This window comes from Mugil cephalus, chromosome 15 (assembly GCF_022458985.1).
Source record: "Mugil cephalus isolate CIBA_MC_2020 chromosome 15, CIBA_Mcephalus_1.1, whole genome shotgun sequence".
NCBI classification, from domain to species: Eukaryota; Metazoa; Chordata; class Actinopteri; order Mugiliformes; family Mugilidae; genus Mugil; species Mugil cephalus.
The window spans coordinates 11,909,936-12,049,266 of NC_061784.1; the positions used below are offsets into that span (position 1 = coordinate 11,909,936).

The 139,331-nt window shown below is 42.2% G+C and overlaps 14 protein-coding genes across 19 annotated transcripts; 8 read left to right on the forward strand and 6 right to left on the reverse strand.

Annotated features, from left to right (window-relative positions):
- Positions 1-3,248: 3,248 nt before the first annotated feature.
- On the reverse strand, positions 3,249-17,806 carry ltn1 (listerin E3 ubiquitin protein ligase 1). Its single transcript, XM_047607513.1, has 32 exons — positions 17,674-17,806; positions 17,286-17,492; positions 17,066-17,164; positions 16,237-16,467; positions 16,086-16,138; positions 15,809-15,989; positions 15,478-15,651; positions 15,084-15,274; positions 14,680-14,827; positions 14,331-14,588; positions 13,845-14,147; positions 13,389-13,604; positions 13,240-13,281; positions 12,943-13,132; positions 12,615-12,854; positions 12,371-12,524; positions 12,122-12,272; positions 11,774-11,984; positions 10,924-11,080; positions 10,553-10,666; positions 10,321-10,448; positions 10,099-10,234; positions 9,857-10,001; positions 9,507-9,720; positions 6,832-7,069; positions 6,645-6,722; positions 6,364-6,550; positions 6,061-6,226; positions 5,752-5,972; positions 4,373-4,567; positions 4,050-4,217; positions 3,249-3,922 (listed from the first exon to the last, which is right to left on the reverse strand). Exons 1-32 carry the CDS (start codon positions 17,713-17,715, stop codon positions 3,860-3,862), a joined length of 5,301 nt encoding a protein of 1,766 aa, XP_047463469.1. The 5' UTR covers positions 17,716-17,806; the 3' UTR covers positions 3,249-3,859.
- A 924-nt stretch (positions 17,807-18,730) lies between these two features.
- tmem135 (transmembrane protein 135) lies at positions 18,731-26,912 on the reverse strand. Its single transcript, XM_047606106.1, has 16 exons — positions 26,812-26,912; positions 26,464-26,720; positions 25,673-25,800; positions 24,005-24,097; positions 23,872-23,905; positions 23,725-23,790; positions 23,565-23,611; positions 23,427-23,468; positions 23,160-23,336; positions 22,995-23,064; positions 22,692-22,859; positions 22,507-22,570; positions 22,300-22,376; positions 21,091-21,189; positions 20,923-20,990; positions 18,731-20,837 (listed from the first exon to the last, which is right to left on the reverse strand). The coding sequence occupies exons 2-16, from the start codon at positions 26,599-26,601 to the stop codon at positions 20,687-20,689; spliced, it is 1,422 nt and encodes a 473-aa protein (XP_047462062.1). The 5' UTR covers positions 26,602-26,720; positions 26,812-26,912; the 3' UTR covers positions 18,731-20,686.
- Positions 26,913-29,089: 2,177 nt separating this feature from the next.
- On the forward strand, positions 29,090-39,816 carry hephl1b (hephaestin-like 1b). Its single transcript, XM_047606102.1, has 20 exons — positions 29,090-29,656; positions 30,928-31,172; positions 32,010-32,222; positions 32,292-32,477; positions 32,634-32,888; positions 33,430-33,598; positions 34,049-34,188; positions 34,297-34,428; positions 34,557-34,762; positions 35,172-35,325; positions 35,468-35,680; positions 36,306-36,516; positions 36,634-36,773; positions 36,848-36,973; positions 37,310-37,416; positions 37,531-37,765; positions 37,953-38,092; positions 38,179-38,332; positions 38,425-38,448; positions 39,211-39,816. Exons 1-20 carry the CDS (start codon positions 29,484-29,486, stop codon positions 39,306-39,308), a joined length of 3,321 nt encoding a protein of 1,106 aa, XP_047462058.1. The 5' UTR covers positions 29,090-29,483; the 3' UTR covers positions 39,309-39,816.
- Positions 39,817-41,191: 1,375 nt separating this feature from the next.
- slc43a2b (solute carrier family 43 member 2b) lies at positions 41,192-52,004 on the forward strand. 2 transcript variants are annotated; one of them, XM_047606104.1, is made up of 15 exons: positions 41,192-41,338; positions 42,099-42,413; positions 44,706-45,000; positions 45,088-45,143; positions 45,233-45,309; positions 47,086-47,178; positions 47,294-47,427; positions 47,787-47,983; positions 48,071-48,214; positions 48,318-48,335; positions 48,891-49,023; positions 49,172-49,304; positions 49,565-49,638; positions 50,360-50,483; positions 50,563-52,004. In XM_047606104.1, exons 2-15 carry the CDS (start codon positions 42,254-42,256, stop codon positions 50,722-50,724), a joined length of 1,800 nt encoding a protein of 599 aa, XP_047462060.1. In that variant the 5' UTR covers positions 41,192-41,338; positions 42,099-42,253; the 3' UTR covers positions 50,725-52,004. The 2 variants fall into 2 exon arrangements, with proteins under 2 accessions (XP_047462060.1, XP_047462061.1); XM_047606105.1 differs by lacking the exon at positions 48,318-48,335.
- Positions 52,005-54,128: 2,124 nt separating this feature from the next.
- Positions 54,129-55,261, forward strand: LOC125021424 (claudin-4-like). Its single transcript, XM_047607495.1, has one exon. The coding sequence runs from the start codon at positions 54,284-54,286 to the stop codon at positions 54,953-54,955; it is 672 nt and encodes a 223-aa protein (XP_047463451.1). The 5' UTR covers positions 54,129-54,283; the 3' UTR covers positions 54,956-55,261.
- Positions 55,262-56,142: 881 nt separating this feature from the next.
- Positions 56,143-57,309, forward strand: LOC125021457 (claudin-4-like). The gene has a single exon (XM_047607538.1). The coding sequence runs from the start codon at positions 56,359-56,361 to the stop codon at positions 56,971-56,973; it is 615 nt and encodes a 204-aa protein (XP_047463494.1). The 5' UTR covers positions 56,143-56,358; the 3' UTR covers positions 56,974-57,309.
- A 324-nt stretch (positions 57,310-57,633) lies between these two features.
- On the forward strand, positions 57,634-59,811 carry LOC125021603 (claudin-4-like). Its single transcript, XM_047607724.1, has one exon. The coding sequence runs from the start codon at positions 59,140-59,142 to the stop codon at positions 59,809-59,811; it is 672 nt and encodes a 223-aa protein (XP_047463680.1). The 5' UTR covers positions 57,634-59,139.
- A 3,315-nt stretch (positions 59,812-63,126) lies between these two features.
- On the forward strand, positions 63,127-78,989 carry pitpnab (phosphatidylinositol transfer protein, alpha b). 2 transcript variants are annotated; one of them, XM_047606896.1, is made up of 13 exons: positions 63,127-63,387; positions 63,855-64,107; positions 67,797-67,827; positions 70,129-70,274; positions 71,373-71,464; positions 72,119-72,126; positions 72,415-72,489; positions 72,872-72,955; positions 73,044-73,121; positions 73,727-73,837; positions 74,163-74,285; positions 75,085-75,167; positions 75,691-78,989. In XM_047606896.1, exons 2-12 carry the CDS (start codon positions 64,091-64,093, stop codon positions 75,130-75,132), a joined length of 813 nt encoding a protein of 270 aa, XP_047462852.1. In that variant the 5' UTR covers positions 63,127-63,387; positions 63,855-64,090; the 3' UTR covers positions 75,133-75,167; positions 75,691-78,989. The 2 variants fall into 2 exon arrangements, with proteins under 2 accessions (XP_047462852.1, XP_047462851.1); XM_047606895.1 differs by lacking the exon at positions 63,127-63,387 and having other exon boundaries at positions 63,575-64,107.
- Positions 78,990-81,190: 2,201 nt separating this feature from the next.
- On the forward strand, positions 81,191-90,362 carry inpp5kb (inositol polyphosphate-5-phosphatase Kb). 3 transcript variants are annotated; one of them, XM_047608026.1, is made up of 14 exons: positions 81,191-81,393; positions 82,800-82,851; positions 85,104-85,208; positions 85,373-85,481; positions 85,696-85,812; positions 86,150-86,325; positions 86,415-86,526; positions 86,602-86,711; positions 86,811-86,837; positions 87,776-87,992; positions 88,094-88,231; positions 88,312-88,395; positions 88,490-88,594; positions 89,337-90,362. In XM_047608026.1, the coding sequence occupies exons 2-14, from the start codon at positions 82,808-82,810 to the stop codon at positions 89,403-89,405; spliced, it is 1,413 nt and encodes a 470-aa protein (XP_047463982.1). In that variant the 5' UTR covers positions 81,191-81,393; positions 82,800-82,807; the 3' UTR covers positions 89,406-90,362. The 3 variants fall into 3 exon arrangements, with proteins under 3 accessions (XP_047463982.1, XP_047463980.1, XP_047463981.1); XM_047608024.1 differs by lacking the exons at positions 81,191-81,393; positions 82,800-82,851 and adding an exon at positions 83,947-84,699; XM_047608025.1 differs by lacking the exons at positions 81,191-81,393; positions 82,800-82,851; positions 86,811-86,837 and adding an exon at positions 84,007-84,699.
- An 849-nt stretch (positions 90,363-91,211) lies between these two features.
- nle1 (notchless homolog 1 (Drosophila)) lies at positions 91,212-97,168 on the forward strand. The gene is made up of 13 exons (XM_047607153.1): positions 91,212-91,320; positions 91,874-92,012; positions 92,977-93,197; positions 93,361-93,440; positions 93,528-93,604; positions 93,700-93,797; positions 94,180-94,372; positions 94,500-94,635; positions 94,738-94,784; positions 94,877-95,079; positions 95,210-95,369; positions 96,089-96,159; positions 96,252-97,168. The coding sequence occupies exons 2-13, from the start codon at positions 91,875-91,877 to the stop codon at positions 96,262-96,264; spliced, it is 1,437 nt and encodes a 478-aa protein (XP_047463109.1). The 5' UTR covers positions 91,212-91,320; position 91,874; the 3' UTR covers positions 96,265-97,168.
- A 159-nt stretch (positions 97,169-97,327) lies between these two features.
- slc25a1a (solute carrier family 25 member 1a) lies at positions 97,328-102,399 on the reverse strand. Its single transcript, XM_047607154.1, has 9 exons — positions 102,005-102,399; positions 101,628-101,735; positions 101,426-101,525; positions 100,974-101,112; positions 100,793-100,877; positions 99,686-99,790; positions 99,441-99,556; positions 99,278-99,351; positions 97,328-99,190 (listed from the first exon to the last, which is right to left on the reverse strand). The coding sequence occupies exons 1-9, from the start codon at positions 102,249-102,251 to the stop codon at positions 99,076-99,078; spliced, it is 1,089 nt and encodes a 362-aa protein (XP_047463110.1). The 5' UTR covers positions 102,252-102,399; the 3' UTR covers positions 97,328-99,075.
- Positions 102,400-103,412: 1,013 nt separating this feature from the next.
- Positions 103,413-106,516, reverse strand: LOC125021376 (F-box only protein 39-like). Its single transcript, XM_047607414.1, has 7 exons — positions 106,451-106,516; positions 105,847-106,322; positions 105,580-105,751; positions 104,908-105,219; positions 104,537-104,761; positions 103,672-103,848; positions 103,413-103,592 (listed from the first exon to the last, which is right to left on the reverse strand). Exons 2-7 carry the CDS (start codon positions 106,287-106,289, stop codon positions 103,467-103,469), a joined length of 1,455 nt encoding a protein of 484 aa, XP_047463370.1. The 5' UTR covers positions 106,290-106,322; positions 106,451-106,516; the 3' UTR covers positions 103,413-103,466.
- Positions 106,517-107,911: 1,395 nt separating this feature from the next.
- Positions 107,912-110,307, reverse strand: LOC125020705. Its single transcript, XM_047606151.1, has 6 exons — positions 110,171-110,307; positions 109,885-110,011; positions 109,608-109,770; positions 109,433-109,506; positions 108,494-108,724; positions 107,912-108,376 (listed from the first exon to the last, which is right to left on the reverse strand). Exons 1-6 carry the CDS (start codon positions 110,209-110,211, stop codon positions 108,332-108,334), a joined length of 681 nt encoding a protein of 226 aa, XP_047462107.1. The 5' UTR covers positions 110,212-110,307; the 3' UTR covers positions 107,912-108,331.
- A 5,817-nt stretch (positions 110,308-116,124) lies between these two features.
- On the reverse strand, positions 116,125-122,054 carry si:dkey-175g6.2 (protein Ycf2). Of its 2 annotated transcripts, none has more exons than XM_047606141.1 (2): positions 121,818-122,054; positions 116,125-119,759 (listed from the first exon to the last, which is right to left on the reverse strand). In XM_047606141.1, the coding sequence occupies exon 2, from the start codon at positions 119,728-119,730 to the stop codon at positions 117,685-117,687; it is 2,046 nt and encodes a 681-aa protein (XP_047462097.1). In that variant the 5' UTR covers positions 119,731-119,759; positions 121,818-122,054; the 3' UTR covers positions 116,125-117,684. The 2 variants fall into 2 exon arrangements, with proteins under 2 accessions (XP_047462097.1, XP_047462099.1); XM_047606143.1 differs by lacking the exon at positions 121,818-122,054 and adding an exon at positions 120,533-121,093.
- Between the last annotated feature and the right edge of the window lie 17,277 nt (positions 122,055-139,331).

Consider the following 139,331-nt stretch of genomic DNA (forward strand, 5'->3'; position numbering starts at 1 on the left):
GTATTGAGCATTTGCGCAATAAATGGACACACCTCGGGGTTTCTCTAAATTTAGGGAACGGGGCCTGATAGAGATCTGTCTTAGGTGAACCATAACCACCACCTCCGCGCCCAGTCATAAACAGCGGATCCGTCGGTGCTACTTCAGAAAACAATAACACCGCAGAATGAGCTGAGCTATTGCCCATTTAGCTCATATGAGGGAGTTAACACATGCGACCTGAAATATTCAGGAGGCGGCACTCATGCGTTTGTCCTAGTTGCATCTAAAAAGGATCTGGCCATGCTCAGAGTCCTTTAACAGTTCTAATGCGCTGTTATTTTCATGCAGGGCTTCACTTTGTAGTTGCTTGACTGAGACGGGTTCTCTGTTAGGACAGAAAGTACACAGCCGGTTTTATTTGTTGGCAGACTTGTGCTGCTGGGTGCTTGACTGTGAACTTCGGCAGCGCCTCAGAATACTTGAGTGGAATAGTTCTCATGGGAAAGGGTTGGTAACTTAGCCTTAAATGCACCTCTTAAAAAAAAAAAAAAAAAAAAAAAAAAAAACACACAAAAGGAAATTAGCCTTTTTTTTGCAGTTGTTGAATCATGAATGATTGAGTTAGCATTAAATAAATAAATACATTTCTAACTGGAGTCAGACCACTGGGTTCTTTTCACTGATACCACACTTCCCGCGACATGATATATTGGATGCACTTTTTTTCATCAGGTCAGTCTTACATAAGCTTTTCCTTTTGTAAGTCTACTCACTCGTGTTTCCGAATCCCAGCCAGCCTTTTGAAAGCGGCTCATTCGCTCACGAGGTCTTCGGCGTCCTCCGCGGCGGCGGTAATAGGAAACTATAAAACGGCTGTGTGCGATGACGGGGTAATAACCGTAGATTTAAACTGTGGCGGACCGGGAGGCCTGTCCCAGCCGTGATGACTTATACAAATGCACGGCTATGAGCCAATAGACCGAGGTCAATAATTATTGTTTATTACCTTCATTACACGAAAACAGCAAGCGTTAATAAAATTGATCGCTCCGCATATGGGCTGAATGCAGTTGAGGAAATAGTCCCCAATTGTGAAGCCCTCCCGCTTTTGGTTTGGGATGAATGAACTCGACGACTTCCCAGCATAACATTCAAATTCAGCTGTTGACTGTGTGCCGTGAATAATTTCACACAGCTTGCTATATGATGGGAGACATGGGAGAGACACAGAGAGAGAGAGGGACAGAGGAGGTGAAGGGGACCGGCTACGACCACGATGACTCATTCCAATACAACTAATATCACGGCGATGGGAAAGGGGCGGCTGTACGCGCACAAAACACACTAATTCAAAGGCATTTCCAGAGTGGAGCAGTTGCCTGCAGTGTTGCTGTGGCTGGGCTGGGCTGGGACCAGACCCTTACAAATGGCTTGGAATGCTAATGGGCTCACAAATTGGTCAGGAAGAGCTAAATGAGAGCTAACTAGGCCTGGCTAATTATGGAGTAACCAAGTCCGCACCAACTGGGCTCAAAGGCCAGAAACACCAGCGAACTGACCGGCTGCAGACAGGAGGGCCGCTAATTAGCTTGTACCAGTACAGCCGTTTCAGTCCAAGTGGGTAAAGGGACAGCGAATAGATGGACAGCATCTCAGGCACATGTGTATTGCTTTCGTGTCATCCGTGAGAGAGTATTTTAACTTCAGCGTCTCATCTCAAAATTTCATTCGTAGCCACTGGGTATCTTTTTTAACCTGCACAGTAATTATTTGCATTAGACAAAAAAGCAGAACATTTTACAGCATGCATTTGACTTTGGACTTCCCTTACAGTCCAGGAGTGTAATCCCTTCTCTTTCAGGTTAATTTGTTCACATTTCCTTTACATAGTAGTTTTGACTCACAGGCAGCCCGCTCTTTGTCTTTGTGATAACACTGCCATCTTCTGGTGAGGTTTGACCTACATTCTGTAAAAAAAAAAGGGAAAGCCATACGCAGGACTGTACGGGCAGTTCATAACATTTGCACCACTGCTTAATCAAGCAGATAATGAGCAATAAGATTTGAGGCTGTCGGTGTGAGTGTTTCCGTCACAACCTGCGAGAGAACGGGGAGTGGGGGGAGGTTCAGTATAAATATTTATGCCCAGCAAACAGATCAATGGCTATTAAAAAGGTCAAGGGCAGATGATGATGGATGCTGCCTGTACGTATTGATATATTTTGACCGCAATAATGAATTACAAATGAACGCGCGCTTGCGCGCACACACATACACACACACACGCACACAGACACAGAGCAGACCAAATGATTGGGATTAATTCATTGATCATGCTTAATCTGTCATAATTAATTCCATAGGAACAACTGTGATGAGAGCAAGCCTCCATTAAACTAATAAATTATTCAACATGAGGAGGAGGTGGACCCAAGATAAATGAGCTTGGGAGAGTGGTGCAGCAGTCACAGGCTGAGGCTAATTACAATCTTTTCTTGGAAACTAGCGCAGGTTACTTACAGCAGCGCTCGTATGGAAATACGACATAACTGTAATTGGACGCCCGGGTTAACGTAACAGTTCACGAAAACACTTGGGCTTCGTTTCAGCTGACTTTAAATAAAGTTATCTAGAGACGGCGCGCCATCAAAAAAAAAAAACATCTGTTGACCTGAAAGATTGTGATGCAGGATGGAAACAAATGCCCTTGTGTTAACTGCCTCTGTGTTTATCCTTTAAACCAGGGGTCTTCAATGATTTTCAGGCCGAGGAGCCAAATACACATAATGTGTATTTATAGAAATTGAATTGTGGGGGAAAATTAAAAAATATATATATAAAAATATCTAATAAACCAAAGATTTTGCGACCCCTCTGCAGTGCCCCTGTCAGAGACCTATGCTTCAAACTATGTCTGCATATCTTCAGTTAAGTTTCTTTTGTGATCTTTAAATTAAACAGATCATGTAACAACACATTTGGGGCAAGAGTTTTCTTTTTGAAATGCAAAAGTCTGAACCTGAATAAAATAAAAACATGCAAGGACAGTCTTTGTGCCACATTTCTAAATCCTTTCAGACGCTCTGTTCAGTGTTGCACAACTCAGTCATCAGGAAAATTAACATATTGTGTTCGGGTCTGCACCTGTATCTTTCTGAAAAGCTTCAAGATCAGTCTTTCATAAAGCACATCATTCACATAAAGCTTGAACATTTAGAATATAATTTTGTGTGTGTGTGTGTGCGCCTTGATTGACTCGTGCTTTGTGGAATTGAAGATGCATTTATTTCATCCATAATAATGTCCACAAAGTATTTTATTTACCTTCCAACATAATTTATATGCAGGCACAGAGGAGGACACGTACAGTTCTGTTTTGATTCTTTCTACGCACTGGCCTTTTGACATTAAAAATCTCATTAACAAAGTCCTCTTTCCTGCTTTATACTGATGAAGTCCATGTCGATAATCAGACATTATCTCTTTACACTCCTAAATATTAGGAAATATTGGGTGAAGTCATATCCTGGGCATTGCAATACTTGCAACACCATCTATAGTTTTTTATGTTATTTTATTTTTCAACAGGTTGCTGGTTTCCCAACGTGACTCAGCCTCTTAAGGTACGAAAAAAAAAAGAGTAAAACATCAAAAAAAAGAAATGCACAACTGTTGTTGGGTATGTACAGTACAGTAACGCACTGGTATAAACAAACCATTGGCAGATGATCAACCCACACTCCTGCTCTCGACTTCCACGTTGTAATGATCGGAAATCTTTGCTGCATTTTTGTTCAGACTTCGACACGATCATCTGAGCCGACCTTTGCATATACCACGGTGGAAGAATTCTGTCAGCCAAGGTGAAGAGACTGAGTTAGAAGAAAGTCTCTCTGCAGAGCGGACAGGTGGACTTGTTGCTGGAGGTGAACCATTTATACTGTAGACACAAGACAAGACAATGGGGAAGAAAAAAAATTGAGACGGTTGGGCAAGGCTTTCTGATATAATGACTGGTTGAAGACTAAAATGTGCACTTAGTAAAATCTGATGATCACAAATCTCACCAAACAAGCCGAGTGGAATTTCTTTTTGCAGGTTCGGCAAGCCTTCTTGGGCAGGGAGTAGTTGGAGCCGTGGATAACGGAGAAGCAGATCATACAGTCCTCTATTCCCTCAAAACGCTTGTCCACGTTGTTCTTCCACAGAGCCAGGCCCTCCATTATGCTTCCGTTCTGTCAGCACAAACACGCATTACAATTTTGCTACTTATATAGATATATTCATTCTTTTTTTGCTGATCACTAAAATTTAAATATATTCTAAGCCCCCTTCGGCATTTATTGCTCAAGAACAGCTCGCTCACTGCATCGCATTTTTGCGATTCTACCTGATGTGTGAGGTAGGTGCTCAGCTGCAGCATCCAGTTCCTCCACTGCTGCACGGCGACGCCCACACGCCTCCCACTCTCTACAGCGATCGAGCCCAGAGGGTAGTTCTGCGGCAGCTGAATCACCAACTCAATGAAGATATCATCCACAGAATACGTAGCAATCACCTCCCGCGCTGCTGAGCGGGCCTTGACCTGAGGCGAGATAAAGACAAATGGTGCGCTGATGTCACTGCGGGGCTTTCAGTCAAACAATCAAGCACCTGCAACACAATCCAAGCGCCAGAATCCCACTTGATGAATTGAACGCTATATCCCTAAATGAGAGTTAATACATTTCAGTTGCAGAATCCGTTCGTACCGCGTCATTACACTGCAAATGTGAGGCAGGTGTTGCACCACAGGAGTTGCTCAACTTAAATGTTTTTTTATTAGCTTTTTGCCACGGGCGAAGATGAAAGTCAGCAAGTTGGGTCAAATTCTCTTAAATAACTTAAAGTGCAGAGGAGATGAATATATCAACTTCTTTTAGAAAAAAAAATACGAAGGCCTGACAGCTTGCACAAAAAAACGAGGGCTAAACTGTAGAAACTGTTCCGGAGATGCAGACATTAGACATTAAGACAAAAGAGTCAAGACATTAAACACTGTGGTGCTGTCAAAAAGAAGAACCCGTTTTAGCTATTCAGGGCAAGAACAAGTGAAACTTTGCAATTGTAGTCATCACTCTATTTCCATTTCTTCACTGCTATGCTGAATAAATGTGAAAGACTGCAACTTTTTAAAGTAAATCATTTCATGTAGGAATAAAGCCCTATTTGCACGGGATTAGTTCTACCTGGGGACCTCCAGTAAATTCTAAAAAATCACAGACGTGGTCTGTGATCTTAAAGTCGTCCATGTCCGTGATTTGTAAAGTACAAATTAAACTGCATTACTTACCATAAAAACTGACTGATGAAACTAATCCAGTGCGAATTGAGATTTTTAGGGGGTGACTTTTTACTTTTTGAAGGATGTGCTACAATTTGGACAGATGTCTGTGAACTATTCACCCGGATGAAATATTTCAATCAATTATTAATGTGTTTAAATACTGACAGGTCGTTGGTAGGTTCATAAATATGGTTTTTATTCTCCATAATAATAATTTGCAAGTAATTAAAACCATCTCTGACACGCAGTAGAGTGAGGTGGAGAGTAGCAGAGCCAAATCAACCGAACAGAGTTTGTTTATGCACGGACTTGGGAGTTAATATTAGAATCACATGACGTCCAGGTAAAACTAGTCCCGTGGGAAAAGGGCTTAAGACAACAGAGATTGGCAGGTTTATAAAATGAGTGGCTTACACACCACAACAGTTCAAACTTGAACTTACAGTCATGCTGTCAAACATCTGAGTGCTGGTGTGCACAGACGAGATCTCCTGGGCCGAGAGAACGGGGCTGACGTATTTGATGGTGAACTTCTCCACGGCCGCGCTCACTCTCTTCTCCTGGCTGTTCCACCACAGGCGCACCATGGCCGGCAGGTCCTGGACTGTGCTGTAGTACACGCTGCAGGCCAGGTGGGGGAGCTCCCACTCGAAGCCGTCACTCCCTGCAGGCGAGAAGCGCGGTCGGGGAAATTTAAGCTTGTTTACATTCCACGGTACAGGAATGGCGTAGGCGTGTGTTGTTTTGCTTACTGTCAACAGCCAGGCGTAGGCTTTCAGTAAAGAAGGTTTTGTTTTCCCTCGTCTCTGTCCCCTGGCTTGGGTAGATTGGGTTCTCAGGCATCAGTTTGAAGAGGTGGAGAAGGAGTTTGTTGAGCGAGCAACTTTTCTTAAGGTACTGGGCGTAATGGGCACGCAGCTAAAAATAAATCAGAACAGAGATCAATACTGTAACTTGACATTCCTCTTTACAACAAAGCCCATTGTAAACACAAAACACATGTTAAATATGTCTAAATATCTGATCCTGAGAGGTCAGGGCTGATTGTGACTTACGTGGGAGGGTGAGGATTTAAAAAAAGTGAGGAGCAGTTTCCAGGCCAGCAGGTATCCCATGATGCAGGAGTACTCCACACTGAGGGGCTGGACCACTGCAAACTCTCCCACTTGAACCGTGGCCAGGATGTTGTCGCACAGCTCTTCGCAGGTCGATATGAGGGCCATCAGAGACGCCGGAGGAGAACTGAGCACAAAATATTTAAGAAGCATTTAAAGACGTTACATTACAAACCGTGTCTTACATGATGGTACGGAAAGCCACCGGGGTGCTGACTCACAGACACGGTTCATCTCTGTCGTCATCAGACTTATTGTTGTCTCCTTCTCCATCGCACTTGGGTAAGTCGGGCATGACCCTGTAATGACAATCATCATTTTTAAACACTTTAATCGCAAGTGTTAATTTAAGAACTGCGACCGCAGTTAAATTTAAACAATGACAAAACGTCCCCGACAAGTCCGTACTTTTCCAACAAGTGGTAGACAGTGATCTGCAGAGGCCTGGCCTTGAAGAGCAGCAGAGGGCAGAAAGTGTTGAGGAGTGTCTGAAGGGGCTCGGGCAGGTTCGTCTTCTGGTCGGCAATGAACCGTGGTGGCAGGGAGTTGTTGTTCAGCTGCAGCACAGGCACATATGTCAGAGCCACGCCGACTGACTGCAGCACCGCCAGAGGGAACACCGGGTCGTCTGGTTCAGTGAAGGCTTCTGCATCAAGGCAAAGAGAAGGACTAATGAAACAAGGCACACATAACAAGTTTTAAGTAATATTTTGAGCTGTTGTTCAAAAAAAAGATGCATTTTATGTTTAACTGGAGCGCTGAAGTATCAGCGAGAAGTTGCACTTTTAGCAGAACAAGGATCAGTCTCCCCGGCGCAGTGGAAAGAGCTGCAGCAACACTTCTCCAGAAGTATTTAACCTCTGGTCAGTCCCAGACCGCGTGGATAAATGTGCCAGTGGGTTTTATCTGGACAGAACGAGCAACAGGGATCTGCTCTAAATTTCATTTGGCAGAGGCTTCTGGGCGAGAGGTAAACTCCATAAACAACCCTATAGCGTATCGTTTGGCTTTCTACCAAGAACCCAATCGAAAACATATTGATCATATTCCTAAGAGTGGGGCGTGCGCACACAGACAGCTCAAAAACATTTTACTTCCGACTGCGATTGCAGCTGGTGTGAGCAAATAACAATTATAGAGCCTCTTAAATGTATTTGCGTCCCCTCAGAACTGGCTACATTTCAATCAAAAGAGCAGCTTTTCTGAACGTAGAAAAGAAGGTGTTATTTTTGAGCATTTATTCATTCTATAAAATAAGTAAACATGACATATCTGTGCATCTCCGCATACCTAGTATTACAAGTTCATTTCAAGGCCAAGTTCCATCTGTGTCCAAAAAATGCAATGAGGTGATGAGTCACTTTCTTTGGTTTAAAATAAATAAATAAAATCAAGGATTCGTCTCAGTTTGATCTTCACAACACATGTTTGTGGAAGTGTATGATGGCACGGACAAAAGAGTTTTTTTGGGGAAGCTCAGACAGGTTGTTTGTTGTTGTTGATCGCGCTGGAAAAGGTTACAAAACCATCTCAAAAGAGTTTGGATTTCACAAATCCACAGTCGGACTGATTGCGATCAAAAGGAGGTTTAAGGCGACTGCTTCCCTCCACAGGAGTGGTCGACCAACAAAGACCCGTCTGTGGTCTGTCTGTGACCAGGAAAGTCATCCTGATCACAAAAGACCCCTCTCACCCCCTCCACCACTGCTGTCAGATGCTGCCATCAGGAGAACGTTATAAGGTTCCACTGAACATCTTTAAAAAAAAACTTTCATCCCCTCTGTAATAACTAGTCCGAACAAGCAGAAATAGACACATGCTGCTGTTAACAACCCTACTTTTTGTAGAAGACTGTCTGATTCTATGTATTTTTTTCTGTTTTATAATGTTGCCCTTTAAACATTTCTATGAGCCTGTCAAAGATTTTAGTCACTCGGGACAAACAATAAAAGTCTAATCTGATCACTCCAAAAGCAACAATCAGAGAGGTCCCAAAGGAATCCAGCAGCTAAAGGCTTCTCTCACATCGGTTAATGCTCATATTTACGAGTCCACCATCAGGAGAACACTGAACAACCACGGCGTGACAAGGACAAAGACACTGCTGTCTGCAGTTTGCTAAACATCACGTGGACCAGAAGCCAGAAGATTCAGGAGAATATTTTGTCAACAGGTGAGTCCAGTCTAATTGTTCGGTTTAAATGAGAAGTGTCGTGTCTGGAGTCTTAACAACATGACATCAAAGCATCAAAACTTCATCCTGTCTGTGAATCACAGGGCTGGTGATGTCTTGTGATGTAATGTGTGGGCCTGTTTTGCTGCATTCGTAGGTATGTTTTAGTCAGGGTATACACAGGAATCTTAAAGTTAATTTCAATACCTTTTAAATACCTTTTTCCAAGACCTTCTCAATATTGTTAAATACCTCTAACACCTTTAACTTAACAGTTTTAGTTTATGATGAAGACTATAGACCACTATCGTACAACAAAGGATGTAATGATTACCAGTTTCATCATAAACCACAGTAGAATTCATGATTAATAATACCATTTCATTTTTCTATTATCATTAAAACCATGTCTGATTATCATCACTTCATTATTTGTTTTTTCAAATTTTGAGCACATTTTAACAATACCATGTTTATATCATTACTTCTCTACATAAACAGAATTCAAATAGGCTGGGAGAATAAATCGAAGGCAAAGTTTGAACACATGTTTAGAGTAAACATAACAGTTGCATAAAATCAAAACTAGTTTACAATACACGCATCGTTGCTGTGCCACCTAGAGTCACCCTGATGTAGGTTAAGAGGAGGAGACTCGCTGAGGTCTTAGCTGTCCGTTGCTTTTTCAATGTTTTTGGACTCAAATGCAAAATTTACCTCAAAAATACCTTCAAATTTTAAGATGCTCGTAACGTTAGTAAGACTTTTTAATACTTTTTAAGGATCTCAACTTCCCCAAAATTCATTATCAACTTTTAACACTTTTCAAGACTCCGTGGATAACCTGTTAGTGCTTTGACTCGTTCCTCATAGCCTGTCATCATAACTTCTTGAAAGTAAACCCACACACCTGTGATACTGATGGGCAGGGGCAGCAGCAGGTTGAAGATGCCCTCTACGAAGAAATCCGCCCATTCGTTAGTCAGTTCCGATGGCAGCTTCTCGAGCACATCAGAGGAAGGTGACGCGAAGAACTGATTCAGCTTCACTATCAACGTAGCATTCTCACACACAAACAACTGCACCCACGGGTTCCAGAGACTCCTCACATTCTCACTGGTGGTCTGAGTTTGGAAACAAACAAACAAAGGTTGGGAGAAAAGGCAACGGTGAATCATCAATAAATACTTTATTTGTATAATAATAAAAAAAAAATGAATTTTTAACACCGTCTTTGTGTATGCATAAGCTACATCTCACCTCCAACCAGGCTAACATAGAGCAGAGCAGGAAGTCCCACTGCGTCGCTCCAAGAAGTGTTGGAGAATAAGCCACCAGCCACGAGAGGAAACGCATCATTTCCACAGTCAGGTTCAACTGTTCTGTAGTTGCTGTAGATAAGTCACTGAAATACAAAGAGTTGGCAAAAGCAATTCTAACATTATAAAAAATACATATACATATAAACTGTGAACACATTATAATAAAACTGATTAAATTACCTGCTGAAGAGGAACCAGTCCTCCTTGCTGTTCCTCCACTCCATCACAGTGGCCAGGATCGCCTGCACAACCTCTTCCTCCACTTCAGTGTTGGCTTTTAGACAACACATCAGCACTGCCAGACACCCATACACATCTGCAACACACAGCCAAAAACGATTACCTGCCTATTTAAGTCCGTGTATGCATTTGTGTGCGTTACATTTTTATGTTTATTCTCACCGTTGTTCTCCTGCCAGTTGACTAATCCAGCAGTGGCCAGCGCGACGAGCGCCTCTCTGTCTTCTCTTTTCATGGTCGGGCAGAGCACCTGGAGCGTGCTCAGTTTGCTCGGAGACACTGGGAACAAACTGATGAAACGAACGCAAACTGTTTTCAGTACACAACAGAGGGGAAAGAGAGACCACTCAGTGAAATACTTTTAATGTGAGACCTGAGCCGAGACGAGTCTGACCTGTCTGCGCTTCCGTAAAGCTTCCTCACAGCTGCACTTTTACTGGCTGCCAGGTTGTTGGTGCTGATGTAGTTTTCCAGAATCAGAGACCACAGGCCTCCATCTGTCACCGACCTAAAATAACAAAACAGTGATTAAGTGGATGTCAATTATCACCCAGAAAAAGAAACATGCTAATACAAAATGAATCTATTCATTTATGTACATATATATTTTTAGTGATCCACTATGTGTTTTCTGATTGCCAGATGTAATATCATGATACAATTATATAATTACATTGCTCTCCACAGAATTTATTACATGATCCTATTGCATTTACTCTACAGCTAAGTATATTGATCTGTCAGGAATGGATGACTGAACCTCACCTTGAGTAGAGTGTTTCCAGCAGGACTTTCATGGGAGCCTGACTGTGGAGTCCTTCTGACAGCCCCCAGTCAGTCAGCAGGTTGTGATAAGCAGACACTACTGCAGGGCTGTAATTCAGCTCCTTACACCACTGCAGCGCATACAGCAGTTCTGAAACTGCATAACAAAGACAAAAAATGCAGATGCAAACATATTACGGCACAGACGTGCCACACTGACATCAAAGAATTGCGTGGCAATAGCAACGAGGCGGACTTGATGTTGTCTCATTTCCCCTGTGTCTAGTTGCACTTGAAAACACCGTTAAGGCTACGGGCAGCTAGCACATAGTGTCTGTAACCTACTTGAAAGGAAACAACTCCTCAAACCAGCAGGTAGCAGTTGTGTGTATTCAAAAGTGGAAACCAGAAGAGCGATCGTTAACTACCTAGATACACAGAGCTGGTCTCTCTCGAATCGTGTTGATCACTTAGTGTAGATGGTATTTATTCCAGATGATCAAGTCATGGTGAAAATATTTGTTTTTGAATGTTTAGTTTAGATTTAGATGTGAGACAGTTACACGTGGCTAAATGTGTGCCTATTCAAATGAAAAATGAATCGCGATGCCCTCTTTAAACAGCAGAGGGCGTAATCGAATGAAAAATGCCAATATTTTCTAAAAACAAAAAAAAAAAGTCCTTCCTTAAAATCCCAAACTAGGAACACATGCAAGCTTTAGTGTGTTTATTTAAAGAGATTTGTTTAAGTGTGTAATTCATTTACCTATTTTTGATGGTAATCATCTTTAAACAATATACATAATATAACGGCATAATAACAAATCTAAAAACATAAAAAGTGATGTACCTGTATATTTAAGGTTTGACAGGGCTGAAGGGCACTCTGCCTCCTTTTGGTCACATGGTCTGAATGCTGCGATCTGGGCCACCCTCCCCAAGAGGGCACAGGCACACAGGTGAGCTGGTAGCTTGTTTGACATCTTAAACTTCCAAATGTCTATGGAGGATTTTTCAATAACTCCTCTGTGACGACTGGACAGTAAGGGGTTTTTAATCCACTAAAGGAAAACAAAAAAAAAATGCATACATCGTTTGGTGTACAGAATTTAAATAAAGTCATTTAAAGTCATTTAGAAGCACTGCATGGCAGTGTTTGAATTTTCCATTAGTGAAGATGATACACGGGCTCACTGACCTGAGGTGGTAAGGCCTGCCTCATTTTTGTCCATTCTGTCTGACTTGGCGTCAAGAGGGAAAAGAACTGGCTGAGGATGGGGAAGGTTGGATCACAGACCGAGATGATGGTCTCCACGAGGTTTTGTACAGCCACAACGAGAACCTGTAAACTAAAACATAAAACAAGTAACAGTCAACATTATACGGAGGGTGTAATGGCATTACAAATATAAAAAGAAAAAACTGTCAGAGGAACACGTTTGTTTACCCTTTAATATCCAGGGAGACAGTGAGTAGCTGCTTCGCCACCCAAACAGCAGCGCTGTGCAGGAAACCACCTTCCAGGATCTCATCTTTACTGCACTGGACCAACGACTGGACTCCAGCGACACACACCTTCTTCAGCTTATCTAAAAGGGAGTCTTTGAAAGCGAGAGCAACAGGCTGGTTATTTTTATTATCTGATAATTATATGTTTTGTTTTTCCCCCGTCTGTGTGTGTGACAGCTCACCAGACAGGTGAGTGTGCGCTTGATCCTGGGCAGTGAGCTGGAAGACGGTGAGCAGGAGCTCCTCGGCGGAGAGCAGCAGGAGACAGTCTTGCACAGAGGAGAAGAAAGTGGAGGCCACATCGCAGATGAAGGAGATGAGTGGCTCCATGTTGCCTGCATCTGACAAACCCTTTGCCTCTGAGAGAGTTGCGTGGAGCTTCTCTAAGATCTTCTCCATGTACACCTCCCCTATCAGAGACTCTGAGCAAGGAAGGCATAATAACATAGTGATTTTAAAGTTTTTGGGAAAGGAAATCCACACGTTTTTTAATTGCTGGTTTGTGCTCACCATTGTTGTGGTTCTGAGACAGGACCAGGCTGATAAGCTTCCAGCTGTGGCTGCTTGTAGAAGAGGTGGGACCGTGAGAACCGCTCCCCACCACGCACAGTTCCTCAGTCAAGGCCAGGAGTCGCTCACCCAGGACTGAACCTTTGAGCCAATCACGACAGCTCTTGAGAGTCTCGGAGTCTGTACACGCCTGATAGGACAGATAGCAGAGCAGAAGAATTATAACCCCGTAGATTTGATGTACAGGTGCAGGTAACAAACACTGATAAAAGTCAGCGTAAACTCTATGACACTTACCCTCTGTATAATTTGGAGGATGATTCCCCACTGCAAACCCATCTAGAAAGCAGAGAGACGGGCGTGAGTGCCAGAAAACAGTAACATTTGAGTTGAACTTGCAACAAAATGAGGCATCGTAAGGATATTGACGAGGGAACCGGCGTTACCGTGGTGATGTGGTTGAGAATGCGGGTGGTCTCCTGTCGGCTGCAGCAGTAGAGTGAGCTGAAGACCATTTCGACCAGGTGTTCGGTGTCTCTGCGCTCCTTCTCAGCCAGCCACATCACCACCCACTCCAACAGGAACTGCATTGCTGGATTCTTCATGATCGCCTCATCTCTCTCCTGATTGTCCTTTATTTTCTCATCCACTTCAACCAACGTCTGAGATAAACACAGTTTGGAGACAAAAACATAGAACATAAGAGAATTTCAAGACCCTTTTCAAGATTGAAATGGCCATTAATTAAAAACTACAATTAATAATTTAATTTTTACTGAACTCGTTGCTCTAAATTGTACATATAGTATTTTTTTTTTGTCCATCTGCAAAGACAATCTGTGGGGCATACAAAAACGATTCACATTAAATATACTTCACTGCAGTTGTAAAATCTAACTTACAGTGAAGACTCTGGTTGTGTGGAAAGACCGCAGGAGGAGGGAGAGGAAAACCAGATGTCTCTCTGACTTCTTCTCATTCACATGCACCAGGCACAGCTGCGCCAGCTGACACACGACATCTTCAAAATGCTGCGTCTGCAGGGACCCGAACGCCTTCTCGTTCACGAGCTCTGACACAGCCTGCACAGCACCGTCTCCCTCAACTCCAGGTTTCTCATCGTCTTCTGGCTTAGAGGAACACATTCTGACAGATTTCTTCTTCTGGACGAGCTTTTTGTTTACTCTCTCAGGATAACGCATCACCTGGAGAAATACAAGAGAAAATAAATTTGTTTTATCTGTTGGACTTGTCCACTTTATGACATGAACTGCTCTGACAAGCATATTGATCTGCTTCATCCGTAGCAACAAAAAAAAATAAAGTAAAAAAGCAAAAAGGAAATTTCCTTTGGGAATCTGAGGAGGATTCTCCAAAAGTTAACTCACCTGCAGTAAAGTGGCTACTCCTTCCAAAGCCTGCGGATCTGCATCCTCGTTGTCGACATGACGAACACAAAGAAGACCAAGGTCTTCCCAGAAGTCTGCTAGAAGTCTTTGGAAGACATCCTTGCCATCATTTGCCTCACAATCATTGTGTAAGCCTGCCCTCCTCTCCCAGGAAATGAGCGTTTCAGTGACCAAAAGGAAGAGTGGACCATTTTGAAGGGATGGATTTCTAAGGGACTTTTCTAATAGCGGAAGGAGCTAAAAAGAAACAAACAAGAACAAGAATGTAAGAAAGACCTGGACTTTAATACGTCTGACATGGAAATCACGCATGTCTGTGTGATCTCACCTGTTGTGAAATAAGCATGGTCCTTATCTTTCCTTGGTCGTGCTCTTCTTCTGTACTGTGCAGCATGCAGTACCTCAAGCACTCGACGAAAGATTTCACTATAACGGCACTCTCTGACGGGCTTGTCACTGCACGCTCACTGGAGAGACTGAGACACAAGAATCATCAGAGTGTTTCATAACAGGAGGAGAAAGTGTCAAATTTGTTCTCAACATAACAAATATTCTGGTCCACTGTCACAGAACAGAATCATTTTTATAAATTATAAACAAATTAAACTATTAGATTTCTAAGACTAAAATTGTATGTAATAATTTATTTTTCCTATGATTCTAATATAATACATGGTTACTGACACAGTAGTTAAATCATCACCCAGCCAAGAACACACACAAACAAATTACCCTTGTATGAATGTGTTGAAGAAAGTGGTGTAGAAGTCCAGGTTCGGCTCAGTGACCTGTTGGGGCAGTTTGCTGAGGAGGGGCATTAGGTTGGGGTGGAGCGCTTTGGCCAAGCCTTTACCACCCTCTTTTAACAGAGCCCAAAGTTTAGGTAAGAAGCCTTTCTTAGCATTTACGTGTGTCCAACAATCCTGAAAGAAGAAAACTCCAGGTTAGATTGAACCCGACTATATTTATTTGCAAAAAATAAAAAAAAAAATCAACATATTCTGTGTCTAACATCTCCTTGTTCTACTTGTTAACTCTGCCGTAATAATGTAGAAAGTAGGCAACATTACAGGCAATATAAAGGCGTCACTGTTTATGCGAGGTCACCTTTCCAACACAAACTTACAGGGATCGTAGATACGACGTGTAGAACAGCTTCCCACACAGGAGGCAGCACAACGGGATCCGTGTCATCAATACTGAGGAGAACAGCTGGACAGAGTCGCGCCGTTTCGGCTTGGACCAGTCCTGGAGTGAACTCACACAGAGCGCACACCATCTCAAAAAATGCCCCTCTCACCTGTGGAGCAACACATTGCAGGAATTACCGAAAGAAATCCACAGCCACGCATCTAGTAGAACAGATATAAATTCTCAAGCTTCCCCTGCAACGCTTTTCAAATCAAGTTCTGTAATTTAGCAAGAATAACGTCTGATAATGTTCACGGTGTCAGTACCTGTGGTGTCTTGTGCTTGCTGTACTTCCAGAACTTCCCAGAGTTAACGAGATGTGCAAGTCTTTCCTCCAGGGCCTCCCGATCATTCTGGGTCAGCAGGGAGAGCAGTCTCTTCACGCCCAACAGAGAACTGGTCAGCATTCGCACATATTTGGCTTCTCTCTCCTCCGCTGTCACGCTCCTAAAGAACAGGGGAAAATTCATCAAAGACTCGTCGTATTATCACTGTGTGACACACACACACACACAGAGGGAAGCTTTGGTGAGTTTAACTTACTGCGGGTCGCTCAGTGTTTCCGCTGTTTCTTTTAATAAAATATCTTGGAATACCTGCAACATAAAAAAAAAAAAAGTTAAAAGTAAAAAAAAAAATAAGCTAAAAGGATTACAACAAAAATCCCCATGGCCACACCGTGTTATCTACTCACATTAAGAATCTCATCCTTGCAGAAGCTGAGAGCCTCGGGCTGTTTGGCAGGTGAGAAGGCAGCCTGGAAGGCCTGGCACGCAGCAGAGGCTGCAGGTGTGTAGGTGTCACACTGAGACAGAATCCAGTGGCCCATCAAGCTCTTCAGAAAGGGGGCCAAGCTGCGGCGCACTTTTAGCACCAGCTGCTCAAAGGCCTGCTGGGTCGCCTCCCTGATGCGGCGATCGTGGTCCTGACAGAGATTACGGTGAGACAAAAGTCACCTGACCTGGACAGACTCCAAAAAACGTGCACTCGTATATATCTTAAAATCTCACAAGTGATGATTTCAAGTTTTGTGCCCATAGAAACTAATCTTCAGATACAAATGAGTCACACATAAATTAGAGTTGCAAAAGTATGTGAACCAGTTTTCAGTATCAGTATTGAAACTGACTTGAGCGGCAATAACAGCAACTGCTGCTCAATCGTCTGCAGCGACCTGTAGGAATCTTAGCTCATTTTCCTGAATGAATACAAAAGTATATATTTTTCTTCATTTGTTCAGGGTGAATGTGAAAATCTGGTCATGTTATGAATCCAAGCTATACTGAAATGTGAGAGGAAAACCTGTCGGGCAGCATTATAAGTAACATCCTAATTTTAGTGTAGTTTTACTTTCAGTTCTTTCTTTTACAAATAACAATAACTAAGCATATATTCAAACAAGTGTTATTTAGTTTGATTTGATTTTATAAAATCTGTGATTGTAAAACTGTTGCCAATGTGTCCATTATTGATAAAAGAGGCACCATTAATAGCAAATTAAAATGATAGAAGAATATACTCACCACAGATATCTTGCAGTAAATCCTTGGCCAGTATGGTAACACCCCTTTGACGTCTTCAGCATCCCGTTCCTGACACATGGACCCAAAGTCCTGAACAGCCTGTGAATATCACACAATATCAACAAACACACCAACATATCACTAGTGTTTTACTTTAGAAGTTGGCGCCCTTCTTCACATCCATTGCCGTTCAGTTTGCCTCAGACTAAGTTCAACTCACTTTCAGTCTGGTAACAACATCCCTCTTAGACAGTTTCCTGAGCACCAGGCGGAAATCGGCATCTACCAGGTTGTCTATGTCCTCCGCGCCGTGGACCGCTGGAACATAACTCAGCTCCGAGGAGAGGGTCGAGCCGAAGCCCACGAACCCGGGAATGACACCACCCTCCCTGGCCAGCACCTCAGCAGCTCGGCCACTGCTGGACGGCTAGTTTCAAGGAACACAGGCGTAGTTATATGAAAATGCAACAAAAGTCGTATCTGCCAGCCGAGACAAACAGAGCCACGCTTACATAAAGCTGAAGTTTACATTAGCTTGGGCTCGTGTTCTGTGCTAGCGACGTTAGCTACTTAAAAACTGTACGCTGTTTAACTTCGTAAAAACTTACCCGAACATTTCCTTTTGTCCGTTGTTTGTTCTTACCCCCCATGGGTACCTATTATGCTATTATAAACTATATTTCTTCTAGTCACGCAGTAGTCACCAGTGCTGACGGCATTAAACACACGGAGCGAAATCACTTCCGGAGGTGGAGACTTCCGGTCAACACCTTTAAAAATAAAGTGTATTCGTCACAAACTGTGACGAAGATCCAGAAGACTAATGGTTTCACTATTTTCATAGGTCCTAGTTATTCCTGCATATTGTCTACTATTATTTTTATATTATTGAAGATACAAATAAAGCTACTTAATAAAAAAAATATATATTTTATTATAGAAGTCGTAAATGTCAATACTTGACATATGAACATCTGACGTTTTCTTATTTTATTTTTTTCATGAATCTCAGATGTTCCTACTTCCGGAACGGGTTTCTTCTTCCTGTCCGTCTGAAGTAAACCACAAACTCATTGATTCCCCTCTTAAACACTGCAAACAATGCAGCTGTGGAAATCATGATTTTAAGGACAAAGTTCATTTTGGCCGTGGGATGTTGCAAATCCAGAGCTCTTTTAGTGTGCTCTATATATTTTCCATATATTTTATTACTACAGATGTACAAAATGAAAATTTAATGTGACACGAAAGTAGCTTTTTGAGAATTTTCTTTGTGTTAAAATTAAAAAAAGACAACCGATTTAAAGTCACCACACTAATATAAAGAAAAAACACAACTGATTTAGTTCTGATTTAGATCTCTTTAGTCTTTAAAAACATTGTTTTTACCTCCGAGAAACCCTTTGACCTGGTTTTCAGAGAAAAATGAATTAAGCTCAGAGATCTGTGCAAAATTGAATTTGGCACAGTAGAAATTCAGCTGTAAGCATTCATGTAGCCATTTCCAACTTAAGGCCTCGTGATATGCAAACAAACCACAAGAACTCAGAAAACAAGAAGTAGAGGAATATTGTGTAAAACCCATAAAAAATGTAATAGTTAATTTCTCACAAAGTGGAGCAACATATGTACATATAAAAGAAGAAACTGAGCACAGGAAGCAAATTGATTTAAAAATGTTTTAATATACACCCCTATTACACGATCAAAAACACTGTTGCATTACATTTCTACGACAGATTTAGATAATATATTACCTCTTTCAACATCAATTTTGTATTTTTTTTTTACAATCATAGCTTCTGCTACGGAGGTCAGGTGTGTCTAAAGCTGGATGAAAGAACTGGCAGTTCAAATAACTGTCATACAAGGTGTGCACAGGCGGATGTAATGACTTTACATCTGTAAGTTCCTGTACCAAAGTGGTTGTGAATTATTTTCCTTGAAACACATCAGTAGCTCGTGTGATTGTTAATTCTTAATGAAATACTCACTTTTCAGACTAAAGATTTAAAACTCAGAATGTATTTAGCAGAGATCCTTTTCCTTCACCAACAAAACAAAAAAGTCAAAAACAAAGACAAACTGTGCGGTGTGCATTTTATTCACAGGTCACAGTAACGTCAAGATTCAATGTAGAACTGAATTCTCCAGTAAATATTGTTCCTATCGATGTGAATCTTAAGTGACAGGACTCACCTTGGAATCTTCAGAAAGTGTTGGTAAAAGTACCAACACCAAAAAAAAAAGTGTATTATATATATCTGTATGTGAAACAAGCACATATTTAAATTGTCTGGGCCCGACTATGACTTAAAAATGTGTGTAAACTAACTATTTGAAACAAAGCCAGACAGATGGCTCCAACAGTTTGCACAGCAAAATTCAGACACTGTGGAAAAACTGTTCCCTCCCAATGTCACTGCATCATCAAAGGTCCCTCCCCAAATAATCTCTTCAGACTGCAGTGCAACATATGTCTATGCTTCTTACATAACATAAACCTTTCACAGATTTGAAATAAACTAAATTTGTTTCTGAAATCACGAGGAAGAAAGACTTTTATCGACAATCTGTAATCAATCAGGCTACTGCCACCTTAAAAGATTTACTAATAAACACGAATGAATGAATTACTTTACAGTTTCAGACTTGTGATAAAGATCTATATAGATTTGTTTTTGTAATTTTGATCACAAACAACTTGGTCCTTCATACTTCTAACCTCTATGAATCTATAAAGGTGACTCACTTCACTGAAACCGAGTTTAATTACAATAAACTCTACAAATCTAAGGAAAATCTGACCATATTTACTTGTTTTCAATATTTGACTGAAATTAGTACTTTCCATCTTCATTGTTTTCCATCCCAACACATATCCCATTGCTACAAAATATTGGATAAGACAGCATACTTGTATATGTCCTCCTCAGTTGCATCCATATATTTGGAAGAAAAAAAAACAAAACGAAACAGAAAAGATCAGAGAGAAATAATGTCAAATTTCTTCTGCTCTTAAGTCAAGCATCACTGTGTTCATCCCACGATTAGTGAGTTTTGAACTCAACCATTCAAATAAAAAAAATAAAAAAAATGGGTTCAGTCAATCAACAAGTTGACAAAACAAAGAATATAATTAAATGACAGGAATGTGTCCTAAGCAAAATTCAATGTATTTTCAAAAACTTTTTTTTTTTTTTTTTTTTAATTTGAATGAGTTGACCCAGCTGCTCCCAGTTACAAACTGACAAATGCTGGCAAAATGGGACTAAAGATTGTGTAGCTTTAGTGTTTACTTTGCAATATTTCAATTTTTCATTTTGGGACTTAAACGTGTCAATTTTAACAAAAGATAATGTATTCTCAATGAAATGATGCCTTTCATTTTGTTTTCAGTTTGCAGTAAGTGCTCAGACCTCAAGTGTGCTAGTGCGACTCCACCACTGACACCCTGCTTTGAATAGATTACCCCCGAATATATCACCCCATCTCTTCACAAAGCAACACCACTTCCAGCAGAATCCTTAAATTAAGCAGAAGGTACAGCCGGGCTGTCCCGTTTCCTGCTGAGGTAACCCCTAAAACCCCGAGTCCACAAGTCAAGGCCCCTGGTCACAATCATCCGAGCTGGATGTCACCTCCTGGTGGAAGCAGAGTTTGGCAGGGCACTGTGGTGTAGTGGGGGTCCAGTTTGGGAACGAAGCCTTTGAAGTTCCTCGAGGCCTCGGTCCCGAACACATCTAGCACCTGTCGGTTCATCAGAGCAAACCTGGGAGAAAAAAGTATGTGTTAGTTTGACTAAATCTCAAACGAGACTCGAGACGACTGACGGGTTTCACAGCAAGAAATCATACCTGCCCTTAGTTAAACGCAGCAGGAACTTCCAGTACGAAGGCCTGAGGTTCTGCACTTCCATCACAGCCTGTGTAAACACACATTATAGTCATTCTTGGCTAAAAATAAATATGTGCTAAGTATATTTATGAGCGCGGGCATGCACTGACGGCACAGGTGTTACTTACAGCTTGGAAACAGATAGCAGTGGAGATGGCGTATATGATGGTGTCTGCATGGGGAAAGTAAGGGAAGTGGCCGGACTCGATGCCCTTGAAGTACATGGTCTACGGAGAGATATTGAACGTGCTGTTAATCATAAACCTAACAGTAAAGATACGCTTCATATAAAATGTCACGAACTACTAACGTGGAAGCCACTCTTTAGTTATAGCTCTAGTATAAAACAAACCACACTGGTTTATTAGTGGCCGGCTGCATATATGTAAACACACAGTAAGCACATCGCTGCAGCGCATGTAAATTATCTTCTCTGTTTGCATATAACGATTAAGCAAACGTGTGAGATACTGATATAAGTTGTTTTTTTGTGAGGGTGGGAGTCGGTCAAGAGTCGCTTTGTTGGGAGTCATTCATGCTAGGGTACGACAATCAAAATGTTTGGGTGAACTTTACGAGGGGACAGAAAAATAACAAACACATAGTGTCATTTGAGTGCGGCTGAGCTGAATTTATTTACTACAAAATGGCTCTGAATAGTTGATTTTCCCATTGCATGCAGAAATTTCGGTTAGAACACGCCTCCATAATAAAAAACTACTGCACTCAAAGTTATTAACGGACTCCTGTAATAAACCAAAGAGTGTGACCCTTATTTCTTACCACTAGATATACATTTATAGCCGTCGGTTAAGTCACTATATTGTCAACTGAGAACTGAAAACTTAAACTGTGACTAAGTCTACACTTACAAATTTGGATTATTACCCATCATTCATCAAAGTATATTAATTGTTGTTGTCATAGATTACTGGAAAAAGAAGGAGCAGCCACAGCGAGCTTTTAGATGAAGAGATGCAGGAAACTCGGGGGATGAACAAAGTATTTTCTATCTGTCAATCAATCTAACAGGCTCCATTTCCTACTGAATGAACTCCTTTTACTGAGTCCTTCTGTTCATAGTCGTATGACTATAAATAAGTTGCTCAAAGAATGCTGGAAATAGCAGTTTGTTTTGCTGCCAACAGATTTTCTGAATTATAATAAACACACATTTCCTTTGGCTACCACCAAATAATCCCAAAATGAAGTATAACCTTTGCATTAGTCCACTTTGCTTTCTTTATATTTTCTTGACATTTTCTCCTTAAGCAGCGATACATTATTTGAGTTTATCTGTATCTCTATTATTTAGAGATCTATAGAGTTTCATTTACCTCCACCAGCTTAGAGAAGAGATACATGGATATTGTTGTGCTTTTGTAGAAGAACATTGAGATACCAGCCAGGAAGCCTTGAGAGACCGGAGAGAGGGGAGAAGAGACAGTTGTCAAACAGTGTAAATCAGCTGCAACATGACAAAATCCCCAGGAGGACGCCCCTGCAGGGACATTATTCGACAGTTTACACAGTCCTGTCATTACCAGCTATCAGGGCGTGGAGTTCATCGTCGATGTTACGCAGCCAGCGCAACAAACAGCTTGTTCCCTGAGTGAAAGATGAAACACAATGTAAGTTTGTTTCTGAAACTTTTTGCCAAACAAAAATACTAAGAATTCAATAAAAATTGAAACAATACATAAAAAAAAGGGGACATCAAGTATCGTACCTTATAGATACTGACGAAAGAGCCGAGAAAGGCCCCGAGCTGGAAGTTCTCTTTGTTGTAGAAGAGGGAGGGGAGCCGCGAGGGTTTAGAGAACATCTGCCTGAAGGCCGAGGGCACTTTAAGACAACACTGAATGAGATAGCCGACACTGAACATCCTCACAAAGCCCTGTAGTAAAAAAACAAAACAAAAAAAAAGAGAAAAGTCTGATTCCTTACAATAATTCTGGTATTATAACACAACACATCATCGTCAAATGAAGGAGATCACAAGAAGTGTCATCATGCTTAGGATGAGACTTACTTTTACACAATAGGAAATGCAGTTGTCTTGATAGTGTTTACAACATCTGTGTCTTGGACCCTTTTTGCATCTGGATTATTAGAAAAAAAATAAATAAAAATAGTTAAAGCCACAACTCAACACGGACGCACGTGTGTCTGTGTTCTGGTGTGTTTTTTCTCTCACATTGATTCCAGCAGTTCCCTGACGTACGCTAGCAGAGTTTTCCTCCTAGAGACAGGCCTTTCTGCTGATGCCTGTGAATCCTCAGTCTCTATAGCAGCTGTCCTCTCAGGGGGGCTCGTGCCGGCATGGTCTGCTATGGCAGAGTGACTCGGAATCTCTTCTTTCCCAATAATGAACCTGTGGCAGGAAATGTACATCACCTCTTTGAGCTCTTTTATCGTCAAACGGTCTAAATCGGAGGCATCGGGAAGGAGAGGAACAACTTACTTTAATGCAGAGAATGCGAAACCTTTGAGGCCATCTTTACTCCTGCAGTAGAGAACGTTTAACTGGAATGTTAATCATTTACAATTTTTTTTATATCAGGTAATATGCCACAATTTGTGTCCACTGCTCTGATCTGACCTGAAGAAGAACATATAGAGTGATGCAGTTGTGCAGAACAAGAGAACCTGATGGGAAGCAGAGAAATGGGAAAAAACACTAATTTCACAGCCATGATTCGGTGCAGGGAGCAAGTCGTTAACTCAAATACCTATATCTGTATTTACCACTCTGATCTTACCTCGCCATGTCTGATGGGTTTTACGATGCCTCGTGTCACGGCCATGCGGAACAAAGTCTCAGTGGCCTGAGAACAAGATAAAGCTGTTAAATATTGCATCCTTTTACATTTAATGCATAATATTCACGTTAATAGAGCAGCTCTTACAAGATTTGCCATGTATATCGTTAGCAGGCCTCTCCTAGTGGAGATGTAAAACAAGCAAGTGTTATACTTCTGCAATGTGTTCAACATGTATGAAGAAAGTTAACATGTAACAGGTAACATGTATGAATGTTACCTGCTCTTGCGCTCCAGGAGGATGGCAATATAGGAGGCAGGCAGGGCTGAGCCAAACCCAACAGACCAGGAATAGAAGCCTCCCAAAAGTTTCCTAAAGTTAGATACACACTGCATTATTTCCATTTCTGTGTTTTTAACCTGGAAAATGGTGAAATCAAGCATAATGTACAGAACATTTAAAAACAGATCTTTTTTTCTTTCGTTCCTTATTTAAAAAGAAAATATCTATGTACTTAAAATGTCTGTATCTGGGCAGTGTTTCATATTAAAGGTACCCAGTAGGGCTGCACGATTCTGGAAAAAATGGGGGAAACGATTGTTTTGCTTAGAATTGAGATCGCGATTCTTTGGCACTATTTCTTTTACAAATTTTTTATTGCACTGATGAACTTTAACAAAACAAAACAAAAAAACATATCAAACATTGAGATTTCCTTAGAATGTAGAGCACACGTTTGAACAATAGGCTTGTTAGCTTGTTAGCCATCCATTTAACTCTCTTTACCGCTGACTTCTCTCTACTTCTCTCCCTCACTGTTTCCACACACTCAACTGCAGGCAGGCTTCCTCCATTGACGGAATCAACGTGTTGTAAAGACGCTTTACCATAGGTCAAGGGAGGAGTCAGCAGCAGTGCTGCCTTTAGGGGCGCTTGAAAAAATCCGGAAAAAGGGGGGGCATTTGTTTGTGATGCTGCTCGTGAAGTAAAACGCTTAAGAATCGTTGTGTTTCAAAATGAGATCACATGCATGTGTGATTTGAGATTGCGATTTTTTTATCGTGCAGCCCTAGTGCCCAGTGTGTCTTTATTATCTCTAGTTGCAATATACTGCACATTCTGTGTGATTATGAATCTATACATCAATGTAGTGAAGAAAATTTAAAAAATAAATCTACTTCGCATGTTATACAAGGCACTAAATGCACTCAATTTGATAGACTTCAGTAAAACAAAGAAATTTGAGGTGAGTCAGTGTCAACAGAAATTTAATTAGGACTGTTTGTCCAGGAGAAAACCACCCAGAGCACCTTTAATCGACTGGGAAAACTAAGCAAAAACAGTAAAAAAATAAAATAAAATTTTGATACCATCTAACCACCAGCACGGAAAGATAGCTTAGGATATAGATCAGCACGAATTCCCCTTTTTCATGTTGCTGCAATAGCTTTCCAATTTCACTGGATGACATTGTCTACGTTTATACACCCACTGGCTTTATTATAATAATGAAATAAAAGGCAAATTCTAATACAAATGTAACCACCTCAGACAGAACAGACTGAACTGACTGTAACTAATAAGTAATCCATCTAATAGTAAGATATTAGTGTCTAATAACAGCATTAAAGCTTAATCTGATTATTTATCTCTTTCACCAGAACAATACATTATTTCTGTGCATGTCTGAGCCATGTCAGGTCATATAACAAGTCACATGGGGAACAGGAACCACGGCAGTGGCAAAACAAAGAGTGCCATTAAAAACATGGCCGTCGGTCATCTTGTTCTACTGAACAAATTCACCCTTGTCAATCAAAACATATTCTTCTTCTGTTACGTTTCAGATCTGATGCTCCGAAGAAAATCAGTTTGCACATGTGAAAAAGGGTACACTTTGAAAGGGGTGTAAGAAATTTTGTTCATTCATTTGTCGGACTTACTAACCTGAGGATGCAGAAGAAAACAATGTAGAGACCTCCATTAGTAGTGAGGAAAGAGGTAGACCACAGGATCTCAGGGAGAAACCTTTTTAAATAGTAATCCTTCTTCCTTCTTCTCAGGATTGCTGCTATCTGTAATGCAAAGTTAAATGGGACAATTGTATGACAGTGCTGCAAAGGCAATGCATTGTGACAGCCGGGAGACATTTTGAAAAGTTGTGAAACTGATTTAAACTTTACCCTTTAAGTCCTGAGAAATGTGCATAGGCCACACAAATGTCTGGTTAACCAGCCCAACATTTAGTAACCAGAACTAGTATGCACAAGTTATCAGAATGTGTTTAAAGTCAAGTCAAAGTCAACTTTATTGTCAAGTCTGACATGTGCAACACATGACTGAAGCTTCCTTCCTCTAAGGCATAAGGTGCAGCAACTTAAACATAAATGTGCAAATGTAAGCTTTAAAAATAAAAAATAAAATAAGACATATGTACATAGAAATTCTAAAAAACATAGAATACAATAACGCTAAAAACTTTAAGGCTAAAGTAGATTAGCCGGAGAAGTATGTGTGCCATTGCGTCTATTTAAAGGGACAAAAATCGCATGCAACGTCTCTGCTCCGTCTTTCGTTTTCCCATTAGCTGAACCTGGTCCCTGAGTGTAACACTAGCGACAGGACAGCACAGGACATCTCAACAGACGCCTCCACTGAACTGGTTAGCCTAACTTGGTTAGCTGGCTAACTTTAGCTGGCCCCGGAGTTGACCGTATCCAGCAGGTCAACCGTCTTACCAGGTACAGAGGGGCGTATATTTTGAAGGACACCTCCAGGGCACTCCTGGTCACATCCGCGGCAGACTGCACACACGACGGGCTCCAAGTGTGACCGATCTCGTAGCAGTTGTGCGGCAATTTGCTGAGCGCAGCCATGTCTGCACAGACTGAACAAGCAGCAGGGGAACGGCGGCGCGCCTCGGTGCGCGTCCACTGCACTGAAAATGAGGCGCGGCCCCGAGAAAAAGCGGATAGGGCGGTGCACGCGCACGTCGCTGTGAGGGAGGGTGGGTGATAGATATAATCATAATAATAATAACAATAATAATAATAATAATAATAATAATAAACCATATATATACTCACAGGCATTGTAGAGTATTATGGTCTGGGGGAAAAACAATCTCCTCAACCTGTCTGTGGAGCAGAACAGAGACAGAGTTCATCTGTCCAGAGCTGGTCACAAAAATGTACCCCCTCCCCCCCCCCTTTATCTGGTAAGAAGAGCTGGTCCAGAGTCACAGCTGAAGACTGAGATTAACAGCTGAGGGCCGACTGCTAATCAAGTCTGGTAAGTTACAGCCACACTTTCCCTCATCACAACATTTTGTCTTTAATGTGTCCCAGAGAAATAATGCCTCTCTCTACACACTTGAACGGCAGGTCCTGAAGGCGAGTGAGCTGTTACCATGGTTACTCATTTAGGAGTAATGTGCAAATAACGCAGCACCTGTTTCCTCATGAATCTGGTTTAAAATCTCATAATCCGCGTTCACAGCGGCCCAGCATCACACACTTATTTTGGTAGTTATTTTTACAACAATGTTGTTCTGATCAAGTGAATTGATAAGAAAATAAGGACTTGACAATAGTTTGTCCTGTTGGCTTGGATTGTGTTGTATTGACACATGTTTCTATTATATTTACAACAACATTTTAGTCAGTGGGCTAGGATCAGGTGGTTTACAGTCAGAATGTCAGGGTCACTAAAGAGTGTCTCTGACTTCTTGAAGTTTCAAGGCTTTCAAAGTTTCAAAGTTATTTTTTAAGTGTAATTGAGATTTTGGGTGTATTTCCTGTATATTTACTTTATGGCAGAATAGGGTGCTGATATAAAACAAGCCATGAACTATGCAATGTCTGATATCATCTAGTATAATATCATCAGATCTGAGTATGATGATTGAGTAACAAACCTATAGGGAGTTCGGCAATACAGGTACCATTTGAAAATGTTTTAAACTCCATGCTTTGACACATTAACATTACATTACTGTATTTTATTATTTTTTTCCATTTTGATATTTTACATGTATTTTCTGACAGTTCCCATGGACCCCAACATTAAGACACTTGAAGATGCAAGTAAGGCGAGTTATTCATGAAAACCTAGGATCTGAACTGTTACAATGTGACATCACACATTCATTTGGGTTGCCACCTGCTCACTAGAACTTGCAAATCTTCCTAAATCTTCAACTAAATGCTTAAATCTGGAACCAGATTAGTGTTAATCTGACACAAATTAACCTAGTGTAAAAAGTGTGCTAGCTCCAGCTGGTGCCCGGGACCACACAAAAGGATTATGACTGTACACAGAGAGTGTAAATTTGCCAGCATTTTATTCTTAAAATTGCTGGTAGTTTGGATAAATACACACTGAGGTTGGTATGTTGTGTCACTTGTGTTGGACTGCACAAACAAACAATCACACTGATCTAGCATTCAATAATAAACATAATAAGCAGACATCAAGGGATATTTCCATCTCACATTAAAGCACCAGGCTGGAGTCTGACGTGGAATAAATTAAAGCTCAAGTACTCTTGTGGAACAGCATGTTCCTCCCATTGACTCAGGTTAACTAGCTTTTTAAGACAAACATCAGCACAAACAACTCCTGTGTTGAAAGACTGCACCCCATGGACACCTGAGAGAACGTAACACAATAGTAATTTAATTTTGGGACATTTAAGTACCTGTCATTTTTTTCTAACTTGTGATCACTACTGTCCACGGGGTATAGATTGGTTTGTGGGGAATATCCAAAACGAGAAGACTGTGGATTGTTCTCAACAAACCAAACGAAATGGACATTAGCTGAGTGACTAGAGTAACGTTATTCTGCCTGTGTCTTTACAAAGACGTTCTTCATTTGAACTTCACCTACTTTGGTCTCTCTGACTGTGTTGCTCAGACTTGGTCAGCAGGTGTCAGCCTTTGTCTCCTCCGCGTAAAGTGTGACTTGAACTTCTGGTGGAGAGATGCAGGGATGTAGAGCCGGGCTGTGAACTGGATACAGAATGTCTTTGTTATTTGAGTGCACTGCTTGGGGTTGCACAACCAGTGCACCAGTGAGAATCTGAACAAAATACCAGTATTATGTTTTGGCTTCAGAAGTTTACTTTATTAATTTACTTTATGTTTACAGAGAGACGTGGAGTGATCAGAACTATTGCCAAAATAAAAAAATCATGATAAATAAATAAATAAATATATATATATATATATAAAATCCAGCAGCCATGGCATAAATTTAAGAAATTGCATTTTATTAGACCTATCAGTCCATCAGATGATGTATTTCACATTCATAATTTATTTATTTATTTATTTATTTATTATTTATTTTTTTTTATTTCATCAGCAAATGTGCTTAGTCATGACCACTGGAAAAACTGAATGTCAAATGAGAAGACCCTGGGTGCTTGAGTCTGCATTTTAGTACAAGTACATCAATTACGTTAATTTCCCAGCAGGCAATTTCAATTATATCCAACAAGAATGAACAGGAAAGCTGTGAACGGTTGTTACGCCTGCAACATCAGATACCGCTGGAGGCGGTAATTCCTCCGCTGCCCACTCACTTGAATGGTCCAAGTGTTTGTTTCTGTTTGCTTAAGTTTCATAAGTGCTCTATCATTCCTACGGCGCGTCTCTGCTTGCATGGAGACGCCCGCTCGGACTTCTACGTTTTCCTCTAAAATTAAACCCAGCTGAACCTTCGGCTCTGTCCTGACCGCACCGATTATTGGAACATGGCACGCACTTTGCGGTTGTGTACGACTTGTTTGCTGTTTTTTCTCTGCTCCGGTGCGATAGCGAAACGCGGCAAGGAGAGAGTTTACTACGTGGGGATCGACGAGGACTGGTGGGATTACGCACCGAGCGGAAAGAACCTGCTCAACGGCGAAGCTGTCGACGACGATGAGTGAGTTGAGTTCTTGGGTGTGTTCAGATATGACGGGCGGCTAACACTACCGCGATCTGTTCATTTGATTTCTCGCGCTGTATCGGATTGGGATTGAGCGCGTGTGTGTGTGTATACAAAGCTACAAATTAAAAGTTATGAAAACTTCCGCATACTTTAGTGTGATCTAGTCTTGGTGTGTCAGTGTTTACACCTCTGGAACGATTGTTTTGAGCTTTTCTGGCATTTAGCCGGTACACATTCAGAGAAATGGCTGCGCTCACATGGCTTCACCTCCCTTTATACTTTGCGTGCACGAAAAACCCACATCCTACTTTCAAAACTGTAACAGTGCACAAATATGAAGAAGCTGCACTTCAAGAATGATGAGAAAGATGCGAGAATGTCCCAGCCTGGAGAACCTGAGGACTGTGTGACCCCTGTAATTTGCAGTGAAGCAGATGTCTTAAGGATTTGGACATGTGCAGAGTCCTAATGTAATATGCAATACGCACATGAGCAATTATTCTCCCTTTGTTTTGTGTAAAAAAAAAAAAAAAAAAAAAAAGAGCTAAACACTAAAAGTGTGATAAATAACAGAGCTGTTACGTTCTTACGCAATCCTGTACTTTCCTGAATCCAAATTTCCCAATACGGGCTGATGTCAAGGTTATGTCAACACACAATGAAGAACAATCTTAACGTCTTTGTATGTAATGTTGTCTACTCGCCCTGTCTTGGTATCCATAGGCAGATATCTACTATATTGCTGCCATATGATATTATGTGAAGTACGGGGGTTTTCACCCATGTGGACTGCATCATAGATATGGGTGATTCAATGAGCAGAGTTGTAAGGAAGTTAGCAGTTGCTCTTGTTGGGTGCTCAGTGAAACCGGTGTTATCAGGCGGTCAGTTGTCAGTGCAGCTTGTTCATGACTTTAGCAGAGGTTGCGTTTTTTTTTGTCCTCCCTTTTGTTATGAAGTGGATAGACGGTAGCTAAGCTGCGCTCGCCACAGTCCCACTCACAGGATGTTAGGCTTCTGGAAATGCATTATCACACCAGTGTCACGCCTAATTGTTAAAGGGCTGCAGTCAGATGCAAGTCGCTCTGCAGCATTACATCTGCAGTTACCATGACCTCATTTGTTTACTTTACCAGGGACTAGTCCAAGTCACATAATCTCCAATATAAATGTGATTTGTTGAATCTTAGGTGGTGTGCTTTATTATCTCCTGCATGTCTTTGTAATCAAGAGTAACGCTTGACTTTTTTTGTCTCCTGTCTCAGCCACGCACATACATTTCTGGTCAGAGATGGCCTTCATATCGGCAGAGTTTATAAGAAGGCCATGTTCCGACAGTACACCGATGCCACCTACACCCGCCAGTCTCCTCGACCCGAGTGGTTGGGTTTCCTGGGACCCATACTGCGAGCTGAGGTTGATGATACTATCACGGTCCACCTGAAGAACTTTGCAAAGAGGAACTACTCTATGCATCCCCATGGGGTCTTCTATGAGAAGAACTCTGAGGGTAAAACATCTATTAATAAACACAGCGAACGTAAAAAAAAAAAAAAAAAGCCTGAAGTGTTCATAATGATACCTCTAGTAGCTGTTAATAACAATGGCAATCATGATAACTACTATAATTCTTAAGATGGAATAGACGATTGCAGATGTTTAGGGGAAATAACTGATGTTGAATGCTGGTCTGCTAAGGCCTATGTGACAGTGCAGGAAGTGGCACAGCACAGTTTAAGTGGCTGTTATAAAAGACTTCCAGACATAAAAGTCTCTTAACTGTTTCAAACTATGCTGCTCTTTGTTGGGAAATGGGTCCAAATTCCCCCACTCATGTTAGAGTTACATCCCACATTAGAATTTTTATAGCCTGAGGGGAAACTGAAAGTGAATTAAAATACTGCTCCACCTCCTCCCATGACAACCTACAATTGCTGTCCTGCTTTTGATCCCTGGAGATACATCCAAAGGAAACAGATAAAGCATCTCTGTATAAATGGCAAAACAGTGTGTGTAAAGAGGAAGACAGAGGGGAGTGGTGCAGGAATTTAAAGTACACCAGTTAATGTGTTCAGATTTCTGCAAAGATCAGTTCACTCACAATAGCGCACACACCCGCATCGGGGCAGAATGCTCGACAGAGATTAAAATTCACGCAAAACAAAAAGCACGTATGAGCTTGACTAACCCTAACCTAACCCTAAGAGTGCTTCTTAAGAGAGCACAATACTCATAAACTGGCGTTGTTAACATGACGTACAATTATTCAGGCTCAGCTGCTCTCCAAACATAACAGGAAACACAGACTGTTGACAGATTAAACAGTGTGCATTTGTCCGAATCACAGGCGCGCTCTATCCAGATGGGACATCCGGCCTTTTGAAGAGGGATGACTCTGTCCCTCCGGGAGGCAGCTACACCTACCGCTGGGAGGTGAAACCGGAATTCGCCCCCACAAATGACGATGCCAACTGCTTGACCTGGGTCTACCACTCCCACGTAGATGCCCCCAAGGACATGGCCTCGGGACTTGTCGGGGCCCTGCTCACATGCAAAAAGGGTATTTGACGATTTACCGTTTATCTTTACTGAAGAAATGTTTCTCATAAAGTGCATCCACATTGTGCAGGAATCTTGAAGGAGCCAGAGAATGACGCTGACTCTGTCCGCAACGACGTGGATAAGGACGTCTTCTTAATGTTCAAAGTGGTGGATGAAAACATGAGCTGGTACCTGGAGGAAAACATTGAGAAATTCTGTACGTCTGCAGTCGACAAAGACGACCCCCAATTTGTGGAGTCAAACCTGATGCATGGTGAGAGGCAGGCGTTTTAAAGATTCTCCAAGCTGACGGATTTATTTCATGTCTATTTCTAAACTGAGCCGCCTGAAACGTGTTTTAACACTAACATCACATCACAAAAAGGACACACAGTGAGGTCTAACCTGCCTGTTTTTCTCTCTGCGACAGCCATTAATGGGTACGTGTTTGGTAACCTGCCCGGAATCACGTTATGCCAGAACCGTAGGGTGGCCTGGCATTTGTTCGCCATGGGCAGCGAGGTGGACATTCATTCAGCCTTCTTCCATGGGAATACCCTGCTGGACCGCGGCCATCGCACCGACACCCTCAGCCTGTTCCCAGCCACCTTCGCCACGGCTGAGATGGTCCCGAAAGCGAACGGAAAGTGGCTGCTGAGCTGCCAAGTTAACGACCACTTGGAGGGTAGGGACACCTGACCTCTAACCTCTCCGCTCTGGGGTTTCACTGGCTGTGCAGAGTTGCAGACAAGACAGAATGCACTTTTTTCGCGGAGCGCTGCTAAAGTTATGTATGTTTTCTACACGCCAGGCATTTTTGTTTTAAGGCCGTCCAAAGTCCACTGACCGCAGATCTGAATGAGCCATACTTGCTTAAGATACCATAAATAATGACGACACACGTGAAGCACCGTCACTTTGTATCATACTAATTTTATTTCTAATAGCCTGTTCTTGTTCATGACCCTCTGAGGAAAATTAAAATGAATGAATTTTCACGAATGGCTTTGCATGCATGTTGTGGATCATCAGATTTTAGAAATGAACTCTCTTGTGTGACAGCTGCTAAAAGATAAGAAAGTTGAACTGAACCCTGGAATATTTATCATTTTATGAGCCAATAAGTGTGACACTTTAGCCTTATTAGGCTATAGGTTGACCACAAGCTTAAACTTATTCTGAATTATACTTTGAGCACATCTGTTTGTCTGTTTTCTTTATTCCAGCTGGAATGCAGGCCTTTTATGAAGTGAAGTCATGCGGCGGAGGGTCCGGCTCCACAGTAACAGACGGTGTTGTGAGGGATTACTACCTGGCAGCGGAGAAAATCGTGTGGAACTACGCTCCCAGTGGAAAAGACCTGATAAACGATGTGTCCCTTACTGAACCAGGGAGGTGGGTGGACATTTTGTGTGACACACTGAGTGAAGTTAAGTCAAAACTGAGATGATCCCACATGGTTTTGTGCCAACGTTCTCCCAGAAATATGGAGGATATCCTGTCCCATTCACATTTCCATCTGGTCTTTTTTATCCTATTATTTGTCCTAACGAGCCTTCTGTTTGTGTGTCTGGTCTTGTCGTGGGGGTGATTATATGTGCCCTGTTCTAATGCTGGTTTGTTGTGTCTGAGCTAAACAGTGTGGGTAATAATGCAGCTGTTGTTGCTCCCTGATTTGACACAATGGAGCCCTTCAGACTTACCGTCTGTTCGGTCCGTTCAATTTCTTTGTAGTGGGAAGTTCTCTAATTCCTCTTCATTTAGGTCACATATCAAGTCCTCCTTCGTAAAAGTATTTGTGCTTCGTATTTGTCTAACCGTGATCCCATCCTGATCCTTTCATAGTGCAGCGGAGGTGTTCTTTGGCAAAGACCGTTTGAGGATCGGAGGTGAGTACCTGAAAGTGATATACAGAGAGTACATGGACGATACCTTCACCACCGAAAAACCGCCATCACCCGAAACTAAGCACTTAGGGATTTTGGGTAAGACTTCCTTTTTTTTTTCCCATGTTCCAAATCTGGCAGAAATCATACTCCCTCTTTTGTGTCTAGTGTCCTATTTGGTAACAACAGTCTTCTGTATTTTTCCAGGTCCCGTCCTGAGGGCAGAGGAGGGAGACACATTGAGAGTGACGTTCATGAATAAGGCTGATAGAAACTACAGCATCCAGCCTCATGGCCTTCACTATGACAAGCGCTTCCAGGGAAGCATCTATGAGGATGGTGAGGAAGCAGCTAGATGCACAGCAATAGCAACAGTTGTAAGAACAGTGCGTCTTTGACTGTTGCTTCTACTGTTGATGAGTTATAGCAAACCTGATTATATTTGTTCTTTGTCCTCTATGTGGTAGGTGTTAACAAGCCAGGCTCCCACGTTGGTCCAGGTGAGAAATTCACCTACACGTGGCAGGTCCTGGAAGGCCCATCTTCATCAGATCCAACCTGTATCCCCTACCTATACTACTCTGCCACTGATCCCGCCAAAGACACCAACTCTGGGTTAGTTGGACCTCTGCTCGTGTGCAAGAGAGGAGCGCTGGGGGAGAAGGGAACCCAGGTGCTGTTTCATTTTCTATTTCTCCCACGCAGACATTTCTGACCTTTAAGGAACCATAGCAACTCAATTTATGTTATTCACTTGTTAGATGACTGCAAGCTATAGTCACAAGAATACGAATACAGAATACAAACCTATCCAGCCAACTTCCAGTTTACACTTCAAACTGAAACCAGCATGGCTAAAACAAGACCTGTGAGATCAGTGTGGCATTTGAACACCGATGTGTAATCAGTTCATGTTTGAGTCACGGCAGCGATTTTTGCCAAAGCAGTCCTAGTTTCTATGGTGGAGGCATAATAATAATAATATGATTTATTATTTTTTATTTTGTTTGCTGTTAACGGCTGCTGCTGCAATCTGCAAACGCTTCAAGTCCTTATCGTTCCCTGGGTTGATTACTCAACAGAAGGACGTGGATAAGGAGTTCTTCCTTCTTTTTTCTGTCATGGATGAAAACATGAGCTGGTATTTGGACGACAGTGCCGTGAGAGTTGGCCATACTATTGCAGACTACGATGAGGACGATGAGGAGCAGTTTGCGGAGAGCAACAAGATGCATGGTAATTGGCGCATTTGGCCGTGAAGACTGTTTAAATTCTGTTTTACCGATGATGCTTATTGACTGGTGTATTATTTTGAGATCTATTTCTGCTGTTTGTTTTCAGTTGCTTGTGTCTGATTTAATCATCCCTCTTATTTCAGCTGTGAACGGATACATGTATGGGAACCTCCCCATGTTGGAGATGTGTGTCCGAGACAAAGTGATGTGGTACACATTCGGGCTGGGCACAGAGACGGACATCCATGGCGTTTATTTTGAGGGGAACACCTTCAAGAAACAAAGCACAACGCGCGACACTATCAGCCTGTTCCCTCACACCACTGCGTCCGCCGACATGCAGCCAGAAACTGCCGGTTAGTCATGTTGCCGCTCAAAACACACGCCTTTGTGGCTGCACACATTGTCAGCAGCAGGAAATGACGAAGCTATCTATAGCCTCCTGCTGGTATTTTGCGTCATCCAGTGACTTGTCCGGGCACAGTCTAGACTTTTTTTTCCACCATCTTTCCCAAAAAAGATAAAGTTTTATTTTAATTGATTCACTCATTTCCCCTTGGAATGTCTTGAATCTATGAATATGCAAATATTTTCCATTAAAAACTCAGTCTATGATTCTGCTCGGTACATCTCAGGCTGAGGCAGGACAACAACAGCAGCATGCTAACGCTGAGTCTGCATGTTTCAAGCTGACTCGTCATACACTCACCTTTGCAGCACACTGCAAACCATAAGTTTGCCAAAAACTGTTTTTTAGCCACATAGATCATTGCAGTGCAAAGAGGCCTGGCTTTGCAGAGAGGCGCACGTGACACATTTGCATATGCTTTTCAGTGTAGTCAAATTCCACAGAAACATGAGCTCACTGGAGGCAGAATAAGGAAGTGCAACTTTTCTAACTTAATATCTGAACCAACAGAGTGTTTTCTGCACCAAGTCGAAAGAAAAAGTTTTTTAAAACTCATTTCATTCTCCTGCCAGGTGTGTATGAAGTGAGCTGCAGAGTAACTGATCACTACTCGGCTGGCATGAGGCAGCGTTACAAAGTGAACCCCTGCCCGGGAAGAAAAGTGACGGACATAAAGCCCACTAAGATTGTGCAGTATTTTATCAGTGCCGAAGAAATAGAGTGGGACTATTCACCCGAGAGAGCCTGGGAGCGGGAGAAACACGGCTCCACACTACAGGACAGGTGTGTATGGAAGATAATTGTAGGATGACGCATTTCAATGTCGGGGCTGCAGCCTGTGATTTGTGGCTTAACTTATTACTGTTTGTTAATGGAAGCAAATTTGTGCATGTCTACCAGTCCGGGCGATGAATTTTTGGAAAAAAGGAAGAACCGAATCGGCTCACGCTATAAGAAGGTGGTGTACAGAGAGTACACCGATGACACGTTCAGCGTTCAGAAGAAACGGCAGGAAAACCAACAACACTTGGAAATTTTGGGTAAGCTCGGCTGCTCCTTGTGTCGTCTTTTGACAAGAAAGCTCGAAAGTGACAAGTTTTACTTTTTACCGCAGGTCCGATAATCAAGGCAGAGGTAGGAGAGCAGATTGTGATCACATTCAAGAACAAAGCCAGCAGAAACTACTCGATTACCGCACATGGGGTGAAGGCCAGTGGGTCGCACATTCCTCTTAAACCCGGTGAGAATAACATTTGAAAAACAGTGAATAAAATGCATACCATCGTTGTGGAGTTCTGATGGTCTTTAAAGGGTATAGATCAACACTGGTCTTAGCTCCAGAGTACTAGGTTAATCATCAGTCAATCATCAGGTTAATAATCCAAAAGGCGTTGAATCAGGGAAACTGTACTTGCAGAATTTCTTGAAGACGTTTCGCCACTCATCCGAGTAGATTCTTCTATTCTGGCGAAACCTCTTCAGGAAATTGCCTTTATTCAATGCCTTTTGGATTACCATGACCTGCATGACTGAGAACCTTCACAGACATAGCAGTTTAATATTTTTTCTCTTACAGGCTTCATTATGGAGTTGACATGGGACATTCCTGAAAGCTCTGGTCCAGGGACCTCGGATCCTAACTGCATCTCTTATGCTTACTACTCTGGTGTAAATTTCATTAAGGTACATATCCCTTGTACGCAGTAAACATTGAAGCACATCATTTATACTTGCATGGTTAAACAGGAGATGAAGTATTAGTATTTTGTGACGGAGCAGCTTTATGCTTATGTCCAGGATATGTACAGTGGTCTTCTGGGGCCTTTGGTGATATGTAGGCGGGGGACTTTGAGCGCTGGTGATGGCCCTGACAGACAGAGGACAGATGTGGACAAGGAGTTCGCTCTTCTCTTTATGGTACATGACGAAAACCTGTCCTGGTACTTACATGATAACATCAGACAGTACCTCGGCGTCGACCCTCACACCTTCACACCAGATGAACATTTCGAGGAGAGTAACTTGATGCACGGTAAGCAGATCAAAAAAAGCAAACTTTGAAGACATCGCAGAACTGACAGTAAATCTACTCATGCAATCAAATTTGACTGTCCACATAAGATACTAACTAATCGCGCATTTTGCAGTTATTAGGAGATTTGTTGATTTTCCATTGTTGTGTTACTCTTGCATCCTATGTGTAAATGTGTCTGTTGCAGGGATCAATGGTAAGCTGTACGGTAACCTCCACGGACTGGTGATGATGCAGGGCCAGAAGGTCGACTGGTATCTCCTGGGCATGGGCAACGAAGTGGACATGCACACTGTTCACTTCCACGCTGAGACTTTCATCTACAAGGTTTGAGTTTGTGGTTGTTACTAGCATGGCATACATTGTTCCTCTTTTGTTGCACTGTATGTGTCAAGCCTTTTTCTGTGTCACAGACTGACCGTGTGCACCGCGCAGACGTGTTTGACCTGTTCCCCGGGACTTTCCAGACTGTGGCGATGGTGGCCAAGAACCCAGGGACGTGGTTGCTCCACTGTCACGTGAATGATCACATCCACGGTGGCATGGAGACAACGTTCACCATCAAAGGTGCGCATGTGCAGACACATATCGAAGATGCATTAGAAGTATCCATTGCATAATCATAGCATCTGACTTATTTTATTTTTGTCATTTTCCAGAAAATAGACAAAGCCCTACAAAAGGTAAAATCAGTTTTCTTCTTTCTTTCTTTCTTTCTTTCTTTCTTTCTTTCTTTCTTTCTTTCTTTCTTTCTTTCTTCTTTTCTTCTTAAGCATATTTATTGTAACCCCACGCTGCGTTTACATTTAAAGTATGTCACTTGTCAGAATCTGAACATTATGTCCGTACCACATGACACCAATAATAATATTAACAACATTGTGTTGTTTTGTTAATATCATTACTGTTTTAAAAGTGAATTACTGACTTAAATAATGAAATACCAACTATTATAATACTATTGCAGACTTGATGACAGAATGGGATAATTGGGTGTGATGGAGTAGATAGCTGTGGACGCCTCAGACAACCGATTACATGACATGCATAATTTGTGCCGCAACATACATAAACGCAGTTCCTTTTAGTTTATTTATAGTTGTACTTAGTGGGTTGTGGCCTTAATATACTATTCATTTCTCATGTCTGGTTAAGTGCAGGATAAAGTGGGAAGTGTTCACCATATTGTTGTGTAATGCACATGGAATGTGTTTTGTTTACTATCTCTGTTTGTTACTTAGCGTTGTGAACAGCAACTTGGATTGGGGCGTCCTTTTTAACAACATAAAGAACCACAAAATTGACATTGCACGGGTAGATTAATGTAGTACTGCTTCCTATTTTGAAGTCCTAAATGTACAGAGTATGTTTGGGTAAAAGGTGTTTTTGTTACTTCTAAGGTTTGTAACACTGCTTCTAACTTACTTCTTTATTCCTGCTTCTAGCTGGGTTTCCTGCTGCAGCACCAGGAAGTGAAAGCTGTTCAAAGACACTTCTGCTCTTTCTAACACTTAGTCTACTGACAGTAGGTCAGCTGCTCTGACAGTGGTGTGTGTGACCACGGTAGTGATCCTTAATGCACTTAAAACAAGATTGGGAATGAAATCACTCTTGTGTATGTGAATATGTAGCGAAACCTTATCAGTCCCTGTGCAATCATGTCTCTAATAGTTATGAATATTTTATTTCTTAGGAAAATTAGCTATTTTGTATTTGTTGATAGTTTTGTTCTGTCGTTGTTTCTCTGGTTTAAATATTGTTAGTTTAGCCATTTTTTTATTGTTATTTTTTTTTCCAGTACACTCCTATACCAAATATTTGATTTAAGTTATAAATGTGCAATAAAGTCATTTGTTCCACAGCGTGGATTTATTTGCCAGCGCCACTAGGTGGCGTTAGATCAATTTGAAAACAAGCAAGTTGCAAGGAAAATCAGTCAGTGCTCTCCTTTTGTGTGTTCAGCAAAATGTCTGTCACTGTGAAGATTGTTTTGTGTTGATTTTATGACAGTAAATTATTTGTGCTGCAGCATTAAGCATTTGAATATTTCACATGTTGTGAAGCCTGTTATGTTACGCCTTAGATCCACTCCTGAAAGCCTGGTGTCATTTGTGATGTGTCATTTGTGGTGTAATGTCCCTATCATAGGTGTGGGGGAACCAATCAATGACCCTGTGATTAATGGCCCTGTGACCAAATGGCAACTTTTCCAAAGCCTTCAAAGGGATAGACTCTAACCCCTAACAGGGTATATCTAATGAATAGATGGACTAGTGATTAATTGCATTAGATGTGTGTGGCTTTAATGAGTATGTTAAATGGGTGTAGATAGACTGCATCCACACATGGAATCTCCCAACAGTGTGACATTAGCTGATACTCAAACGGACTGATTGATCTCAGGCTGAGAGATCAGACGTCCAATTAACATCCAATGGCTTTACAGTTTACCAGATCAAATGGATGTTAAAATTGTGTTTTAACCTGTAATCTGAGAAGCTGGTCACACAAACAACACCAATTACTATATCCATGTTTGTTTAGACAGGCTCACTGTTGGCTACTCAATGATTGATTTGCATATTGATTAAGGGTGAGTCATAGTCCGCTGCAAGAAGACAACCCCAGCTCCCTGTGTCCAACCTGGAAAACAAGTTTTGACATCACTTCGCTGATATTAATCTAACCTTTGAATGTACATCATCAACTTTAGAAGGGCAACTCGACTTGTTTGTAGTAAGAAGTCTCTTAATTAGATTTCCATGTTTCTATGATTGATTGATTGATCTATGATGATTATACAACCTCACAGCAGCGTTGCTTCAAGGAGTACACCTGTGCCAGATGTTGAGAAACAGCATTTAAATGGGGATGGATTACATTAGAGAACGGAAATGTTACATGTATTAAAACACAAGGAGATCAGACTCTGATATCCAAATAAGGGGCGAACACGGAGTTAAACATCATCTGACCGGGGGATGTCACCTCTCCTCTCTGCTCTCCTGCTCCATCGATACCTGCAACTGATCCAGACGGCCACTGATAGCCGGCATCTTTATCTGCAGAAGTCTGTAAGGTTTTCAGTCTGACTTTGTTTGGCTTGATTAATCTGCCCCACTCACTCAGTTAAGGTGCATTCAGGCTTCCCACTCCACAAAGACAGTCACAAACTCAAACCGGCATGTCATCCTCATTGATGTGGTGTTTTATAATCCTCTCACCCCTTCCATAACGACTGCACAAGAAGAACATTACAATATTGTTTATTGGATTTTTACTACTGATTTTATTGATCTTAATGAGCACTGATTTTGTGATCAATTATTGTGGAAAGGCTGCATAGAATAGCTGGCCGTAGGCCCATTTGTATTATTATCCAGCAGATAAGCGCCTATACAAAAGGGAGGTTGATAGAAACGTTTGGCAGCCAAAGGTCAACAGGGGGCGCCATGTGAGGACTGCCTGAGTATATAAATGTGGATTTGCACAGAGAGCTGCCCACTTAAAGCAAACCAGAGGACATTTGGAGAAGGTTTGAAGCTGGATGGTTGCTGCTCACAGCCTGGAGAGGTAAGGAGGTTTACAAGTAGCCTGAATATATTAGATACCTGTAACTTGATCTGAACTGTAGAAAGAGTTTCTCTTTAGCTGAAGGACAGTCATTCTATCAGGGATTATAATGTGCACTGATTATTTAACATGCACCAGATTTATTACTAATTCTGAAACCACTTCTGCTTTCTGGATATGTCATGCATGGGTGCGTGCACAGTATTTTGTGTGTGTGTGTGTGAGAGAGAGAGACAGAGGAAAAGTTGGCTGTGCGAGCTGATTTGTTTATTGTTTGTCTGGCAGCTCCTTTATATTTTGGATGCCCCACAGTAATTAAATGGAAAAGTTGCGGTTGGATGGGCACGAGAGGACATCCAGAGATGGTGTTTGTTTGTGCGAGCCCCATTTCTGTGTCCAGTTTGGACCAGTTTGGAGACTCTTTTGATTGCCACCGCAGATGCTCTGTCTGTTGTTAAGGAGCCTATAATGTGATGTGAAGCTCTTTGTCTCAACAGCGGTGTGATGTGAGGACCTTTATAAGGAAATTAATCGTTTATCGATCGTTAGGGTCTCAGAGCAACTGCCATTAGTTCTCCTCTGTGTTCAATTTGAATGGATACTTCCAATTAATCAAAAAGTATCAGCGGTCAGTTATCTTGAGTCGGGTTCAAAGTTAAGCGATTTATCTTGTGATCTTGTAAAAACCAGACCTTCCTGTGCTTTACTGATAGGCTAACAATAAAACCTCCCCCTTCCTCTTGCACCTTTCTCTTCACAGATAAGTGATCAGCGATCCCTCATCCTGAACGTCAGTCAGGGAGGCTCGCTCTGCCCTTCCAGCTTGCTCTTCTCTCTCTTCTCTCTCCGAAATCCTCTCCTCTGGTTCTTTGCCCTTTCCCTCTCTGTTGCCTGTCATTCGCCTTCCCCCCAACCATGCCTCCGACCCTGGCCACAGCGTTCGCCCGGCGCTGGTGGATGGCAGTGACTGCCATCATTGAGAATCTGCTCTTCTCTGCCGTCTTGCTGGGATGGGGATCGCTCCTCATCATGCTCAAGTCAGAAGGCTTCTACTCGTACCTTTGCAACGAGGAGGGTGAGTCAGAAGTGCTTTTTTATTTCTCTGTTGGCAAAGGAAGCTGGGGCTCAATATTCTTCTCTGTGCCTTTACCTTAAATGCCCACAGATTCAAGCAAATGATCTCATGCTCCTGACTTAATAGAATTACAGAGTATGTCTTCTCCCTTTCCACCCAACATGCATCACAATTTAAAATAGGAATTATAATAAGGCTCTTTTGTGACGTCTTGAGTAAGTGCAAAGGATGGAGCTGTCTTTTAATCCAGTGCTGTAACTCAACACTACTTCCATTCTTTAGGAAGAATGAAAAGTGTTTTCCATTAAGGGGCTGCGCGGCTGTTTTTAGGGGCTCAGGAGATTAAACTTGATCAGGTGAATCAGAGCAGGGTTGCAGGTGGGCAATACGTGAAAGGCTCCGGCGTCTCATAAACCTGACAGAGCACCTCATTCTGCGTAGCCCTCAGAGTCGTTTAACACACAATGGCTCTAAGTAAAGTGAAGACAGGGCAGCAGATTTATTGAGCTGATAAACCAAAGACCGTCTCCCCGTTCATCACCTCGACCCACGTGCGTCAGGTGCTTTGTGTTTTTCGAGTACAAAGGTGGGATTGATGCACGCAGTCTGACTGGCCCCAGTAGCCGGGTCTGTTAGAGGACAGTAAGCAAATGGGAATGTGGGGGAGGAACTGGGGCAGACGTATTCTTTTGACCTGAGAAGACACTGTGTCCACGTCCGGGCAGTTGAGTCTATGAACAGCACATTATTGGCTGGATTCAGTTTTTTTTTTTCTTTCAATAGCACACAAGTTTACACAATTGATTTACGTGACGGATGATTTGTAGGAGGATGTACTGTACTTCCATATGCAAACATCTGGCAGTCGTCCAATTGATCTTTATTTACAGAACATGAAACCACACAGCCACATTTATTGCGTTTTTGGGAAATGTTTGGCCTGTGATGCCGTGAACATCCAACGCTTCAGTAAGCAGCCGGGGCGTCCGAGACTGTAGGTGACTTGTTGGACAGCTGCCACAGGTTTCTTATCACGCTCTCGATGATGTAAGCGGGAGAGGACAGCAGCACCAGCTCAGCTCTTTTCAGGCATGTGACAGGGGAACAGAGAGAGCCACGGCAGGCTATTTTATTACCGCAATATGGAAGTTTAAAGTACACGGATAAAGGTCAGGGAGGGGGGTGGGAGGGGGGACTGATAGTAAAGTGATGAGCAGTAGAAATCAGACCGCTAGTCGGGGAGACAGTAAAAACAAGATGATGAAATGAGACATGATAATGCTGAAGTGTAGATTATAGCTTTATTTGAGATGGATAAGTGAACAACCAGGAATTGTGCTGTCGAAGGTCCAGCTGTGTTCCATTATACGCTGACTTAATACAATAAACATATATAATATAAATTCATACTAAGCACATTTCACTTCTTAGTGCGTAGTTACAGTCACATTGGATGGAAATATTAAACCAAAGAAGACAAAGACATTTGTTTGCTACTTATCTGGAGTAAATTTGCTGACTGCCACTTTCTGCCTATTTTTTGATAGAGGCATAAGTTACATCCCTACAGATGCAGTTCATTTCTCCCCAACAATATCTCCTTGCAGACAAGCAGCTTGTCGACTGGCGATGCGTAACATTTAAATTTTGAATTTTCCGAGGAAGACTTTGGCACTTCGTTGTGAAGTGCGTCATGATGTTTCACATTGGGATGTCGCACACATGCTCTCCTCCCGTGACCACAGAGACATCAAGTGCAGGGGAGTGTCATCCAGATAGCATCGTCAACAACTTTAATGTTCCCAAACTGCTGCTTCTCCATCCCGCTCACTGAACTTTTGTACCTTTCTCTCCTTGCACGTTCTGATAAAGAGGAGAAGTTTATTGCCAGTGCCATCTTATCACTTTTTATCCATTTCATCCACATTCCAAAGTGCTAATGACAAAACAAATCCCGTTTTAATCCTTTGGGTTCAAACTCTGCAATGGCAGAGGCTTATCTTCGCCTCCTACTTTATTTTCCTTCTGCCAAAGCGTTGCATGCTGACATGCTAGTTTTAGTTGTCTGCATGTGTTGCAAACGTGGCCACTTTGTGCTCATGAATCATGATCCTGAGACTAAACTGAACAGAAACCCTTCAAACTTCATCCGTGCAACAAGAAGCCACAACTTCCCTGAAAAGCACTCAAAAGATTTTTCTGAGGATGTTCTTCTGAAAAATGACAAGACAAAAAAGACTGAGAAATGATCACGATCGGTGGTACCTTGAACCGTTTTCTAACTGCCCACAGGTAACAGCTCGCACTACAACCTATCCCAACCGCAGCCAATGTCAAGACCCGACGATTACTCTGACTACTACGAAGACGAGGTCGGCGTGGTGGGCCTGGGCGACGGCGTGGAGATGCGACCCCTGGCCCCCGCAGATGGGCCCATGAGGATGAACGGCTGGCTCATCTGCAAAGAACAGGACGAGATGCTGAACCTGGCTTTCACGGTGGGCTCCTTCCTGCTCTCAGCCATCACCCTGCCGCTGGGGATCGTAATGGACAAATACGGACCTCGCAAGCTCCGTCTGCTGGGCAGGTGAGCAAAGACTTCCGACAAAACACCCTCTTTGGTAAACTTTCGGCTTTTGTTGTTTTTTGAAATGACGCAATCATCTATTTTCAGCACATGCTTTGGACTGTCCTGTCTACTCATTGCTTACGGAGCCTACCAACCAAATGGTAAGTGTTCATTTTTTTAATTTTTGCAGTATTTGAAGTAACGTGGCAGTTTGGTTGCTGACATGACTTAACAACTGTGTCATTTGCAGAACTCTCCGTCCTTATCTTCATTGCCCTGACTTTCAACGGCTTTGGGGGCATGTGCATGACCTTCACCTCCCTCACAGTAAGTGTGCTTTGTAATTGTACAGCCTGTAATCCACCTGCGGCATGTTGTTTGTCCAGATGTACGTTTTCTATGCTTATAGCTCTTTGCCTCATTGTTGCCGCTCTGTTATAATAGTTTACTGGCTCCCTGCCTGCTCGCCCTACTAACCCTCCCTCTTGTCTGGTATTCCACCCGGCCTGTTATTTGGTTTCTAACACTAAACTCTGTGTTCCTATGGACAGCCGGACAGCCTCTGATAGCGGGAAGGAGGCCTGACTAATGTGTGAGGATGAGGAAGTAGCGCATTGGTTCATTAGGACTTTGCACTACATCTATTTAGGAAAAGACTCGGCTTGTGAGACGCCCATCTCTCTTCTCTTACACAAAAACTAAACCAGCCCAACTAGCAACTGAATTACTGCATTTCACATAGAATGATTTGCCATTTTTTATTGCAGCAAGAGATACACAGGCAGAGAAACACAACAGATGCCCTTCATGATCTTCGGAGTTCACAGGGTTGACCCCTCACCTTTTGTTTGCATTCTTTCCCTGCTATTCATCATCCGCCATCAGTTCAGCCTCGAGTGACTCAAATAGGAATCCAGGGCTGTACCATGGTGATGCCGTTCACTAGAGAGGGGCTCCGCTCCAGTAAATCTCCCAGTAAAACCCCCTACTTGTATACCACCAGGGGCTGTTACTGCTGCATATTTCAGTTCTCACGTCGCACTTGTTGCATCCACCCAAATCTCTCACTTGTTTGTGCTCCGGGGCCTTAATGTCAATGATGTGGTAAGGCTGGGATTTAAGGCTCTGTTTTCGCTTTCTCCTCAAGCTTCAGCCCACAGATGCCTCCGGAGTCAGTGCATAGAACCGTGTTTCTTTCAGCTCCTTCATGCCTCGATACAAGAAAGCTGAGGTGTTAATCATTAGACACAACCTTGCTCCTTGACTGACCATGACTTCTCGTCAAACCTTCATGCTTGCATTCTCAGCTGATTGCTGTTGGGTAACACTCCTGGCTGCGTGCCAGTGTCAACTATCGGATCACCTTTTTAGGTTCAGTTCCATCCAGTACCTGCTGTGTAATGTAGTTGTAATAGTGTGGAATAATGCACCTGGTGATAGAGCTGGGAAATCCTGTGTCCTTCAGCTCAGCGCATACCTCTCCCTTAGCGTCCCCAGTCTTATGTAATTGAATGTGCTTGTTGTTGTTCAGTCTCTTGAAAGCAGAACAGCTTGTGAATGCTTTTGTGTTTGGGTGTTCTGCCACCCACTGTCTCTTGCTTTGTCTTTCAAATCTATTTTCTGTTTCCTCAAATTGGAGAGAAGAGCATTAAAAAAAAAAAAAAATACAAAAATGAACCAGTGCTCATCTCACTGTCTTCATGCATTTATTTTGTCTTGTCCTTGGATGTCCCCTCACCTCAGTCTCCCCCTCTGATTGTTCCAGCTGTATAGAATCCATCAGCAGCGGCTTTGTGTAACGTACCAGACAGCTGTGTGCGTTATGTGATGCTGTTTTATTTGGCTTTTCCTGCTTCCATGTTGGATGTTCTTAACTGTGGAGTCGGGTCTGCTTTGATTGGTTCCCACTGTACTCTCTGACCCCAGTGTCGGACGGCGTCACCATCATAGTGCACCCAGTCGGCCCTCACCACCTCAAACTAAAGTTCAGCAGCATCTCGACACTTAGGCCATGAGGCCCTATAAAATATAAATCGGTTTATGTGCAACTTTGTGCAAACACCCTCATCTGAGCAATAAGGACAAGTCTTTTCTTTTCCCCAGCTCCCTAATATGTTTGGAGACCTCCGTTCAACATTCATTGCCCTGATGATTGGCTCCTATGCCTCCTCTGCTGTCACCTTCCCTGGTGTCAAGGTAACACACACAGAACTCACTCTGGAGAACATTTAAAACAGAAAGATTTCCGGTGTCTTATATTTGCTGTCTTTCCTGTATTTTGTATTTATGTCTCATGTCTGTTTGTTCACAGGTGATCTATGACTTAGGCATACCTTTCATCACTATCCTGGTTGTGTGGGCCGCCTGCGCTGGACTGGTCTTCTTGAACTGCTTCTTGAACTGGCCACTGGAGCCGTTCCCCGGACCAGAGGACATGGACTACACGTTAGTAACTCAGATAGATTTGACGGTAGAAGTGCCACATGTGCAAATGCTGTACACAGACGCACACCTCAGCCCTTCCCAGTTGATTCAGGTGTAATAGCATGTAAACTATCGCACTGATACGGGCATTTGTCATGAGCTTATGAAGAAGTCATCCGCATTAAACCGGTTTGACACATGATTATATGATGTGTGGCAAAATGTGCAATGTAAGGCTGCCAGGTTAAAGTCCATCTGCTGACAATCACATGGACGCATCCCTTTGCTACATCCATATTAATCATTTTCAGTTCACTCAGGTTAATAAAACTTGTCAACATCTTCTAGTTGTGCTTATTTTTACATTTCTCTGTTCTCAGTGTAAAGATCAAGTTCAGCTGGCTGGGCTTTGACCATAAAATCACCGGGAAGCAGTTCTACAGCCAAGTCACCACAGTGGGTCGTCGTCTGAGCCTGGGCCCCAACCTGAAGCAAAAAGAGGTAGCAACTCAAGATGGGCGAAAGCTCTGCCTATCCACCATGGACCTGGAAATGGACTCCAAGACAAAAGAAGAATGTAAGAAAAAAGCTCTCACCCCAAAAGGTTTAGCTGATCTTTTCTTTCCGATGCACCTCCTTTACATTTTCTGATTGTCCTCTGCAGCCCAGTCATTCCTGAAAACTATCATCAGCCCGATTTTCATGCTCAGTCTGGTGACCATGTCCGTCACTCAGCTGCGTCTCTTGTTCTACATGGGAGCCATGAACAGCGTGCTGGAGGCGCTCAGCGACGGAGACTTCAATACAGGTCGGTTTTCCTGCTTTTGCTCAAAACACGTGTCAATCATTTATATCTGCTCAGCAACTTTGGATCGTGACTTAAAAACACTTCATTTTAATTGAATTTACAGTGGAAAGGATGGAACTGGGTAAGATGAAGATACTTTAGTTGTGTCCGTAGACGACTGAAACATTAAACGACTTAAAGTAAAGCATTTATAGTTTAACCTTTAGATAGTACTAGATCCACTATCACATTTTTTTTTCCCATAGGTATTTTTTTATCCTGACCTTGGCTGTTTTCCATATCAGTAACCTTCTGCCTTTCAGCTTTAATCTGAAACCACAGAGAACCATTTGTTGTACACATTAACTAACTTTGCCTCTCAGCACCAAAGCACCGAAAGTACACATCATATGAGCAGTTTCACATGACGGCCCTTTTTCATGTATCATTACTTTCGTAGCCATAAATCCCCCCTCATAATGGCATCTAGTTCCTCCATTTTCTTCATATCCAATATTGCCCTAATGGTTTGGACTAATTATTAACTGTGTAGTCATACTAACCAGGTAGAAGGAAGCCTTGACATATTTTTAATATAGATTTGTAACATAATACCTTTTCTTTATCTCAAAATCTTACTTATGTTAAATGATCTAATACTTTTATTTTAACTATTTTGTTCTCATCCCTTTCACAGTGAGTCTGTACTCCTCCATCTTTGGCGTCCTGCAGCTGCTTTGCCTGATGACCACTCCTGTGATTGGTCAGATCATGGACTGGAAGTTGAAAGACTGCGACGAAGCAGAGGAAGAAAAGGAACCCTTCAGCAAGTGAGTTAAGCCGGAGTACTCCCTGGCAAAGTACCACGAACCACCCGACTTAAACCCGTTCCCTTTACACGCTTATTTCTTTCCCTATTATTTGCCAGTATTATGAAAAGAAACAAGATGTGAACCTAACCTTCTTTATGCTTTAAAGGGGTGAGACAAAGAAAAAACGCAGAGACAAAAAGATCCAGAAGGTGACCAACGCCCTGAGAGCCTTCGTCCTCACAAACGTCCTTTTAGTGGGATTTGGGATCACCTGCTTAATACCCAACCTCCCCTTGCAGGTAAGCGGTAACAGTATACTGTACTACATTCTGTATTAGCCAAGAAGTTGAAGGGTTTTGGAGAGACACTTTCTTGTAGAAAGTTAGATGAGAACATCTAGACCAGCCTTACTGGTTAGCTTAGCTTAGCAGGAGGACTGGAAAGAGACAGGCCAAAGCTTTCTTTTCATCTAATTAGCTTTGTTTAGCCTTTAAGGCCTTGTAAACTAACTGTTTGTAAACTAACCTAAACAGTTTCTTCGACTCTAATCTTTCCCCAGATTGTGTCATTTGTCTTACACACCGTGGTGAGAGGATTCATTCACTCTGCTGTTGGAGGCCTCTATGCTGCTGTGTAAGTCTCCCTCACATATCATCATCTTCTTGCTCTTATATTGCGAGGTTTATTTATACATTTGCCTTAAATTGACGCCGCAGCTACGGAATCAGTCCAGGAGTTTTTCAGGGAAAGGACCTTCAAACTTGTAGAGATTAAGTGGGGACCCCCTACCTACTATATGTGTTCTATATTAAAGCCTAGTGCCATTTATAAATTTACATTATTATTATCAATTTGCGTTCATTATTAAGCTATTCTAATAATTCACAGGCTCAAATATTAACTTTTTTGCAACATGCAATAGAAGGGTAGCCTTAATACTGAAGCGTGCATCAGGGATTTCACCTGGGGACTGAATAGGCTCCCTTTAAAAAATATATAAAAAATGTCTAATCAACCAACACTTTTGTGACCCCCCTGCAGTACCTCTGCAGGGGTTGCGGACCCCATGTTGAAAACCTATGCCATAGCCAGATGTGCACTACGACAGAAATGTAAATATGCGTCATAGCACCACAGATCGCAAGAGCTGTGATTGGTCTGCTTGGCTTGGCGTTTGGTTGTCATCTTTACAGAGTGAGCCAGACTGATGTTCGTATAAAGTATAAATGCCTTGCACAGGCGTAGGCTACATGCATAGGTTACCCCTATGTCCCACAGAGGTATAAACCGCACTTAAGTGTGGATGTAGCTTCAAACTGAGAAACTACATCAACCTCCTCCCTTGTCTCTCCAGGTATCCCTCCTCACAGTTCGGCAGTTTAACTGGCATGCAGTCTCTGGTCAGCGCCGTGTTTGCTCTGCTGCAGCAACCCCTGTTTTTGGCCATGATGGGACCTCTAAACGGAGACCCGCTCTGGGTACGAATATACGCACACACACACACACCCACACAGATTCATCAACCCAGACATGGCTAATTCTGGTGTCATCCTCCAGGTCAACGTTGGGCTCTTTGTACTCAGCATGCTGGGCTTCCTGCTGCCTCTCTACCTGATCTGCTACAGAAGGACGCTCTACAAAGAGCAACAGGCGAAGGAGGACAACGTCAAGATCTACTTGAAAATCAATGGCTCTGACATCCCCGAGGCCTTCGTCTAGAGAAAAGCAAATGTGAAAAAAAATCACAAAAATGAAGGAGACATGGAGACACATATGCGATCCAATGATACGTGCACACAAAAGCATATGTTGTAAAAGGACAGCAAAAAAATGTTAGCATTTCATTGACTGTCCTGCTCATTTATGACAAATCACACTAAGATAAACTAATGCTGCAGTTGAAACTAGTCAGTGGACGGTTGGTGACACACTGGAGGGGAAAGAAGGACAAGAGAGAGGAAAGACTGTGAAAGGAAGGAGGCATCAGCCCTCTGCATTCCCCCCAAATCCTCTGATTTCTCTTTTTATTCCCTCTCCTGTGAGCTGGTGCCATTCAACATGAAACTGCTTTAACTTCCCCCGCAAGAACAGAGAAAGGAGGAATTTCTACCAGTGAAACCAGCAAATCTGATAAATGTCACCAACACGACCAGACAATTTGTGTACTAATGTTATGAGTCTTGTTTTCTTATCTTTTTTTTTATATACTTTTAATCAACCGTAAATCCCATCACATGGTGCTACCTATCCATTGTCACATGGTGTAAGATACAGTTAAAGTGGAGTAAATGGCATTAATGAGTGACAGAGAGAAGAGACATTGCTGCTGATGTTTCTCAGGAGAGTACATAAGACATGACTAACCATGGAGCTATGAATATACTGTAATATTAGATGAATGTCTATTTATTTTAGACTTTAGATTGCTATTTGTACTTTAAGTTTACTGGGGGGCTTTTATGTAAAAGGGAAGATTAGTACACTGACTGTTAAGTGAAAACAGTTTCCACTTTGTCTTACACGATAACACTAGCGTCAAAACAACATTTAGGTTTTCTGAATGTTTTACAGTAGATCCATAGTTATTCAGGTGCCTTAGCTTAAAGTCAATATTTAATCCAGTCTGTCTGCCTACTGTTGAGAGACACTCAGCACTTTTGTTCCTTTTTTTCCCCACAAAAAACTCATTTAAGCACTTTCTCCTGATGCACCTCCTGGGAAACAGCTCCTGCTTTAATTGACCCTCTCCTACCTTCCTACATGTATTTATTTCATTATAAAAAAAACTCTCTTTTCCATGATAAATTCCTCTTTGTATTTTAATTGTTTAAACTACTCTGGTATCTGATTGAATACTGTGTTGTTTGGGCTCTCTCTTTTATCTCTGAATGTAACGTGGAGATGTTTTGTTGTGAAGATAGATATCCATGTTTAATATGGACACATTTGTGCAGCGTTAATAAAGATTCTTGCTATTTTTTTTTTTTTCCCACCGCTTACCCAACTCCATCAAATTGATTTGTGTAACTTATTCCAGGTTGCAGTCAGTCTGTTTGAATGTGGGGACATGGCTGGTCTTAACCCCACAGTTGCTTGATTGGCACTATATTGTAGTAAGAATATAATAAATATTAAATTAATATAATAAATATTAAATAGATATTGCACCTGCAAAGCTTTTAGTGTCAGAAAATACGAAAGTGTTTGGCAGCAGGATGTTGTTAGTGGGGGCCTTTGGGTCCTGTGGTTTGAGGGGAGGGGCCTCTGTGGATCAGATACTTGATCAGTTTGAGATCTAGTGAATGGTGGGGGTGGCTGCTGCCATAAAGGAGTGTCATTGCTGTGGGGTGGGGGCGCCTGGTCTGGTTTAGGTCTAAGTAACATACACATGAATGTCGGGTCCAAACGTTCCCCAGCAGAACACTGAATTGTCACAAGACAGTCAATGTTGTTTACTTCTCCTGTCAGGCTGATTAGTGTGTACTAGGGGTGGACTGAACCTGAATACGGTATTCGGAAAGGCACAAATAACGTGTTTTTTGCAAATACTTATTCGAACAAATAGTTATTTATATTCAAGAACAAGACAAATGTATCAAAAAGCTGTCTTTCCTCATGTGACCTCAGTGAACAACTTAAGTTCTTACAAAATACAGATGCAGAGTCAAAAAACATTATTACATTACCCGTGCTCACACATTTTCTACAACAGCTGACATCTCTTAGAGTTTCATTATATTGTCATGTTTTATTTTTGTGTTATGCCACATATCTTCTCAGAGTTTCAGCACAATGTTTAAGAAGCGCATGAATGTATTTTGATTTTTAGATCTGCTGGTGTAATCAAAACCAAATTTATTTTAAAAAATGAAGATTTTAAAAGGTGAAAAATTACTGGTTTCTGAATTACCTATGATAAGTGTTTTTAAAAAGGAGGAACATTGGAAGTGAATAATGACTTTAAAGCAACGTGAATTTTTAGAAACAGAGTTTCTACGTCCTTTATCTGAAGAATAAGAACATGTACTGATGTTGTTTCAGATATAATCTGGTGAGTTGAGGTTGTGACACCTTCCCCCCTTCATGTTTGAGTTTCTTTAGAAAATCACCCAGATAAAAACCTGATGTGATAGGAACCACCAGTTTTCCTGTTCCTAATGGTTAAATTATTAAACTAACAACTATCTTTAAAACATAGTGGCAGGCTGTCATAAACTTTATCAAAATCACTGAATTATCCCAGTTAACATTTTGATTTATTTTTTTTTAACCTATGATGGCAGAAAGAGGAGATGCTATTAGTTTGGTTGCAGATCTTTTTTTTTTTTTTTTTTGACAGCGGACATTGAAGGAAAAGTTGGATGTTGTGAGGAAAGGCCGTCCAACCTGGAGCTAGCTGGTCTGATCCAGCTGGGGAAAAGGTGTGTCCACCACTTTCAGGGCAGCACCATGAGCACTCTGAGGAGAACTATAAATTATTTCTTAAGTTCTGGTGAATAAAATAAATCATATTTACATCATATTTAGGTCAACATTGATGCTTCCGCTGGATGTGACGTATGTGGCGCTGGTGGAGACTTTTTGATTTGTTCTAAGTGAGTTTCTTGCTTCAGTAATGACGTTCATCTTGCTATATGAGTCACGTGGCTACGATGCAACGTCCTCTTTTATTGAGTGTGATGTTGATGGTTTCTATGGCAGTGGAGTCATAAAAGTCGACATTAAAGGCCTAGGTGGAAAATGTGCAGCCCCTCATTGTTGAAAAGTTTTTGAGGATTTATGTGTCATGTGAGATGAACTTGGAGCAGTGTGAAATATGGATAAATGAGAAAAAGCACTAAAAGACTGACAGACATGTGTCTGTCTGCTCTGGCCACTCATCACCACCTGGTAGAAATTAAACAAACACAACCAAAGCAGCTTGAAATGAGACCAGAGCCCAAAACTCATCTGATTGGCTTATTTTAGTGATGTCATTTCCTTGTCAGGCCAGATCAGTTTGTAATAAAACGACAGACAGATAAGGTTCATCTACTCCTGAAGAGAAGCAGATGACAGGAAACGACACTTGAACAGAAACGCTCGTGCTGCAGAGACTTTGTGGAGGAGGTACGCTGTGAGAAATCAACACATCCCTGCTGGAAAGAATATTGACAACGAAGAGACTGAAGGACAAAACAAAGACGTGTTTAAAATAAAGTGGGACAGAGAAGCAAAGAAAATCGCAAGGAAGAATCTCAAGAGTTGAACCAAGAAGAGACAAAGGACATATAACAGAATGTCTTGGTGCACTATGGCGTCTGTGCGAGTTGAGCTGACCGGTATCTCTCTGTCAGTGCTGGGCTGGGTGCTGAGCGTGATCAGCTGTGCTCTGCCCATGTGGAGGGTCTCCACCACTGATGGTTACGACACCGACACCATTCAGACTCTCTGGGAGGGTCTGTGGATGAGATGTGTGGCTCAAAGCGCAGGGCAGATGCAGTGTGAGGACTATCAATCCTGGCTGTATTTACCTCAGGAACTGCAGGTCACCAAGGGACTAGCAATAGCTGCCGTCTTTGTGGGTGCAGTGGCACTCCTCATTACCATGGTGGGAGCAAAGTGCACGGCCTGGATCGAGACCGAGTGGCTCAGAGCCAGAGTACTGGGCTCCTCTGGAGGGGTGTTCATCACTGCAGCTCTCATCCAGTGTGCATCTGTTTTGTGTATAGCACTAGTCACCTCTGGAGAGAATAATCAGAAGAATGGGGCGGCTCTGTATCTGGGTGCTGTCTCCTCGATCCTGCTGCTAATCGGGGGATTGGTGCTCTGCACAAGGTGTCCTTCGTATAAAGACAAACCAAAGAGTAGAGATGAAACAAAGAGATACAACACTTACCCCCAGACTTGTGTCATATACTCTGCTACTCCAAGCTCAACGGCTCAAAGATCCCACCACAAAAACGACTAGATCTGAGGTAGGAGAACAAGACTGGAGAAGGATTAAGAAGAATTGCCACCTATTTTTATTTTTAAGAATTTTCAGACATATTTTTCTAAGTTTTAAATTTCAGAGAAAATGTATATAAATATAGTTCAGTAATAATCACACTGGTTTAAATGGAGACAATACAATAGTTTACTGGTAAAAGATAAAAGCTAAAACAGCTGGATGGACATTTAATTGTATCCCAGAGAAGAACTGTTCTTTTATAGATGTATTTTTTTTTGTCTTTACATTTGGATCCATGAGGATGTTTGTCATTGTACTGATCAGTGTGTACATATTAAGTATCATACTCTCAGAGTTAATAGAGTCACTGTTGTAATGCATTTTGATGCAATATCAAATTTTTATGTTTTTTTTTTTAAAAAGACACTGAGTCAGGGAAAGTTATATTTCATATTCCGTGCTCAGACATTTTGTACAACAGCTGAGTTTCATTATGTTGTCATGTATCTTTTAGTTGTTTATTTTTGTGTTATTCCACCTATTTTCTTACAACGTTTAAGAAGCACATGAATGTATTTTGCTTTTAGATCTACTTATGTGATTAAAATCACTTAAAATAATCACAGTTTTAAATTGAAATATTACTGGTTTCTAGATAAGCACATGAGATTGTGACACCTTCCCCCTTCATGTTAGAGTTTCATGTGAAAATCATCAAGATTAAAAGCTGCTGTGATGAGAGAGGAAGTGTCTTCAGACTGGTACCTGATTTTGAGGATTTACGTGTGATGTTAAATGAACTTGGAGCAGGGCGACACAAGTAAAGAGACAGAAGTTACTAAAAGACTGACACATTATTGGTTTTGTTCTTTTCATGTAAACCATGTTTCTGTCTGCTCCGACCACTCATCACCTCCTGGTAGAATTAAAACAGACACAATGTAAGCTGCCATGGACAAAATGTGAAAACAGAAAAACTACATTTTAAATTTGGAAAATCACACAAATTATTATCAACACAACAGTCAATGAGGCCAGTGCCCAAGACTCATCTGATTGGCTTAGCTGGTGAGTGATATCATCTCCATCTAGGACCAGATCAACGAGACACAGACAAGGTTTTAAGAGCAACAGATCACAGGAAACGACATCTGAGCTGATATGACCACGCTGGAGAGAGTTTGTAGAGGAGGTACACTGAGAAATCAACACTTCTGGATTCAGTAACAGGAGCAGCAGCTACAATCTGTGGAGAAGACATCCCTGGTGGAAAAACGACTGACAACGAAGAGATTAAAGGAAGAAACAAAGACTGTGTTTGAAGTAAAGCTGGAAACAAAGAAAATCAAACGGAAGATAATCTTGACTTTACCAGAACCAAGAAGACATAAAGAACACATAAAGTAGTATCTGGGAGCATAATGGTGTCTTTTGGACCGGAGCTGACCGGTATCTCTCTGTCAGTGCTGGGCTGGGTGCTGAGTGTGATCAGCTGTTCTCTGCCGATGTGGGTGCTCTCCAACTCAAGGAGGGAATGGTGGGGTCTGTGGATGAGTTGTGATCCCCAGAGCATAGGACAGATACATTGTTTCGAGCGGTTCCACGATCATGAAGTGCAGATCCTCAGAGCACTCTCTGTCCTTGCCATCATCTTGGGAGTGGTGGGAGTTTTCATAAACATTGTGAGAGCAAAATGCACCAACTTCATTCACAATGAGAGGGTCAAAGCCAGGTTGGTGGTTTCCTCTGGAGGGATGTTCATCACTGCAGCTCTGTTACAACTGGTGCCTGTTTTCTGGATAGTACTTGACATCACTTTGTGGTATCGTGACTCTAGAGAGAAGACCGGGGTGTCTCTGTATCTGGGTTGGGCTGCCTCTGTCCTGATGCTTATTGGAGGGTCCATTCTCTGCTGCATCTGCCCTCCAGAAGAAAAACCAAGAAAGTACAACATACATGGTCAAAGTTATGTTGAATACTCTGTGGCTCCGAAGTCAACGACTCAAAGCTCCAACATCAAAATACATGTGGTGTGAGGTAGGAAGACAAGACCAAAGAGGGATGAGGAAAAATTGTGACCTGTTTTTTTTCTCTCTTTCTTTTCTTATGTTTTATAATTATTTCTACATTTCAGGGAAAATGTATCTAAATGTAGTTCAGTAATAATCAAACCAGTTTAAATTGAGTCATTACAACAGTTTAATGAAAGAGGAAAAAGCCAAACCTGTTGTTGTAGATATTTAGGATCATGAATATGTGTAGATGCTGGTGACGCTTCTGGATGAATTTATAAACTATTTGCTGTTTTTTAAAAATACTGTTTGTTCTGATGCCAACAGGGACAACGTTTCTCTCAGAGCTCAGTGTCATTGTATCCCAGAGAAGAACTGTTCTTTTATTAATGTATTTTTTTGTCTTTACATTTAGATCCATCAGGATGTTTGTCATTGTACTGATCGGTGTGTACATATAACGTATCACACTCTCAGAGTAAATAGAGTCACTGTTGTAATGCATTTTGATGCAATATATATTTTTATTAGCTGGGATAGGCTCCAGCACCCCCCACAACCCTAGTGAAGGATTAATCGGTTTGGAAGATGAGATGAGATATATTTTTATTATTCCAAAATACAGATGCTCACAAAACCATAGAAACCATAACAATATACACATTAAAGTTAATCTGTGCTCAAGTATTTTCAACAGCAGCTAATTTTTTTTTTTTTTAAGTGTGTTGCCTTGTATCTTTCAGTTTTCTGTATTGACCTTAGTGTTAGGTCACATATTTTCTGAGGGCTTTAACATAATGTCTAAAAAGTTTATTCATGTAAATGTTTTGCTTTTAGTTCTACTGACATGATTAAAATAAATAAAGTGATAAAGATTTGTACAATCAAACATTAATGGTGTCTGTTGGTGCACAATAACTTTAAGACGGCATAGTTTTTATAAACCTCAATATGCACATTTTCTATGTATTTTACCTTAAGAATAAGAGCATTTACTGATGTTATTTCAGATATAATCTGATGAGTTGAGGTTGTGACACCTTCCCCCTTCATGTTTGAGTTTCATGTGAAAATCATCAAGATTAAAACCTGATGTGATGAGAGAGGAAGTGTCTTCAGTCTGGTACCTAACTCAGTGGTTGCACCACAGGTACCATAGTTTTCCTGTTTCTAATGGTTAAATTATTCAACTAACAACTATCTTTAAAGTGTAGTGGTGGGCTGTCAGGGCCAGCAAAGTCTTCTCTACTGACATAAACTTTATCAAAATCACTGACTTACATCTTAACATTTTCCCACGGATCTTATTGAATTATTCCCAACAGCCTATTCTTTTAATTTCATGTGTTGTCTGTCTCTCAGCTGTGGTGTTTCTGGCAGTGTAACTTTATATTACAACATTCATCCAATCATATTTCTGCCATCATGTGTTGCCAGAGTCAAAGAAATCTGCCTGGGCCTTCACAATGTAAACTGATTCTAAGTCTTAGGCCGTCTCTGTGGCCAAAGGTAGAATCCTCATTTTCATGTTCTCTGATTGGACAGTTAGAGAGCTGCTCCATTTAAATCAAGTTAGTGGTTCATGTCCATGGTTGTGTGAGCTGCGCAACCAAATTGTCCCCATTAATGTTTTGATCACTATTTTCATGTAAACCATGTTTCTGTCTGCTCTGACCACTCGTCACCTCCTGGTAGAATTAAAACAGACACAATATAAGCTGCCATGGACAAAATGTGAAAACAGAAAACTACATTTTACATTTGGAAAAAAAGACAAATTAGCACCAACACAACAGTCAATGAGGCCAGTGCCCAAGACTCATCTGATTGGCTTAGCTGGTGAGTGATATCATCTCCATCTAGGACCAGATCAACGAGACACAGACAAGGTTTTAAGAGCAACAGATCACAGGAAACGACATCTGAGCTGATACGACCACGCTGGAGAGAGTTTGCAGAGGAGGTACACTGAGAGAAATCACCACTTCTGGATTCAGTAACAGGAGCAGCAGCTACAATCTGTGGAGAAGACATCCCTGGTGGACAAACGACTGACAACGAAGAGATTAAAGAAAGAAACAAAGACTGTGAAGTAAAGTTGGAAACAAGGAAAATCAAACGGAAGAAAGTCTTGACTTTACCAGAACCAAGAAGACATAAAGAACACATAAAGTAGTATCTGGGAGCATAATGGTGTCTTTTGGACCTAAGCTGACCGGTATCTCTCTGTCAGTGCTGGGCTGGGTGCTGAGTGTGATCAGCTGTGCTCTGCCGATGTGGGTGCTCTCCAGCTACAGGAGGGAATGGAATATCTCCAGCTACAGTTATGAATACTATGACGATAGGGACCCCAGGATGGAATGGGTTGGTCTGTGGATGAGTTGTGATCCCCAGAGCATAGGACAGATACATTGTTTCGAGCGGTTCCACGATCATGAAGTGCAGACCCTCAGAGCACTCTCTGTCCTCGCCATCATCTTGGGAGTGGTGGGAGTCTTCATAAACATTGTGAGAGCAAAGTGCACCAACTGCATTCATAATGAGAGAGTCAAAGCCAGGTTGATGGTTTCCTCTGGAGGGATGTTCATCACTGCAGCTCTGTTACAACTGGTGCCTGTTTTCTGGATAGTACTTGACATCACAAGGTGGTATCGTGACCCTAGAGAGAAGACCGGAGTGTCTCTGTGTCTGGGTTGGGCCGCCTCCGTCCTGATGCTTATTGGAGGGTCCATTCTCTGCTGCATCTGCCCTCCAGAAGAAAGACCAAGAAAGTACAACATACATGGTCAAAGTCATGTTGAACACTCTGTGGCTCCGAGGTCAACGGCTCAAAGCTCCAACATCAAAATACATGATGTGTGAGGTAGGAAGACAAGACCAAAGAGGGATGAGGAAAAATTGTGACCTGTTTTTTTTTCTCTTTCTTTTCTTATGTTTTATAATTATTTCCACATTTTAGGGAAAATGTATCTAAATGTAGTTCAGTAATAATCAAACCAGTTAAAATGGAGTCATTACAACAGTTTAATGAAAGAGGAAAAAGCCAAACCTGTTGTTGTAGATATTTAGGATCATGAATATGTGTAGATACTGTGACGCTTCTGGATGAATTTATAAACTATTTGCTGTTTCTTAATAATACTGTTTGTTCTGATGCCAACAGGGACAACGTTTCTCTCAGAGCTCAGTGTCATTGTATCCCAGAGAAGAACTGTTCTTTTATAGATGTATTTTTTTGTCTTTACATTTAGATCCATCAGGATGTTTGTCATTGTACTGATCTGTGTGTACATGTTAAGTATCATACTCTCAGAGTAAATAGAGTCACTGTTGTAATGCATTTTGATGCAATATATATATATATATATTATGTTTTTACAAAATACAGGTGCTGAGTCACACAACATTATACAACCAACACCAACCATAAAATATGTACATTTCAGTTTGTCTGTGCTCAAATGTTTTCGACAGAAGCTGATTTTTTTTATTTAATTTTTTACTATATTGCCATGCATCTTTTAGTTTTTTGTATTGATCTTTGGTTTATGTCTCATATTTTCTTAGTTTTAACACAATGTATAAGAAACATGTCAGTTTAATTGTTTTGCTTTTAGTTCTACTGACATGATTGAAATAATAAAAGTGATGAAGATTTGTAAGCATCATATTCTCGGAGTAAATGGAGACACTGTTGTAATGCATTTTGGTGCAGTATATATTTCTGTTATAAAATACACATGCAGAGTCACAAAACGTTATATCACATAATCCATGTTCAGATGTTTTGTACAAAGGCTGACTTAGTCTCTTAGTTTCATTATATTGTCATGTATCTTTTAATTGTATATTTTTGTGTTGTTCCACATATTTTCTCAGTTTGTATAAGAAGCACATGCATATATTTTGCTTTTAGATCTACTGATATGATTAAAATCATTTAAAATAATAAAGATTTTTAAAGTGAAATCTTATTGGTGTCTGAATAATATAAGGTTGTTATGATTTTTATTTTATTTTTATTATAGTAGGATCTTTAGAAACACAGTTGTCATAGTGAACAATAAAGAAATCATGTATATATGCATAGAAACCTGGATGTGTGTGTTTTACCTAACACATAAGAACATGTACTGATGTTGTTTCAGATATAATCTGATGAGTTCAGGTTGTGAAACCTTCCCCCCTTCATGTTAGAGTTTCATGTGAAAATCATCAAGATTAAAAGCTGCTGTGATGAGAGATGAAGTGTCTTCAGTCTGGTATCTGATTTTGAGGATTTATGTGTGATGTTAAGTGAACGTGGAGCAGGGCGACACAAGTAAAGAGACAGAAGTTACTAAAAGACTGACACATTATTGGTTTTGTTCTTTTCATGTAAACCATGTTTCTGTCTGCTCCGACCACTCATCACCTCCTGGTAGAATTAAAACAGACACAATATAAGCTGCCATGGACAAAATGTGAAAACAGAAAAACTACATTTTACATTTGGAAAATCACACAAATTAGCACCAACACAACAGTCACTGAGGCCAGTGACCAAGACTCATCTGATTGGCTTAGCTGGTGAGTGACGTCATCTCCATCTAGGACCAGATCAACGATACACAGACAAGGTTATAAGATCAGATCACAGGAAACGACATCTGAGCTGATACGACCACGCTGGAGAGAGTGACTCAGTGTTTGGACCACAGGTTAAACTATTGCATCATGCATCATTAGTTTTGTAGAATAGATTTTTTTTTTTTTTTTTTTTTTTTTACCGTAATTGGGTTGTAGAGGCAGCCGAGAGATTATTTCGTTACATTACATTAGTATTGAGGCGACTGCAGTCAGGTTCTCTCACGTTGGCATTGGTCTGTTAGCTCTGTAATTCATACTATTTTCTACTGGTAAATGGTAAATGGTCTTGCTTTTAAATAGCACTCTTCCGCCTATTTGTACTTAAAGCACACACATTCACACACCAGTGCCACACAATGTGAGCAACTGGAGGTTCAGTTTCTTCGACACTTCGGCACGTGGCGCTTTGCGGGGATAGAACCGCCAACCTCTCTACCTACTGAGCCACAGTCACCCCTATTGTCTCCAACAAGCACTAAATCATCATCACAGTCATGTTCTGCCCCTCCATCTCAGTGTAAATCACCTCTATCAGCTGTATTTGATGCAAAACAACAAACAATATTGCGTTTAGATCTATAATTTGTATAATGGCTAATTAAGGAATACTTATTTTTACACTTACAAGGCCTAAATTAGACGCGTAACCCAAAAACTGGACTTTTACGTCTATTTTACCTATTTACCAAATTTTATTCCAATACAAATACTTTTTTTCCTCATCAACAGATACTAATACAGATACTGCATGCTTTGCACACCCCTAGTGTATAGACTGTTTGAGATTGTTCTGCACCCAACCAGTAGAGGTCAGTATTGCTAATGTGTGTCTGCAGCTCACACACTGGATGAAGAAACTATGATACATTTTCAGTCTTAATTATAACTGAATCCTGTTCTGCTGAGTTTTGATACACAAACAACACGACACGAAACTCACCAACACCCAACAATTACATCCTAAATGTCAGAAATACATACATACATATATAAATATAATCGTGAAATACAAATGCTGATTAGTTTTGACACCATTGCGTCCCTGACTCCACATCCCAAACTACCTTGTTCGGGGGGCGAGATTAGGAGTAATTATGAGAAGTTTTTCCACCGGATGTTCTGAGGACACTCTCACTACATGTTCATGTCTGCCATCCCACAGCTCTGCCACCTGATACCAGCCTCCGACAGATGGTTATCACTTGACACCTCAGCCTCTCGTCTGGTCTCTCTCATAACCTGAGACCAGCCCCAGTGGCCACTGGAGCACGGCGGCTGTCCCAGCGCTACTGCTGCTGGAGAAGCAACAGTTTGGTGCCTGGCCGATTCCTGTGGTTTGTTACAGAGTTCAAAGAAGCAACACGATACTCCACTCACTTTATCCTTTTTAAGAATAAAAAACTTTATTATTATTATTATTATTATTATTATGTAGCCTATCGTTAATTCCACAACAGCTGTTATTAGATGAAATCGAAGATAGACAGATGAACAATAAGCGGATGTTGGCAGGCGGATACAGATGTGCTATAAATACCGCACCAGTTCGCTGTTACATAATTTTAGACTCACACATACGCGCACGCTGCCTTATCACTGCATCGAGCTCTGGAGAATGTTTATGACTGAGGAATGGATTTGTAAGTCATCATTGCCAGTCGTCGTCGACAGGTGCTGTCTGTCGGACGGCAGCTGGAGCGGAGGAAGGCATCATCGCATCAGACGCAGGGACTTTAGTTCAGAGAGCTTAGAGAGCTGACGCACCGTGCGCGTCCGTCCCAGCGGTGGTCCCCGTGTCACACTCTGATGGTGAATAGCGGCGCTTCGACGTCACCGTTGTCACGATGACGCAGAGTGTTGCACACTCTGTGGAAAAACGGTGCAGGGATGCTCAAGTGGTCCGCGCACCAGCACGAGGGTTATTTGTTTTCTTGTCGCAAATCCAGGACAGGTTAAGGTCCATTTACAGCTGCTATATCAGCCTTTAATCATTCTGTTGTCCGTCCGTGTCCATTTTCGTCACGCTTTCAGTCATTAATGAACAAATTTGAACTTTGTTTCACGTCGCTTTGCATTTGTTTGGCGTGTTAACGTGCAGTATTTCCCCGCACTTTAAAATAAACGGGGTTCTTTTGGGCCTGTTCGTTCATCCATTTAAATTATGGCTCAGCTTGCCCCCCTCGTATTCATTACGTTGTGGGCTGCACCCACCGCACGAACCACAGACCACTCCCCTGGTGAACCGTCGTTTTCTGTGTGTTGTCCTCTCTGCACAGGCCTCGGTGCTCTGCGCGCAACAGCAACGCCGCGCCGCGGCCCTGATCAGGAAGTGAATCTGAAGAAAATAAGGGACCGTGGAGGTAGGATGACATAGAAGGGGAGAGGTGGGAGAGAACCAACCGGAGAAAGAAGCGACTACCAGAGGGAGGAATCGACTCGGTTTCTGGACCTGTATTGAGCTGCTCTCCTCTGGGATATACTGCACCGTCACACAAACACACAAGAAAAAAAAATGCTCATAAAGGAATTGTAAGTAGCTGTGTGTGCATATGTGAGTGTGTGGGAGAGACGAGAGGATGTGTGCGCGTTTATCCGTCTGGTTTCGCGGCGTTGACATTGTGGCCAGTCGCCCGAGAGGGGAATTAGGCTACAAGAGTGCGGCCAGGGCGATGTCGACATCCCGCACTTGACTCCATGTCAGTGATCTTTCTTTTTTTTTTTCATGCATGCGACACTCGTATCGCCCTGAAGTATTCTCCGAATAACGCTAGATAATATATGGATGCGGCTGCATTTAGCAGCCGGCGCATGACTGTGCCCTTCACATCTTGCATCGCAAGCCTCCAGGCGAAAATCGGGAGGCGTTTGCTGTGCTGAAACACTGTAATTCCCTCTGCTGTAAAATGACGGATGCTCGAGTGGAGCGGTGTTACTGAGGGAGAAATGGCTGGCGTAAGCCGTGTGCCGTGCCGTGCCGTGCCGTGCCAGCGTCCATCCCTGTAAGCCACCGTGGCCATGTTATTGATGCGCGGTGAAGGTGAAACGACCGATGGAGCATTCCAGCATTTGCCTCTAGAGGAATTGACACAGAGGTGGAGGGGATGCTCAATTGTCAGATGGAGTGGGCAGGTAGATGAAGTGGGCGCGAAGATTTGGCTAAAAAAAAAAAAAAAAAAAAAAAGAAAAGAAAAAAAGAAGGGGGGCAAATGGCGAGTTTTTGTCGCACCAGTCAGATGTTTCTGAGAATGTGACTGCTGGGGAGAGGAGATGGAAAGGCATCAAATGGGGGGTCGCGCGTGAAAAGATGAATCATTTTTAACACCTCGCGCTGACATGTTGTATTTGAAGGTTTCTGTGTGCTGTGAGGTAAACTGACCGAGGCCTAGCCAGTTTGTCAGCTGCTGGTTAGAATAAGGGCAAGGCCTGTGAATTGCAGATGAACTGGGTTGATATTGGCGTCCAAAGGGTGAATTCAGACATCCCTCACTTCAGATGGTCACAACGTTCATTTTCATACTTGTGCCCGGTGTCTGTGATTTAAATTCATTTGGTCTGAAGAAGCTGATGACCCTCCTCCAAAAAAAAAAAAAAGAAAAAGAAGGAATCTTCTTGGTTGTTTTCGCATCTTTGGTGCTAAAGGCTAGTGGTTTGGCACTATCTTTAAATGACACATTTCAAGTATATCTTGTCTTTTTCATAATTTTCCAAATCAAACATTTTTTTTTCCATTTTTACTCTGCGCCAAGGTCAGAGCTAAACTACTGTAAAATGTGGCACAAATTTCAGCAACTGAGCCTGGTTTATATGGCAATTAATTTATCAACAGCTGACTGTTATCCTGATTTTTCCACCACATGTATTTAATCATTAAATAGCCTTGGACAAAAAAAACCTCAGAGTGATGGCATGGCTAAAGATCTGAAGTGATTAGGGAGAGTCTGGGCCTCAGCAGTCTGCCTGGAAATTAATTAAATCGGTCACGATTAAATGCTGAATGCACTTACACACTGTCAACACATGGACTTGTACACGCACACACACACACGCACAAACCGAGATAACATCACGGAGGTCAGGAGGCAACGAATTGATCCTCGCCCTACTGTAGGGCAGACAGGGTTTTTTTTTTATCTTCTTTTTTGGACTCTGTACCGCTCACCTGAACCACTGACCTACATCACTCGCGGTCCACTTTTTCACCACTTCGTTGAGCTTTGGCAGGTGAACAACAAAACGGGAGCCTCTTTAGAGAGTAGAATGCGCCGAATGAACGGAACAGAGGCAGCGACAGAGGGAGGTGGGAGAGAATAGAAGAGGAGAGGACAGAAGGAGATGAGCAAGGCCAGAGAGAAGAGGGGTGTTTGTTTTCTGAGGCAACAAAGAGACACCTGATCTTCCTGCCAAGACCTTTAGACCAAGGAGACTCACAGATAGCCTGCATGTTCGTGTGTCTGCGTATGTGCGTGAGAAAGAAAGAGAGTGGATATTGTGGTGACTTCAGGCCTGGTTTACTTAAGAAAGTTAATTGTGGAAAAAAAAACTAAACTGTAGGTTCAAACCTGTTTTATCATTTGACATTACAGGCTGTCTGCATCTTCCTCCCAGCATCTGTTCCCCCATCCAGTGTCTGGCTGGGGCTCAGATGCAGATTACATTGAGTGGCGAGTGGGATTATGTGAATTTGGGCATATCTCACACACACAAGAAAAACAATCAAAAAGCATGCATAATGTACGTGTGGTTTACGTGCTGAGAGAGGCATATCGGGGTAAGAGAAAAGAGTTAAAAAGAGCTGTATGTACCCCGAGTTTATTTCATTTCATTCGGCCTGATGTCACCCAGTCACAACTGTTTACAGAAACAAATTTGTTCTCGTCTCTTTCTCAGCCAAGAGTAAAATCGCCGGACAGGGATGTTATCATTTTCTTCATTTGATGCTGTGGAACGTATGGGTTGTTCAGCCGTATTTCCCAATGCACTTTTGCAAACACACTGGTGATGTAGAACGACGTTCGAGACAAACAAAATATGGCAACAGGCAAAACAACAGAACAGATGAACCGTCGAACGATGTTTGTATGTGAATGAGCTAATAAGCTTTCTTTATGCGAGAGAATCTGCCATGCCTGGCCTACACAAACACTCATTTTAATTAAACTATTGTGATTAGCATAATGACGAATAATAACATTTAAATTGGAGCAAATTTAAAAATGTGCATCTCAAACATGTCCGTTATTGGACCATGATCCTTGTTAACTCATAGCTCATCCGTCGCATCTTCGTCACCCGGTTATTTGAATGAGTGTTGAGCGATCAGATCACAAGTAACCGTCTGAAAATACGTGTCTGCACCCATACGCAAATAAACACAGACATCACTTGAGGGAGCTGGTGTCTCCAGTGGATCACTACCTACCTACCTCTGTATCGAAAACATTGAGAGATATGTTTGTTGTGTGTGCACTGTGACATGACTGGCAAGTACGCAGCAACAAGCGGTCCAGACTACCTCCAACGGTGGTGCGAGAGATCTATGGAAGAGTATTAGTGCCAAATATGAGAGAAAAAAATTAGAGGAGATAGTTTTTTTTCATCATGCACTTTTTAAAAAAAAAGTTGAAATGTCTAGAACAAAGTAGACATACAAACCGGCGGTACCATTTAACTCATGGGGAATGTGAGGCCTTTGGAAGGCAAGGTGGACGAACTGTGTGCAGGGTCAACTCCTCGAAGTGCACGATGAAAAAAATCTTCCTCTTCTTTTTTTTTTTTTTTTTTTGTCGTGGACAGCTCTAATACTCCTCCACAGAGATCAGAGTTGTGTTTAGTTAGGTCAAAGCCTCAGCCTAGTGGTTAAAGATGTCTCTTCATGTTGTGCGTTGAGTCTCTCCAGTCACTGTGCTCATCAAGTCAAATAAACTAGTCATACTGGTCACTAGTAGAGAAACCAGAACATTTTAACAATCATCACAGGACTGGTCACAGTTTAAGACAGCAGAGTGTTTAGATTAAGTCGTCCAAACCCTCCTCTTTTGTCTACCATACTTGGTTTAGATGTATATTATACATGCTTGCTTGTTGTTTCAATGTACAATTCACAATATCAATTTCAAAATTTAACCTCAGACACAACAAGTTAAGGAGTGAGGAGTTTTTTTTTGTTTTCTTTTGCTGGACTCTTTGAGTAACTTATCCTACTCTTCTTTCTCTTCCAGTCGAGTGATTCTTCCCATCTCCGTGGAAGAGGTAAGTTTTATCTCAGCGTTTTTCACTACGTGCGAGTGTGTCGACAAAAAAAATGGCTCGGGGCTCAACTTTTGTTGTCAGATTTTCTTGGCTCACTTTATTCTAAAAAAAAAAAAAAAAAAAAAAAAAGTGAAGCACAAAGCTGCTCATTTTTGCACGGCCTTTGGACTTTTCTGTCAGGTAGAATATTACGTATTTATTCTACAAAAAGAAAAAAAGGCAGCTTACTCTTCTATTTAGACCTGCCTATAAAATAATACATTATAAAGCTCATATTTATAGATTATTATATGAATGCAATTGGTGGAGACATTTATGCAATGAGAGAATAAACCACTAGTGTTTCAGATATAAGTGTGTAGCAGAACATGAAAAAGCCAAACGTATAAATGAACATATTCATTCAAACTGAAAACCACATTGGATGAAACAATATGTTCCAGTGGCCTGTCCTTAATCATATGTCCTCATAATGAGGCAGGTTTCCTCTGAAGCAGCAGGTCTGGAAACTGCCTTCCTATCAGTTATGTTATGATTAGACACAGAAAAGGTACTAAAAGGGAATCGCTTGACTCAAATGCGATCAACAGAACCTGAAGGTAGTTGAGTGGCATACTTTTAGCCTTTCGGGACTCGAATCACATCCCACACTCTGTCTCCCCGCACACTGACAGCAGCAGCAACAGTCTTCCCTTATTTGCGGCTAACTAATAGATATGGGGGTTTGCAACGATAAAAACACTTCAATTCAATCTGTTAACTCATTTAGATTGAGTTAGATGGCCTCACAGCGGATCAATCTCTTTGAACAAAGGTCATGTTTTCTGGAAGAATTGTGTTCGCTGAGTGTTCCCGCTGTCCGAGGCTCGCTGTGAAGCTCCCTGAAAAATTGAACTGAAGTCGGACTTCTAAGTGAAAGCTTTGTCAGTGATTTATTAGAATGGAAGGAGACAGCGCTGGCGTAACTGGACATAAATGAGGCAACAGCAGATTGATACTTTTTTTTAAAGCAGGATGCTTTGCCGTTATCCCATTTATTTAGATGAAAGTTACACTATACGTTACTAATCTGAAGGAAAACTCTCTGTGTCTTTGCTGCTCACTAAGTCTCCAGTGACTGATCGTCATAGAAACCATGTAAATGTCTAGAATATGTAGAGGTCATTTCAGCCAGTATGACACAGTACATCTGGATCTTTCTGTCTCAGTGCTGTTGCTGTGGTCGAATAACCTTTATAGTCCCACTAAAGGTCATAGTTAAAAGGACCAGTTGGCGAATGAACTTCTCTGTTCATGGATGCTTTTATAGTTGCCTTCTGCACGTCAGGATAACAGGGGGAGCAGAGACAGCGAATGCCGAATTGACAGTCTGTTGCTTCAACACAAGCAGTCCCACCGGATGGTTAAACTTGGTCAATTCCTGATTCTTGTTAATTTCCTGGTTGTGACAATAAAATCTGGAATTACTGCCAAAGCTCTGGCTTACACAAGGCCTAATCCTGGTTAGCTAAGTTTCAGAGAATAAATCCACTTAAAAAAAATGTGATAAACTGTTAAAACAAACGGCGTCAAATCAAACTAGGCAACATTTAGGACAAAGCAGAAGAGATCCACCATTGACTTAAGCTCTTGCATTCCTTTCTAATATTTATTTTTTTGTTATAATGTAGTTAAAGCACCTTTAAGGAATCAGTGATTTATACCAACATTTACAGTATGACAGTGAAGTGATATTAAATACCCATCAAATAACATCATATTCTCTTTATCTCCTACATGTAGTGCACCACAAGACCATAAGAGACACTACCGCTTTGTCTGTAAACCTGTGATCAATAAATCCCATAGTCTGATTTTATTTACAGAGACAAACAATGGATTATAAAGAGTAATCTTTCCCCAGAAAAAAATAGTATTTTTTAGAGTATTCTTTTTTTTTTTTTTTTAATTATTCAGACTAAATCGACTTGTTCCATCTTTGTGATGTCGCAAGTGTGTCTGCGCTCTTGTTCAGCTTTGCGTAGAGGTTATATGGTGGATTAAAGGTGATTAAGAAATGAAAGCAGCCATTGTCCTGTGGTTCAAACCATCACATGCACACTCAGGATCAGGAAGATGGGGGATAAGATGGAGAGAGGGATGTGAGAAGGAGAAAATGAAGAGAAAACCCAATGGATGGAACAGAACAGTCAGGAACAAACAACTGAATGTAGAAGATTTGTGGGAAAGCGGGGCCCAATTTTTTAGCTTTTATCTCAATTTCTACACTAGTTCAACTTGTTCTTTGTCTTTGTCTTTCAGTACCAGGTGGGCCAGCTGTACTCTGTGGCTGAGGCCAGTAAGAATGAAACGGGTGGAGGAGAAGGAGTGGAGGTGCTAAAAAATGAACCCTATGAGAAAGATGGAGAGAAGGGACAGTACACACACAAAATCTACCATTTGCAGAGGTAAGCAGATGCATGGCATGATCCCCCCCTCAAGGTCACATCTCGTGCATCCTATAGATGTCTATAGATCGCTTCTATTTTTATCTAATATCAAATCACTTTAAAAAACAGTCTAATTAACTAAAAATTTAAAAAAAATAAATAAATAAAAAGACTGATACCAACCTCATCTGTGCACAGCAGCATATAAACTACCATCAGCAGACAATTTAGTTTAGCTTTGCATAAAAACTGACTCACTCTGTTGGAAGTCTAAATAAAAGTAAGCCAAACTTGCACCTAGGTTAACATTAGCATGGTAGCATATTCACAGTGACAATGCTAACATGGTGACAATAAGCAGGAATAATATTTGCCATGTTCACCGTCCTATTTTGGCATGTCAGCTATTTCACACTTCAGATCTTAAGCTTTGCACCTTCTGCTCCAGCTTCATATTCATATTTCACAGTTTCTATTTAGGTCCAAACGAGAGAGAACAAATAGAGTTTTGGTGTGGTAAGGCACCAGCATCCTCGGAACTAGCCGTTCTGTCAGAATCTATCCTGATAATTTCACGTTATCTTAAAGGCACACGCCGCCCATGTGTGAAATTTGGTCACTCGCCACATTCCCCAAAGTTGGATAAGTGAGAAAAAGCGTTGTAAAATCGTTGTTAAACCTGAAAACACCCAATTTCCATCAACACACCACTGTGTCTTTGCACCTGGCAGCGGTGCTTTGCCGGAATATAGTCCCGAGTGTATATCTGTCCGAGGCAATCCCTTCATGTTAATTGCATTGACGTTTTTACTCAGTGTGAGTGTGCAGGTCACAAGAAGTAATTAGATGAAAACTTTTGAGTTTATTTGTCACTTCTGCGAATGACTGGCTAATTGGCAACTCTACTATACTCTACTCTGCTATGCTAAGCTAAAGCTAACAGCTTCCAACTCTAGGGAATACGGTGAGTGACTAAATTTCAAATAGGGGTGGCGTATCCCGTTAATATTCATTTTCTTAACCTAACTAGACACTGTACCTATAGTCTATTATGACTTCTTGAATATTCAGTACAACCAGCATGTTGTGTTCACACGTCTCTCCTCTGCCCTACAGTAAAGTGCCGTCATTCGTCAGAATGTTGGCTCCATCTTCTGCCCTCAACATCCACGAGAAAGCCTGGAACGCGTACCCATACTGTCGCACAGGTAGGAAACATACGCACACAAGGACACTTAACGCTAACACAAAAGCTCTACGCAAAGGTAATGGGACACTGTTAGGTTCAAAGAGTAAATACAGACTCGGTGTCACAAACCAACCAACCAATATATCTGAACACCATGTTTATGATACCTGTTCAAGCTAAAAGCCGAGCCGTACCTGACTGTACCTGAGGGTTTTAATGGAGCGACTAAACAAAACAATTATGCTAAACATCATTGTCTTAATATTATACTAAGACAACTGTGGATACAAGATTACTTCAGATCAAAGACGCTGATCCCTGGGGGCCTCTCTCTCTCTCTCTCTCTCTCTCTCTCTCCAAGTGTTTCTGGGTCCTTGTCACCTTGAAGGAGTAGTTGAATAATTTATTACATGCCCAGCTACACGAGCCATGCAATCATTTGAGCCTTTCAGACTTAGATCACACACACGCTGCCAGCTTTCGGCCATACAAAAGTACAGGACAGTCTGGGACACAATGTGAACGTATTCACATAGTATTTACTGAGAAATGCTGTTTAACAACTCCTCTTCTACATTGTCCAGTACAGTTACATTTCTCAAAGGTTCCTCAATTCATTGTATGTGTCTCTCTCTCTGTTTGCTCCTGCACTTTCTTCCGTCTGGCTCTGCAGTAATCACTGTAAGTATTTCTGTTTTTTATTACCGCGTTGACGCAAAGAACACGCAAACCTTTCGATGCCAGTAGAGGGAGAAAATTAACCGGAAAGTTGAGAAAGAAATTCGATCTATTTCAGTGACACAGCAGCAGGGACAGTCAGACACCATTACTCTCTGTTTGCGTGGTCTGTGTGCGTTTGTGTGTGTGTGTGGGTGTGTTTGTTGTGCTGACCTGTATCAATTATACTTACAGGGTTTTTCACTTATGTTTTCACTCAAGCCTACCTCTCTTTTTTTTCCTCCCCCGCAGAACGAGTATATGAAAGATAACTTCCTGATCAAGATTGAGACATGGCACAAACCTGACATGGGACACCTTGAAAATGTAATTAGAGAAGACGATAATGAGCTGTGGAGTCTGTATGAGCACATGGAACAATTTTTTTCTTTATTTATTCTTTCCCTGTGACACATTGAAACTCTACAGACATATTTGACCTTAGTCCATTTATGCTGTTGTTAAACAGTGCGCTTAATGACATGATGCTCCATTAATTCTTGTATGAAATATGAAGACAATCTACATGTAGTAGGTTCTCTTAATCACTGCAACATTATTCTTATAACAGTAAGTGTGAATAAGTGTGAAAAACTGAATTTCTCATTTCTATATTTTCACTTTACCTTGAGCTTCTCTTATTTTTGGATGCTGGTTGTGTGTGGAGACTTGTGGCTGTATCTTGCTGAGCTCTGTGGTTTCCTCGCAGGTACATGGTTTGGATGCAGAAACCTGGAAGAAGGTGGATGTCGTCTATATCGATATTGCAGACAGAAGCCAAGTGGAGCCTAAGGTGACAGTGTTATGTTGAAATTCACATTGGGATGACCCCAGCAGCTCTCTCGCACACACTTAACCCCGTTTCTTTTGCGTCAATTCAGGACTACAAGCCAGAGGAGGATCCTTGCAGGTTCAAGTCGGCGAAGACGGGACGAGGACCTCTAGGGCCGGACTGGAAGGTGCAGTGGTTTTGTAGTTGAGTTTTGAAGCCACATTAAAGCACGTAATTATCAAAGACCTGCAGCCACTTCGCTGTTAATTACTCATGAGAAAAATAAAAACATCCCCGCACAGATACTTGTTGCTTGGCAACTATGAGCTGTAGCTGGTGTTTGCTGGGCAGCACGGGATGAACATTTTGTCATAAAGTAGCAGGGCCAGAGCTACTTTTGAGGACACAGTGATCATCATGACCTCTGCCAAGCTGCCTGTGATGTACTGGTTTTAAAAGTCAGTTAAAAACCATGCACTCACTTGGTAACTGATCTAGTATTTTAAGCTCTGTATTTTACCTGCACAGTGATATACTCTAATATAATCATATGCAGATAATGTAGTATTTTTGTATCACCTAATTGTGAGTATGGACAAAACTTTCAGATACAGCTAAAGCTATCAAGCTCTTTTTTTGTCATTGCCACATAGTTAACATTTATTTGGGCTCAAGGTCTTAACATTTCTAAAAGTGTATCTTATTGCTCTTAATGCACCTGATTAAAAATTCAAACAAGTGAAAAGTACTGAGCCCGGCTGTGTCCCCGTATGTGAACTTGTGTATTTGCAGAAGGAGCTTCCTAATAAGAAAGACTGCCCACACATGTGTGCCTACAAACTGGTCACCGTCAAATTTAAGTGGTGGGGCCTGCAAAACAAAGTGGAGAACTTCATTCAAAAGGTTTGTCGACTGAATGCTTCACATTGTGATCATTATGAGATTAAAGATGCCACCTGTCAAGGGCAGCTATTGTGGTGAAACTGATCTTTATTCTACCTTTCTGAAGCGTAAACTCTTGCACCGTTGTACTGTCTATCTTGTGCATGCATTTAGTGCATCCTGACATCTTGAGGTAATAATGTAAAAGCACTGCAAGCTTTCATCAGACACATCTGTGCTTCACCAGCCACTACGGGATAAACAGGATGAAGTAAAAATAAACATTTAGCTTCTTTAAAATTGAGCATGACGTATTCTTTATTCTCCTTTTTTTGTTGTGTGACAGCAAGAGAAGCGTTTGTTCACCAATTTCCACCGTCAACTGTTCTGCTGGATCGACAAGTGGATCGAATTAAACATGGACGATATTCGTCGCATGGAAGAGGAGACACGTAGGGAGCTAGACGAGGTAAGTGAGGTCTGATCAGACTCATGGCTGAATATGAATCATATAAAGTATCTAAGGTGGTACAGCGGGTTGTCCAGTAACTGCAGGGTTGGCGGTTCAATCCGTGGCCAATCACAGGCCAGCTGAGTGTCCCTGGGCAACTGAACCCTGTCATGGAGGCTTCAGCAATTGACCCTTTGCAAAAGCCCCGCCCCCCCTTAGTTACTGTTGCTAGTCCGTCAAGTTACTTGACACCGGAGTCTCAACACAGTAACATGATGGGGAGAAGTTTACCAGTGCGTCTCAGTGATTCTTATTGGAGAAATACCTGTGTGATATCCTCCTTTAGCCCGTTCTAGCCTCATCTTGGAGCAGATTTTGTTTATTTGTCAAGATTTAGCTGAGAGTGGGACCTTCCACACTGTTTGATCCACTTAAGGCACCACTCCTGTTGTGTTTTTTGACTTCGGGAAAAACACGACTCCCCCAGCCAAACTCCTGGTTTCCCGGTGTCCAACTTAAATAACACCATAGGCACAACGCTTCACCATTTTGCTCGTCGGAGCTCGGCAGCTTGACGGACCTTGTTTACACAGTAGCGGTTGCTAGGATGTATGATTGGACAACGACCGTTTGGGGCATGATGTGTGAGTTTGTGTTTTGAATGGGTGAATGAGAAAGACTAGGTAGAAAAGCGCTACTTACTGTGTGTGCGGACAATTTACACACCAGACAGGAGATACACTCAGTCTGGATAACAATGTTTTGGCAGCTGCACTATTTTTTTGTCTGAACCGTTTTGTGTGTGCGCGTTTGTTAGATGAGAGTGAAGGACCCAGTGAAAGGGATGGTGGCTCTAGAGGACTGAGGTTGTGTCGGAGCGTGAATGCTGCTGCTCATCAGGTGAGAAGAATTTCAAGTGTTTTGTGCCGTAACCCTGGTATCCATGTCTGTGCTCTTTTTTTTTCAACTTGTATGACGTCTTATTTCCTTTGTTTAGACACCAAAATATATATATATATATATTTTTTTTTTGTGTGTGTGTGTGGCAGAAAATCCTCAGATTTCAGAAACTGAAACCAGAGAGTGGTTTGGACTTTATAAATTAATTTAGCTGTCACAGTGTTTTTGCTAATCTAATTACAGTTTGGGAAGTAAATTAGAATTGCTGATAATATCACCCTTTTAGCTAATCACAGATATATTAAAACATTCTACAAATTGTAATGTTTTTTGAGGAAGTCATTACATATAGTGTCTTGGTGACAGTTCTCCAATAACCACATTCGCATTTAAAGCGCCATTTAAGCTCCATTTTGGATTCTACCAACTCTTTAGAAATATACTTCTTAGCCTCTGAATCATTGGTCCCAGCTGAAGTGCACCTATCACCTATCTCTGTCTCCTTCTCTTTCTTATCTTTCAGACCAGAGTACCCAGACACCAGCGGATTCACATCCTCCTTTTGTCTAAACTGACACAACACCTGACCGGCCGGTCCAAAGCCCACCTCCCGCAGTACAATCTGGTTTTCAGGGACCTGGACCCAGTAAACTCTCAGTCTTCAGTTGATCTCCTCCACCCTGTCCTTCCCTCCTTGAGTCCCATCTTTAGTTATTTCAGCCATCTAGTGTCCCCCCATCTTCTTAACTGCTCTGAGGCCTCCAGTAGCAACATTTTAGATCTCGTCAGTACCTCCTCTCTTCCTCTCTCTATAAAACGCTCTAAACTACAGAGAATAGTGTCACTTGTCTCTGGAATTTAGGATTTATTTCTATTTAAGATATCCCAATGGTGTATATATACAGTAAACAGAAGATGAATAATTGTATTGAAGTATATATATAAATATATATATAAACAGGGTTTTTAAAATGATTCTGTAAGTTTGTCTGTGGATGTTTTATTTTTTCCAGACCAAGCTGTATCTGCTCAGTGTTGCGTTGTTTTCTTTTTTTTTTCTTTCTTTTTCTTTTTTTTTTTTGATTTGTCATAGTTTTCTCCATTTGTGTCAAGCTTTATGCGGTGTTTCCTTTTGTCGTTCGAATCAATTTGCAAGTCTACAAACTACGCAGCTGCGAGGTCGGGATTGTTGCTCAGAGTGTTACGTTGTCTTTGCTACGCCCCTAACCTACGACGTGGGATTTGTTTTCTCCCAGTATTTTCCCCCCTAATATGTGTTGAGGCGTTCAATGGCTTTTCTGCTGCTTTGTGAGTTTGCGTGCGCGGTGCTTCTGTTCGTGTGTTTCCGTGGCATTGTTAGGTCATCAAGGACTCCAGCCATATTTTTGATTTTTTCTTTTTTCACGGGCTCTTCGGTTTCATCGGGGCTGTTAAGGCTGCTTGAAGGTGCAGCAACTGAAAGCAAATACACAGTGATGTATATACACAAGTGCAGTGAGCGAGAGAGAAAGAGAGAGAGAGAGCTAGCCTTCAAGGACACATGTGAAATGTATCACTCAGCAATGGAAAATCTACAGCGGAACAGCCATAAATGGGAGTAGGACTGTCTCTTTATTTGTCTGACAGTGACACGCTCTGTCATTCTGCATCAATCTCTTCCCATTGTGTCATCTCCAGTGGATAAATGGTCTTATCCAGCAATAGCAATAACTACCATGACACATTGGTCTCTCCTTTCACGTTGCGAAACTCTCTTCGGCCCGTTCCCGCCGTGAGAACAGCTGCAGTAAAGCAGAGAGCCCCGAGCAGAGGGCGAAGAGCGGCTAAGTCGTCGATCGCTCGTTTTATTAAACGCCGCTTTATTTATCGTGTCCGTCTTTGGATGAGGTGTTTTTTCTTTCTCCTGCTGGAATCTGAAGCCTGTTATCTGTATTGGTGTGGTGTTTTTCGGTATATGCATGAGCGAGTGGTATTCAGTAGTGTGCGTCTTTGCAGAGAGCTGCTGCTAGCTGGGTAAAGAAGCGAGGAACAAATGAAGCAAGAGGAGCGACAACAGCGGGCACTATCCCTCTCTTCTTGTTGACGTCTGTATGGCCTCCTTTGTCTTCCTCTTTTTTTGTTTTCGCATCTTCTTATTTCACGTCCTCCGCACAGTTTAAAGAGCAAGCAACAGATCATGTCGAAAGCCACTACAGTAATGACGACACATTGGATTAAAGCAAAACTGCCATCAGAGCGAGATTATACGTAGATTAAAGCTTGTTAAAGCAGACATTTTGCACTATTGAGCTACTTAAATCTTCCACAAACGAAAATCAAACTTATTTACTTTTATTTTTGAGAAAATGTATGTAAGACTTTTATATTAGTACAAAAGTATATGAACACTTCTTAAGCTTTTTATTGGCAATTACTTGCTAAAAAAAAACAATAAAAGCATCTTATTGTTATGTTTCCAGCAGCAACAGCAACGACATTATTTCTTCTGGGGCCCCTTGAATTATGGCAAGTCACACTTTTGTCATCAAACTAACGAAAATATGAAAGATTAGTTAGTTAGTTTTGTCTAATTACAGTGACAGTTGGGTGAAACTACACAGTTTGACAGGTAAAAGGAATCACAAATAATACAAATTGGCTAGAAGACATAAAGTTTATTTTTGGCAACTTCTATCTATAGTTTCATAACCAGACCAAGTTCACACCACTCCCGTCATTGCAAACCATTTTCTGTTGCCTCCTCTTTTAAGAAAACAATGGCCCCTGGATGTCCAGTCCCTCCACCTCTGTGTCCATCTCACTCTACCAACTGAATCATGGAGATTTGTGGATGTACTGTATGTAGTATTGACTTTGTAAATAGTAAATAAATTAATGTAGATGAACACACATATATAGATCAGACTGTCCTGCCAAACCCAAGGCACACCTCCCCACACTTGATCCTCTCGTCCCGTCGCTAAATGTTGAGCATGACACCGATCACCGTGACCAAGTGGCTCTCGCAGATGTATTGCTGTGAGATAATGTAGGGTTATAGTCACTGAAATGTAATGCCGATAAGACACTTTGAGGAATAAGCTGTAGTCATTTTTAATAAAAAAAAAAAGAAGGTACTTTTAGGATGCTGCAGCGAAGCCGTGAGGAGCTGCTTGCTGTAAAACCCTGTTCACTATTTACCATCCTTCTGTCTTTATTCCTTCACTGCGGGGACCACGTCTCATTGGCAGGACAGTGTATAAATATATATTTTTGTTCTGAATGTTGTTGTACCTCTATTGTCAGTCTCTGAACTACACTCGCTTCTCTCACTGAAAAGGAACACGTAACGGCAGCTCGGCTCGGTTCACTGACCCACACAATTAGCCGGTGGAGTCGGCCCTAAGCGGAGCCTGTCAGATTTTGCCCTCCCGTGGTTAGAGATGGCGATCGAAGGGTTGATTAATCTACATTTCGGGGTGCTGAATAGCAAAGACAATAAAAATGTGTTGTTTTTTTTTGACGCTAGGTCAATCTTAAGAGCCTGTAACTTGTGAGAGAACACGGTTTAACAGAGACAATCTCATAGATACCTGTTGTTAGATTCCTCAATTTATAATCAGAGTATGAAACCAAATGATTCCATAATCCCAAACTGTTTTTAAATCTCTCTCTTTCTCTCTCTCTGTCTTACTTTCTCTCTCTCTCACTCTTGTTAACTTGTCTCCTGTTTTTCTTTCTTTTATTGTGAATTTGTGCCTTTTTGTCATCTTCTCTTCTAATAACACTACTGTAAATTGGAGACGTGAAGAAACGAATAAAAATAAGCAAAGCAACAGTGAATAAGTTTTATGTCAGTGTTATTTTTTTCTAACAAAAACAAAGCAACATTGTGCTCAGGCATCTGTGTTCTAGGTCATAGGTCCTCAACATGGCGCCCCTAGAGGGTCCGCAAAGGTACTGCAGAGGGGTCGCAGAATCTTTGGTTGATTAGATATTTTAATTTTTGTTCATTTTCCTCCACCAATTTATATTTCTTTAAATACACATTAACTTGAATCCAACATACTTTAGTAAAGGGATAAATGGAGGCAGACGACGTTATCTTTCAGTCAGCACTTCACTCATTCAGTGATATAGGAGCTGTCTGAACAGTGCACTGTTTCACACAGACCTGTCAATCCAAGCCTCCTGTACACAGTAGGGCCCGCCCCTATCACTGCTCAGCCAATCACGAGGCCGCATATTACACGCCGACTGTCAGATCCCAGCCCAATCAGTCCCCAGGTAAAATCCCAGAGGCATGCTGCAATATTAGCAGAAGACAAGCTAACAATGCAGCTCGCTCCCATCAGCCGACTAGTGAGGCCAACATGGATCCCTGGAGGTCTAAGAGTTGATGTGCAGTCCACTGCACTTTAAGATCAAATGCTATTAGAATATTCTGCCCTACAGTTGTATCATGTTCACTCCACAGCAAACAGTTAAATTAATGGTTTAACATTAATTAATAGACATAAAAATATGACACGAATGCGAACGATCACGTGGAAGAAAAATTCATTGAACAAATAATTTGATTAATATAGTACAACATATGTTAAATGAACAACATGTGCAGTGTCTTTAGTGCCTCTTGCGGACAGCTACACACAGGAAAACACCAGCACTGTAGACAGGGTAGAATTAATCAGGCTTTGGATGGCAAAGATTACTTTAAATCCTGATTATGAGGCAAAAGAGGGGCCAGCGTCGAGTGCTGCTACACATTTTGTGAGATGTTGATGAGACTCTATACAGCGTGTCGCTGACTGAGAGGAAATTATTTGAACTACAGACCTTGTCGGAGCTTCTGAGTAAAAACTGACAGGAAACCAAGGAAGGTTTCAGTTCAGTACGTACTGGGTGATGTTGGAAGCCTTCCCAGCTTTTAATAAAAATTGTGTGAATGGTGGAGTAACTCTCATCACTAATAATGCAACTTAGGGTGAAGTGAATAAATTAATTTGGGGCCTTAATTTTCTAACATCACTATAATTCAGGGAAATGAGAAAATAGCCTTGGTTATCCACTTCCTTTTGTTTTTCTTTGATATGTAAATATCCAACCATTTACATCCATTTAAAGCACTAATATGCTAACCATGACTGGCTAGCTTAGCATACAGACCTGAAACTGGGATAAAGGGTCCAATTAGCAATATTTATCCTTGTTTGTAAGTCGTAATGTAATTTAATACATACAAAGATGATGTGTGTAAAAGAGCAGAGGTCGGCTTGTCTGAGTGTTATTTGTTTAGATAAAAAGAAACGTGATATGTATTAATATCCCAAGTTTGCAGCTGTTTCATTGACATTCTTTTTGTTTTCTTAGCATGCCCCCACCCGTTACTTTATGCTAAGCTAGCCTATGCTAACCAGCTTCTAACTTTATCGTCAAATTTTGAGGTATGAACCAGATACCTGGTTTCTCATCAGCCCCTTCCTTCCCTTTATACACAAGGTGTCCAATAAAATTGTGATGGCCTGCATACATTGTCAGTGACCTTTATAAATGTCACACTGACTTGAAATGACCTTATTAAGACAATAATTGTGTTTTCGTCTGTGGAGTCTCAAGAGCTTTAGGACTTTAGGAGAGCAGCTTTAGGAGTGTTCATCACAAGTAAAATTGTTTTTTATTCCAGGCACAAAATTGAAAGTTATTAATTGCCATAAATTGATATGTTTAAAATCCAATCTTTATATATATATGGAAACACCCTCCATCATGAGAGATGGAGAGTTGTAGCTCTTCAGCAGAAAGTAGTACTGTATTTACGTTGAAGTAGCATACATTGAGTCAGAGAGCACCTTCACGAATTCCATACCGCTAAGAAAGTGAAGGATTATTTATGAACTTGCAAAGAGGGCTTTACTGCAACAAAAAAACATGCGTCATGCTGACATTCAATAAACAGACATGTCCATTCATGAAGACTTTCTCACCGGGTCTTTAACCAACCTGGGATAAGAGCTTGATCCGATGTTACGCTTTAAGTCCAGAGCAGGTTGTGTGTGTGGGACCTTGCACCCAAAAGGGGAGCAGCAGAGGACGGAGCCAAAACGACACTAATACAGCCAAACAACGGGACTCACCGAAGGAAAACAGGTCCAGTCTCACGACTCCCCTGTGGAGAACTTTGTCATCTGTGCACACGGGGTCTGCGGCTTCTACCGGACACCACGAGACAGACCCACAGACAAAGGTACAGCTTCAGATGTTTGTTTTTGGCAGGAACTTTAAAACAAACAAAAAGACAACAATTTTGACTTAATTGCAGAAAGTTTTGGCTAGCTACAAACCTTTCTAAGTTTGAGAAAGGGATGCTTGCTTTTATAAATTACAAAACAGTCTTGCTTCATATACTGTAAGATATGGATTTTATGTATATATTTAATTTTAAACTTTTGTTGTTATTTTAGTGGTTTAAAGCACATTTCGAGCGTATTTTGTGCTGGACTAATCAAATTATCTCTATTTAAACCTGACCACAATTTAAAAAGTAATTTTTAGTGGCAAACAGGACAAACATGTTTTAGCTAATGTTTTAGGTTTTACAGGCCCCACCTACTGTTCTGGTAAATTGCTACTCATCAACTTCAACTGCAATGGCTTTTTTTAACCGACTTGCTCCACATTTACCTGTTGTATGTGTCAGACAACCACATGTACATAAAAGAGGTAAAGCTAAAAACAAGCTAAAAAATAGTTAGCTAACGAGATGTTAACCACAACAAATGTAATTGCACCAGAGCTGTATATTAGAGAGAGTCTGGGCAACTCAACCCGTGTCAGAAGTACGGGACGGATGTGCTATGTTGAAATAAATCGCTTATTTTCATCATTAACCGGCCTAGAAATGTTATTGCCAGTGGCTGCACATATGTAAAAGTCCCTCATTTAAATACCCCAGCGTCTACTTACCTTATATTTCTTAAACGAGTCTGTGAAATGCTGTGTCGGCCAATCGCCTAATCAGTTGGCCAGACTCTCTAAAATACGGCTCTGGATTGCGTCACAGCTGTATATTAGAGGTTATCAGAGATAATCAGTTAATGCAGGTTTAAAACAAAACATGTGTTGAAAAAAAGGAAAGGAAATCTGAATGTGTCTTTGCACAATGTAGTCAAATAAAAATACTGTTGTTTCTTGATCATTGGTTAAAACTGTAGAAACATACAATTCAAAGCCATAAGCAACAACTAACCTCTGAATTGTCCCTGTAGTAAATGTTAGCTCACTCTCTCTAAGACGTTTTTATATCATATCAGCTTAGCAGTTGATAAAAATCGAATCATTTGTGTACACCAGCAACGATGCACATACAGCATTTCCAATTATAAAACTTGATCTGAGTCAAGTTTTACAGAATATGTCCTGAAATGACTCTGAGGTGTTTCTGAGTTCACACGTGATCTCCAGGGCACTGTCACTTTAACATGGCTGAAGCGAACCGTGATTAGACATGATTACAAAGGCATTTTCACCAATGACTTTCAGGCACCCCCGTCAGGTCTGGCTGTGTCTTTTGTGCTTATGTTTGTTTGGGATTTGGCCTGTGCTCGGGGGGAAACTGCTGCAATAAGAGCAAGTGTTTGTGTGTTTTTACAGGGGAGACAATGAGCACTGGAAGCATTCAGAGTGGCGGGAAAGACAGGTGCAGGTAAGAGAAGAAGAGAATTATAACCATCCTAACAACACTGGAATTGTGCAGTATTCATAAGCTGTTCGTGGCTGCTTTTTATAAGTCTTGCATTCGCTCTGTGATGAAACTTAAATAGTCTCGTAATCATCGTCTTTCACCAGCGAACCCCCTGGTTATCTACTTAACACCTCTGCTTGCTAAAGAATGTGCCTTAAGTCTATTCATGTGACGCTGTTACATGAAGTGGCAGGGGGCAACTGGGGCGCCCACGATTAGGTTGTTTTTTTTTTTTTACCTCCATGTTTTTTGTTTTATCTCAGTATCCTCCACAGTGTCCAAATATTAGAACATCATTGACTTTCAGCCACGATTTATTGGTTAAATTCTGCAACATCTTTTCTTTTTTTTCAGTTTTTTCCCCTTTTTTTCTTAAATAAATCAGTTAAACTTGTTCTCTGTACATACAACTAACTATAGAAGTGTTCTTAAAGAGTTGACTTTCACTCATTCGATATTGTTGTTTGGGATTGCTTCTTTAATCAGTGACCCAACGATCACCGCAGCATTTATGAATTTTAATGCCATGTTGATCTGCTGTGTTTCTGACCGTTTATTCTACTGTTTTGTTTTTTGTCCTTTCCCAACAAGAGATTTTCCATTACTGGCTGCTTAAGCCTTAATCTTCTGTTATCGCATCGTATTTATGGTTTCGAAATCTTAACTATTGGGAAAAAATGCCCTTTCTAATCCGTGACGTAAACTGACCCTTACTATGCCGCAACTGCTGTTAATTAGAATTCATTGAGCTTCTGTTTTGATGTTTAAACATCTGCGCTTAAAAAAAGAAATCAGAGCTGTATTTAACCCCCCACATCCGTCTGAGCTTACAAAGATAACCTTTGGCCTATATGAGGAGAGGCTGGATTGAGGCCAAAAGAAGCTAATGCTATTGTGCGCCGTTGTCCCCTCACTAATGCATGAGTGTAACTGTGGCGTTGCATGTATTGTTCTGTGTGCTCAGCTGATGGAGAGAATGCTGGCAGTAAACCTCTTAGGGATCTGACGGGTTGCTCAAGTCTTGCAACAATACTCACAATGATGGAGGATCAGCCTCCTGCCCTCCTCTTCTGCTCCCTGTGACTATACAGAAAAAAAAAAAAAACTCGCGCACATTCACATGCCCGTCTCCTGCCCGCGATTAAACCTCAAAGCTGAGTCGCTCTCGCGTACATTCCTGCGTCGACCCCACTGCTCTCTCGGCCGTCGCTTCGTTGCGCCCTGACCCGACGGGACACGGCCAGAGGAGAAGGGGCCGCACCGGCTCAACCCTGAGGGCTTGAGTTTTTGAGTTTCTCACCGGAGGACCTGAAACAGAAGCTGCCCGAAGCACATGCGGAGAGATCTGACTAACTAGGAATCAGTTCATATTACTTCCAGTGGCCTGGGCAGAGTGAAGGCCGCTCACATCAGACGTCTGCAACGAGTCCTACCAAAGAGGTCTGAAGAGACTTTGTTGTTGTTGTTGTTGCAGGACTGCATCCCTATTTTTTCCGTTTTAAACATCCTTTTGACCTTAAGGACGTAAAGTGCAAAGACTCTCACGGATTCCAGGACATTTTTTCTTTTTTTTTTAAAAAACAAAAAGATGGATCCTTTAACAGACAGTCCACGCGTGCGCTCAGACAGCATGAGCAGCTCAGCGTCTCAGGGCTCGAGGTCCAAGGTCCTCCTCCGACAACGGCTGTCCCAGCTGATGACCTGCATCGAGGACATGAGCTCAGACGACGAAGCCAGCGAAGAGGTGTCCCGCACGCTGGACGAAGCGTTTCAGCTCTGTGGACACTGCGTTCCCACGGACGCATTCAGGTTGACAAGCGCACATGCTTGCTGATGTACACACACGCAATTGCACAGACACGCCGCGGGTGGCTGTTTGAAACAACCACTTCTTACTCACGGTTTTGCTTCGTTGCGGAGAAAATGACTCGTGTAGTGGAAACTGAACTGTTGTTATTAAAACCTGCAAAAAAAAATGACATAGCTTCTGTTCATCCAGCTCATTTCTGTCTCTATAGATTGAAACTTTTGCTGCTTCCAATTAATCCATAAGATAAAAAAAGTGCATGTCAAAAAATATGTTATATGTTGTCATTATTTTCTCTATTTATACTCTGTTAGTGTTAAATACTGTGGATTTTTTGTGCCTTGTAGAATGAATGAGTAAGTAATTAGTAATTAAAGCTTTTTTTTTTTGTCATTACCAAACGCAGACTGCACATGGTGACCTGGAATGTGGCCACAGCGGAGCCTCCTGAAGACGTCACCTCCCTGTTGCAACTTGATGTCCAGCCCCCCACAGACGTTTACGTGATTGGGTGAGAAATGAGGATTAAATAAGGACTTTAATAAGAATGTGATTAATGAACAAAGGTGCATGCATTTGGAAAAAGTCGCTTGATGTGGTAAAAAAATAAAAAGTCAGGGCCAAAGCAACACTGTTTGTCACTCTATGTGTTTTGTTTGTGTTGGCGCGTGGCAGCCTGCAGGAGGTGAATGCTACCCCCGTGAGGTTCATCTCAGACCTGGTGGTGGAGGACTCCTGGAGCCATGTCTTCATGGACACGCTGGCGCCCAGAGGCTTTGTCAAAGTGAGACGGGACGTGTGTTGTCCCTAAGAGCTGCTATAAATGCATGTTGAACATTTGCAAATATACTGCATATGTTCTTAGATGATATAACACAGTGAATATCACATGCATATGATTTGAAACACAATTAAACAAACATGTATACGACAAATAAATAGCGACAACATGTAAAAAATGTTAAACATAATCTGCCACTGCCTCCATTTGTGTCCAGGTCACCTCAGTGAGGATGCAGGGTTTGCTGCTGCTGGTTTTCGCCAAACAAATTCATCTCCCCTACATCAGAAACATCCAGACCACCTACACGCGCACCGGCATCTTTGGCTACTGGGTAGGAAACTCAGAACGGTCAGGTCTGAGCCTCGTACACAACAACACTGTTAAATCTCCGCATGCCAGGAAACCCACTGGCCTCAGATGCTGTGGGGTTTAAACACATCATGAAAGACCTATTGTGTTTGTTTAGTGGAATGCGCAGCAGCTTTGACAAAAAGGAAATCTCAGACAAAGAGGACTAGAAACGGCGCGGCGCACTGGGGCAAACACTTGCAAGACAAGTTCTAATCCATGATCCAAGTTAAAGGGGAAAAAACGAAACTTTTTTCCGTTCACATAAGTGGGGACAGTTTGATTGTTTTCCTGTTTCTACTCCTCTGTGTATCTGGCAGGGTAACAAAGGAGGAGTGTCCGTGCGTTTTTCCTTCTACGGACACATGGTGTGCTTCCTCAACTGCCACCTGGCGGCTCACATGAACTACGCTCTGCAGCGCGTCGACGAGTTCGAGTACATCCTGGAGGCACAAGACTTTGACTTCATGGACACCCCACACGTCCTGGATCACAAGTCAGCGCGCGCCACTGCCAACGCCGCACACATACGCACCAAGAGTTGTTGTGCAATGATTGTCATGAGTTTCTGTCGCTCTCTCTCAGGCTGGTGTTCTGCTTTGGCGACCTGAACTTTCGCATTTCAGACCACGGCTTGCACTTTCTCCGCTCGTGCATCAACAGCGGGCGGTTTAATTTGCTGTGGGACAAGGACCAGGTACTGCGCCGGAGCCGTGCACGTTGGACGCACACAGCTACGCACACCCGCTAACCAGTGTCAATGTGTCCGCAGCTCCTGGCGATGAGGAAGAAGGAACCCTTCCTGCAGGAATTCGAGGAAGGGCCTTTAAATTTTAAACCCACGTACAAGTTTGACCGTAACTCCGACACCTACGACACCAGGTAACGCGCTCAAACGTTGTGCAGGCAAATACGTTGCTCGCAGATACCCTTCACATTTTGCAAATCTGTGCTCTTGTTTCCATTTGAATTTTTGCGCAGCTCTCCAAAGACGTGGTTGGGTTTTAAGTAAGATGTGATTTGTGTTGCATGCCCCACATTCCCTTAGGTCTCACTGTCACTTCCTTCTCTCAAAGCTTTTGCTATGAAGTCTTTTAGTTTCATGTCTAAGCCACGCCCCTTAGACACATGAAACAGGAGCCCACAAATAGTGCATAGATGAAGTGTGTAGATGAAGTTGGGAGCAGCTCTTTCTCTGACTCCAGTCCTTACACCGGCACCGTGTATGTGCCCCTTTCAGAAAGAGCACTGTGGCGCTGCCCCTAACCATGTACAGACCCAGGCCCCTACAGCGCTCCAGCACCACCCTCTTCTTCCTCCTAACCTCCCTCATCTGGGGGCTGCTATCTTTCTGGTTGGGGGCCTGGTACAGGGAGCTAGACCCGCCAAGGTGGGTGTCTCCACAGATATGCCCTGTAGACGTAAGAGATGTCACATAGGACATAAAATAGGGATATGGAGACAAGGTATGTGGAGTTACGAATAGAGACAGCGATATAAATGACAAGACACAAATGGTTTTAGTCAACCTAATAAACCTATGAAATAAAGGCGTGATCTGCAAATGCATTAGACCTGAAATCCTTCCTGCAGCCCACTGTGTGCTCCTGCATAATGCACATGTTGCTTTTTATAGTAAGTTAGAATAAAAAAAGTGCTGTAATACCATGTTAAATGGTACTGTCCACGCCTAGCATCTATCATTTCTCCTCTGCATGCTGCACTGTAGGTACAGTTCTGCACTGTGTGTATGTGTGTCTTTACTTTGTGTTCTTTAACACCACTTGTTTTCAATGTTTGTTTTTTTTTTTATTATTCTTTATAAGTTAGGTTTACATGAATAGACATAGTCATACCTGGCCTCTCAGGTAAGCAATAGACGCAAAGATATTAGCACAACCTCAAACAGGAATCCTGTCATCAACACTCGCCTTTGCTTTGTCCAGCGGCAAGAAGAGGAAGCCGGCCTGGACGGATCGGATCCTCTGGCGCGTCAAACCCAAAAGCCTGCCGTCAGAGGATGACGATGACGAGAGGGCGTCCACTTCCACAGACGACGGTCAGGATGAGTATCCACTCCTGGTCACCCAGGACAAATACACCAGCGACATGAGCTACGGAGTCAGCGACCACAAGCCGGTCATCGCAACCTTCAGTCTGGAGGTGAGAACACATAGACACACACACACTGTGTTGGACAACAGCGCTCATATACATCTCCTGACTCTATGATGGTGCAGCCACTTAATGAGCTTTTCCTACAGCTGAGGAAATGCTTTGACACAGCACTGGTGCATGTTTCGCCTTTGGGCGTATGGAGCGCCGACCAGGATGCACTTCTGACCTACACTGTCCAAGAGGACTTCATGTCCTCCACATGGGACTGGATTGGTCTATACAAGGTGTGAAGATGAATGTAGTGGGAAAAAAATGAACTGGTTAAACACATCAGCTGTGAACTGATGTATTTGTCGACCTGCAGGTGGGATTTAAGAGCCCGACCGACTACGAAACTTTTGTTTGGGTTAGAGAGAATGACCTGCCAGAGACAAATGAGGTCATACAGGTACAGTGAAGTATTTGTGTCTTCTTTTTTTTTTCTTAACAAATGCTACACGACTACATAGGTTCATGTGTGTGTGTGTTTGTTTTGGTTGCAGATATCCATGGATAAGAACCATATCCCTCTGCTAGGTGGCCAGTATGTTTTGGGTTACTACAGTACAAACCTGAGAAGCATCGTTGGCCTCAGTGCGAGCTTCCAGGTGAGCATACCACACATTATTTGTGCTTTACTTTCGTATGCCTTCACCTTATTGTCATTTGTTTACTTAGAAAATGATTATGTAGATATAGAAATAGAAAACTGGTTTTAGCGACCTAGAAGTCTTTGATGGCAAATTGTGCAAGAAAATGAGTGACTGCTGAGGAAATAAACAAATCATTTTCATCCCAGGACAGTTCAACCGTAATTTCCAGGCAAATGTGTACTCGTTAACTACTACAACATGGAATATACAGAAAATTACTGGTGTTCTTCAGTTTTTGCGTATTTTGCACTCAATGAAAATGTACAGCATGTTTGTCAGTTCTGTGTTATCTAAGGGCCTGGACCAGATGGAAGCAAATTCCACTCTATGTCACTCTTAGTGGCCATTTTATTAGGTACAAATGACAATCGAATGCAACCCAGTGCAACAGTTGTGCCGTTGATTTCTGATTTTCTTGTGGCAGCTTGCTCTAGTGGGAGCTTTACCATTTATTTATGAGATAAGGACACTGACTATGGCAACTCACACCTTTGGATTCATTACCCGTTAGATTAAGAGCCATGTTAAATGAACTGTCCAAGCAAATACAGAATAGAGTGACTAATTATATCAGGAACAAAGAGGGACAGTGAGTGATCTTTAAATTTTACATTAATTTTGTATCTTTTGTCGTGTGAGATTTGCAAATCGTCCATTTTTAACTGCATCTCCTTAAGTGGCATCTTAACTTTTGCAGATCCTGGAGTCAAAGCGTGCTGCCTTGGAAGGCCTTGTTCCCGAGGATATCAATGGGCTCAATAAATAAGGAGGAACTCAGTCCATCTTGTTCCTCTCTGCTGTCACGAGCACAGATCTGAAAATGTCTCTAGCCACGCCCCCAACGCCGTCATCTCCTGGATAAGATGGCTTAAATAATGACCGCCATACAGTGCCACCAAGAGATTGGAAACAATTAATATGCTGGAACAAAAAAGAACACATTAACGAGAAGCCCAGCAGCTCATCTACAGGCTTTTTAAGAAAAATGTACTGACACGTGACAAACTACATAGCTGGTTTAAAACGAAAAATGTGCTAAGTGTTGTTTTTGAAAACATTTGACAAATAGTATTTGAATATACATTAGTATAAGTGCAGGTAATACCATAAGTGCATGAACGATCTACCAATCATAGCACACTGTTGTCTAGAAAATTGTTGATGAAGACTGTTTTACATTTATGTCTTAATGAAGAAAGATGTGTGTTTTTTTTTGTTTTTTTTTCAAATTCTGCGATTACTAGAGCCAAGTATTTTATAAAGTTAGGTGAAAACACATGAGAATGTTTTTTTAAAAAAGCGTTTCCTATTCTCTAAAAATTACCATTGTGGACATTGAGAAAATGCACGCATGTGTTTTCATTGTGTGACTGGCTGACTGATGAATGAATGATAAATCACAGCGCACATAACACAATTAGTCTGCGCAATGATGAATGAGGGTAGGGAAGTGCTGGAACATGCGTCTCTTATTCTGGGGATGTGAAAGCAAGATGTCTGTATTCAACATATCTGGAGTCTGATTAAAATTGATGAGTTCACTGTAAAACTATGGAACTTCATTGTTATATTACACAAAAAGTAATTGTTTTGTGATTTTATGAATGGGGCTATTGTCAAACTGTTTATTGTTTCTGACCCGTAGCAGAAACTGAGCATTTTATTTAGTTATTTTAGTTGTTATAATGACCAAACAATAAATATAACCATGCTCTAGGGATCATTTGACTGTTTCCTCTTTTGACTTGAAACTGGCAGCGAATGTGTTACACCCACAATGAAAAAATAATCAGACAAGTCATCCATCTACAACTATGGTTAACTTAAAGGCATGACAGTGGCCCTACTGTGACAATTCTTATGACGAAAATGATGATGGTAAATCACTTTCAGAGAAAACAGCATGTAAAACTGAGCGATGACAAGTGAAATGGTTCCGTGGGACTCTTAAAACCGATGAACCTGCTGGGAGGCGCATCTTGTTCAAAGTTTATGACATTTGGAGTTGTTGACATTACCAGCACCTGATGGAACTGAAGTGATGTAAGTTGTAGTTTTTTATTTATTGCATTGCAATAAATGCATGATCCTTATAAACTAATTGCTTATTATTAACATTCACTGCATATATTAGCCATCAATATGATGGGCACCATTAATAATATTTAAAATGAAAATACATTTTTAGTTATTGTTTACATCATGGCATTCTTTGCCTTTCTGCGTATGTAGCCTTTGTGTAGTGCCTTTGTTCTTGTTGAGCGTTTCCGTGTTTTTTTTATTTGTTTATCTGCAGCTCATCTGTTAAACTGATTTGCCTGTGTTTTACATAGATCAGAGATAATTTGTTTAATTGAGTTGCCACCACACCCAAAACCATCGAAATAATCAATAATCAATAGAAATAATAATAGGTGATATTATTGATATTTTGAATATTATTATCCAAAATATTAACAATATTTAGAATTTCTGAAAATTCGCGAGCGGCGTAAATTAACCAAGCCGGAAACTCACAGAAACGTTATAGAAGTTAAGATGGTTAGAGCAACCTCCCATAATTCCTTGCGCAAACACGTTCGATGCCATGACAACATTGACGTCTCGGCGTATCTCGCATTAAAAGGCTCTTCGGAGGTACACACGTGGGGAGTGCGAACACTTTGCCCACCTCGCTGAAGGTAAGGATATAACATGCTTATTTACCATTAATGTCCTATAAAAGTGGAAGTAGTTGTGCCAACAAGTGTCGGGTACTTTGCTGCTCTGCGATCGGAACGAAAGGCCTTTAGATGCTCGAAATGCTAACTGTAAGCTAGCTAGGTTAGCTTTAGCCGGTTGGTTTACTGGTGGCTAGCGAGACTGATCAGTTTGCTCCAAAGATTTATAACGAAGGTTTTAAGCATGTCACTACAGTGTGTTGCTCCCTGCCAAACTAATGTTAGCCAGTTAAAGTCATGTGTTTGTTGTCGGGTAATCTAGCAAGAAGTAATGTTGCGTTCATGGCAGGGTTGAAAAGTGAAGTGACAGCATCTCGTATGAACCAGATTGGTTGGATCGGATGGACATCAACAATCTCCTCAAGTCTTAGTACAAATGTTTCCATGTTTTCACTCATTGACTGGTTATGACTTCATTCCTTAATCTCCCAGTTGTGTCAGGAACCATTATTAACATATGTCGGGGAAATAATTAAGTGTAACATGTTGTGCTTTTACCCCCATCTGTTTCAAGGATGGCGACTGAGGACGTGGAGCGACTGTTGATCCAGTTTCAGGATGAGAGCGGGGAGGTTCTGGGTTCACCGTTTGATGTGCCTCTAGACATCACCCCAGACAAACTACAGCTGGTCTGCAATGCATTGCTACAAAAGGTAACCAGGCCTCATGCATAAACATAAATGTGCAATTGAAGTTGAAATGAGCTTTATTTGTCTTCACACAAAAGACTTGTCAGTCTTTCATGTTTATCCAAGCTTTGTCCTTATCTATCATAATCAGCATCATGATATCAACATTTTAACACTATGGTAATGTGACATAGACATGATATGAGATATGAAAATTTCATATCACGATTATTGTGATGGTTATCATTAGTGACACAGTATTGTTGAAATGTCCTCAAAATGTTTAAAAGTACTTATACACACACACACTGAAATCATTTAACCAAATTTTATTTTGAAAATGACAGTGACAACAAAAACAAATAAAAAAACAAGCACAATGAACTTTAGGATGTAGTAGCCATAGCATCACTGCTGCACACCCACTCTGTAAATACTTCCTGTTTTTTTTATTGTTTATTTTTATTCAAAGCAGACCAGAGCCACTGCACCAGTAACAGACCAAACATGCCCAATTAAGTGTCAGTGTTCGTACACAGCAGAAACACACGTTGCTCTGCTCCTGTACATATCTCTCATAACATGTGTAGCAGTAACATTAGGTAACACTTAAAACTTCAGTTTCCTCTAATGATGAAATATAGGAAAGTCTGACAGACAAACTAGGACATTCTGCACTATTCCTAGGTCCCCACATCATGCATTCAGCTATAAGTTAACTCACTGTGCACTCGCCGTATAGTTGTGGGTGGCATGCGCGCCGGCGTCTGAGGGAGTGAGTGCTGCTGCCTCTCCAGAAATGAGCCCCATCACCATGAATTATTTCGTGCGGATAATAAAAATTTGAAATGGTAATGCTAACAGCCAAGAGTTTAACCACAGTTTATCATGAAACCAGGAATCGTTAAATCCCTACTGTAAAGTTAGAGATGCATTAAGTTATTCTAGGAAATCTAGTAATCGAGTATCTGTTTGTCACCCATTGCAGGAGGAGCCAGTGCCGCTGGCTTTTTTCGTGCGAGGAGAGGCCGAGGTGGTGTCCAATCTAAGGTCATGTGTCAAAGCCCTTGGAGTTGAGACTGAACAAGTTCTGCCAGTGGTGTACCAGCCTCAGGCCGTGTTCAGGGTCCGGGCTGTGGCCCGCTGCACCAGCACCCTGCAAGGACACACGGAGGCTGTCATCTCCACTGCTTTCAGCCCCACCGGCAAGTGAGTAACTCTGACAACGGTGATATGATGAACAGCTGTTTGTAAATAACCCAAATGATACAGCTTCTCACAGAGAGGATGCAAGTATATTATATATTATGTCCTGGAGTCACACTCCAGGAAAAATCTTAACAGCTGCTTATTCATTTCTACTTTGTTTCAGATACCTGGCCAGTGGTTCAGGTGATACCACAGTGCGGTTTTGGGACTTGAACACGGAGACACCACATCACACTGCCAGAGGTATAAAGTCAGAGCCTGGTTTGCTGTTCATAAAGAAACACATGTTTGGTTGATGGTTTTAGAGACAACTGTTCATTTCATTTTAAGGACACACACACTGGGTACTCAGCATCGCCTGGTCGCCTGATGGCAAGAAGCTGGCCTCCGGGTGCAAGAACAGTCAGGTGTGCTTCACACAAACACACACATCCGAGCTGCGTTATTCAAGATGAATTCCGTGAACATCATGTGTTCATTTTCTGTTTTGCTGTTTCCGTAGATCTGTCTGTGGGATCCAGCGACAGGTGCACAGGTGGGGAAGACTCTGACAGGACACACCAAGTGGATCACGTGGCTCTGCTGGGAACCTCTCCATCTGTGAGCTCATCGCCTTTTCACTGCTTTATATTGTTGATTGTTATTGTCGCCGCAGACCTAAAATACCAGTCGCATGCGGCTACATAGAAAGCAAATGTTCCAGAAATGAGAAACACTGTTGAAATTAAACTCCAGCTTTGTCATATATTACTCAAAGAATGAAAGCAACTATGGGACACCGATAAATTGTTGAGATTAAGTCAGATAACATGTCATGCCGATAAGTGGAATCATTGGATAGTTCTGAAAATGCAAAGGTTTTGAAAGTGCTGAATGACCAACATGCTCCAGAAGCTTGTGGTAGAGAAACTCGTGTGCGTGTATTTCTTTTTAAATTTAGCCTGCCTTAAATATTTATGTTTTTCCTGCTCCTCAACTTCAGTAACCCGGAGTGCCGGCACTTGGCCAGCAGCTCTAAGGATGGCTCGATACGTATCTGGGACACTGTGCTGGGACGCTGCGAGAAGATCCTCACCGGACACACTCAGTCCGTCACCTGCGTGAAGTGGGGAGGGGATGGACTTCTGTACACGTCCTCCCAGGACAGGACGGTCAAAGTGTGGAGAGCGAAAGATGTGAGTGTGCGCCTGTGTGTGTTGCTGAGACGCCACGGTACGGGCAGATCGCTCTGAATGATGGGGGGGAGGCGACATCTGTGCAGCAGAGGGATGAGATTAAGTGTGTGTTCCTGTGTCGATACAGGGGGTCCAGTGCAGGACTCTGCAGGGTCACGCTCACTGGGTGAACACTCTAGCGCTCAGCACAGACTATGTCCTGCGCACTGGAGCTTTTGAACCCGCAAGTGCCACTATCAACCTCCAGGATCTCACTGGATCTTGTAAGGGCCGCTAATCTTTTTTTTTTTTTTTTTTTTTTCGGATGCTGGACATGTGTAGGAGGATGTTTCACATAACAAGTGTTTATTGATGTTTTTCCCCAGTGGAAGAGATTAAGGATAAAGCGCTGCAGAGATATAACACCGTTAGAGTAAGTGCTGTTAATTTTCATGTGGTAAAGTTACTATTTCCCTATGGCTCCTCTGTATCTCAACGCAACTTTCTCCTGTTCTTGTGCCACAGGGTTCAGCTCCAGAGCGCTTAGTGTCAGGCTCAGATGACTTCACCTTGTTCTTGTGGAACCCTGCAGAAGACAAGAAGCCTTTGGCCAGAATGACCGGCCACAGCGCGCTGGTCAACGAAGTGCTCTTCTCTCCAGACACCAGGCTCCTTGCTTCTGCCTCATTCGATAAGTCCATTAAAATCTGGGATGGACGCACCGGAAAGTAAGAACATCTCTCCATCATGTAGAGCAGCAAATGAAAGAGTGTTGTTGTACCTAAGTGTAATACTTCTGTTGTCCAGGGGATGGTGCTGTATAATAAGGTCTCTGCCTTCTTGTTTTCTTTCCCCCAGGTACCTGATGTCACTGCGTGGCCATGTGGGGTCTGTGTATCAAGTGGCATGGTCTGCAGACAGCAGGCTGCTGGTCAGTGGAAGCAGCGACAGCACGCTTAAAGTGTGGGACATTAAAACTGGAAAGCTGAACATGGATCTACCGGGACACGCTGACGAGGTGAGGAAGGGGACGACTGCAAAGTGCTCATTCCTGATTGATGTGTATTGGTTGTTAAATGTACAGAAATGTACATAATGGTATTTTTTCAAAATTCTGAAGGTGTCAGGGTGTATTTTTTTTGTTTTTTTTTAATGCATGATATGCAGTAGATAATGGACTATTTTACTGTGATGATGAGTAAATATTGTAGAATAATCCCACACTAGTAGTTTGCATGACCCTGTGTTAGCGCTGTCTGGGACATTGACAGCTCAGAGAGAAAAAAAAAAAAAAGAATTAAATGTTATCGAGATGAAATGAAGAAACGGGAATAATTACGATTTAATTTATTTTGACATATTTATTCATATTTAAACATATTTAAACTGCTATGTCTGTAATGTCAATAGCAGCACGACCGGCTACCGTAATGATTGTAGTCTGCGTGCAACCTTTTTTTTCTACTGTCATTTATAAAAAGCTAAAATTGGAGACCGTTATAGCCAGCAAACAGGAGGGGGGCACACAAGTCCTCTCGTTCTGCCGCTTAATTTTTTCGGACATTTCTATCTTCACCACGCCTCGCATTGATGCAGTGATGCCATGACTGTTTAGAAGCGCGACACTGAAAACAGTCCGGTCTGAAACAGTGTCTCGCGGCGCAACGTTCCAAACGCTGTGTAACCGAATACACCGGTATATTAAAAATTCATATCATTCCTTTATTTCCTGTGCAGGTTTATGCGGTCGACTGGAGTCCTGATGGCCAGAGAGTGGCCAGCGGCGGGAAAGACAAATGTCTCCGAATGTGAGTGTCACAGCAGAAAGTCTCTTTCGAAATGTTTGAATGCTGGCGTTTCCTGACGCTTAACCCTTTGGCCTTGTGTCGTCTGTTTCCAGATGGAGAAGATAGCCACGTCTCTGTACTTACCCCTGAGTTTAACAGACATTTGAAGAAGCCAGCTGACACAAAGGGTTGTCCTCATTTTTTTTTTTTTTATTTTTAGTGTCAACAGTGACACTGTTATGAGAAGCTCAAGTCGCTTGAGGTGAGACCCGTGCTGGAATATTAACAATGTAAGACTGTTAAGGGATCAACACACTGATCAGTGTGTTTCAGTATTGGCATCCAACCATCTGAAGAAGGTGGGAAAAATCATGAATTTGCACACATCAGAAGCTCTGATGTGACTTTAATGAATCCTTATCATGTCGTCATGTAAAGACAAAGATTATACAGTTGTTAAAATGCAACCTAAAACTAGAATTCCTTTTAAGAGGCGGGGAGATGAAATTTAATCGTGACTTAAAAGATCTTAAAGAGTTAACGCCAGCACGTCGTGTCCCTTCCTTCACCTTAAGCCTTGCCGGGTGACGTACATAAACGTAGGTGACAGGTGGGGCGGCGAGGCGGCAGGCAACAGGTGGGAGTGCTAATGCCTTCCTCTGTGATGTTAATGCTGAGGTCGCTTGCCCCGCTCCTTCAGCCTTTAATCTGCAAAGCCTCAACCTGCTGATTGCTCAGCCTGTGCGATGAAGCCAAGTGTCACCAGCTCAGAACCGCCTGGGCCACAGGTTCACCCTTCCAGCTGCACGAATACAAACATGAATGGTTGTATTTTACGTTGTGTAAAGAATCCACTATGGATTAGTAGTGTATTCCATTGGTGGGAACCAGCAGCTACACTGGTAAAACTTTACAGTTTTATCGATCAGTCACTTCACCTGCAATCAACAGATTTGTGTTTAGGAAATGTAAATTGTAAGAATATATGTAATAGCAGTTTTTACTGTATAAATAAACATTCATTTTCATGTCACTCCTTTGTCTATAGTTGCATCTGTCAGACAAAATTACAATAGGGAATGGATTACATGGATTTTCTATTTTGTCTCAAGTACTAGTTAACACAAATTGAAGCCCTGCCACATTATCTACATTTGACACTTTCGTCACAATCAACACACACACCAAATAGGTTTAGTAATCACAGGTTTATTACCATGTAAATAACACTCGGAGCACTTGTGTCTTTCTATGGTTTTTCTTCTGCTAACACAGCGATATATATTTTTTCCATCAACACAAAAAAAAAAAAAAAAAACCTTCAATCTGCCCAACAGGATGTTCAGAAATGTGAATGATCGCACCAGATCTGATATGAGGTACACATGCCGTTGGCCTCTTTATGAAAAGCAGCGAAGCGCAAACGTATAAAGAGTCTGTACAGTAAAAAATACACATTGGAAGGTGAAAACACAACAGCGGACGCACAGAGGGTGAACCGATATTCTGATCGAAAGTGTCATCGGGGCTACACTAGAGATTCTGCCGAAGGGGGTTTGGCAAAGAGGAGTGAAAGGCTTCGGTGCAAGGCTGAGCGGTGCCGCAAGGCCGATCAAAACCGAGCCTCGCCACTAAAACGGTCGACTGCGCGACTGAGCCTCTGATCTGTCTAGTCCTGTATATGTGGCCACACTGAATTTAAACTAGCCAGCTCGCCAGCTAGAGGTAAACAAAAGTCAGTAAAGTGACATCTGGTTAGCGGTTAGCCTAGCAGTGGATGTGTGAATGAATCAGAGGTGTTAAGTTGGCGGTGGGACGTGTTTTCATGTGGAGTAGTAGTGAATACGCTTTCATCGTCGCGGCTGCACACAAGCATCTGAACGGGAATTACATCAGCCACACCGAGAGCGAAAGCGTTACTGATCCGGTTTTTCAGATATCAAGACTTCACATGCAGCTGGAAGGTAATCAGTCACCCGCTAAACACCTGAAAAAGCAGTAATTTTTCCAACAGTGACAACCACAAACTTCTACGAATGAGCCGTCCCATCTCTCCTTCTACTTAAGACTGTGCGTGAAAACTGCTACATATGGACTTCTTTCCTACAAAATAATACGTGATTAATAACACTCTGCCGCTGGGAGACGTTCTGACTCCAGTGTGCGTGGCCTCAGCAAGCCTTCAGGCCGCTGCCGTCAAGTGTTGCAGGCGCCCCGGATGCCACATCGACATTCATGCAGCGATAAGCTGATATTAGCGGTGGCCGTAAAACGCACAATGAACAGTATCTAAAGTTCATCGCCGAGACGCAGCGAGGGAAACGCCGCCAACGTTCTAGCGTGACAGGCACGGCTAAATAAAGCAGACACAGCACTGAGATGTGTTTAAGTACTGCACGGATATTGAAAGCACTGCGAGAAGAAGCTGGTTCGTGCCCAGTATGATCTTATGAATGTTCTTTGCTCAGTTCAGTTAAGTACCCAGTGAATCGAAAGACACATTTACGGTTTCGGTACAAAGTGTTCACTCCACAACATGTACGGTAACAACAGTCATAGAAAGATAAATCATCAGACATACGGAATCTCACTTTTTTTTTTAAGCTACTCCTAATTTGAACCTTTGGTTAAAGACAACCTCTACTCACAAACTGAGCCGGTTCCTGTTCTTTAAAAATAAAAAGAATCCCTTTTTGTCCCATAAGAGGAGAAATGCAACGCTGATCTGCTTTCCTGTCTTTTTACTCCACCACTGTGTTTAGAAAAGAATCGCTTGTTTTTACGTTAACAGTACGGAAACTGACCAAGACGACGCGGCATTGCTCATGGCGATGCAGAGAGCTAGTATGAACTAGAGTAGAGGTGTTCAGTTGTGCGTAGCAATGAGGCACTGGTCTGTGCTTCCTCCCCGTGACCTCTCGTCACCGTCGGGCCGGTCTACTGCGTCTTCCACACGTTGTTGAGTAGTTTCACCACCTCCTCGTAAATGACGAAGACTATGGCCACGTCCAGGCACACCCGGCCGAGCCTGGGAACCGTCCCTTTGTAGAATCTGCATGAAGGACAAGAGGAAACGAGGTTAGATGGCTTGTATAGAAATCCAAAGCAGCACTGGGAGCAGTGTGTGTGTGTTACTAACGCCTGTGGTCCTTCGTGCTTCAGTATCTGAAAGGCACAGTCCACTGTGTTTTTGTAGCGGTAGGCCTCCAAACCCTACAAAAAAAACAAAAAAAAAACAGTGCAGATGTGTTTTACAACAGGAATACAACAGGAATATAATCACAAGAGGGTGCGCTTCCTACCTGCATCCTGGTCTTCACCACATCCAGAGGCGTGTTCCCAAAAACACTAGCTGCTCCGGCCGTCGCTCCGAACATCGCCGTGACAATCGGGTGCATTTCTTTTCTGGGATCATCGCCTAAGAGGTCAAATAGGAAGGTTGCGCAGAGGGAAAGAAGAGAATCGAGAGAAAATCTATTGATCTGCTGGACAGATTAAGGGAGAAACATTGTGGACCATTGTGTCGTCTCCGTGCTGCCTTTCTCACCTTTGTACCAATTGCGCAGCGCGTTCATCACGTAGAATCGGATGGCTTGATTAGTTCCTTGTTTAAGGACAGTTGCTGTGAGACCTTGATATGTTCCCCTCACGCCTGAAAGAGTGAAACGGATTGTGATTCAGTTCAGTTCCATACAATTTCATTTATGTAGTGTCAACAACAATACAAGCTGTGACAAGAACCTGGAACCCTGAAAGCCCCAGAGCCACGACAAAGGCAACGAGGGCAAATCGCATTTCATATTTTTCAGCATCACTTGGAGAATGCATGTTCCTAATTTTGACAATACTGTGAAGCTGAAACATGGCAGACCTGGTCACTTGTTTTGTGTGTGCATTCAAGCACACATCCTGGTCAAATGCACCGATCAGCCACATCATTAAAACCACTTTCCTAATATTGTGCCTTGTGCATTCAAAACAGGTGTGACTCGTCAGGGAATGGACATGGATCTTCTGAGGGTGTCCTGTGGCGTCTGGCAACAGGATATTGTCAGTGGGGGAGTTTGGGTCCAATGGGTTGAGGAGAGGGGCCTCTGTGGGTCAGGTTTGTTCCAGTGCATCCCACAGACACTTGATCAGTTTGAGATCTAGTGAATTTTGAGGCCAGGTCAACACCTTGAGCTGTTTTCATGTTTTTTTTTTTTTTGAGTTCTTCCTAAATCGTTTGTGTGCCTGTGTCAGGCTGCATCGTGCTGAGGATGGCTGCTGCATTCAAGGAGTGTCATCACTATGGGGTGGAGGTGTCTACTCTGGTCTAGGTGGGTGCTATAAGTCTAAGTTACATCCACACAAATGAATGCCAGGTCCAAAAGTTTCCATAACACTGAATTGACACAAGATGATCAATGTTATTTACTTCTGGTTTTCATGTTGTGGCTGATTGGTGTATAACCCCAAGGTTTCTCACAGTAGTACCATATGATCTGGAAGGCGTGTACAATGTTAAAAGTATTGGTCCTGGGATGTAGGAAGGAACTATATAGAAAATAAATGTGCTAGGTTTTGTTATATCTTAGGCTCCAACACCTTGTTGTTTTCTGTTTTGCTTAGACGTAATACGTGACAAAGAAAACCCCAGAAGCTGCTCTCTTACCCTGCTCTCTGATGATCTCACTGACGCCATGAAAGAAGCCTCTGTAGCGAGGTTGTAGGGAGCACTGGTCGTGGATCAGCTTCACCTGGGGGAACCGTTTCATCAGATCGTCAGTGCCGACTCAACACATTCCGACAGAAAACAAATAAATCAATGCGCGGCGTGCACCACCTCCACCAACCTTAAGCGTCTCCATGGGGCAGACGACCACGATGGCCTCCGCGATCCCCGCTCCTAAACCGCACAGGAGGCTCCGCGTGTTGTCTAGCCGACCAGTGGCATCTCGCATCGGATTGCTGAGCATCTCAAATGTGCCGAACCTTGAGAGGAGATCAATAATTTCAAGAACGAAAGGAGGAAAATGACATAAATAATGCAACATTTCTCTTTTGCGACAGTTTACCAGCATCTTTCCTTTATAGTTTTCAGCTGTTTTATAGACTCGACTATTTGTAAAGGATCATAAGCTGCAGACCTGCTGCACATTTGGCTGTTTTGACTTTAATACAAATAAATGCTGTGTCACTGCATCAGTTAACAAAGGCAAACGTGCTTTTCTAATGCAGCTCTGTTTTTGTTGTTTTTTTGGGGTTTTTTGTGCATTTTTAGGCAAAGACAGGTGCACATCCTCACCTGACCGCAGACTTGGGTATCGATCCGTAGAGCAAGGAGCTGAGGCCTCGGTACAACCCTCTGAGGCCGTGATCCTGCACGGTCAGCTTCACGCAGTCGCCTGCACATCACACACACACATCGCACAAGGGCGTGAGTAACCCGGCACAAGGCTGGCATGCAAACCTCGCTCTCACACTATGTCTGTGTCCCAGTGACCTACCAATCCCTCTGTATCTCGGCGGGTTGGCCCTCTCATCCAGCTGCAGCTGGGTCTTGACATACTCTGTGGGGAAGGTGATGCAGATCTCTATTCCTCCAGCGATGCCACCTGAGTGAGAGGAGAGATTTTTCAGCATTGGAAACAAAAATGAGCTGGATTGATTAATTAATATCAAAGTGGTGCTTATGGAAACATAAAGCTTCCATTATAGATGGATGGCACCATGATTACTGTATATAAGAATAAACTACTGTAGCATCCCAGTGCGTTTTGACCCAGTTCTGCGTGGATGGCTTTACTGGGAAGCAAAATGAGATTAGCGTACAAAATAAGCGGCTATGGGGCGAACACCGACTGTGAAAATGTTTGTTATCTACCTGCAAGGATGGCCTTTCCCGGATGCGTCATTTTCCTGCCTCCGACCGCCGCCGCCGCCAGATTCCTCCTGGCCGCATACGACAGCTGGTGCGCCGGCAGAGAGCCCAGCCCCGCCGCGGTGGGAGCGGCGGTCAGCAGCTGCGACGAGGGCGGCCGATGAGGGGCCGAGCTCCGGCATCCCCTCCTGGGCGCCGAGCTCTCGCAAGGCCCCTCACACACCGAAAACGGCTTGAGCAGCGAGGACATGTCGGTCGCCTGCGAATCTCGGACAATGTCACACAACAACAACCGCGCGGGAGGGCGGGATGAAGCGGCAGTGTGGCGTTAGAGGGGCGAGCATCTGTGCTCAAATGGCGGTCAGGTGATGGGACACATCATTGGCTCGACGTGCGGCCTCTAGTGCATTTATTCAGTCACGTGACTCGGCGTGACTTTTTTGGGGGGCCAATAAGCGAGCAGGATGTTGTCTCACTGGATGAAATGTTTAGTCCGACTCTAGGCTAAAATAATAATCCTCTGACCTCTGGTGAATTAAGCTTATTAAAAAAATATTTCTACATTCTTAAATGGTACCATTTGATACATTTCTTTATCAGTCTATACAAGAAAACTAAGGTTGAAGTAACAATTACACAAATAATGCTAAATAAATATATTTTTTTCTCAATATGAGACGAAAATTTTAAGTGAAATATTGCAATATTAAACTCTTAATTTAATCCACGCTTCACGTTATTTATTACTGTACCGAATCTGCTGTTTTACATTTTTTACATTTATTTTACATATATTTCATATTTACCACTATTTACCTTCACCCTTTCTGTTACTGGCAACAGGCCTGCCACTACACACAATATGCTGCTTTTACCCACCCAACTTTGTGTATTTCTTCTCTTGCTCTTTAATTTTATGTACCACCTAACTGCCCCTTGGGGATAAATCAATGTTTTTCTGATTCTGAATCAGATAAATGCTTATAAAACTGTCTAAGCAGCAGTACGCAGATATATATACTTAAGAATAATTATTTTCATATTTTAAATAATGAGTACCATTTTAATTGATTACATGAATATACGGAAACAAAATATCCAATGAATACAATTGAATATCTTGTGTGTCATGTGAAATCAAGACTCCCGTCTGTTTTGCCGTCCCCTCTTAATCCCTGTTCCTTTAAATAGTGCCCTCGTCATGCCAGAGCACACACAAACACACACACACCCTCTGCCTCTCTGATCACCCTTTACAATGAAACTAGGTCAGAGTTTCCACATACAGACCCACCCCATCCCCCCCTTGAGGAAAACAGGGATGACATGTGAGAGCGAGAGACAGACAGACAGTGTGTTAGTTGTACATTTGGTGTACAGATTTATATATATAAAAAAAATATTTGGCAAATTGCATGCTTCATTCATTTATTTTTTTTTCCTTTTTGATATAGACTGCTCAGGTTCATACAAAGGTGTGGACAGTGGCATAAAGACTCAGCTCAGGAGGGAGATGCTGGTGGGAAGACAGTGTTTCTTCCAGCTGGTCTGCGAGCTCTTTGGCGTTGTCACTTTGTGCATAAATTCTCAACTGCGAGACAAAATGCGAAAGATCACTATCGTGCGTGTTTACACCTGCAGACTTAGCCAGCGTCGCTCTGTTGTCGTACCCTGATCTTGTTGAGCGAGGTCCTTTGAGTCAGTCTGATGTGCAGTAGCCTTCCCACTGTGCCGATATTCAAGAAGGCCCCGAGTTTCAGCCGCTCCAGACGCACACACACCTTAACCAGCTCCAGCAGCTCCTCATCCAGGGATTCACTGATGTTGCTCAGGTCCAGAGTCAGGTGCTAGGGAACGGACATGATTTCCCGCATTAATGACCAGGTATAAATACTCAGAGAGCACCTATCATAGTTTGGATATAAAAAAAAGTGGCTGTCCAACCAATCAAGATCTCTGGAAGAATTTAACTTCACACTAAACGCCTGTGTTCGATGCCTTTGCTGTAATCAGTAAGTCACATTTCAATGATATCTCTACTGACGTTAACATTCGCTTCAAGCTACATGATAATATCGCTTTGCAAACATGCTCACTATGAAAACGTTAACATGCTGATGTCAAACTGTTATAATTCAACCGCAACCGAATTTAATTAGCTGCGTTCGCTAATTAGCTTACACTGAGAAAGCTGGGGCTAACCATAAATTTTGCAGGGTTCTCATCAAAAAACAAATTAAAGGGTATTTTTACTTGATGCTGGTGCTAGAACAAAAGGGACTGTAATTTACTTTTTTGAGGGGCATGTGAATTTTAGGATAAATTTCATGGGAATCTATCCAACACATCACTGAAATTCAGTTGGAATTATACATTAGACCTCTTTGTGAATGATTTTAGGGGAAGCAACTATTAACTTTTGATCTCCAAAAACCTGCAGATCACACGTACACGGCCTTAACTAATATATCTGGCATATTGTGTCTCTGGTTGAAGGTTCACATCGCTGTAATGCCACCTGATCTGCACCCTGACCTGCAGACTGCTTCTGTACTGAGGCAGCATGTCACAGAGGACGGGTTTGACGCTCCAGTCTTCATCGGGGGAAAAGAAAGCTGTCATGCTGTACTTTTCCACGGGAATCTCAGGGAGCAGTATCCGTGCGAGGCAGTCTTTGTTAATGATTCGGTCCACAGAGAGCCTGACTCTCAGGTCTGCGCAGCTTGATGCCAGAGTTGCCCATAATCTGCCGCTCACCATCTTGACAGAGAAGATGAAGCGGAGACAGAAACTTAAAGTGATTTGTTTTTCTTTGTACTTTTTCTGGTATTTCAGGATAAGACTTCAGCACTACTGACAAAGCTGACACCCCCAATAAGTTTTTGCTGAAATTCCATCACGCTGACCTGTTCGTGAGGCTCGTTCAGAGAGCAGTGCAATGAGAGGGTTTGCAACGCTTTCCCATCTCTATCAGAGGTCCACCTCCCTCCTCTGTGACTTTGCTGGAGAATGGTCAGCACCTCGTCTGACAGGCAGGAGTAACTCAGGCTCAGGCTGGTGAGGTTTCGCAGGTCACACAGCATTGCGGTCACTCCGGAGGTCACGCGATTCATATTCGCACTAGTAGAGAAGAAACCCTGGATGTCCAAAGAAGCCAGAGTGCTCCAAGGACGGAGGCGCCTCTGACAAGCTGAGAAGGCAGAAAGCAGCTCCGTACCCTAAAATGTGTAAAGTGTCGGGAAACATAAAAATACATCTGGTTATTATAGTTCAAGATAAGCCTGAGAATGTTTTAAAATGTCCCCTCAAAATGATAAACTCTACACTACAGCTGATTGATGGCTGCTGCACTGCAAACCTCACTGATAAAACACTTCATCTTGTATCCTCACATTTACATTTTACCCTTTTGTGTATTAATGTATATTTGTGATCCTCTGTACATGATAGGGAAAACAATTGACCTGAGGTGGGCATGCACAGCAGACGCCACATACAGAATCAGTCACTGTTCAATTGTCGTTGGTGTGGTTTTTGAGTACATTGATTATTTTCCGTTGGACTGGGGTCGTATTCACCTGTATAGTGTTGCTTCGCATCCCGTTCAGACTGAGAGTGGTGAGCTTTGAGGCTCCTCTTTTGAGGAAGCAAACCAAGCTTTTCACCAGAGAGTATCTGAACTTTGGAGTCCAGGAGTGTCGCTCTAACTCCACACCTTTAAGGGACAGGTGACGCAGTGGGGCCTTTACACTGTAAATGGAAAACAAAAGTGTTACGTTTTGAGGAGTGATCTGATCTGATCTGATCTTATATGTGAGAGGACATCAAAGAACAGGTTCCTTTACCTGACAAGTGCGGCAAACATCTCGCTGATGACATTCTCCAGACGCTGTGCCACCAAGGACGTATGTGGAGGAAACACAGACACCTCCAGCCTTTCCAGGTAGCATCCCAGGTAGGTGACATAGCCCACGGCACGACGGTGTTCAGACGGCCTGTACTTGGAAATGCGACCAGTGAAGTGGAAGACGCGGGTGCGCCAGAGAGAGGGTGAGCTCATGACATAGCGCCAGTGACGACAAACCAGGGCAGCACTCCTGCGATCACGGTCAGGAAGAAACCTGAACACGTTTTGCAAGCACACAAGGGAAAGCGACTCCCAGCCGGTGATCTTCACGGAGGTCAAGTCACAGCTGTCATCACTGAAATAGTCGTCAGAGTCTTCCTCGCTGTCATCATCCATGTAGGCGGGAGGCTCCTCCCAAGGGGTGCCTTCCTGGTTTTGCATAGTCTCAGGTGCTGGATCTCAAGATTCCTGCAGCTTGTGTTGGCACAGTTGATACAGTTTGATGAGACAAAGGCCAATCCCGATGTACATCAAGAGATGGGTCGCAAAAATCTGAAACTTTCCAAAATTACTAAGTGAGAAATGGGAGACAGACTGATTACCTGAAGCTACAGCCAACTGTGAGTAGAACACTCTGGAAGAACTTACTATGGAATGTTAGAATCCTGCTGTGACATCACAAGGACTCCAGGTTCTAAGTTCCAAAAACAAAACATTCACCCACATTAACACATATAAGCTCCACTTTGTAAAGGATGTAGAAGTTGTAACTAGTGGCTTTATTGGTAGTAAATACTTGTTTTAAATCAACTAGGCAACATCTGGTTTGAATCAACTCACTGATTGTACTGTTTTACCACTTCTTTGTGGAAAATGGTTGCTTTTATTTTTTAATTTCTCAACCCGAACCCCACAATCAATAACACACACAAAAAAAGATGACGTTATAATAAAATGAAGGAGTAGCCCATGTCATTAATGAGGACAGAGGATAACTTTTACAGTGGTGTGAAGAAGTGTCTTTTTTGCATTTGTCGCACCTTAATGTTAAATGAAGGCTTTTATTGTTATGGGGGAACAAATCCAAACTTACATGACCCCCCAACCCAGTGTTCAGCGTTCATGACTTCACCATAAGAAAGAGACTGGGCAAAATGGTCTGAAGTTCAAAACCAAAAAGAACATAAAGGCTTGTATCAGTTTTGCCAGAAAACATCTTGATGATCCCCAAGACTTTTGGGAAAATACTCTGTGGACTGACGGGACAAAAGATGAACTTTTTGGAAGGCGTGTGCATCTGGCGTAAAAGTAACACAGCATTTCAGAACAAGAACATCACAGCAACAGTAAAATCTGGTGGTGGTAGTGTGACGATCTGGGGCTGTTTTGCTGCTTCAGGACCTGGAAGACTTGCTGTGATAAATGGAACCGTGAATTCTGCTGTCTACCAAAAACAAATCCTGAAGGAGAATGTCCAGCCATCTGTTCATGACCGCAAGCTGAAGAGAACTTGAGTTCTGAAGCAGGACAGTGATCAAAAACACATCAGCTCCGAATTGCTGAATAAAAACTAAATGAAGACTTTGGAGTGGCCTAGTAAAAGTCCAGACCTGAATCCTATTGAGATGTTGTGGCATGATCTTAAAAAGACCGGTCATGGTGGAAAACCCTCAAATGTGGCTGAACAATTCTCCAATGGTGAGTGGGCCAGAGATCTGAGAGAGCTGTAAAAGATGCATTTCAAGTTGTTGCTGTTAAGGATGGTCCAACTAGTTATTAGGTTTAGGGGGCAATCACTTTTTCACACAATGTAAGTTTGGATTTTGTTTTCCCTCAAGAATCTCATCTCATCTGCTACTACCGTTTATCAATCATTCGCACACACACACACCTAGGGTCAATTTGGGGTCACCAACTAGCCTAACGAGTGTGACATGCAAAAAAGAAGAAAAAAAGAAATCAAATACACTGTAAAAGTGTAAAACCACAATTTAATTTTAATAACTCCTGAATAAATCTTTAGTCAATGATTTAACACTAATAGATCCATATATTACAACATTTCATTACCTTTTTTTGTCTAAATGCCTACTCAGAAAATTAAACAACCTAAATATGAAAAACAAAAACAAATCCATAGTAGTTTTACTGGGAAAAGTCCCCCTATTTATTTGCCATACAGACCATTTGGAACCATTTCTGATTATATTTACTCAAATACTGATAAAGGAAATTGAATTGATACAAAGGCCAATTCATTTTTTCAAAAGAAACAAATAGAAAGGGTACACAGAAATGAAACATAAAGTGAAATGAGGGATAAACGTGACAAAGCTCTATTATAGCGATTCAGTAGCACATGCAAGATATTGCACAACTCTTAAGGTGCTAAGAGTTTCCTGAGAATTTCCCAATACAGACAACAAACATTCATCTTTAAAACGTCGACATTAGCGACAATCTTCCTCTGACGCTGACTTCTGTTATTTCTTCGAGGTCCTCAGCCCTTCAAACAGCAGACACTTTGCCTGCGCAGAGAGAAGGAAACCAGTCAGAGGCTTTCTAGTAAACAGGAACAACGGTATGTTCCGTGGAGTGCGTGCGTCTCTATTTATGTCTCTGTGTTTACTGGGGACCGTGCCAACCTCATGCCACCGCAGTGTGTCAGGGGGCAAGCCCAGATGACAGTGAGGACAGGTGTCCGTCTGGTCAGGCACCTCCTGGTGTCTTTGTCCCCAGCAGGGGCCCTCGCTGCCCCACAGAGGGCGACATGTGGAGCGAGAGGACCAAGCCACTCCAAAATGAGGTCGAGGGTCTGTCTGGTAGCTCACTTTCTGCCCAGCAGAGGGCAGCGGTGACAGAGGATCAGAGTCCTCCTGCAACTCGGAAACAGGAGAGAGTTGAGATACAACAAAAAGAAGAGGGCACCTGGTAGATGGATGTAAATGCTGTAGCTGCTACACAGACACTTGGTGAATAATTTCTGATTTCACTGAGGTATATTACAAATTTAGAGAAAAAACTAAACTGGACACATAACAAACACAAACCTAGAAACCCGCAGACACATTACTGTAACTGAACCTCAGTGTTTATACTCCCAGCTAGGGGAGTCAGATTTCACTTTTCGTAGTTATTGCCTTTTTTTTTTTTTTTTAATTATTTACCAGCTTCAATTAGCAGTAGAAGATAGTTTATCATATTACACATTGTTGGTCATTTAGTTGACTTGCAAAAGTACCTTTAACACCATGTTCTCTGACAGAACAAACAGAAAATACATTTTAATAATTGAATTTCATCCAGTATCTCAGCTGTATTCTTATCACTTTTGTACATTTCCAAAGAAGATCCAGGGTCTTTTGTTTTTGTCTTTTGTATCACATGAGCTTATATTCATATAGTGTATATATCCCTGAACTAGTTGCATCATAGTTTCTTATTGCACATAGAAGTTGTAGTGGCTACTTGTTTGTTTTTTTGCTCGTGAAATGAAGATTGCATGCAATTACTTTTGTTTTTTGTTTTTTTGTGAATCTGCCTCGCACTTTCTTGGTGACAGAATGTATTTAGTCACAAACAACCTGTTTAGTAGCTTCAGGACGACATTCTGAGTCAAGAGACCTCATGCAGTACCAGCAGGGTTCAGACGGGCGATCTGCAAAGACACACGCTCAAGTTAAACAGCCTCACGTGTGCGTGGTTACCAATAACTGTGACTGCCGTCAGTCTCTTCGGTGAGCTGCGTCTTGCACCTACTCTGCGCGTTGGAGGGGTGAGATGACACTGAACGGGGGGTCACCTCCTCTTCTGTCTGCAGGGGGGACACTGGGAGGCAGTCAGCATCGTCCTGTGCGTTTGTGGCCGTCTCCGTCCCCCGTGGTGACATCCCTGCACCGCTGACACACTGATCCTCCTCAACCTTTGTCCGCGAAGGGACACCACAAAAAAGAAACAAGTGCTCATTTCCTCTCATTACTATTTTATTTGAAAGAAGAAGAAATCAGTGTTTAGGACTGGTTTCCTCAAATCCGACCTCTCCATCACAGTCACCACTGTCACCCTGCTCCTCCTTCCCATCTTGCTCTTCGAGGTCTGTGGACTCGTTGTTTTCCTCGCCACAGCTCTGAGGCTGTGTTTCAGCCTGGGTAGAAGTCATCCCACTTAGGTTTGAGAGAGAAAGCGCAGAGTTAATAAACATGCCCTCCTAACCGCATGACCAGAAGGTTATCAGGCGATCCGCCTGCGGCTTGAGCCTCTACTGTTACACCCGAGCACCTGATCTGATTCGTCAAGACGGGTTCACCCTCTCCTTGCCTTACCTTCCCGCGTGCTCTCCCTGTTCCTCCCTCTCTCCCTCCATCGCTGCTCGGGCGTCTCCCTCCCAGCGTGCCTGTGGTGTTGTCTCCTCTTAACCCTGCCGTTCTTTGACTGCTTCCCCCCTTCTTTCGGTTTGCCCGCCGGTCCCCACCTCCGTCTGCCTCCCTGCTCTCGTCCCTCCCTCGCCGTGCGTGAAACGGAAACTCCGGGCTTTCAATATTTCATGCGTCTGAATAGCTCACAAGCAGGTTTCTGTAAAGAGCAAACAGGTGAGGGCTCCAGTGTCTGTGCGGTGGGGTCGACCTGAGAAGGCCCGCTGGAGAGTCGTTGAGAGTTTTGCGTGTGCACCTTCCGTCTCTTCACCATTTCATTTACACTATTAAACAGAAAAAAGAAAAAAAGAAACATACTTTACACTGAATGATTCTGTGGCTGTTTCATAGCTTAGCTTTTCATGCATTTTCTGCTCCTGAACATTGTGAAGTGAAAGGCTATATTTGTTTATGCCACTTTTAATCAACAAAAGTTCATTTGTAACTATTAGACACTATGTTATCTTCCTGTAAAAAATCTTCCTGTAAACTGTAGACAGATAGGTAGGTAACAGTGTGCTCAGCAGAACCATGACTGCATTGTAAGTCACTCTTTTCTCCAGCAGATGGAGGAAGAGCATTTTCTCTGTGGCTAATAGACCGTAGGAGCAGAAGCGAGACCAAAATCACAATACCAGCCCTGGGAATCTCTGTCTGTCTACCCTACGTGTGTTATTTCATTTTTGGCTTTCTGTTTCTCCAAGTTGGCATCTCCACCGACAAACTCAAAATGTTGTCCCTCAGCGCTAGGTGGGCGCCGCTTTGAACCCCACTTATTGACAACGGTTATGTGACTTGGGCTTCAATTTCGGGGCGGTTTTGTAGAGCTGTGGAATGTGTGTGTGCGTGTGTGTGGACGCTCGCGTGTCAGAAATCGTGCGTTTCTCGTGACGCTGACGTGTGCGCATCTGTACGTGTCTTCCTGTAAGTGCATGGCAGGTAATTTGAATGTTTTTCCTGTATATGTGTGTGTGCGCGCGTGTGTGTGTGTTTTGCTGTGTTTTTTTTTTTTTTTGTGGGAGGAGGGAGACAGGAACATAAGTGGAGATGACTCACCAGTCTTTTGTGACAGTGGTGCAGAGAGAGTGCTTTTCACCCATTTCTCTCCCTTGGGGCTTGCATACAAAACAAGAAATGGAGAGAGGATAAAGAAGAAAAGGAGAGGAAAATTGGGTGTTAGGTAGCATTAGGGAGAAGGGGGGGTGTGTGTGTGGATAATTGAAGGAAAAAAATTGAGAAAATGGGAATGAGGGTAGAGAGCTGAACAAAGGAAGACGCAGACGAGATGAAAGGAGTGAGCAAAACGACAAGGGTTGCAGAGAATCATAAACAAAGGATGCGGTTTCATGGGAGAGGCCTTGGCAGCTCTGCCTCTGTTGTCCTAATGGCTGGTGAAAGCATGGTTGATGGAGCATATTATGTTCAACAATGGCAGTTTAACAGACAAATCAACAAGCACAGAGAGGAATGAGTCAATGACAGGAGTCAGATTTAATTTGAAAAGCTCTTCGAGACCAGGAGGTGTAGCGGTGTTGTGGTCACTATAAACTGGTTGCACGAGCTTAAACAGTTAAGTCAGATGCAACAAATCAGGCCACAGTTCCGGTCAATGTTAGGGCACTTCCTATACAGTCTGTAAACCCAGTGGCCCCATAAGATGCCACTGTAAATACATGATTCAGCATTAGAGGTAGAAGGCCACAAACCAGTAAACTTTCTCAGTTTACTGGTTCAGTTCAGCCTACGACACCCTCCGACGATGATGTGGGCTGCCTGATTTGTTGTAATATCAGGACAAGACGCCAGCGCTTTCATCTCACGAAGATAAAAGGTGCCCCTGGTGCCCCCCCGGTGAAGCCGACCGAGGCCCTGAATAGACTCAGGGTCGCGGCGAACAGCGCCACACGAACGCCCGCACAAAAGTGAGGCGACACACTCCGAAGCTTGAAGGATGCCGGCCGCCCTTGGAGGGAAGTTGGACTACTCAAAATGCATAGTAACATCTGCTGTCTGGCGTCATCGTAATGAAGTCTGCAGACGAAGGGTTCCTCGTCATCAGGCTTACGATCCGCTGGAAAGAAGGAGTGACTGCAGCTCAAATGCGCAGATCTAAGAGCTAAGACGCTGGCTGGAAAAATGCCATCTACCGTGTATAAGTTGGATGTCAGGGTTTGTTTGAGGAAAGCAGGAGTCCCACTGCTTCGTGGGTCCGCGGCGGCCGGGGAAAATGAACCGAGATCTGTAAAAGGGATTTGTGAATAGGGGGACCGGCAACTGGCTGTAGCTTTGGACAAACGCTACCATTTAGGATTTAACACCGCTATAAGGCGCAGAGGGTGGCGGGGAGATATCCCCAATTGTTCCTTTTGTAACATTTCACTGATTCACCATCCCACCTTCGTACTGCGGCGCTGTGCAGATTTCCTTTAAGGGTTTGTCAAATATAGAGGCCTATGAGTCAGAGATCCTTGGGTCAAAAGAGGCGTCCTGCCACGCGTTGGTGATCTTTAACGCTGCAGTCACTTTAATCGCAGATACACTTTCACAAAGATGGGTCATGTTGCAGGCTAAACACCAATTAGCGGCATTTCTCAGGCACAAAAGGAGGTGTGGAAATCGCCTATTTGACGCTTTTCAAAGCAGCGTGAGGCGGCTAACGGAGCTTCAAAAGGCAAACTCATCCTGTGCTCGGAACGGGCGAAGAATTTACATTAACAAATGCAAAACGACGGCAAAACAAAAGGCAAAAATAAAGACGAGCAGTGACGTTTTAACCAGCCAGCAAGTAATAATAATGTAATTATTCCAGCGAGGCAACACAGCATCGATGTGCTCAACAAGAGTAAGAGTTGAGAAAAGCAGAAACATCGACCAAACAAGACGTATGATGTAAAAATACACCACTTGCAGACCAGAAAAAGCAAACTAGACGCTGTTAGTTGCCATGCAACCTAACATGGCTCATTTTGTCAGAGTTTGTAATGGTGGTTTGTTCCATTTCATGTCGTATTCATGACATGTATTGGATGTGTGAACACATCTGTGGGAGAACCAGAACTTTTGCCAGTACTGTTCATTTTAATTCCATTAGTACAGTGTAAACCCTGTACGTTACATACGTATATAACAAATTCTGTCCAGCTGATATCCTGCTGACATTTCAAGATAAAGGTTGAAACAAAGTCCTGTGTATTCTACTGACATTTTTCCTCACATTTCTGCTGGTTTAAATGGGCTTCTCGGGGCCGTGGCTGATGAATTGTTGTTCTGTCAGGCTCTTCTGCGCCAGGAGCTGGATGTAAACCAATTTCCGTGCCTGTGAGAGTCGGAGCCTTTTGAAAAATTAAAATTGCATTTTAATTATAGCGCACCCACCAGGCAAAAAATAAAAAATGATTACTATAAGGATGTAATGTGATCTAAGTCCTGACACATAATTGTCCTATTTTGCGGGGAGAATTTAAATCTCAATTGTCTGGTATGTCAGAAAAAAAATGAATGTGGGAATTTAAATAGCAGCGACGCAACAATGCTCTTTTTGTCCACTGCTTGGCAACAAGGTGTGAAAAAGGACTTTGTGAAAGCTTCCTTTTCATGCGCTACATGAAATCTTCTGAGCAAGAGAAGAAAGTCTCTCACACATACAGTATAGTAAATAAAAGTAAATAAAATTGAACAAAAGTAACACTGAATCACTTCTAAATGAACCAAATTTAACTTGCTGTCGTCTTGTTTAACTTTCCACCGCTGTGCCGTTCTGCTGCTGTTTAAAAGAGAAGTTCATTGATTCCCATGACACGCTATGACAGTTTTAATTGAAATGAATGCACCGCACACAGAGACATTCACCACGCCTCAAATCATGCACTTCCAAGCTTGAGTAAGAGCATTCACAGAGTATTGTGTCCCATCAGGGCATTGTGAGTATCTGGATGGTGGACTCATAAAGGTCCAGGAGCTGAGTTTAAATGATGGACATGTACAGTCTCCATCTTGGCTACGTGACATAAGGACAACCAGCATTCAAATGTGAAAATGATGGTAGAGAAAGTTGCAGCTGTTCAGGTTGGAAGATGTAAACTGAGGTGAGCTTGTTTGTTGGTTTAATTTAGCAAATTCACAAGTTGTGTTAAATTAGATTAGGCCTGCTAGCTGCGCTGCCTTGTCGACGCTGTACCCAGGTAGCATCTGAAATAATAAGCTGATTGTTTGTTTCATTCGACACAAGAAACAAGATGATAGAACCCAGAACACGCTAACTACTTGATTCTTTTGCCTTTTCCCATCAAAAACACAACCGCAGCATACTTTAAGTCATGCCGCTTTTGTCATCCAAAAGAAACTTGTTGCAGCTTTTCTCTGCTCCTTAATAATTACGGCCTTTTGTTTGCTATGCATCTCTAATTTCTCTATTTCTCTTTATTTGGAATTAGTAGTACTATAAAAGCACCATAAAAACTAGGCATCATCTTTGAACAGGAAGTAGTTTTGGGGAAAAAAATTATGTCCTCATGTGTGGGCAAGGGAATTATTTCACTCAATATTATAATTAAGTCACCATAATTAATTTTTCATGTCTGAACATTGCTGTGCAAAAATAGAATGCAAATAAGTCTAATTAGCTAAGTTATAGCCCATTACTATTGAAAGAATTTAAACTAGAAAAGTTAATAAGCATAAAACAAAGTTTGAACTGTAGGATTTCATGAGTTTTTGCACTTTTTTGCACTTCTGTTACGTGATCAGCTGCAGAATGACTCCATTGAAAAGCCCGCTGTCATGTTTTCACACCTACTAGTATCTAGTTAAGAGGATAAAAGTTAAGCAGAATAAGCTGCCAAAAACCTAAAACCTTAATGTCCCTGTATGAGGACGCGGGGTCTCAGGAGGTTAAAAATGAAATTACCAAGGCCACGGCATGTGAATATGTTGAAAGCCATCATTTCAGGCGGTCAACGAATATCCAGAGTAGATGAATCTGGATCCTCAATGTCGTCCAAGAATCAATCATTTAGTCAATATGGAGCCACGGAAGGTACCAGTCCAATCAACTGAGGATCATCCTGCAAAGATAACATGTGATTAGCCCATACTGGCAGCCCGCTAATCACCGTCTGTGTTTGTACCTCCGACAGCATGCACCAAGTTGGCGCCAAACAAGCGGCGACCAGAAGCACTTCAAGGAAATCCTAGCAGAAGGCGCATGTTGCCTGTGTGATGCGAGCGTGAGGGGGAAGTGTGGAAACAAGATATGGCAAAACCTATCTACCAAACACCTTTCCCCCGGCCGGTTGGCAGGCTCGAGGAAGAAATGAACATGACTCAATCTTTATCTTGAATGCCAGCAGCTAAATTACTATACAGCTCAAAGAGAATGCGCACGCACGTATGTGTATGTGTGTGTGTGTGTGTGTATATATATGTGTGTGTGTGTGTGTGTGTGTGTGTGTGTGTGTGTGTGTGTGTGTGTGGTCCTGCGCAGTAAAGTGTACAGATGGATGACTCATCCACCAATCATGTGACTCATCAATCACTGCAGTTACCATTTCCCTCCCTCCTTCTGAATTTTTCCATTCTTCTCTTATTCCTCCCCTTTCCATTCCCATTCTTGCCGTGTTCTTTGCTCGTCGTCTTGATTGTTTATGAATATAATAAAGTCCCTCTATAGGTTTTTTTCTCTCTCCTCTTGTCTCCATATTGATGTGACTGTGTCATATATGAGTCGTGCTGCCTCTACGCTTTCACTGATTGTCCTCCTCTTTCTGCGCGTTTGTCTCGTTCCCGAAGAACCGAATGTTCTCGCCGCATCCGCTGCCTTACAGATACAACATAGCACTCGCCAAAAAGCCATTAAAAAACTGAACTTTAATAAAATAATTGCTTTTATTTTTTATCATATAGCAAAACTAGTAATCATCATGCTGTTATTTACACATTGCACGGGCATATTTATTTCACACTGTACATCTTACAATGCTAAAGGTGACATCAACAACAACACTCTCCTTTTACAAGACAGATGGCTTCACTGCGGACACAGTGGCCCTCTTCCTTTTGAGATTTCTTCTTTTTTTTATGTTCACAGTTTATTCAGAGAAAACAACCATTTTGAATTCTCCATACTGTTTTATTTTTTCTCTTTTTTTTGTTCTTTTTTTTGTTCATTTTTTAAGATGCAAGTAGAAAGACGTGCATTTAACGTTTTAAGCACAATCCCTGACTCCCCAGCCTGAAACTCTTCAGTGAATGTCTCCTGGAAATGAACAAAACATTAGAAGCCTCTTGGTGGAAATCTGTATTTCGAAGGCTGCAGAACAGATAAGTGTGATTTCAAGTATTTTTTTTTCTTTTTCTTTTGACAGGAAGGAAAACTGGAAATACTTGATAGGATGCGAGAAAAATGACGAAAACAACCGAGTGTGGAAAAAGTTGTGTTTGAACTGGAGATGAACATTAAGAAAAACATGGAGGAGTGCCGTATGGTGGCGGTGATACTTATTACGGTGGATTTGCCATAAATATGTTGACAGGATAACTTCTGCATCCCAAAATGATTGAAAACCCTTAGTCCACCACGTTGGAAGTGTTTAGTGTTTAAGTTTGTGCTTTTGGAGTCCACAGGGTTTCTACATTGGGACCAGTTGCGATGGTAGTTTTATGCAATATGATATTTCCCTTATAGAACCACGGTGCTTGTAAGGCAAAAATCTGAATCTAGAGTTTGAAAAAACTGAAATGTGTGTATTTGGCACCTTTTGCAAATCGCAGCTGTTTAAAGTCGATCCAATCGGGAATAAGAAAGGCAAATACACACATCAAATACAACAAAAATATACTGTCAACATTTGACAACAGCAGTTTTTTATATATATATATATATATATGTTAGCTCAGAAGTCATTGAACTAGTTTTTGTAATATGACATACAGAATATAAAACAAAACATACAAAGTGGTGCTGTAAACATGGTTGTCTTACAATGGGCACATCTGCTTGTGAAGGTGTGTTGATGTACATGTGTGCGTTTGTGTGTGTGTGTGCGTGTGCGTGTGTGCGTGTCCTCAATAAATCTCCGAAATATAAGAGCAATCAGAGATTGAACCTGAATGGAGGCAGACATACACCATGGTATGTTCTGTTTCAAAATGTAAACTGAGCAAGAGGCTGAACATGGTTACAGGGAGCTTCAACTGGGACCTCTTCCTCCTCTCCCTGACTGAGAAAATCAACAAAAGAAATACAGTGATTTAAATCAACATAAATCTCACTTTATACTTCCCGAACCTCAAATTTCCACCCGGCTCAAAACACAACTGAGTCTTTTTTTTTTTTTCACCTCTTGTTTTTAGCTTTTCTCCAGCTACTGTATATCTATCCCGCCTCCGTCAGTCCCTCCATTCTGACAGTGTCCAAAAAACGTCTCTCAATACATTCTGCGCTTCATGTAGATCCTCTCGATAAAGTTTTCCAGCTCCTCCTCGCTGTCCAGCTGAGGCACCAGCCCGTCTTCCTCATAGTCATCTCCTGGCGTGACTTGTGGATAGTAGTACGGGGGTCGCCTGCCTCTCCTGGGCGTGGTTATTGGTTTGGGAGGGGGCAGGGGTTGGTAGGTCCGTGGGTGAGGAAGGATATAGTTAGAGATATAAGGGGTGAGAGGCAGGCGCGGTGGTGGCTGCTGCCTCCAGCCCTGTCCGCGGTTCTTACCCCCTGCCCGGTGCCTGCGCCTTGGGGCCTGGAGGTCAAGTTCCTGGGGGCCGAAGGGCTGGTCTCTGGAAGGGGAGGGCTTGCCATAATACTGTGGTTTGGGGTATGGGAAATAAACAGGGTAGTAGGCGCGATATGGCTTTTGGTAGTATGGATAGGAGGGGAAGGCTAAAAACTGTTTCTGGGGTTTGTACCAGTAGTCAAGCTGCTTCTGAGGCTTGTACCAATAGTCCTGCTTGTACGACTTGACTTTGTCCTTGTGCCACTTCTTGTTGGACTTGTTGTACCTATAAGGGGCTTTCTTGGGGTTTTTTGAGGCTGTGTAGTGGTAAATAGGAGGGGCGGCCAGAGGTGGAGGCACCAGAGGCCTGAAGCGCGGGACGACGGGGTTGTTGCTGATCGGCAGCTGCTGCAGCTCTTTCCTTTTCTTCTTCTTCTCCTCCACATCGCTGATGATCTCAATCACGTCGTCGGCAGGCAGGTGCAGCTTGCTGCTGATTTCAATGAGCCTGTCAATCATTTGCTGGTCCAGGTCGTCTTCGTCAGGGAGGATCTCCTCGGAGCGCTTGTCCTCGGCCGTGTTGCCGGCGGCCCCCATGCTGCTTTTCTGCCGGGGCTTCATGTACGACTGCTGCTTCCTCCCCATGTACTGCAGCAGCATGTCTGAGGCGATGTCGGCCAGCCTCTGCTCTTCCTCTCTGGCTCGCTCCGCCTCCTCCTGCTGCCGGAGCACCTCCTGTTTCTCTGCGCGGGCTCTCGCCTCCTCCTCCATGTGGGAGAGGCTCTCCTCTTCCTCCTCAACCTCCTCCTCCAGCTCCTCCCCTTCATCCTCGAAGTCATCCATGAAGTTGCCCCCCTTGACGGGTTTGTTGCTCGACTGGTTCTCCTGCCAGTGCTGCTTCTTTCCGGCGCGCGCCAGCTGGGTGTTGTACGCCTTGTAGCCCTTCAGAGGCGGCAGGATCTCGTTATCTTGGAGACCCAAGTCAATGTTTTGGAAGTAGCCTCTTATTTTGCGCTGCAGAGACTCATCGTCTACCTGGGAGGCGGAACCTGGTCTGACGTTGTCTAAGAAACTTTCTAAATCGTTCCCCTCCGCCTGCCCGTCTTCGTCCTCCTTTCCTTCCTCCTCGCTCAAACGACCAGGTCCCACGTCCTTCACGGACCACCCTTGATCCTCCTCTGACCTTGTATTTTTGTCCTCCTCCTCCTCTTCCTCCTCCTCCCTTCCCTTCAAGTCATCCCCCTGAGCAGCTGTCAAATGGCCTACAATTAGCTGTTCAATAGCCTTATCAGCCTCTCGCCCCTCCTTCTCCTCCTCCAGTCCCCTCTCTCCCCCTGTCTGCTCTGTTTTCCTTATCTTGCCACCCTCCACGCCTTCAGTGGAGGGCAGCTCCTGACTCTGATCCCCTCCCCAGTCTCTGCTCCTGCTCGCCTGGATTTCATTGTCCCCCGGGTGGTCCAGGGCCTCCAAAAGAACGGCGAGCACCTGCACAGGGTCCGTCACTTTATCTAATTGCTTATCTTGACCCGGGCCCCGACCCCGGTCTAGCGACGTGTTTTCAGGGCTTGAGGATCTCTGGGGCGGGGGCGAGAGAAAGGGGCCAAGGCTGTCTTCTTTGTGGTCTGTCCGGGTGCGCCCCTCCACCCCTCCCTCCCCTCCCTCACCCCGCACTGGGGCGGTGCCAGCTAGTTGCGGAGTGACAATGAGCAGGACCAATAGGATGAGGTGGACTGTGGAAAGGGCGTGATGACAGGTCATGACCATGCAGAACCGGCAGGAGGGAGGTTAAGCACCTGAAGAAAAAGAGGGCGGAGGGAGAAGGACAGAAGACACATGAGAAGTGATTCACGTATCGTTTGTTTTAGCTCTGGAATTTGATTTATGTGGAGTTTCAAGTCAACATGAGCATATGGGAATTATTTAGACAGAACACATCATGTGAAAATGTCAGATAAAATGTAGGATTAGTGGTGAGAAATATTTATCAAGTATTTGAGCACAAGGGCAAAACTCAAATATGATTCAGATTACATGTTTCTAGTTTCAATATATATATATGTCCATCATTATGATGGCACAGTTAGCACTGGGTCTATTTAATTGTACAAACAGACCTAATGGGACGTGCCAAATGCAACAGAATAAAGCTGCACGCTCTTCTTTCTCTCTCTTTACTCTGAATATTTCTGATCGAAATTCCACTCTACATTCAAATATTTCGCAATACCTCTCATTTTTTGATCGTTGTATCACATGAAACGTGGAGGCGAATCTATAATATGACCGTAAAAAAAAACAGACGCGTTCGTTCGATTTAGTGCGTAAACTGATCACGGCTTTTAAGAGGCGGGCAGTCATTTGCATAAAGAAATTGCGCTTCGACCACAAACATTGACCTTTTTTCTTTTTTTCTCTCTTTTTTTTTGACACCGTGTTCACACCGCGCGGATCAAACAATTGAGAATAACCCGTGTTCTAGTGCATTACGTTAAGTCGTGACATTTATTCGATAAAAGATAAAAGAAACGCACGTGAACTAATTCCTGGCTTATTAAAAATGGCTCACCTCTTCCACCAAGGCAACCCAACCGGAGCGCGCGCACCTTCCATTTTAAGAAAATATTTCTTTAAAAATAAAATAAAAATAAACAACGATCCCAACTCTGTGTCTGCTTTAGCGGCGAATTTGGTATTCCATGCGTCAAAGCGATGTCCCCAGGACACGGATACAAAGACGGCACGCACGGGGAAGTCATGCGTAAAGCTGCTGGCCACGGTTGAGTTATTTAACCCTACGGTTCCTGAGCGGTCCATCCAAATTGTGAACGGACTGGATTTTACGTTTTTGGGGGATAGACGTTATTTTTTTCTGCACATGGGAGCAGTCAGTAGGAAAACGCGGCGTTGTGTCCTTGTGTGGTGTGAGCATGTTTTCTGCTCGGTGGCAGTGGTGGAATGCAGACAAGAGCAAATTTTGGCAGCGCAGCCCAAATTTCAATTATTTCTAATTTTATGAACCGAATCAGTAAAATGGGAAACGAAAACAAATCTAGTTATTTAGGCAACTGGCCTCTCAATCATACCTGAAATAAGAAATAATAACTGAAAACAGGCTTTTTTTCTTTCTTTCTTTCTTTCTTTCTTTCTTTCTTTCTTTCTTTCTTTCTTTCTTTCTTTCTTTTTTTTTGTTTTACAATTTGATTTTTTTTTAAATCCCACAAATTAACGCGATAATTTTTCGCGTAAAAAAATTCGAAGGATTTTTTTCAATTTTTTTTATTTTTTATTTTTTATTTTTTACCGGGGCTTCTTCTGAGAGGCAGCTGTGAAGAAATATTTATTATAAGATTATTATCTTTAAATCACTAATCGTCCCTTCAAAAATAAAGATTTAACAGGTTTAATTGTCTCCACTGTTTAACTGCCATTGTTATACACATTAATGTATCCAGGGGGAAAATTCTCACAAATATGTTAAATGTTCTCAATTTAGCATCATTATTTAAGTTAAAGATACACTACAAACAAAATAATATATTTTTTTACTCGATTAATAACAATTACGATGATAAAAACAAAATTCACATGGAGACAGTCACAGGTCGTGTCTACTTCACAGTTAGAGACCCAACAGTCGGCTGCACGGTTGCAGCAAAAAGATTAATTCTACAGATAAAGTTGCGATAGCCTTTCTCACCCTGCAACCATAAAACACACGCAATTCTTTGTTTTTCACATCCGGAAAAAAAAGTCACGATCTAATAATAATTAAATAAATAAACAGTCAGAAAACGTCCTGTCTGATAAATCTGATTCGTGAATGATGGAAAATTAGATTTCGTTCCACTTACCTGGAGTCCCACTGGGGGGTGGGGAAGTGGTAAAACTCACAACGCACTGGTAAAGCCAAGATTATTTCATGAATAATGGATCACCTGAGAAAATTTCTATTTTCCCCCTCTCTCTTCAGCCTGTGACCAACATCAAGGGAGAGGAAAAAAAAAACAAAACTTGCGGTTCTTTATTCAGTTGCGAGGTTTGTATGTTTGTATGGCAGCAGCACTGGCGCTAATGTACAATTGAGTGAATGTTTTCAGCACCACGGTCAGCGCAACTTTGTTGTATATACCCTCATTGGACCACGTGACCCCCCCCACCGCCACCCCCCAGCTGCAGGCTGTGCTGACGTCACTTCCATTGATAAGAATGTTGGTGTGGAGATGGCACTGTGAGTCTAGGCTGGCCCCAGCTGATGAATGAACGGAAATGGCATGAATGAAATAGTACTTTCCTCAATGAAAAGAGAAAATTGTAGCGATAGAGCTGGTGCGCAGCCATTTTCCTCCTCAGATATTAAAGGTTAGTGTGCTGCGTCTTCCTCCCTTGTTTCTTCCTCTGCTCCTTTTGCTTGTTTCAGATTCAGGAGAGGGGTAAAAAAAAAAAAAAATACAGAGTGACCTCGTTTGCAGGCTATCAATTAGGGTGGTTTGGTGACGTCCACCAAAGAATCCTTGACTTACACCCGCAGCTCCAGACGGGAAAGTGGTGTGAGAGGCCAATCTGTCCTGCAGCCAGGCTGTTGGGCTTTTTGTCTGCGGTGGCCCCGATCCTCCGTGGCTGCACGGCTCACGGGCCACGGGAGCAGCCGTGCTTTGCTGCTCGATTTCTGCTCAATTTCCAAGGATTGCACAATTTTCCACCCACTGTCTCCCATCGTTTCTGGCTGCTCTCCATCTGTTACAGGCACATTGTGCTCTTACTGTGGCCTCTCATCAGTATTCACTCCGCAGTGGCACAAGTCAAAGACCGTTTGCGCTTAAATCAGGAACACTTTATAAAAAAAAGGGCGAACACATGCTGAAGCCATGTATGATGATTAGGCGCGTGACTTAAAGCGGGATGTGGCATGAATTCCTGTTGCTCCCCGTTTCGAAACGATTAGGTGACTGTGAGATTATGTGATTAGTTAATTAACTCTTCATACATCAGTTGGCGTACTGTGAAACTAGTGCTGCAATGCAGCTGCATACACAGGAAAGTGAATTTCATAACCGTGCAATTCATAAGTGTCCCTAAAAGTGGAACACTACAGAGTCTATACAAAAAAACAAGAGGCTATTTCATGTTGTTATGTGAGCTGTGAAGTCACCCACACGTGTGATGAAAGGGTCTTCTTTCATGTGACGTGTCTAAACTACCATGTCAGGTGCCAGGTAAAGTTTTTCAGAATGACTTGTCTCTGATATGTTGCTGAAGTGCGGCAGAGGGAGTACACTGGAACCAACAGCGTCAAGCATGTTCCAGCTGACAAATCAGGGGAGAACGAACAGACACGTCTAAGTGTGGAGTACGTCAACAATATTCATCTACAAGACTGTCATGCTGGTGAACGGGGGAGGGGAAAGTCTAGAGCACACACGTAGTCAGGGAACGTTTGAAAAGGAGAAAATGCTGGAAGGATGTGTGAGACACGTGAGGACAGATTTTCTGAGTTGTGAAAGAGAGATTACCCCAAAATGAATCACAAAAGAAAAAAAAACACCTAAGACCTTTATATGGTGACTATTTTAAGTTGAGTCATTAAATCGTGAACGTCACTGAGACTGATTCTGATTTCTGTCAACATTTCCGTAGGTGTTGACCAGTGAGGCATTCAGCAACATGTACACCACCAGTCAAACGTACGGACACACTTCCTCATTGAATTGAATGAGATGGTGTGTCCAAACTTTTGACCGGTAGCGTAGAAGTACATGTGACTGCCAGCTGGCTTTACAATGTGTTCCTCTGAGAACTGGCGCTGTTGCACCATCAAATCATGGCTGTCTTAATGTGAATTGGACACACTATCATCCATGCTTACACTTGATACTTTAACCAGTTGCCACACGTGAGGCAAAGCAGCACGCGGGGGACTCATCAAAAAAGATGAGTGTAAAACACTGGACACTTCTCACACTCATCTGTTGCCACCTTGTCTTCGTAGTGGAAGGGTAAGGACCACCAACCGGGAGCCATAAAGCAGCAGCTGTTGCAGCTGAAAAGGTGAAGATGGCACCGTAAAATGTTATTTTTACTGCAATGTGTAACAATGCAGTATTGCAAAACGTGGCAGCTTGTTTAAGATCTGAGGATCAGTATACAGTAGACAGAATCTGACACGATGCAGCCTCCATGAAGTATGTGGGTGTTTTGCATAAATACTCAATTTTGGGGCACAGAGCGCGTCCATTTGAATACCCCTCCTTGTGGTACCGACAAGCTTGAAGTTTTTCCTTAAGTTCACAAATTGTGTTGTTATAGCTACAATTTCAATAATAGCAAAGGTCACTGAAGTTTTTTTTTTTTGGTTGATGATACATTTATCATACATGTTAGACATTATAGTTAGACATTATAGTATTATCTTATAACATGCACCTTTTCACGATGCTTTTGCATTTATGCTAATGGGTCGTTAGTTTGATCACATGGCCTCAAGAAGCAGACGGCATCCGAGGAGCAGCTTTTTCCACGACTTACGGAGGATTTTACCAATTAAACAGTAAACATTTTGTGTTTCCGACAACACAGGCTGCAGCAGTGACAGTGAATTAGCATTAGCACTGGTTGGTGGCTATTCAAACGAGTAGTACTATCAGAATTCATAAAAGTGACCAACACCAACGAATCGTCATAATTCATGCGCTCATTATTCAAAAGGATGTGAAATGCGCAATTTAGTTACTCACCGTATTCCTCAGAGTCGGATAAGTGAGAAAAGGCGTTTTTTAAATTGGTCCAGGCATTGTCCTCATCCAGCAAGGCTGCTGTTAGCTTTAGCTTAGCATAGGCGGTGTAATGGAGAGTTGCCAATTAGCCAGTGGTTCACAAAAGTGATAAATAAACTATTTTCCTATTAATGCAGCACCTGAAAACCCCCATCTTCCGTCAACACATCGGTGTGACTGGTTTTCGCGTGCTGCATGGTGTCTTTGCCTTGCCAGAATATAGTCTATATCTGCCCTGGGCAACCCTTTGTGTTAATTGCACTGACATTTGTACTCGATGTGAATGTTAAGGTAACAAGACATAATTAGGAAAAAATTCTTGAGTTTATTTATCACTTTTGTCACTTTTGTCTTTGACTGGCTAATTGGCAACACTACATTACAGCGCCTATGCTAAGCTAAAGCTAACAGCTGTGCTGCTAGATTAGGACAATGCCTGGACCGATTTAAAAAACACTTGTCACTTATCCAAATCTGGGGAATACGGTAAGTGATTAAATTTCACATAGGAGTGGCGTATCCCTTTAAGCAAACATTATAAAAGACTGTGTCCGTACAATAGCCGACTGTACTTCTAGCAAAAAGCTTTTCTTAGCTGCCGTTTTTACACTCGCTGGCCGAAATTCTTTGTCAAAACCAAGGCATAAAGAAAAGATTCAGCACTTTGGTTAAAAGTAGTAGTGTGGAAATAACATTAGTCCGTTCAATGGTTTTAAATCTCACTAGTCCTGCCTGAAACATTAGGATAAGACTCAAAGGTGCCGAAGTAAACAACTCCAGTTTGTAGACGGCTGCTTCGATAACCCACCCCTGAGAATTCCCCTGTTTTGTTTTTGTTGTTGTTGTTTGTTTTATTTTGTTTGTTTGTTTTCTTCAGTTCAACATAAAACCAACTTCCATTCAGCGTTTTTTTTTTTTTTTTTTTTAAATTGGACTATTTCATAACACAAGTAATCTCAGGGCACTTTAAGATGAAGACTTATAATATTATAACAAGAACCCCTGGCCACCCCACCCCCTCTCGAGAGAGCACTTTGCAACAGTGGGGAGGAAACACTTCCACTTCCGTCGTCAACCAGTCCTTCCCAAGGTCTGCTGTAATGGGGCACTTTTGTACATTACAGCTCAAGGGCAAATAAATAAACAGCTATTTCTGACATTTCGGAATTCCTGTTGTGCCGAAGTTAAAGGAAGACACTGCGCTGCCATTACTGGCATTCGTGTGCTGGGTAATGCAGAAACAAGTTGATTCACAATGTTAAAGCCAAGTTCATTTCCATACACTCCATTTGTCATTGCCAAGCCTCCGCTCTGGCCTTGTGTGCCACTAAATTCAGCTGTCAGTGCGTATACGAGTTAGTTTCTCGCTGCCGGCTTATATTTCCAGATGTCTGTGGATGTGTGTGCGTGCGCTGTTGTTTTTTTTTTCTTTGCATGCCGCGTGCATTTCGTTAATTCTCGCACTGTAGCGTATGTTAACTGAATCACAGGCAGGGATTCTGTTTTATCAGTGACGTTCTGAGGTTAATTGGATATTAGCTGCAGATGTCTCATGTCACATGAGGCCTTAATGAAAGTCTCTTTAATCTAATCAAAGAAACATCATCTGCAAATGAGCAGAAATATTGATACTTAAGTTTATCAAAGGCACAAAGATAAACGTACAGCGCAGTGACGCAGTTGAAAGTCTGTGTTTGTCAGAAGATTGATGGAAACACACGCTCCCCCTCTCTGCCTGGAGACTGTAGCGGTGCTCTGTTTCTGTTTTGAGGTGAGGTTTCTGACATGCTCTCTGCGTGCAAATATGCGCTTTGTGTTAGCGGACGACACGTACACACATCAAATAAAGATGTAATTTGTTACGATGGCTCGAGGCACCACATAACCTCTGTTTGATTAGATTTTGCACAAGGGACTGTTTGCTGCAAAGTACGGAGCGTTTGCGGCCGCGTTATTGTGAGCGTCTGTGTGTGTGTCTTTGTTGAAATGCTTGATGGCAATAGCAGGCTTGGAGAGGTAAGCATGGAGCCGGAGGGCAGATGCTGATATAACGGTCTGGCATTATCAACTGCCACTCAGCATTAGTTGGCCCCTTACCCTCACTCCATGTCCGCACCCCCGCACTGACTCACACTCTACCGCCTGCTTGGCCACTCACATAGTTTAACACTGGTACACCGTGCCTGCATTTAATGGAATACACACACTGGCAAACACGCACTCGCACACCTCACAGTAATAGTTCCATTTCTCCCTCTGATACATGCTCTCTTCCCCTTGCACACATGCACAGAGACAAACACACTTCCCCTCTCTTACTGTAATGTACATTACAGACAAATGAACCTTTTGCTGGGGCGTGCCGATCCTGACAGCTCCCCGTACAAACCGCCAAGACAAGAGGCGATGACTGTATGTGGATGGCCTTTTGTTCCATTTAATTAACTTTTTCTCCTTCACAGCTGGTATTGGACTGGGGAGGGCTGCAGGGTCGTGAGGCGGAGCTGAAAAATCGACATGCTTCAAACAAGGGGGAGATAGGGAATGATGAATTCCCTGGTTTTTGCTGACATTTTGGCCACAATTATGGTAATGCAGGCAAGAGGATCCTTCGGCTAGTGTGCTAATGCAGCTCCCTCGCGCGGCAATGGGTCTCTACCTGGAAGTGATAAAATAGAGCTCATGATTAACAGAAGCTTTTCCGCCCACGCCACTTTGTCAGGGGAGGGAAGGACAAGTAATTGCACCATAAGGTTCCTACAACACAATGCATAGCTTGGACTTGATGATGTGTGCAGGACCTTGGCGCCCACACTGTAATCTACAGTTGTATGTGAATATATATGTGTATATAGTACACAGTGCTGTGCAAAATTTTAGCAGGCGTGGAAAAAATGCCGTAAGCTAAGAATTCTTTCAAAAATATAAATAATGATTGTTTATTTTTATCAATTTACAAAATGCAAAGTGAGCGAAAAAAGAGAAATCTAAGTCACATAAATATTAGGTGTTACTACCCTTTGCCTTCAAACCAGCATCAATCCTTATACGTATACCTGCACAAAGCCAATAATTTTGAAACTGGAAGATGTCCAGCAGAGCCGTCCGCTCAGAACTGGCAGAAGCCAGTGGGACCCAGGTACACCCATCTACTGCCTGGAGAAGTCTGGCCAGAAGGGGTCTTCATGTAAGAGTTGCAGCCAAAAATCAACACATCTGACATAGAAGCAGGGCCAAGAGACTCAGCAATGAAAACATAGAATCAGGGGTGCAGAAAAATGGTACCAGGTGCTCTGGGCTGATGAGTACAAATTTGAAATATCTGCCTGTAGCAGAAGGCAGTTTGTTTGCTCACTGAAGGGCTGGAGAGTAGTACAATAATGCAGACAACAGTGAAGCATGGTGGAGGTTCCTTGCAAGTTTGGGGCTGCATTTCTGCAAATGGAGTTGGGGATTTGTTCAGGATTAATGGTCTTTAGTGCTGAGAAATACAGGCACATACTTATTCATCATATAAGGGAGGCATATGATTTATGATTTATTCTGAAGCAGGACAAAGACCCCAAACATGCAGCCAAGGTCTTTACGAACCATCTTCATGCCCCCACAGAGCCCTGATCTCAACATCATTCAGTGTGTCTGGATTACATGAAGAGACAGAATGATATGAGGAAGCCTGCATCCACAGAAGATCTGTGGTTAGTTCTCTAAGGTGTTTGGAATAAAACCAGCCGAGTTCCTTCAAAACCTGCAAAGGATGTTCAAGCACTGCATTTCTTTAATTGCAATAAGCATTTTTGAGTTTACAGCATTTTTACACACCTGCCTGAAACGTTTGCACAATAAAGTATATATACATTTTAAACAGTAGATTATAGTGACATGTTGTGTCAGTTTTTGTCAAAGGAGACCAGAATTTAGTTGTTTTGTTAACTTATTATTTTGTAATCTCCCAAATTATAAAGGTTATCCTTTACAGTTAAAAACATCTTGCAAGTGTTCAGGTATGAACATAAGTGGGATTTATCAGTCCTTCCATTGTTCTCTGTGAGTCAATATTTGTTCACATCAGATTGTGCTACGCAGCATCACATGCCAACATCTGCTCCGTAGGGTTATGCTGCATTCTTAATGTTGCTTTTTATGTGTTAAGCAGCTGTGCATACATCTTGAACGTAGCTTGGTAGAACAGGGTGAGGAGAGCGAAACGCTTTAAAAAAGATCTGTGTTTCGTTAGTAGCTCTTAAAAGTCTCCGTAATTGTTTCTCACTGGCAACGTATGGCAACATGATTTTAATGACAGGTCCATGGTTCTTGACGTGCATTGACATATTGCAGGTGAAATGTCGCCATGTGAAAGGAAGTGGCATGGATATTAAAACAGTTGTCTCCAGTAAGGGAATTAGTCAAGGTGGCAGGAAAACTTCACTTTTCACACCAACCATATGTCATGTCCCTAATATGTAGGTTTTCTCTGTGTGAGTATTATTTGCCATTTGCTCTACATTATCAAACAGCACACGACCGCCAGCATTAAACGTTGTTTGGTTGATTTGCAAAGTTGCTGCTCGTGAAGTGTTGCATGCGTGCAGGAAACTACACAGTTTGACAATTAAACTGGACCAAATATAAATTCAGATTATCTCAACTGTGACATGAAACTAGAACGGAAACCCAATGAATATGAGTAATATGTGACTTGCAGGAAAGAAAATGTGATGCGGACTCAAATACTCCCTTGACTCCATCCTCTAAGCTCCTGTAAATCATTAACCAGCGCTGCAAAGAATAATGTCTTCCTGTTCACACTGCACAGCCCTGTGAATGAACACCGCCCATTCATAAGTAACTCATGACGGTTTAACGCATCCGGCTTGATGAATATGCTGTTAAAAGTAATATTTGAATCTATAAGCCAATATAAATGACGCTCCGAGCAGCCGCTGAATGCCAAACACATATTAGCCCCACGAAAAGAGTTATGCTGAGAGTCTGTGAACCCCCGTGGAAGTGGATTCTTTTCGTGAATAATGTGCAACGCGTTGTGGTGATTGTTGCCGCGCTCCTCCGTTGTCTGCCGCCCAGGAATTATTTGCCCCCTCGAATATTAGCTGTAAAACGTGCACTGCAACCTTTGAGAAGCTGACGGATGGTGCTGAAGGCCAGGAGCAGGCAATGAATTTGAGGTTGATGAGGCGACTCATATCAGAGCCCGCGACATCAGCGCTCACCATCAATCTCTTACCCTCTCCCCCTGTCGACATCTGGCACATGCATCAGCAAACACACTATTGAAAGTGAATTGAACCCAACCCTGACAAAAACACACACGTACACACACACACACACACACGCCGGCGCAAGGCCTCATGATAAGACACCCAGCCTGCAGCCAAATGCCTCTAATAAAATACAGTAGCACCTAGCATGAGACTTTATTAGAATAATAGCTTGCATCCACATCATTTATAATGGCGGCACCAGAGAGCACAGATAGCAAAGACACAGACTGCAGTTGTGATGGCAGGGAAACCACGGTTGTGCAGGCCTTCGCTATTAATGTGGTAGACTTGCAGACCCATGAATTCCTTACAAATTGATGTATTGTGCAGTTCATTCATTTTGTGTTGGACTCAACTGCGATTATGCATTTGCATTGGCAGGTTTAGTTTTGACTTTTTAGTTGAAGTGATGTGCGGATCTGTCACAAATGTGCATTCAAGAGAATAAAAAACAAAAAAGAAGAAAACACCTGCCACATTTTTGATACGGGTATAATAATTAAATATTTTATTGGCAAAACACAAAACCAAAAGCTTCATCTCTGGTCGCGAGTGAAGTGAATTACTTATGAAAGACTAGTATTCATTATGAAATTGGTGCCTATGTTTCTTAACTCAAGAGTTTTCATTGACTTAATGTGTTATCAATTAGATGAAAATGTTTTTTTAACGGTCCATGAGCTCTCAAGACTTGACAATTACGATACATAATTAAATAATTCCCTTATTGATCCCACATGGGGATATTCTTTCTCCGCGTTGGACCCATCCGTTAAAATGACACTAGGTAAACTGTTTCACACTGTACCTTTTTAGGTAGGTGACTGGGATGTCTTGTACATCTTGAGTAGTCATTTGTCAGGCTTAATGAGCCTCTTTTAGGAACAAAGGCGTTTAGGCGTTTGCTCGTCAAGGCAGCACAAGAGGATGATTTTGCACACACTCCTTTCATCTGATGTAGAAAAAAAAAAAAAACGTAAATGGTGGATCCATCCAATCCTGAGAAAGATGTCAAGAGCAAAGTTCAGTGTTTGACCTGCTCTCCATCGTTTCAAGGTCTATTTCAAGGATGTCATAACAATAAGAAATAGGTAAAAAATCAATAATCATTTTGCCACTCTGAGTGATCATCAACATTCATCTCAAGTGATTCTGAATAAAGCACGTACAAAACGATTTTGACAGATACACAAAAATAATAACTTCCTTCAATTAAGTCAAAGGTTCACTGACGTTTTTTTTTCTTTCTTTTTTTTCAGTACATAAAATGTGTGCAGTAACAAAAAAATACTTACTCTTTGGCAGAAATGTGTCATTTTTCTACGATATCTAAGCCGGCCTGTCTGCACATTCCGTTCTGTCTAATGCAAGCAAACAGGCACAGGCAGCAACGCAGCTATACCTTGAGGCAAACAAACACAAGGAAAGATGAGTCCTCCAAAACTCCTTGTTGAAGAGAAAACTGTTATCGGTTATCAGCGCACCACCCGACTGGAAGGGAAGTAATTTGAAAGCCGTTTGAAATGCAGTAATTTGCCAGTGTGACTCATCGCTGACACCTACAGCGACAAAAACCTCTGATCCTCCAAAGGAAGAATAGGGAAACATAACTGTGAGGTGTGTGTGTGTGTGTGTGTGAGCAGCAAACCAACAAGCTGCTGTTTGAGGTTAATAGATAGACAGCTATAGGAGCTTTGGAGCTACAGTCATGTAGTTATGCATCATACACAGTTCCAACATAGAGTGAAACATTTCAGACTCAGATTCAAGCTCCTCTTGCAAACCTTTAACTGGTATAATTAAAACACAAGTCATGTATCATTGGCTGTGAGCACTTGGGCGACCGTAAAGTGAAACACAGCCTCTTTAGTTGTTTAGTCAGCAGATGTTTACATTGACAGATGTGCGTGTGTTTAATGGCAATCCATAAAACGGGAACACGCGCTCGCCGCTGGTTCAAACAGATACCGGCAGCCCGTATGTGCCAAACAAAGAGCCAAGATTTTGATATCAGGCAGGAAGCCGGGGTCCGGTTAATACAATTTTGATGACACCTTGATGGCATCAAAGACAATACGGGCGCGCTCACTTGAGGTGTCAGGGTGAGTGAAATTATCATGATTAATGCCGGGTTACGACTAGGCAGGAATGTAATCAGTCTCTCACTTGTTAATCATTATCTCTCCCTGATTAATTTTGGCTCAAGATTTAAAATAAGATATCAAGCTTCATTGTGTTTGGCCAGGACCTTAAACAAGACTTTCAATCATTGATCCAGTATAAAGAGAATTATGAAGCACTGGAGTTAGCAACTCATACATCACGATCATAATGATAATAATGATAATAATAATAATGATAACAGATCCGTTGACAGCAGCCGTGTGAGAAATTGGACTGTGGAACTGCTCTAGCTGCGAGGCAGCAAACCAAAATTTCAAAACTAGCAGGATGAGAAAGTCTGGCCACTGAAAAATATTTAGAGTCAATCACTTTCTAACATATTTAAACAAGAATAATAAAATATTACATAGTGACTTCTTAACCTGCATGCTTATCCTGCTGATGATTTTCCACGCAAAGTGTCTTCTAAGATCTCCAAACTATACTATATTACTATATTTTGTATTTAAGATACAAATTTAACTTGGAAAGCCTGCAGTTCGTTTACAGTTTGCAGCTCCAGTTACACATATCGGTTCAGAAGTAACACAATGAATCCGTGCGGTGTCACACACTCACCAGCTCCGAACTACAGCCTGGTGATAGACCTCTTTCACCGTGGACATTTTGACTTGTAGTAGGGACCAGGTGATGCAGGTGTATTAATAATGAATCCGTTCCATTAGGTTTCCCACTAAACCATGACAGTGAACCAGCAGGCACACAAAGTAGCCCCCCCACACCCCCCTTAAATGGGATGCAGCTGCCATTATTATGCTGCCTTCAAATGGAAATTACGCGCTCGTGGTTACAGCTGCCTTTAAATGGGGTTGCAGTGATGTGAAAAGTCTATATGTGCGGCGCCTCATGTGGTGTTCACGACCCCACAGGGGGAAACTTTCTGTAAGCTCCGAGACAACAACTTCTGACGTGTTTGACGTTTCCGGAGACAATGGAGGTGGATGGTAGGTAATATGTCGTTAGCCTAATAGCATAATTACCAACAAGTCAACAACAAAAAAAACAGCAACAATTTTTAGCAAGCACATTTTTAGAAACTGCAGTACACGTCAAGCACTATTTTTATTAAAAAATAATGACTTAGGCAATTATACTATTAGACTAATGATATTGTATTCTAGTTAATGGATGTTTCATATTTTTAGATTTTATAATATGGGTGTTCAAATCTAGAGTATATCTGTGCCTTTCCAGTATTAAGTTACCCAGTTGCCAGTTTACTGAACTCTTGTGCTATTGTAACCCTGATTTTTTGGGGGGAGTGTGGCGTTCTTCAGACTCTGGCCTATGGGTGAGTCCCCAATCAACCAACACGGCAGGACAGTATACACACAACTTTTATTCCTACTGTAAACAAAGATGGGTCAGTGTCTTTCTTTCATTGAGCCTTGCAGAAATTTACACTCAACATAAATTATTGTGATAAACTGCATCCTTAAAATAGTCCAAAAATTGATGTGTGCAGTAACTATTACACTACATTATTAGCAATGAAACAACAACTTTTGTTACATTTTGAACACCCCGATGCTTCGTGGCTGGTGATAAGTGCTACATTAGACATTAGTACAAGTCTAGCTGACTTAAAAAATGTGATGCCCCACTGACAGTAGATGACAACAGTTTTGTTTTGTAACTGTCCTTCGTCGTCGTAATCCTGGGGAAGCGTACGTCAGGTGAGTCCGGAAACTATAAATTAGTTGGGGCGATACTCGCGATTTCGGTATCGGTTCGATACCATGTAAAGTCAGAGATAGTATCGCCGATACCGTTACCTTTTATTTCAAATGTCATGATCATTCAATAACTTCGTAATTTTGCCTTTAGTTGATTCTGATTATGACAAAACATATGACAAATAATTTAGACAAATAAACATTTGAAGTAATAGCAATATAAAACAATTTGACAGTATAAAAAATAATTTAACTAAAAAAAGAAGTCAGTGCAAAATAAGGAAAAGGAACAATGTAAACAACACAACAACAATGGAAAATAAAGTCAGTAACAAAGTCAGTTGAGCAAAGTAAGTAAACAACAGGATCTCTTCAAGTACCGACCGGGTAACTGATGCATTTTAGTAACGGCATCAGTGCTAGCTGCGCGATGCTGGTGTGATGCTAGGATTTGAATGTAACACTCCGACCAAATCCCGAATGGAGAAGTTCCTGCCAGGCGCAGACCAATGACGCAGATTTGGAGAAAATAGTATCGATCCCATCAAGCTGATATGGATCGATCGATGAACCGATACTAGCCTTTGTATCGACACTATCGATATTTAGATCGATACGCCCAGCCCTACTATAGGTTAAAATTTAGATGCTAACGGTTGCCTTGCAGCCTTCCGACCTACTTGAGCCGTGTTTGTTGACATTAACGGAAACGGTGCAGGTAAGTAGTAAGTTAATATTGTGTAATTTAACTCATTTAGAGGCTTTCTTTGTAATTCTTTCTAATACGACTGAAGAAAATGTTAATATTCCCATCTCTTCATTTAGCCTTTGCACTTCCTACATTAATTGACCTGGTGGTTAGCTTGCTAAACTGTGTCCTCGAGACAGTTGGCTAGCAGGACTTGTGTACACAAATGGTGACATAGTGGAAAACTGTGACAACAGAGTAGCTAGGCAATTAGAAGCCACAGAGACCAACAGTTTAGGAAGCTAATCACTCAGTAGTTCATGCAGAAAAAGTAAAATACTGCATACCGTGTTGATCCCAGCGTGGCTTCAAAAGTATTTTGTGCTGTTGCCAGATATGGAATGTAGCTTCAGAGAACAAACAATGAAAAGAAAAGTTGGCGACTCGTTGGCCTAGTGTGTCCAGTAAGGACATCAGTTTAATAAAGTTCCCATGTCTATTTATTCTGAAAAGAAAAACAAAAAACAAACCAAAAAAAACTGGTGGGCAAATGAGTTGCTGTTACGGTGGTGATTTCATCCTTTACATAAGAGTCCAAATGTAGTGAATGTGACTGAAGGAAACTCTTCAAAGCTGTTTGTAAAAAGTGTGCATGAAAATATTAAATTAAGTTGCCTGGGAGATTATATTTCTCCATCATAGATTATCTGGAATAGAGCTTTAGAGTTTTGAAACGTTTGTTAACGTCATCCCGGTCTGATAAGGTTGTTAGAAATGCATAACATTTGTAGTTTATTAATACGTGGGAGTTAGATTTAAATAATAAAAAAAATAATAATAAATAAAATCAGATATGAGCTAATAATAACAAGCTTGCGAAATCATTTGGCACCTGAAGACAACAAACCAGTAAGGGTAAGTTTTTTTTTTTGTTTGTGTTTTTTAGCCTGACAGTGTTAATCGCATTGAAGCGTGGAGCCTTAATCTTCACATCTCAACCTTTGGTTGTTTTTAGATCACAGAATTAGGCAGTGAAATTAATGAATTCCTCAGAGTTGGACACCTTCAAAAGCCCTGAAAAGGTTTTATAGGGCAACATGTCAGGAATTTTATCGTGTTCAGCCTCCTTTTCAACCTCTTAACTGTGTTATTTGAAGTTTATTTGCACAGCGTGTCACTGTAAGAGTTTTAAAGGCTTCCCGAGAAAACAAACAACAAAAAATAATAATCTTACATGGCACACTATAAAAGTATTGTTTCACAGAACTGAAGAAGCCACATGGATGAAACATCTTCTCAAAACTCTACAAGTCCAGTTGCCCTTTTAAATGCCATTTTTTTTTCTTTTGGATAGTGTTTGGAAAGAAAAAACAAAATCTTTGAAAAAATACAATAGGTCAGGATTTCGGGACCCGAAGCTTTCAGGTTTCTGTTTGTTTTTTGTTGTTGAGTGGTATTGACTAATCAAGTTTGAGTGGTTGCATGCGGGTGAGCAGTCAAAGTGAAGAGCAAAAGAGGCAGATCGATCTGTTGTGAAGCAAGCTAACCTTACCTTACTTTAAACACGGCCGTTGTTGTGTTTTCAAACCGTTAACTCAGAGCAAACTGTCTTGTCGTAAGTGTTTTCTGTCAAGCTCAACTCTGTCCTCATCTCAAATTGCGATAGTCGGACTGTAACGATGACCAGCGCACAGAACGGATAATGTAACGGGTAAAATCCACTGGCTACACCCGAATCCCCGAAACATCGGCCATTGCCCCCAGAGGCAAAGCCATAGCTCATGCCTGGAATCAGAAATCTGTTGTCAAATACTTTTTTGAGACATCCGCTTATTTGCTTACTTTCAGAGAGACAGGTAATGTCACCGGTTTTACCTGAAACAAAGCACCGGCTTCTTTTCTTGGCTAATTACATGCTTTGCCTAATTACATAGCATGCAAGTCCACTTCCTGAGCGAATTACTTTGTCGCGTAAATTGAGTATTTCAGCTGTTCACCCTGCAATCACTGAGATGCAGGAAGAAATCTTATAAAATCCAGATTGGTTCCAAAGCAGCACATATCAGTGATTTACCAGAATTTGGAGCGTTCATGACAAGTCCCACACAAAAAGCCAGGAGCGGTCCGGACCCCATGTAGCTGTCAAATACAGAAAGTCATATAAAGTAATGTACGAAGTAATAAAAAGAAAGTTTGTCTCCACGGAGGTAAGGAATATGTGACAAGAAATTTTTATGTTAATGAGGAAATCTCACCAGCGTGCACCTCCTCATGGGGAATGTGCCATTCATTTCAGTTAAGCCACTGAGTGTGAATTGGATTTCTGGTGTGAGCAAACTTACCAGAAGAAGAAAAAAAGAAAGTAAGTATAGTATAAGAATGTGAAAATGTTCTTGCATGAGGTTCACCGAAGTTCACATGAAGTTTGCATATGTAACCTACATAATCCGCGGAGCATTAAACCCCCCTCCCCACCCCCCCGCCCTCTGTGTTTAGCCCGTGGGTAAAACCTGAGCTTGTAAATGAAAAAAAGACTCAGACAGTAAAGGACTGAATAAAGCTTATATCCAACCACGCTCAGTATTCACAAATCCATTTTCCAGATAGCAGCGTACAATGAAATTTCCCATTTCTTTATCTGTCACTTCTGCTAATCCAGACAACGATCTTCCTGAAACAAGGCTGCGTTTCCTGCATGTAACCGAATGTCATGAAACTCGTTTCTCCTGTATCATTTCACCTCATCATGTCTTCCAGTGCTGTGGCATGTTGTCTGTACAATTCCCGTTTTTTCAGCCCGTCTTCTATGTGATCTGCATGCTTATCTATCGTGTGTCAGCTCGTACGCTGCAGCAATGATGATAGAGGAAAACCACTCATACATGGATAAAACCACACAATAGTTATATTTATATGACTTTCATTGTTCTTGAATGCAGAGAGTGTCTTCTCTTTTAGCGCACATTTTAAAGTTTACTTTTAATTGCAGCTCAACAGGGATGTGGTAACCTTCATCAGTTATAAATAAATCGCAGCTCAGCCCCACTTGTTACGACAGAGAGACCAAAGTCAAGCATAATTGGAAGCCTCCATTGTTGTGATCCGGGCCAAAGCCCATTGTTTCAGTTCTCCACTTTGTTTTTCTAACAGACTGTGAAGAAACGGTTTCATAATTCTAAAGCTGGGCAGAGGGGGAAGAGAAAAGCCACGAGCTGCATTCACAAATCCAAAAGACCTTTTATGCAGCTCCGTCGTTACTCAGAAGTTTGACTTTTTTTTCTGCCGCTTAAAAGGAAAAAAGTATGCGGGGCAATAAATTCGTTTTGAACTTGGCAATAAAAGGACTTCGGTCAGCTGTCTCACTCACAGACTTAATGCTTTCAAGTGCTTCAGTGATGTATTTAGTGTTGTGTTCCTACAGAGAGGGTCGGGGTTGTAATTGAAACATTTTGTCTTGTGTCTGTCCTATGCTGGACAGATATCTTGCTGATAAACCGCTACACTTTAGATTTTTTTTATTGATCTTGATGCACAGTATCATTCAATGTAAGAAACACTGCTGGATAGAAGATTTGTGTCATCTCTACATTGGTATCAGGGTGTTTTGAAGTTGCCTTCATGTCTAACTACAGTTCTAAACTTTTAATAAGAACTTCCGGATGTTCAGAGGAATTTACATAAAACAACTGTTCAGTAGCTTCTTTCAATCTGCTGATGTCTCCACCTTCAAGTACCATTTGCCTACAGGCAGGATTTTTCCAGCGCTGTCACCTCTGTGTTTAACCAATCAGAAAATACTCCCACATTCACTCACAGGGTCAAGAGCTCTAATCTGCATGGATGATATGATGTTCTCACCATATCACTTAATTGCTGTATCTTTAGTGTTTGTTGAGATGGAACTGCACCTGAACTGTGTCAACAAGATTGGGGTGGGATGCTTGGTCTCCACAGCACAGCAGGCTTAGACAGTAATGGCACCAAAATGTGGACAGTATGATGTCAGAAGATGCTGCCTGTCACTGCGTAGTAATAGTGTGATGTTACGTGGTGAGGTGGGAGCCAAAGACAGGAGAAAGAAACAGAAGAACTATAATGAAACCTTACCAAATCAGTATGAAAAAGTACTGCAGGGTATCCAAAAACAGATAAAATCCAAAAAAACTAAAGCAAGACAAAAACTTAGGAACTAGACTGAAACATGGGACGGGGGTCAAAGGGCAAAGGCGGGGTTACACACACAGGCTCATGGAATACAATCTTTACATTTCTACAAGCTGTAAAGAGACGGCATCGACTCCAGTTATTCATATGTAACTGGGGCGTGAATAATTCCACTGTTTGCATGGGATCACGACTGAATGGCAAAAAGAATGAACTATTTTACTATTTGTTGTAGGAGCAGCAAGAAACAACACACCGTGTCGAGTTTCTTTCTTGTCTCCTTTATTCACGGGTTACGCTTCGAATGGGCTTTGTTTTGCATCCAGTATCGGAGAGAGAAATCCTCAGGAACATCACCCAGAAACTATAAAAGAGAAGTTAGACTTTAGTGTTTAACTCACTGGGAGCATGTACAGTAGCTCAGAAGATGGTGTCAGATTTGCACATAGTAATGACATACTTTTACATTAACGTTTGTCACGATGAACGTCGACAGAACGACTGTGAAGCTAGCAGGAACATCAGCAGTCACCAGGAACAACAGCTACCACCGGAGGGGAGTACGCAGAACGAGTCAAGGACCACAGTGGACACGGATCAC

Coding starts and splice junctions, on each gene's coding strand:
- ltn1 (XM_047607513.1), bottom strand. CDS start 17,715: ATGGGGGGTAAGAACAAACAACGGACAAAAGGAAATGTTCGG. Junction 10,667..10,923: donor CTGGAAACACTCTACTCAAG/GTGAGGTTCAGT, acceptor TTGTTATTTTAG/GTCGGTGACAGATGGAGGCC. Junction 6,723..6,831: donor GTCTACCACTTGTTGGAAAA/GTACGGACTTGT, acceptor TTGTCATTACAG/GGTCATGCCCGACTTACCCA.
- tmem135 (XM_047606106.1), bottom strand. CDS start 26,601: ATGGCTGCGCTCAGCAAATTGCCGCACAACTGCTACGAGATCGGTCAC. Junction 25,801..26,463: donor TATACGCCCCTCTGTACCTG/GTAAGACGGTTG, acceptor TTTGCATTACAG/ATAGCAGCAATCCTGAGAAG. Junction 23,065..23,159: donor AGGGAACTGCTGGAATCAAT/GTGAGAGAAAAA, acceptor CTAATAATCCAG/ATGCAAAAAGGGTCCAAGAC.
- hephl1b (XM_047606102.1), top strand. CDS start 29,484: ATGGCACGCACTTTGCGGTTGTGTACGACTTGTTTGCTGTTTTTTCTC. Junction 33,599..34,048: donor TCCCTTACTGAACCAGGGAG/GTGGGTGGACAT, acceptor ATCCTTTCATAG/TGCAGCGGAGGTGTTCTTTG. Junction 37,417..37,530: donor CTGGTGTAAATTTCATTAAG/GTACATATCCCT, acceptor GCTTATGTCCAG/GATATGTACAGTGGTCTTCT.
- slc43a2b (XM_047606104.1), top strand. CDS start 42,254: ATGCCTCCGACCCTGGCCACAGCGTTCGCCCGGCGCTGGTGGATGGCA. Junction 47,179..47,293: donor TCACCTTCCCTGGTGTCAAG/GTAACACACACA, acceptor GTTTGTTCACAG/GTGATCTATGACTTAGGCAT. Junction 49,639..50,359: donor GGAGGCCTCTATGCTGCTGT/GTAAGTCTCCCT, acceptor TTGTCTCTCCAG/GTATCCCTCCTCACAGTTCG.
- LOC125021424 (XM_047607495.1), top strand. CDS start 54,284: ATGTCTTGGTGCACTATGGCGTCTGTGCGAGTTGAGCTGACCGGTATC.
- LOC125021457 (XM_047607538.1), top strand. CDS start 56,359: ATGGTGTCTTTTGGACCGGAGCTGACCGGTATCTCTCTGTCAGTGCTG.
- LOC125021603 (XM_047607724.1), top strand. CDS start 59,140: ATGGTGTCTTTTGGACCTAAGCTGACCGGTATCTCTCTGTCAGTGCTG.
- pitpnab (XM_047606896.1), top strand. Junction 70,275..71,372: donor AAAATCTACCATTTGCAGAG/GTAAGCAGATGC, acceptor TCTGCCCTACAG/TAAAGTGCCGTCATTCGTCA. Junction 72,490..72,871: donor ACATGGGACACCTTGAAAAT/GTAATTAGAGAA, acceptor GTTTCCTCGCAG/GTACATGGTTTGGATGCAGA.
- inpp5kb (XM_047608024.1), top strand. CDS start 84,479: ATGGATCCTTTAACAGACAGTCCACGCGTGCGCTCAGACAGCATGAGC. Junction 85,209..85,372: donor ACAGACGTTTACGTGATTGG/GTGAGAAATGAG, acceptor GGCGCGTGGCAG/CCTGCAGGAGGTGAATGCTA. Junction 85,813..86,149: donor CCGGCATCTTTGGCTACTGG/GTAGGAAACTCA, acceptor TGTATCTGGCAG/GGTAACAAAGGAGGAGTGTC.
- nle1 (XM_047607153.1), top strand. CDS start 91,875: ATGGCGACTGAGGACGTGGAGCGACTGTTGATCCAGTTTCAGGATGAG. Junction 93,605..93,699: donor CCGGGTGCAAGAACAGTCAG/GTGTGCTTCACA, acceptor CTGTTTCCGTAG/ATCTGTCTGTGGGATCCAGC. Junction 95,370..96,088: donor TACCGGGACACGCTGACGAG/GTGAGGAAGGGG, acceptor TTTCCTGTGCAG/GTTTATGCGGTCGACTGGAG.
- slc25a1a (XM_047607154.1), bottom strand. CDS start 102,251: ATGTCCTCGCTGCTCAAGCCGTTTTCGGTGTGTGAGGGGCCTTGCGAG. Junction 101,736..102,004: donor GGGAAAGGCCATCCTTGCAG/GTAGATAACAAA, acceptor CCTCTCACTCAG/GTGGCATCGCTGGAGGAATA. Junction 99,191..99,277: donor AAGCACGAAGGACCACAGGC/GTTAGTAACACA, acceptor TCCTTCATGCAG/ATTCTACAAAGGGACGGTTC.
- LOC125021376 (XM_047607414.1), bottom strand. CDS start 106,289: ATGCAAAACCAGGAAGGCACCCCTTGGGAGGAGCCTCCCGCCTACATG. Junction 104,762..104,907: donor TGAACGAGCCTCACGAACAG/GTCAGCGTGATG, acceptor TTCTCTGTCAAG/ATGGTGAGCGGCAGATTATG. Junction 103,849..104,536: donor AGTACAGAAGCAGTCTGCAG/GTCAGGGTGCAG, acceptor TCCGTTCCCTAG/CACCTGACTCTGGACCTGAG.
- LOC125020705 (XM_047606151.1), bottom strand. CDS start 110,211: ATGGAGGGAGAGAGGGAGGAACAGGGAGAGCACGCGGGAAG. Junction 109,771..109,884: donor GTGGTGACTGTGATGGAGAG/GTCGGATTTGAG, acceptor TCGCGGACAAAG/GTTGAGGAGGATCAGTGTGT. Junction 109,507..109,607: donor TCACCCCTCCAACGCGCAGA/GTAGGTGCAAGA, acceptor GTGTCTTTGCAG/ATCGCCCGTCTGAACCCTGC.
- si:dkey-175g6.2 (XM_047606141.1), bottom strand. CDS start 119,730: ATGGTCATGACCTGTCATCACGCCCTTTCCACAGTCCACCTCATCCTA.